Source organism: Gobius niger (assembly GCF_951799975.1).
Source record: "Gobius niger genome assembly, chromosome: 16".
Lineage (NCBI taxonomy): Eukaryota > Metazoa > Chordata > Actinopteri > Gobiiformes > Gobiidae > Gobius > Gobius niger.
This window is the reverse complement of record NC_136867.1, coordinates 12996740-13139194: the sequence shown is the minus strand read 5'-3', so window position 1 is coordinate 13139194 and position 142455 is coordinate 12996740. Positions and strand designations below refer to the sequence as shown.

The window sequence follows — 142455 nt, the reverse complement described above, 5'->3', positions numbered from 1 at the left end:
TTGCCAGTAAGGATTAGGATTATCCCCGGATCATAAATGTCTTGTTCACTGTGATGTCTTACACAAACAGCTCTCTGACTCTCAAACTTGTACACTTGCACACACTTGCACTACTTTTGGAGTCTTCAAGTGATGAGCGCTAGAGACTGTGGCGTGTTAAGTCCCTTCACAAAAGATAAACCAAAGTGAGACACATAAGTATGCAAAGATAGGAGCAATACTATCAATGTAATGCCCTGATCACAAAGCAACATCCCGTCAAGAAAAATACACAGAAAAGGGTCAAAGTGAGACCATCATGTGAACTACAGACCAATATTAATGTAATGAATTTTCATCAATTCATTTCATCCATAAATAAAGAAATGAAAGGAGTAAATTAACCAGTGTGAAACAAGCCAATATAATCACTTTTTCAATGTACTATTGTCAGTAAATTATTAGCATTATGTAATAACTATTCATAATGTAATGAAACTGCATCATCATTGTGTAATAATTAGTCACATTTTGTAGTAAAGTCTAATTTTGTGAATTTTGTAAAATCGGTCACTACACAGGATCAAGTGGTAATGCATTGTTAAATACGTCATCAGTTAAGACATTTACACACAGCTTGCTTACCATTGTTAAGGAAACATGCTAGCATTTTTACATACAGAGATATGTTCTTACCTGAACTTAGACGAGTTGATGCGTACCTGTCTGGTCTTTGTGTGTGCCCTCAGTCACGCAAAACAACCAAAGACGTTGTTAGCATTTGGCCTCTCCCAATGTATTCCTATAGCTCCAAACGGGGTGAAGTTAGAAGCGACCAAGCTCTTCCACGGGCACACACAAAGACCAGACAGGTACGCATCAACTCGTCTAAGCTCAGGTAAGAACATATCTCAGTATGGAAAAACGGTGGCCTGTTCCTTTAACATTAATAAGTATCTAAACAGATAGTACAGTAGTGACAATGTGCACCATCCATCTGGTTACAAGCCAGAAATGGTAAAGTTTAGGAAAATGGTTAGCACATAGAGTATAATAGAGTCTAAAGTTATTCATTGACTGCACAAAAATGTCATCACTATTTTCCAATAGTTTAATAGTGTGCCGTCATCATAAAGTGCTACCACACATTTTATCGCATTACATAAGTTATTGCTGTGAAGCACGAGCGCTAACCGCTGCGCCACCGTGCCACCCTACAGTGGCATCACAATTCTGTAGCTCTGGAAACTTGTATTCACATTAAACAAAACTATATTATTTGTAATAAACTTCTCCCAAAAAGCCACAGATCTACGACTCAATGACTACAGGCCAAAGATGCTGAAGTTTGTAGTGAAGTCTTTAGACCACGTGGTCCTGTCCGACTTCAGAACATCATTGCCCCCTTCCTGGACACACTGCATCTTCATGGAGAAACGGCACCATCCAGACTTCTCATGAACCTTTGCTAGGAACCACACCTTTCTCCCAGCTCTGCTCCAGAACAAGCTCACTTCCCTGATGGGGAACATCTTGGACACTTGGACCCTCACTACTCGGGACAGGCACAGACTGCAGCAGATTGTGAGCTCTGTTGAGAAGGAGATCGGCTGCAACCTCCATCATCTCACTGGGACTTGTTCATCACCAGACCTTTGGACCGTTTAGGTCGGATTGCAGCTGATCTTTCTCACCCGGACAGACTGTTTCACTCTCCTCATTTCGGTTCATTTGGACCAATACCTACTGCTTATCATCCTTTTTTTTTAATACTTGCACTGGTGTATTTGCACCACCTGGTCATATCCATGGCTTGCACCTGTTGTTTAATTGTACATTGTAAATCCACCCACTCATTTGCACTGCACTTTTTCTGCATTTTAATTATTTGTTTGCTTTTTAGCTTATATTTCATTTTCTTTATGGGTCTTTTTCAGTCATGTCATGTGACACTCGCACAGAGATTAGTGATCGATACAGCAGCACCAGCATGGCGTCACCCTGTCGGGCCCGCACATAACTAACTTTATTACTGTCAATCTATGCACCAAAAAAATCTCATTTGTGAAGCCTTTCACTGACACGACAATAAAAAAATGTTCTGCTTCCGACCATCATTTAAACAAGTTCTATTTATATCTATGCTCTATTCTTCTCAATGGGGCCTCTATCCAAATCTCAAAGGAGCATTCAGCCGAGCTTATTAGCAATCTACAAAGCGCGTTACTGTATGCAAGGCGCCGCCAGTGTCCACTTCTATCGCTACAATAATGAGGACCAGTGTGAAGTTTGGACAGTGTGATTTGAATGAACAGACAGACTCTCATCTCTCTGCTCCAACACCAGCTACATCACCTACAGTTACCAGACCATAGATGAGACCAGGAAGTGTTTAGCCCTCTGAGAGAAAACGGAGCCATGAATAGGTCCCGGGGCGGCGCAGGCAGAAGACACAGAAGAAATGAGTGAATGGATGAATGGACGGGACAGCATTGAATAGGAGGGGAGGAGGGTGGGGCAGAAGAGAACGGGACATTCAGAAGAGGCAAATAAATGAATTGGAAAAGCAGCAAAAAGTGGACACAGCTGAAAGTTGGAGGCTGAATATTCAATTGTGCTGAGGTTCATTTGGGGGCGTAAACACACAACTAGAACAATTTCTTTTCATCTATGAGTTTGAACATAAATAACATTTAGTTGTTTACTATGAATCGCCATTTTGATGCATCTGCACCATTTATCATGGCATGGGACTGAACTTTTTTGCCTGTTTTTTTGCTTCTGCTGTTGGGACATTTAAGCAACAGTCCCATCCCCCCCACTCGCTGGTCTCACCTTGTCTTGTGCCAACTTTGAATAAAAATAACCAGTGTCCCAAAAATAATGATGAAATAGCCAAGTCTTCCTCTTTTTGTCAACTCTATCCACACTTGTATCCTTGATATGTCATGAGACAGAATATAAGATAACAAACAACAAATAAATATTTGAGATAAAAACTTCAACACCAGGACATGTCAACTTTAATGCACCCCAAGATTGTGTAAATATTACAGTGAGGTAGTGCATAGTGCAAAGTATAGTTATTTCAAAGCACTACACAGAACTTTTATGTAAGAAAGTGCTGTTAGATCTGCTTAGTGTGCACCATATTCACACCACAATTTATTTGTTTATTTGCCGTTCCAGTTTATTGTCTTTTGGTTTGCGAGGAATGTCTTCAGCTCGACAAATCACATCCATATGACTCCCTTTCCCTCTTTCTGTTACCACTTGTGGTAACATGAATGATCAAGAGACTTTTATCTGAAATAATGATGGTTCAAGTTAAAAGCTACTCCGTCTTTCGCTTCAGAAGTAGCAGAAGAGCGATGCCATGAACGTGTAAACCAGCTACCCCAACCGAGTTCCCTAGCCTCAGCAAATTGCTTTAAAGCCCAGTACTTTGTTGTATAATGTAGCACATAAAACACACAGATCTGAACGCTCTTGCTCTAATGGCAGTGCTCCCATATGATGCACACAAAGGAGCGAGGAGACAGAGAGGGATGTGGAGTAAAGCTGGGGTCTGTTCTTCTAAACATTTGCTTTGGCAGGCTCTGGACGGGCTGGGCGGTGCTTACACTGGTCCCCTGACATGCATAGAGCGGAGCCCCTGTGTCTTGACCATAAATTTGAATGGAGAGGGAGTTATCATACCCCCCGCCCCCCTCCAAACACACACACATACACACACACTCCTCCGTGTCCCCTCCCTGACTGAAACCCTGCATTCCTCCAGACACGGCCTCGTACAAACAAAGTGGCCCGTTCCCACCGCTCCACATTGGGAAAGACGATGGATTGTCATGGAAAAATCCAGAGGCATCTCAAGAGTCCTATTTGAGTTGTTTTTTTTCTTCCATTAGCAGGAGAAATGACGGAGGAAAACAAAGTAGTAAAAGTACACAGATTTAATTCGATTCATGTTGAAGTACATGATTTGACAGAAAATGTATGCTTGTGTGAATGTAAATGTCCTTTCCATAGCATCGACTGGACTTGACTTCATTGATGGAGCTGAAGACGTTTCTCTTCTATCTACAGGTCTTCTTTTTTCGCCCCCTTTGTAGAGTGATGTCCTCAACTCAATCAACCCAGCCCGGTCGATGATTTAAGCTTCACTTTGTGGTAGCCTCAATACTCCAAAGAGAGAAATCTGTGGTTGCATCAAGTTGTCAAGGTAATAGTGGAAGCTGCAGTACCATCTGTCATGGCAGTAGTAGCAGCTTCAGTAGTAACAGTAGTAGCAGCGCAAGTATTAGGTGTGACTACAGAACAAGTAGTAATAGCGTGAAATAGCTCTATTCAGGTGGTTATAATATTACCTGCAGCAGTAAGGGTACCACTAGCATACTATTATTAGGCATCTTAAGTGGTGTTATAGTATGAGTCGACATACAAGAAGAAAAATGTACTCATACAAACTCATCTCATTGATACGCTTGTTACCCTTGAGTGATGATTTTCAGTGTTTGCTCACCACTGGGGGATATCAATCATTTCCCAGCACACGTCTTATATGAAATATTTTTGCTCAAAAACCCAAATACATACCATACATAAAAATGAGCCCTGGGTGAGAACTGGAAGCGCGGTCATTATAGAAAGGCCTGGCAACACATTCCATAGGAGTCCGCCTCCACCCTCAGAAGAGGATCTTTTGTGCTTATTGAATGCGGTGGGGTTACCGGGTTTCTCCCTTTAGGGTGCACTGAATAATACCCCCGCCTGGAGACGAATGACCTCATCGTGACACCCTCGGCTTGCTCTGTACAATGCTCATACGTGATTACACTAACCTGTTTTTGACTAGGTTTGTGCGGCAGAGTGAGAAGCAGGAAGTAACTGGTCAAGGATGGATTACAGGAAGGGGGGGGCTGCTGGAAGGAATCCTCAGGAGGGACGGATTTCTCTCCACTGTCCACATCATCTGCACATAGCATTGGCATTGACAGATTAAAGAGGAGAACACGTTGCACGCGCACACACGTTGCCAGAAGCCTAAGAAGAAGTGGGCTTTCAACAGGAAATTCCTTCACAGTCTTTCTGCTGACTAAGGAATCTAAGTGGGAACAGTGTTGAGGAAGAATGTAATGTATACAGCGTGTGTTATTTGGGGTCTGGTTAGGGCAGCATATGCGCAACCCATTAACGCACAGGTAAAAAAAAAAAAAAGAAAGAAAAAAAGTTGTTTGACAGAGAACTGTTTCAAAAGTCTACAACTCAAATTTCCTCTTTGATTCAAACAGTAAAAATAGCCTTTCTAGCTGTCTAATTGCTACATAATAACACTGGAAAATACAGCAAATGGACGTGTATGGGATTCATTTGTCTGAAGATCGATGAGTTCGCCATAATGGGTATTTTTAATGTGAGTCAGTGATTTAATAATGAAAGACCTTCCACAAATAACCATGAAATATTACCTAAAAAGCGTCCCGTGTTGCAGAGTGTGTGTCCCTACACCGTGACCTACATTATCAAGTAGGAATACATTTCTGTCCTCCCCCTCAGTCGAGATCTCACCTCACGAAAATGCAACACTGGGCATTAACGAGAGCAAATGTCATATTTGGTGACAGAAATGTGGTAATTTCTTTGGGAAATGATGGGGAACAAAGGACTGGCTGAACATGTGGCCAGTGTCAGTCGGATGCTGCGGCGCGGAGAAAAGGAGTGGCATTTTCACTCAAATTGGCCTAAATAAAGCAACACTGCCTCCTGGTGGTCGTGGCTTCCCTAAATGTTTGTAATCTGAGGCTGTACCGCCTTGTCCGACGCACATAAAAACTATGAATTAATGCAGCATATATCAAAATATATGATTCAATTCAATTCAATTAAGTTAAACTTGTCTGGGAGAACCAAATGATAAAAAACTGTGATCAGATCATTTAAATAAAATATTGGAAATTAGTTTAATTAATTAGTCATATTCCCTTTAGTGTCAAAAACGGATTTCATCACATTTTCCCTTAAATTGCTTCACATACTGGATCTGCAACCCCTGGGGGTTCCTGGACCAATGGGAACTGAATTAGAATGTATGATCATCATCTACTTTATATCGAGCATTTCTATACCCACTGCTGAAGCATTTGTCTAAGATAACAGAGATTAATTTGCCATGGGTCCTTTAATGACAATGATCATTTTAAAAAATATAGTTATACATACATTAGAATTGAGAAGCCTAGAAAATGTTCATGTCAAGTGTGAATCTGAAGCTACACAAATGAGAATCATAAACATGCAAAAACATTGCAACAAGTTGAAACGGCCAAAGAATGGCAACGTATAGATTTGCATACTGTATTGCAAAGAAATGCAATTCAAAGCACTTAACACATTTGTATAAATATTACATCTCTATTGTGTTTTATTAGGCTACATTACACATGGTGAAAAAGAAAAAAGCTCGAAGCACTGCTTCTTGGTCTGCTTGGCACACTGCCCGCTGAACTATTGTGGGCTAAATTCTCCAAAACTTTACAAGAAAGTAATTTTATCATTTTGACAGATTTTATAATGAGCATATTCCTGTGTCATATACAGTACCAACATTTGCTTTAAACCTAACCCAACATTTTGTCTTTAAAAATTATTCCCTCTACCCACACAGAACATAGCACAATTTCATTCAAGTTAAGTAGAATAAAGTTGTTTTGCTTGTGAAACTTGACTTAGAATTGGATGTGAGGAAAAAACCTTTACTGCGTGTCCACATTTTATCTCTTAAAATTTCATTTGCAAACACAACAAAGAATTACCGGTAGTTTGTTTTCACTATCAATCAAAAATCAGTTGTAATTATATTTTGTCTTTGAATGACTAGCAGCATCACACTTTATGGCTATTGATAGCCTACCGTTAAGTTGTAACTGAAAATACATTAAACTCTGCTCTTAAATTTAAAGCCAAAAATAAAGAAAAAACACTTCTTTTCTGTTGCAGGGGACCTTCTGGCACCGTCTCTATCTGCTCTGATGGATAGAAGTCATAATGACGATAAGCACTGCCTAGATACAGTCATACGATCTTAAATTGACATGTAGTCAAGAATACGAATTAACTTCAGCCGTTAAATTCTCTGTGCCCTGGTCCTTGTTTTCAGTTGGAAACCAGACAGTACTAGCTTTCCAAAAGATGCCAACAGCCATGACGTTAAGAGACAAGGAACACATTAAGCATGGATCGCCTCTCGAGAACAAGCTCCAATGGTGAGTTGCAAAGCTCAGTCCCAGTTTTCCCAGTCTTCATCCAGTTGCTAAGAAAAAGAATATTATTTATTTTCAATACATTTCACCCATGATTAAACGATGATGGCAAACATACATCTCCGGATGCCTCAATTTTAGAAAGAGCCATCTGGACCTCCTCCTCTGTCATGTCCAGGTCAAAATCTTTTTCCCAATCTTCACTCACGTCTGTGCTTGATCCTGGACAAATAACAAACAAATGTACAAATACATTTGAATGTTTCCGGATGGACCCTGCAATACTGCATTTATAGAAGAATTTACCTTTTTTGCCATTATTAGATGGTGTGGACTTTCCACTGTCAGAATTCAGCTCAAACACTCTTAGATCTTGGGGTCCGTCTTCTTTTGTAGCTTCTGGTTTCACAGAGGGTGCCGCCGTCACTGTTTCAGTATTAGCTTCTGGTACAGTTACGGCTTTCTCTGGACTTGGCTTTTCAAGTGTATCTGTAATATCTTCCAAAGAAACCTCTGTCATTTTCTTATCCAGCTCCGTGACACCTCGCTCTGGCAGTACATCTATTTGTGTTGGTAAACTGACACTATCGCTGCTTAGGGAGAGGAGTTCTTCACTGGGAGACTGAACTGGATGTAACACAGTCGTTTCTGTGGGTGAGCTCAGGCCCAGTGTTGGTGTAGAGGCAGGATGAGATGAAGATGGCGTGGCACAGAGGAAGTCATCTGGACAAAGATAAAACAAAGATAATTCTAGGGTTACATTATTAGATTTAGGCAAATATAGAGACATGTCACAGAGTTTTACCCTCTTCCTCTTCTTCCCAGCCCAGGGTCTCTGTATGCGTGCTTTGTTCTGCTCTTTGTTTCAAAGCCACTCTCCGTGCCTCTTCCTACAAGACATCAATATATGACTCTATAATTATTTCAGTACTAATCATGTGTAGAACGAGGTCTGCAGTTCCATCTGTTGGCACTACCAATGTTGAGAATGAACACAGCCAGCAGATGGCGGTCATGCTCTGTGTACACTGAGAATCCCTCTTGAAATTTACCTGGTCCAACTGGAAGACTTTGTAGAAATATCTCTGCCAAAACTCTGAATGCGATACAGCTGCAGGGACCTGTACAAGAAAACAATTTTGCAATATTATGGAATCTACCTTGCATAAAAGAAGAATGTAGTAGAGTGTAGTACCATTTTAGTGTATAGAGCTCGTATAGATGGACTGTTGACCAAAAGTTCAGAAATTTCTCCTTTCTTCTCCTCCAAATTAAAAGTACACAACCAATTGTCAAACTGCTCCGGGGGGCCTGAAAAAAAAAACATTTGTAAATTGCATATGTCATAGTAAAAAGAGTGTAGAAGATTAGAAAGTCTAAGATGATTTATCACTCAAAGTACTGTAGACACCATGAAGGTACATTACTGAGTACATCGAACATCAGAACTGAGTTTATCAAATACTAGTCACTGTCGGTTCACATACTGCCGGGTATGCAAGTCAGGTCAGAAATTGATGTTGGGTAAAAAATAGTCATAAGTTTAAAGAAAAGGTGTTTAAGGCAAACGTAACCGTTTCTCTATCCCAGCCAGTTTGAAGACCCACAGAGGCCCACCAATGAAATAAAATCATGTTTTAGTTCAAAATTGCATATACAATAACAAATATCAATGACTGTATGCTATAAAGTCATTTAAAGCAGTGACTTTAAAGAAATACTAGTACATTTCCTTTCAAAGCAAAAAAAATGGTGTGTACTTGTTTTGTAGACAAACTTTGGGGGAATCAAATATACACACTGTGCTGGAATGTAGGCAAAAATAACTGAATTACCATCAGGTTCATTGCAGTATGTAGCAGGGTCAGCCTGCAGACTGTAGAGACGAGCCTATGGGAAAAAATTAATAAAAAAGGAAATACAAGATTTTGTTAGTAAGCAATAAAAATATATGGTTAAAATGCATCTTTATCCTCAGATTAAAGCACCATATAAAACTATATCCCATGCAAATAAATGGCTAGTGCCTACCTTTGAACTGTCATACACCTCTGTAGTTCCTGCTGGTGTAGCGACTAAAGTGATTACATCACAATCAATGGTTTTATCAGGGGGTGGTGCAAGTGTATCAGTTATTACACCAAGAAAACTCGAAAGGCTTTTCTTCACTTTTTCTGTGGTGTCAGAGGAACCTTCCACCTAGAAAAGAAACAGATATTGGCTTTATTTCCACCCCTGACTGTTATACTTGTGCAGTTGTGTAAGTTATTAAGAACTTACAGCAAGTTTGCTTCTGACAGCTGTGGCTGTTGCCACGATTGAACACGCCGTGTCATGCTGCACCACAGTGCTGAACTCCGTTAGGTCTCGTTTTATAAACTCTAAGGCTTCAGACGACTGCAAAAGACATGTATATTAAGTGTAAGCAGTATTCAACGTGTTAATATCAATAAGTATTGACATTCCATATTACCTTATCTTTGACAGCCTGGTAGCTCTGCTGAAACCACCCTCCCCACCAGCTTTCTCTGTTGACAAACAAACATGAGCAGTCTGCTTCATCACTGACAGGCAAAACGAATAGATAGAATATTACTTAGATGACTTATTACTTAGCTTAAAAACAAAAATGAAAAATGGGATAGCCTATCAGTTTTATCTCGACAGGAAGAGTCTGATATAGCTGCGCTAACTGAAGTCAAAGCTAGGTAGCCAGATACACCCATTCTATCGATAAAATATGTTTTAAAACAATGACATGCGGCACAAATTACAGAGACAAATGATCCACAAAGAACACAACACTAGCGTTTCAATAATAACAGTGACGTATATGAGCAACCAAAACAAAGCTAAACACTATGCTATGCTATGCTAACGCTAGCCCTGGTGTGTTTTGGTAAACAGACGCACTTCCTGAACTGAATTCGGGAGCTAATAAAGTTAAACGTTAGACTAAATCAACTCAATCTAACCCTATATTGTCCAAACATTGAGTACTAATACATCTGATAAGCAAAATAAACATATATTGTTTTATATAGGCATAAACTAAAAGTATTGTTGCGTGTTCACGCTCACCCTTCAGCCATCTTCAGATGATGACATCATCAGTAGTACACAGGCGCTTTGCGCATGCCCAGACCAGAGCCCCGACACGCAGAAAATCTATTATTTATTTGTTTTATTTTGGATACAGAACACAGTAGCATTAATGCATTAATGATAAAGATGTTATCTTTTGGGTACTTCTGTTTACATTTAGACCAAAACAGTGACCCATCAACGCTTTTCTAAAAGGGCTCCAATTTGGTGGTAAGTTTTCAACACAAGCCTATGTGGTTGTTGTTTATACTGTATAAACAAGAACCATATCGTTGTCCGAATAAACTACAATACGTTTCTGAATGATGTCAACGTATAAAACCATATCCTGTTCCTAATTAGGTCGTTATAAGTTAACTAGTAATTTAACCCTTGTGTCATCCTTAAGTTTTCTTTGATTCGCCACAAAAATGTACACGCTTAAAAACAGCCATAAAATCACCATACATTGACTTTTTTTATCTACTTATTTTTGCATAAACCTCTTGAACAACTTGTCTTTCCAAAACTACCAAGCATTCACTTTTATGGATTTTCTTTAACCCCTTAAATGCCAGCCTTATTATGTAAACTATACAAATGTCTAACTAAAAAACATAAAAACTTGAATATTTTCTGAATAGTAAATAGTAGAGGGCTGGGGCTTTGGGGGATTTTAGAGCCTTGGATGTGTCAAAGTTGAGGACCAACATTGATTTGACTGCATTTGTAGTTTTTCGGTAGTGAGAGATATACAACTTTGCACCCTTTTGCCACCCTGGTGTACAAAAATGTACACGCCTAAAAACAGCCATAAAATCACTATTCATTGTTTTTTCTGCATCTTTTTGCACAAATCTCTTGAACTATTTGATGGGCTTCCAAAAATGCCAAACATTCAATAATTTGATGGATTTTAAGGGTTGAGTAGGGTAAAAGTAAAAATATATAGAATATTGTGTGACCTATTTCTATCTGTATGTGTGATATCAATTTATAGGCCTATACTGGCTTGATAAGATCTACTTTAGGGTATGGTTGTATTGTATATGGATCTGCAACTGATACTACTTTGAAAAAACTGGACTTGATTCGGTATTAAGCATTGAGGTTGTGCGTAGGAGCTTTTACAATTTTTAGGATTGAATCAACTTCCATTAGATCTGAGAAGGGTTCAGCTCTCCCTAAATTACTGGGTTAATCTGCAAGGTCACCATCCAACACTGAATACTTTGAAACCAAGTTAGAAACAAAACATGGGGTACACTACAGTTCAAAAGGCCAAAGAATGTAAGACAGATGCAAATTAGTCCGGCAGTGGGGTTGCCAGCATTTCCTCTATGGATTCTTCCTGAAGCTGTGGTGGATCAGTCGTTCCTGCTTAAAAAACATAAGGATAAGGATTTATGTGGGAATCTGCACACATAGGTATTAAGGGGAATGAGGAAGATGACGGGACCGCAAAAGCAGAAATGAGTAGAACAACTGTAGACATAAGAGTAAAACTTATACAGGAGCTAAAAGCATTATTAAGCAAAATTTGAAGAGAAAGTGTCAGAAAGACTGGGAGCAAGGGATAACAGGACGATGGTATTTTACAATAAAGAAAAGAATAGCAGGTACAAGTGGGAATACAAGATGTTATTATGACAAGACTAAGACTTGGACATTCAGCACACATTAATACTTTGAATAAAATAGAGAAACATGTTTCCGGAAATTGTGATTTTTGTGAGGGGAATCATAAAGACAATACAGCATGTTACTGTATGACTGTCAAGAGTTTAGATGGAAAGACTTGGAACAGGAACTGTTTTGGTCATTTTCGTACAACAGTGGTTTGTATAAACCAATTTCATTTTCATTTTTTTCATTTTTATAAACTCTTATATGTAGTATAGTGTAGCTTAGCGCTTTCCTGGTCTAATCTATCCAGTTGGTGGCGGTGGCCTTAAATGAATTTGCCAACCAAACATTATTATATTTTGTCATAGCACACACATATACGGAGGTCAATTGTGATCTGCTCTAGTGCATGTGTGGAATATATGTGTCTGGATGAGAGTGACCATGTGACCATCCAAACGTGCCTTCCCTCAGCATGCTGTTAAATGGGAGTTTAGCTCTAGTTAATTTGCATAAAAGAAAGAAAGAAGCTCTGGAAGTGCGTCCTTGTAATTGAAGATCCCTTTTATTCACATGCTGCACAGTATGCACTTGTTGTTCGATGCTTCTTTTCTCATTTTCAATCCACTCAATTGGGTCTTTCAGACACCTAATTAACTCTGTCAATGCATGTTGTGTAGAGCCAACTTGGACCAGCATCTAGCCATTGTGATCTGACGTAGTTAACTTCTCCATCTGTCCCCAGTTCAATCATTGTGTTTGTATTATATTCTAAAGTGTCACTTTGCTCTTCAGTTACTTATTGTTGTTGTAGGTGTAAATCTATGAAATCAATGTGTAGTTTAATTTAATGTGACAACTGCGAGAAAATAACTTGCTTTTTATTTTGCCATTAATCCACTATTTCCATTTACTGAATGGCTTTATCTTAAAATGGTCTCGATACTAATGGTCTAATGGTCGAGGTGAGCTCGTGCTGCTGGCAGAGCAGAGGATCTACCACCCCTATTACATGATTTAAGAAGCATATCCATAACATGCCACACACATTAGAGACTCATTCACACAACAGGCCGCTAATGCCACGTCGTGGGTTAACACCATCTGCTGCTGATCAGGAAACACCAGCTTTGCACAAGTCAATGTCTCTAATTATCTATCTGGAGCAAAGGAAGGTTTTCCCTCTCTAATCTGCACAATGTGTTCTGCTTCCCATTCCCACCTGTGCCCGCACAAAGGGGAGGAGCAGGGTCTCAGTGTCAAGGGACCAGAGACCAGGTGACGCCACAGCCGCAGTCCCACCACAGAAGGTCTGCTACTCTGTTTGGCTGGCAGCTGCCTCCCCCCGCTGGGACATCCCACAGCTGACAATCCCCACTACTGACAGGGGCTCTTTACACTGTCAATAGCCTCATATATTAGAGCTAACCGCTTTTGTGGCGAGCAAGGGTGTCAGGGCTTTTGGCCCAACAGTGCTTGTTACCATGATGAAATGTAGATTGAATGGAGGGGTCTGTGTCCCAGGCACGGTCCTTGGCTCCGTCAGCCTTTGTGTCCCACGCATGGCCATTGTTGCGTCCCATTCAAAGCTCTCAGAAGGGGCCAAGGAATAGTGAGAGAGACGTGGGTGAAAATGACTTACATCTCTTCATTTCTGCCTGCTCTGCAGCTCATCTGTCAGCTGTGGGAGGATAAGCATGTATTTTACACGCCTGATTTGTTGCTAAGTGAGGGACAGCCATTGTTCTTTTTTTTTTACTGAATTATGCTCCAGCCATTCAGTAATTTTGTATACTTTAGTATTTGGCTAAATGGGCCTCTGCTATTTTTGATGGCCTTATAAGATAGACTTAAAGTTTAAAAATGTTTTTTGTTTGTTTTTACTATAAGTTGCTGTGCCCTCAGTCATGAAAACTCTGATTAGACAGTGACAAATGGCTCGCCTGGAGCTGAGGACAGGGTTGTGTCTTTTGCCTACGTCAGACAAAAGTGACGCGCCGTCCTGGCGCCGTGTCCTCCTTTCATCTGGTGCCCCCTGTAGAGGTGAAGATGGATGGTCCCCTGGTCCCAAACAGACCTCGCTCCTGCCTGGCACATTGTCACACTTCTGGCCTACTGTTTAGCGAAAGTAAAGAAGCCAAGGCCCCTAAGAAGATACTGACAGTATGAATGTCTATTTATGTTGTCTTCTTATGTCCCCTGTGCCCTTGATCTGGCCGAAAATGTCTCATAACCATCTTATAACAATAGTTCTTTTTCAAAATAGCAGCCTAAAATGATGCCAAATGTCAAACAAAATGATTGTATGAGTCATAACTTTAATTTAAAAAAAATATACACATTCACAAATCGGCAAACCAGTTTCATTTTTGGAAGTGTCACTGATAAACTGCAGTTTTTGTAATGCACGAAATCTTAAGAGCATTAACACAATCTGTATTGGAACAATGAAACAACTTACAAAAATTATTGCAAAAGTTTTCTCCATTTAACAATGTACACTATATACAAGTTCTGGCACTAGCCAGTGTTAAGTTCATGGCAGTCCTCTGAGAAGCAGGTAAAATTCACTTGTTCAATGCCAGGCTGTGTAGCGTTGAGGTAGCGGTGGGCAGTGGCTGGCACAGTGAGCAGGGGCAGGGCATGCCTGGGAAGTGCCTGAAGGAGTGGTGGTTGACATGGAGGGGATCCTTCAGCAGTGATGGGTGGAAGCTGAGGAAACTGCTGGAGTGTGGGGGTGAGTGTGGAGCCGGGACGGCTGCTGAGGCTGGAGAGGATGAGTGGTGCTGGAGAAGCGAGGGCGAGCTGCCCACCAAGGAGTGCAGAGACTGGGCCAGAGGATGCAGCGGGAGGTGGGCTGTAGCTGTGGGGGCAATGGCTGGATGGGCTGGATGGGCTGGATGGGCAGGATGAGCTGGATGAGCTGGATGAGCTGGGGTACGAGCCTGCACCGCTGCACTGCCTCCATAAACGTCACCCACTAACTTCTTCATCTCCTCCAATGAACTGGACAGCATGAGGATGTAGTTGCGAGCTAGCAGCAACGTGGAGATCTTGGAGAGCTTCCGCACTGATGGGCCTTGGGCATAGGGCATGACCTCCCTGAGCCCATCCATGGCCTGGTTCAGATCATGCATCCTCTTCCTCTCACGACTGTTCACCTTCAGTCTCAGCTCCTGCACATCATCCTTACTGAGGTCAGCGTGTTCCTTCATCTTACCCTCAGTGCCAAGATGCTTACCGGCCTCTCTGTGCTCCTGCAGGTACGGGTGGAACATCTTGTTGGAGAAGAAACTTCCTGCAGAGTCATCAACTACAAGATCTGGGGACGAGGAGCGACTGCAACTGGAGCCAGCGTCAGAATCCATGTTGAATAAACCAGGGAAAAGTGCCGCAAAAAAGTCAAAAAGATTCTGACTTAGAGCAGAAGCAAGCAGGTCCTTCTAGAGTGAGTGAGTCTTTTCTGTCAGCCTGTGGGCCTTTGGGGTGTATATATACGGCGGGCCCAACAAAGGAACAATGCGTTGCATAATGAGACACTTAGAGTGAGAGCCAATTGCAGAAGGGACACACTTTCACCCTTCACACCCCTCCTTCCTGCAGACTTTCCCTTACCTTCCAACATTTTACACCCTCATGAAACCCCTAAACCTTAACCAAAGCACACCATGTTCACACACATTTACCACAAATTAACAAGACTGTGGTAAGTATTACAGTTGCAAATTGGTAAAAACTATATATACTATAAGCACACTGGCACATTTGGGACTCGTAGCAGCGCTCAATGTTTCTATCTTTTCCTGCACATTTTCCTGTCTATTAGCCATATATGTATTTTTTTTTTGGGGGGGGGGCATTTAAAGCTAGACCGAATATGTTTCTTTGAGTTTTCTATGACTGTCTTGACCGAAATGTATGTCTACCAAAACAAAAGTCAAAATGTGTTGATCAGAGTCCTATCCAGTTGCAGAAGAAAGCAAGAGTGACTTTTCGCCTATTTTATTGTCTCATTTCAGATCTACGATGCCTGCAAGGCCCGATTTACATGTGGAAGCACTGTATTAAACCCTCCATGAGGCAAGTGAACCAGTAAAGACTTGTGTTAATGGCAGACTAGGTCCAATTCAGTTGATAGCACCAGACAATAGTCCTGAGATCAATCTGACTGGGCCCCAAACAGTCTGCGAAATCACACTACTATCACTGCTGGGATGGGAGGAGGCATTTACACATAGGCGCTACTGCACTCTTTCACAGTTGTAACATTCTTTTGTGCTAGACTTAAATTGACTTATGTTGGCTCTCTTGATTCAGCTCAAGAATTTCCTGCATGCTGCGCCAAGCAAAGCATCCAGTAAGTTTCAGCAGTTTTCTGTAGTTTGGTAGTAGCCATTTGGAATACACAGTTCATACTCTGTGTTTGTTGTCCCATTGGAAGTGTTTCTTTGGCATGACTTGAGTGTGTGGAATGTGTTATGTTCATGAAGTGTCAGCTTGATAAGGATTGTCGTCTGTGTTCAGTGTAAGCTCTTGGCATAATGGCAGAAGCTTTCCAAACTGTGTGCCTCTTACATTATACAAATCTGTGTATTGTTATTGCAGTTTAAAGCAATACTAAGTAACTTGTTTACCTTAATAAATCCTTTCCGTAGTCCTTCTGGGGGTAATACAAGTGTTGATGGGATGATTGGACAGTCTTTCATCTCCCCCTGGTGTCTCTGGCCAGAAAACCAAGATTGCAACTTGACTGCCACTGGACCGGAGCCACCAATGCACACTAACGGAATCACAAAGAAGTAGCTAACAGGCTAACGGGCAAAGCTAACTGCGGGCTAGCGCCACTTAAACAGTATTTACAGCCAAGTCTGAGTGAAAAAATATATATTTCCATTGTGTTATTGGATGTACAATATCCCTCCCTCCCTTTGTTTGTTTGTTTGTAAGTTACTTTGTAAGTACTACAACACCTGCAATTGCGCTTATGGCCTCTAGGGGCATGAGTTACTTAGTTCTGCTTTAAGATGCCACCCCATCATCTACCTCAAAAATGAAATATTTATTTATCATTTTCCAAATTTTATTTTAAAGGGATTAGATGGAAGTTGACATTTTTATACTCATCACTGCCACCTCAGGTCTAACGCGTAATTGCAGTTTCTTTAAAGGGACTAGATTAAAGTTGGTCATTTTTGTACTCACTACTGCCACCTCAAGTCATACGTGTAACTGCAGGGTCTATATCAAGCTCGTGCATGATGGCACTTCGGACCCGAATCAACACCACTGTCACCTTTTGAGTGACAGTGCAGGATTTTAGAGGCAGTTGTGGTGAATAGGTCTGGGCTCATTCTACACATTAGGACATTGCTGGAGCATGTAGGGGGAGGAAATCATTTTAATGTTTGCATCTCAGGAGCCAGTTATCTGGAGCATATGGACATACCCGTAAGTGGGCTTGGAGCCAAGATGATGGCTGGACTGTACCTCTAATTGGGTCATTATTAACGCAATATAGGAACTGTGGTCTAGCTTTGGTTTGAATGTTGCCTAACATGTTGTATTTATTTTATTAGTAATGTGCCATTAGTTTTAATATGTTAATGTGTTTTTTCTTAAAACACAAGTTTCATCAATATTGAGCTTATATGTTTCAGTGCTGGGTCTCTATCTCAATCAAATATCTGTTATCAGTCCTCCCTTGAGTTCACTGTGTATGCATGAGCCAACAAACCCCTATTCTTCTGCCCCATCTTATTCTCATTCATGTGTTTACATAGAACGCAGGCCACACAGAGAGACACAGGGATCCTCCAAGCTTTGAATTTTTCACAAATGAAAGCATAGCCACCCTCCATGTTGCTACATAATCCTGCAATTTTCAACCCTGCCTTATCGTGTTTGACTTTCTTCTCTCTGGTCACCTCTCAGGCCCCTTCATCCCATTGAGGCAGCGGGAGTGGCAGACTTTGGGTGGATTTGGACCGGCCATACGGGGTGCACTCCAGTCAAAGCGTGCAGGTGACCAGAAAATGAGGGCTTTGACATAGGCATATGCTTGTAGAGATAGAGGATCAGCCGAGATTAGGGGCCATCATGGCTCAATAAAAAAACGGTAAGCTGAAGGACAAACCCGGGCTGTGTAGCATGTGGCTTCTTCAGAGACTCTTTGGGCCATTGTTTGGTGGGGCTGAGATCTTGTGCACACAGACAGCTTTAGCCTGAGCATCTGGATATAAGAATGGACACAATGGAGGGCCATCAATGCGCTGTTGACCACAATAGTTCAATGTATCGAGATAAAAATAGACAACAATCACTAAGAGACAGTATGAAGTGGGTTTCAAAATGGAATATTCAACATTGAAAAAGTGTGTAGTGCAAAGTGATGCTCCACCATTAGCTATAGGAATGTCCTGATATGACGCTGTTCTGAAACACAAGGATTATTGAGACTCTTCCAAATGTAAAGGCGCTTTTCTCTATTTAGGACATAAAAGAAACTGAAAAGAAAGAAACTGACTGACCTGATTTGATAGCAAAAGCACACATTTTCTTATGAAGCACATGTAACTCGCTAAAATACTTATCTTTTTTACTTTCATTTGATACTTTTATTTATGTCAATGCGTTGCTCCTATCTGTGCTTTTGCTCAATTATACAAATTGAGTATCACCTCAAAAAAAAAAAAATTGTGTGACATTCTTGACATGCTTATAGTGACTTGAGCAATGATCAACCAACATGATGAGCTTATTAGCATTATTAGCACTGAGCACAACTTGTAAACAACTGATCAGGCGTCCACAGAGCAGTGGTCCTTCTCTCTCTGCTGCATAAACTGAGACAAAGTGAGAAATGCCGTTCCTTTTCTCTTGCTATGACCATGTTTTCTCTAGTTCTTTTCGGATAGTATGTGTTGTACAGGGGCAGTATAAAAGTGTTTTGACAAAACGACAAGTGTTCCTGAGTACAAGGAGTGCTGCCCATTGTCTGCTCTCAGCACTGGGCCTAACTGCTCTGTGATTTATACATTTACACAACCCCCAAACAATCGCATTATCTCCACCGACACTAAAAGACACAAAGACGCTATGAAAATCCCCTTGGACGTTTATGAGCCACTAAAGAGTCCAATAACTTTCCCCTTCACCTTTGGGAGTCTGAGCAGAGCTGCTGATTGTGTCTTGAATAATGGAAGCCGAGGCCCAGTCCAATGGGTGTGAATGCATTTTGGTCAGCAGGCTGTCCCATACACGGGCTTGCTCCATGCTGTTAGAAGTTCATAAATTACCCCACGATTAGCCCTGGAGGTGTGGGGGTATGGGGGGACAAAGCAGGACTGGTCGCCCAGCAGCCCGTGGTCAGGAGGCGAGGGTCCAACTGCAGATGTCTGCCTGAAGGTGATAGCTCTGTGGTTATGGCCGCAGAGAGAATACTGTCAACAGGAACAGAACTGTGACCCTTAAACAGATGATGCTCGTTATAGCCTGATGTCAGAGTGTTATGTCAATAACTCAACGCAAAAGCTTTACCAGAGCTTCTTTTTGCAAATCTTAGTACTGTAGGCCCTATGCAACCACATCAACATGTGTGCTTTTCCAGAAAATAAAAATAATCATAAAGGGTTAGCTTTATAAAGCCCTCAAAGTTGCTTTACAGTTTCATACATTAGTCATTCACTCAACATAATCAGGTTGATCAGTGATATACAGTTGTGCTCAAAGGTTTACATATGCTGGCAGACTTTTGACTATTTTTAAGAATTTAAGAATATGAAAGTTAACACAAAAGGTAGTTAGTGGTTGTGTGAAGCCATTTATGGTGAAACAACTGGTTGCAACTTGCTATTTTCAATCATAATGAAAAAAGAAATTACCAAAATGACCCTGATCAAAAGTTTACACTTTCATCATAGGCCTTGTTGACAATAAAAAAGTGCATCAGTCTCTTTTTTCATTAGTTAAAAACAATCTAAAATTCTGCCAGGGTATGTAAACCTTTGAGCACAACGGTATGTAGCCAAATCTGCCCTGGGGCAGACTGACACAAGCAAGGGTGTCAATCTGTGCCGTTGACCCCTCTGACTACCAACAATCACTCACACACAGCAAACCCAACCTACCTGGCATTACCAGACCCAGGTCCGCTTAGCTTTTTCATGTATGATTGATTTGCTATTGCATAAGTCAAATGGAATACAGTTTTTGTTAATGATAAAATATACTTTAAACAGCTGTCACAGTTATAATATTTCTTTTAAGTAAATGTATTTTTGTCACTACATGGCTTTGTTCAACCATAATTTAAGGCTGAATGTATATTTACAAAATACAAAGGCTCTATTCATTATGTTGTTTTACTCTGACATCACATAATGATCAAAATCATGATGTTTTTCTCATTCACCTATTAGCCGATAACAGCTTTCAAACTGCCTAATACATTCTCACCACTCTCTCACTGCACTGATTGAAATATTTAAAACAATCATCTAAAATCTAATTATGAGCGCCTTTAGCCCTTAAATGCTGTTAAATGTGTTAAGTGAGATGCCTGCAGCCCTGTACAGATGCTTAACACTCCACACCCCACTCACAGAGGCATGCGTGTCAGCCCATTGTGCCGGTCACACTTTTAAACAGTTGGCTCCTCTGGTGCGTGGAGGTGTCTTTGTGTCCAATCTGGAGACTTCTGCCGTCCGTCCCGAGCCCCCCTCCTCCTCCACCTCGCTGTCCCCCCCTGTGTCCTCTTGGTTTTGGTCGAACAGGACCTGCGCGCCTAATAATCTGCCTCCCCAAAGCTTAAGCACGACTCCGGCCCTTTTCATCAGTGGCCATTGTTTCAGTCTGTTACCTCCGCTTGTGCTCCTTCACCACGGCAACACAGAGCACCCCCCCCCCTTCCTCAACTGTCCCATCTGTGGATAGGCCTGCCATGTGTCTCACTGGAAGGGGGCAGCACTGTATGGAGAAAGTACATGATTCTGTTCTTTGAGTCCACACATACTTACCTCCGACCTCTGGGTCATAGGGCACAATAGCCCAAGTGTTGGTGGCCACAGGCGATCCTCATTGGCCTTTGATTGACGACGTGATCAATAGCCACTCCTGATTGGCTTGTATAGGCCGCAGCAGACCCATTGAATCATGGCATGTCCGTTTTTTCAGTGGGGCTCTTTAACGGTGGCAGACCTTGTTAGTGACACGCAATTGCCCTCTTGGCTTTTCGGTTTGGTGTAGCAGAAGGAATAAGTGCAATTTAGCTCAATGGGCACATGCCGTCTGCGAATTACAATAGTGTTTATGAGGATGTTCTTCCTTTAAAACCCATACTAATCATTCAAGGATTTATTTGACTTTTTTTCCTACATTATAAAGGAACACGTTGGACTGTATAATATAACGCTTGCCGTGTGACCATACGTTTTACATAGCGGTACACATTATTTGATCATAGAATAGAATAAGAATATTTTAACAATTATACATGACTTCTTATATGAGGATCTGACTGGTTGCACCGGTGCAACTAAGTAAAATAAATAGTGGCACCCGATACATTCTTTAGGTGCACATGAATCCTATCTACTTTTGGAATGGATCCCCTCACCTCCAGGAAGCAATGAGCAACAAAAAAAAATGAACAGGTTTCAAGTAATTGCAATGTATTGTTTTTAATAGAATCCACTAGTAGTGTCACGTTGAGGGACTGCATCAGGGGCATAAGCAGCAGCTCAAACTAACCTCGTATTGACTTTGTGGGAAAATGCAACCTTTAAAATGCCCCTTACACTGTTTTCCAAAATGAAATATATTTCTTCCCTCTTGTTTACACTGGCCTCTGTCTCTTGCCAAGCCCCAAAGGCTCAGCTGGTGATTAGGGCCCACATTAAACTTTAATTCGCCATAAGTGGATGTGAATACTGATTAGGAGATCTGCCCTCCAACACATTATGGCCACAGCACGTTACGAATACAAGTGCGAGCTGTTACTGTGTCCCATAGAGTTGACCCACAACCTTCGACCCCTGGGCTTTATTGGAGGCATTTCACAGATAAAGTGGAAAGTGGGCATTCAGCAGCTTTGATTTGTGTTGATGGGACTTGTCATCTGGGTGTTAGCCAGTGTTAATTTTGACAACATATTTTAATTTAGTTTTAGTCTTAGTCTTTTGATTAAAATGTAAGTTAATTTTAGTCGAGATTTAGTCAAAAAAATCGTTTCAATTTTAGTTTAGTTTTAGTCGACTAAAATTGCAAGTAAATTTAGTCGACTACATTTAACACTAATTTAGTCGACTTTGCATTTATAATATTCATTATTATCATATTTAATCTTGTTCCTCTGCTTCATGGAGCTGCTCCTCATGAACAAAGCTCAGAGCTGATCCTTTGGCAGTGAATTTAAATGATATGAGGCTCTTTCAGACGGTCAATAGAAGTTTGGATGATTTTAGTCTCTCCTTTTCATTTTTATTTAGTCTTATTTTAGTCGACTAAAATATCTGGACATTTTAGTCATAGTTTTAGTCTCATGAAAAACTTTTAATTTAGTTTTAGTCCAATTGTAGTCGTCAAAAATAACACTTTGACTAAAATTTAGACGAAATATTTTAGTCGACAAAATTAACACTGGTGTTTGGAAGAAAAAGTGTGGAGTTACTTCTATTTGTGACTCATTTTGTTTTTTAAAAGTGGTAGATTATTTTTTTTATTTTTTTTTATTTTTTACATTTAACCTGACTGCAGTGCCCATTTAAAAGCTAACAATAGTTCCTTATTTTCAAGTGCTGCCATTGCATTTATCATGGCGACTCATGTTTTGAATTCACAGCGTGCGTTAGTATTTCAGAGAAGACTAAAATGTGCTAAACAAGAACCCCATGCACTTCAGCGCATATTTGTAGGGGTCTTAACTACAGGGTTAAGCGGTTCTTTATATATAATTGAATCCCATTGGAGACAGGATGTTTTGTTGTTTGCAGGGAACATTTTACTTTACAGTTTGATTAATTCTACACTAGTTTTACATAATTGAAGAAAATGCACACAATTCAGACATTTATTACTATGCGCTGATTCCGTTGTCACTCTGAATAAAGCGCCACTGCATTACAGGAAGTAAAAGTAAAGTCAGCATGTGTGGAAGTGTGAAAGCGTACTTACCTCCATCCGGATTTAGAACAACATGTGTGTTTGACATATGCCTGTGCCCCCTCACTGGCATCGCTGCAGCGGCTGCTTTATGGCACCTTTGTTATTGATATGATCATTCTTTGTCCCACTTTTCCTGTCTCCCGGAGGACCAGGGCCTCTAAGTTTTAGCCCAACTGTTCCTGCCCTGCTGAGGCCTGCATTAAATATCAATACATTTTTACGAGGGCCCATAAATGCTGATGGGGAGATGCGGTGGTCAAAGGGACAGGGCAGTGGCGCACTTCTCTCGGCTGTGTGTGGAGCTGTGAGGGGAGGAAATGAAGGTTTAGTGTGTTTAAAAGAATAGACCACTGCAGGGAATAGTATGCACCTGTTGCAGCCTCTGATCTTTAAGCTCTGTCAAAAAGAAACTCAATAGCAGAGAAAATGTGTCTTTCGAGGTGGAAACAATGTAAAGTTTGTTTTTAGGTGCATTCGATCGATCCTTCAATGCCACTGGGGCAACATGTCAGGAGACGTTGGCGACTGCAGTGCAAGATCTTACCTTTGGTTTGGTGATGAGAACCGAGCTGGAGCATTACCCTGCTGTGCTTGATTACGCTGAGGGAAGACAGTAATGAGGAAACCCATCCAAACATGAGGGACACCCTGCATTTTTGTTGCTGTTGGTCATTCATAACATTTCTTTAAACTGATTTTTATTTTCTACTTTGAGTACTTAACCTCTTACTACTGAGCGCATTTTCTCCAATTCGACTTTACCCAAATCTAAAAGCTTCTCGACTGGAGAGCCTTATTTGAAAGTTAAGACTTGCAAAAGTGATCATAACTTTTTTTTAATGTTGTTGCCGTGCTTTTGTCACAGTTGAGAAGCGTTTTCGTCGGGTTTTCTTCTCTAAATTGTCTCTAATTTGTCTCTTCTTTGTCAATTTTTCTTTTCATTGTATTTTTTTGTTGCTTTTTTGTTGTGTTTTCGCCATGTTTTGTCACTTTTTTGTTGCTTTTCCAGCACGTTTTTTTTTGACGCCCTTTTGTCGCTTTTTGCCACGACTTCGTCACATTTTTGTCACTTTTTTGTTGTTTTTTTGTCACTTTTATGTAACATTTTTGTCATGTTTTTATCGTTTTTTGCCACTTTTTGTTGAATTTTTTATTGCTTTTTCATTGCTTTTTTTTTTTCATTACTTTTGTCACATTTTCGTAACTTTTTGGTCACTTTTTGTTGCGTTTTCATCCTCATTTTTACCGCTATTTTGAGGCTTTTTTTCCCCCCCCGAAGCTTTTAGATTTGGATAAAGCCAAACTGGAGAAAACGTGCTCGGTTCAGACGGGGGGGGGGAAGAGTATTGTCTACACTAAATACCTGAGTAATACCATGGCAACAACTTTAACTTTTATTGCTGTGATATTTGACCTGTAGTAACTGTACTGTTTAGTAAAACCACAAGTACCGGCAGCAATACCTTTACCAGAGTGTGGGGAACTACTTGACTTCATAGAGAGTAGGCATTACACAGTGGTCAGTATCAATACCATGTAAGTTTGTTATCTAAATGTCCGTTCAGCATCTATTTTGGCCGTGTGGGTGCGCTGCGTGGGTTTTAAATGGCGTTAAAGACAAAAGATCCTGTAAAAGCATCACTCGAGTGACTCCGGTGGGGCAGTACATTTGGGGGGACAGTGGGCAGGGGAAGGGAGAAGTGTGGGGGGGGGGTTTGTGCGTCCGGACCCCCACTTTGAAAGATTAACACTGCGCCCCACAATAGCACATACAGGGGAGCGTGTGGGCCGTTGTCTGGTTAACCATTGGTCCACTCCTCATTGTCTAGTTAGGAGCGCGAGTTAACCCCGCGGACGCAGATCTTGGCGGTTGGAGTGAGCCCGGATACAATTATAGCCGTCGGCGGGACAGGGGCAGAGATGGAGACGTATGGGCCCAGGGAGAGATGATGGGGGGTAGGTGGGGTATAGCGGGACAGATTGGACACCACACCACACCACACACACCCTCCCCTTCCTTTTTTTTGGATAAAGCGCCTTGTGTGTGATTTGACAGTGATAAACGGTAGTTGCAGGCGCCCAGATCAACAAACAGACACGGCCTCGTTTCCCCAATGCGGCTATGGGCAGGCGTAAAGGAGGTGCCATCCCATTAGAGCCTGGATTCAATGCTGCTCCATAAAGGGGAGAGGGAGGGCAATGTTCTGGGAGGCGACTCATCTCGGGGACCCCCAACCAAGAGGCTACAGCCCCTGTTTTGTTTTCTTAAAAAAGTGTCATAAAACTACTCTCTTCCATAAAATTAGCATCTCCAAGCTGATTAGATTTCCTGACCCCATCGCGGCCATTCGCTTTCAGCCCTTTCACAGCTTTATTGGGCTTTTTAGAATGAGGAAACCCATGTAGGACTGCACCCTTTTGGCCTCGCCGTCTCCTCCTCCATTCGACTCGACCAGGCCCCGAACCTTTTCGAGAACAATCGCCTTCTGTTACCGCCGCAAAAGCCATGAGAATACCGTGCATGTTGTTATGTTAAAGTCTATGGAGGAGTTTGGTTTGGTTGTGTCTTAGTTTATTTATGGCGCGTAGTGTGGCACATGCCTTTTATGGCCCGAGGCTAATCTCAGTTTCTATTCTTGCTTTTTTTTTTTCTTTTTTTTTTTCAACTTTAAATCATGTAGGAGAACAAATGAGTGTCATCCAGCCTTCATTTCTGTGCTCACAAAATTCATGAAGTTGTTTAAGATCCTAGCAAGACATGATTAGTTGTGGAGGCAATTTGAGCGTTGAAATGATTCAAATGAGTCAAGCAGCCTGGACTTTGTGATATCAGCAGGTGCAGGGCAAGTGTTTAGAGACAAACTTAAAGTGAATATGACAGATTTTAATGCTTTTGAAAATATGAAGAAGAAGAAGAAGGATAACAGCAGGAAAAGTTTGGGCAGAAAAGCTATTTTTATGTTTAAGCTGCTGACAGGAAGTGACATAGATAAAGGTAAAGTTCCAGAGCAGTTTGACTCATTTCCCATTGACTTAACATGGTTGGCACGGCAACAGTTTAAACATTTTTGCCTCTGTCTATGTCACTTCCTGTCGGTGTCCAATAAGGAAGTGAAGCTATAAAAATCACAAAAATGGTCAAACTGAAGAAAGCTGGGTACAATCTTTAGCAAAATCTTAAATGCTAAAATTGTGTCTAATGTGTCATATGCAACGTGTGAACTCGTATGTTCATAATAACATGGTTAAAGGGATATTTCAAGATTTTTGACATAGGGCCTCATTTCCTAATTATCCAGAGTGTTGTTGATTCCTGGGGGGGAAAAAAAATCTTTTTAATTCATGCAGTCCTTATATTTGAAGAGTTTAGTGGTGCTAGGCTAGTGCTAGGCTAGCACATGTCTATGGTAACTAGTAGCCTGCATTAAAAAACGATTCAAAATCATCGGGTAGTCCTCCATAAGTTGCCATATCAGATTTGTAGAAAGCTCCTTTGTGAATTCCACGTGTAGCAATGCCGGCCGCAGGTAAACACGCTAAGTAGCTCCGGTACCTTAGCAGATCACTCCGCCGCTGCGTAGCTTACAACCAGGAAGCTGATGCTGCTCAAATATAAGTTATTTTAAATGCAAAATGGTTATATTTGAACAATTATTCAGTCAACACAGACATTTACATCGGTGGTCTGGTGTTATGAGTGATTTGCCTCAGGTGCACTGTGCTTGGATCAGACTGTTTTTAAAGGAATAGGCCACCGTTTTTACATACTAAGATATGTTCTTACCTCACTTTAGTCGTGTTAATATATCCCTGTCTGGTCTTTGTCCGTGCGCTCTGTCACGCAAACGGAGCACATACGCAGCCTCTCCCACATGTCACATAGCTCCGAAAAAGCTCACGATAGAAGCTACCAAGCTCTTCCACGTGTTCCCTATTTAAATAAAGTTACGTGAAGTGTTTTCATGCGAAGTATATTTACACAGAAATGTAACATGTCGATTTTTATAAGCAAATAAAAAGGGGTACTATATTGTGAGGCGTAATGATACGAGGAGCAAAACGTCCGCGCAGTAACTCCTAAAGGTTATTGACGGAAGTGAGCGGGGGAAGTCTTTAGGAGTTACAGCGCGGACGCTGTGCTCCTCGTATCATTACGCCTCACAATATAGTCCCCCTTTTTATTTGCTTATAAAATCGACATGCTACATTTCTGTGTAAATGTACTTCGCATGAAAACCGTTCACGTAACTTTATTTAAATAGGGAACACGTGGAAGAGCTTGGTAGCTTCTATCGTGAGCTTTTTCGGAGCTATGTGACATGTGGGAGAGGCTGCGTATGTGCTCCGTTTGCCTGACAGAGCGCACGGACAAAGACCAGACGGGGATATATTAACACGTCTAAAGTGAGGTAAGAACATATCTTAGTATGTAAAAACGGTGGCCTATTCCTTTAATGCAGGCTACTAGTTACCATAGACATGCACTAGCCTAGCACTAGCCTAGCAGCACTAAGCTCTTCAAATTTAAGGACTGCATGATTTTTTTTTTTGTATGGGCCCCCCTAAAGAGTAACTCTGGGGCCAAAAGTAACAAAATCACAAAAAGTGCGGGCGCGAACTTCCATATTTCTCCAGCCGAATCCTGTTTATGGATGTCACAGCGGCAGACTGAGAAATAATCCCATTAACTTTGAATGGCAAGTCTATTACAGTGTTGCATAATGTGGCGCCCCGCTCAGATAATCACCCCTGCGCTGAGATAAGGGGATTTGTGATGCTCCAAATCTCTATGAGACAGTAATGTGCGTAAGCTGCTGGGAAAAAGTTGGGACCATAAGTTTTTTTGCACTAATCCAAAATAGCATCTTGAGTGAATGCATTGGGGAAAGTGTGTCATTGTGATGGTGGATTAATGCATTTGGACATATTGCTTACTTTGATAGAAACATTTTGTGCAACAGTCAATTTGCCAAGTAAGATAAGTAATTGGTGTACTCAGTGCTTGTTCATTTGATCAAAATTGTACAACTTTCGGGACCAATTAATACTTTCTTATTATTTTTACTTGAGTCATCCCCCTTAGGGCCCTTTCTCTTTATTAAGCAACCACTGCATTAGTTTATTCCTGACCCGGAGTCATAGTCATAATACTAGTTCACTTTGTTTAATAGTTTGGGCTGACGTGGTCTTAAAAGGAACTGAATCTTAAAAAAAAAAAACAGACAAAAGCTTCTCTTTAATAATCTTTAACTCCTAACAGCCTGAGTGCGCCCTAAATGTCACTTTCCCGTGCGCTCCGTCAGCCGAGCGCTGGGAGGGACACAGGAGGTTGTTAGGGAGGAGAGATCATTCATATTCGCATATCATGGGGAAAGTCAGGGTTAAGGAGTGGGAACGTCGGCTGGTATTGTGATGCTAAGAGCGGCGGAAGGGTGAACCAGGGTTCCCTCAGACCCCCCGACCTGGGACCTGGCCTTTGATGAGACGGCTTGCGGGACATGGCGCTCCGAGGGGGACCTACTGCTCTGGCACACTGTCAGCGGGAGCAACGGGACATCAGGGGACATCACAGGAGAGCAGGGGGACAGGGCCTTTGTGACTAAAGAAAATGTACGTGTCTCTGGGAGGGACCACTCAGAGGTCACATACAGGGAGCACGGGGAGAGCAGCAAAACAAACAGGCAGGAAGTGCAGACTGGGGATTTCTGAGGCTGGAAACAGACCGCTTTTTGAATATTGGATTTATGATGGCCATATGTATATGTATGTATATACTGGAAAAAGATACATTCAAAAAAAAAAAATGACAGGTCATTATTTTACTGTTTTTTACTCCTTTAACGAATGTATTTTTTAAGGAATTAGCATTTAAAGAGAGGTTTATCTTACCTTTATGCCGAAAAACAGATTATTTATTTCCTCACGTCGAGGTGGCACGGGGGCCGCCCTGAGCTCCTGGGTTTGATTCCCGGTCCGAACAGTTTGCATGTTCTCCTCGCGTAGGGTTTCCTCAGGAGCTCCGGTTTTCCCACCACTAATGTTGGCTGCAATAGTATCTTAATCTCAGTGAGACTTCCCAGGTTAAATAAAGGTCACATAAATAAATTAAAATAATAATGTCCCCACCAGTTCACTACATTTACTGCTTCCTCCCTTTTATAAGTTGGAATTTATTGTAAAATGCATAATTGATGAGTTATTAAAATGATCTTAAATGCTGGTTTAAGGACTCCAGCCTGTTTAGAATTAGATATACTGTGATCATTTAAAGACTCTACTAAATCAGAGATTTTTACAAGGCGTTTTCCCTCAGGACTTAAAAAGCCTTGTTTTTTCTCTGAATCTTGTAAAATATCCTGTCCAAATAAGAAGCATGCGTTAGCCTTTGCAAATTTACAGCTACTGTATGGAAGATTGCTTGTAGCTGTACGTCGCCCTCTAGCGGTGACTTTTGAGAGCACTCACTGTGCTGTAGGTCCATAAAAACTACAAGCATTTCCTTTGTGTATGTTTTAAGCTAAGAACTTCTCATCTGTAACAATACACATTCTCGAAAAACAGACACACAAATGGTTTCATCGCCCAAAGGACTAATCCTTAACTAAGCCTTCCTGTATTCCACCATCTCATTTCCACTCTTCTTATGAATTATGCAGAGCAGCAGCTGATGTGGCACATTTGGTTGTCAAGTTGAGAAGGAGGAAGGCTGTTACATAAGAGCGCTGTGACTGAAGCTGTCTGACAGTTTTGTCTTTGAAGAAAAAGCATCTCCTAATCTTCTGCGATCCAACATAAGAGCTAAGTCTGCAAAACTATGGTTGTAGTAAGAATTATGTAAACAATGACTGTTTGAGTGCAATAGGGTGAGGATCGACCTGGTAATATGGTTAATATGTCTGTTGTTACCATTTGAAAGGACTATAAGCCACAATATTAGAAGGGCAAATCTGTGGACTCTATTCTCTCGATTATTCATTTGCAATGTTAACACTAGTGGAAAGGATTCATCTTTAAAGGTTGAAGGAGAGAGTGGTCCACACGTGAGTCCTACATCATTCATATGAATTAATGCAGCAGGCGAGATAGAGGCCAACCCAGCAACAGTGGAGGCACCCGAGGCAACTGGGAATTACAAATCAGCAAAGAATATAAAACAAGAAGCCGCGGGGAAGAGAGGAGAAGTATCGCTTATAATGTACAGTAGGTAAAGGTTTTCTTGATGGCCGGCTTAGTGGTTATAAATTCTGCTTTTACTCCTTCACACGGCAAACGTTCACTCATTTTTATACCAGAGCCCATTTCAGGACTAAAACTTCCACGAGGTCACTCCAAGGGGACCTCAGTTAAATCCTGCACTTTTAATTCTCCCCCCCAAAAATCATTCAGTCCCAAAAAAAACACACAAAAAAAACAATCACTGCCTTATTATGAGCACCGTCTATTGCACATCATAAAGAGGGATGATCCCATTCTTCAAGGTGCGGGCTGCAGATTATTATGGAGGCCCTCTCATTCTGGCAGATGAATTGCGATGTTATTACCTCTCATTTCTCTGTAAATCCAGCACTATAAAACTGCTCACTGTTGGATAAGGAGATGGCAGAGATGTCCCGGGGCGCAGGAAGACACTGACACCTCCCCTGTCCCCAAACCCCCCGTCCCAAAGCAGGATGAGGAGTAATTGAATTTTGTAGGCAGTTTATCCTGTGCATAAAAAGATGAGAAGGGAGGAAGGAAGTGCTGGAGGGCTTTGGGCCACCTTCCTTTGGAATGATTTTGCGTCAAGTGTAAGAGTTCACAAAAGATCAGAGGATATTATATTGAAGACAAGTCCACACATCTCTGGCACTTACGATCAAATTAAAGCCTTTGCTCCTGCCTCACAAACCTTCTCACTATTATGTTTTATGAAAGGGGCTCTTTTTTATGGACGACATATCTTTGGTGTTTCACATTTCATAACTCATGCTATGAAAGGCAGTTAAAGGAGAGCCCTTTGTGTCCTTTAGCAATACACTTCACACACAGTAGTGAGTGAGTGAGTGAGTGAGTGAGTCAAAACAAAACACGAATGGGGGAAAGCCAAGGAAAAGGAAATCTTTGCACTTTTGCTCAGCATCATTATTACTATTTTCAGTTTATATTTTGCCAAAAGTAACTCAAAGTGGTTTAACTCATTTTTTTATTTATTTTTTAAAGCTGTAACTACTAATATAGAATATATTATGATTTTGAAGTAACTTGCCCAACACTGGCCATTTGTAGCTTACCTTGACTGAGTGTGCAGAGTGAGTAACACTTAGCAAAAATATGAATCAACTGAATGTCTGGAAAAGCTCTGGAAAAGAACAATGACATATTATTATTTAGTTCAAATGAGACAAGAGTTTGCCAGCTGACACGGGTGAAGTAGTTCAAATAGGGCTAACAAAGTTTACTGAAAGCAAGAGATGTTTTGTAATGAAGGCAGTTTGAGAGCTGAAATAATCAGGTGACATAGAGTAAACGATGGATGAGCTCCATTTTCATGACATCAGCTGGTTGAACAGAGAGTTTTGAGGCCGTCAAAGAGAGATGAACTGAATAATGTAAAGTTTATGGACTACACTAATGTTGTCCATAAACTTTGTCGGCAGACAAAATGCTCTCTGCGTTTATAGTAATGCATTTGCAGTTACCTTGAACTTGCATTCTCCCAAATCTGAAACTTCCATTAAATCGTGAAACTTAAACTTGTCAATATATTCAGAGAACTATTTCCCCTTTAATATCAGACATCAGTGTGACCTCACTCCAGCGCCTGATCTTTTTCATCGCTGACAGTGAAGGTCCACTTCTGATTAATGTAATATTCATCTGTACAGAGCTATCTCCTGCCTCTATGTCTGCCCTGGTCCACACTACTGCACCAATGTCACTGTGACTTTGACCAAGCACATTCCTACATTAGCATCATTCATTTCACTGCCCCTGTATATGCTCCAGCTATTATTATGTGCTGTTTGAGCCACCTCAGAGAGAGGCTGACCTTTATACAGCAAGATGCCAGCCTCTGCTCACTTGTGCAAAGTCACTGAATGCAACTTGTTTTTGAATATGTCTGTGTACAACTCTGACAGAACTATTTAATGATTGGCTTGTAAATGTGTTTGTATTTTTGTTAGGGGCCAACAGGGGGAGCTGTGGATCTCCAATCAACATGACGTTGCCATGGCTGAAAATCATCTGACAGTAAGCCATCTATGATAAACGTGCGAGTTTCACAAATAAGTTGGGGCAAAAAAAGGAAGTTCAATTGAAGATTCATGTTTTAGTCCCGCATTTATTGAAACATTAACAGATTTATCAGAGAGGGATTCTGAATGTGATGTATTTCGCATGTGGACGGCTGCAGTTGAACAAAATGTCACCCATTTAGCTCTAAATGAGTTAAATGTGTTAAATAGGTCAGATCAATTAAAAACAAGTATCTTTAGACCACAGCAGTCATTAAATTAATGCTGTGTGTGCGCACATAAAACAACAACGACAGTGTCTCTGCAGCCTTTAAAGATCCAGCTGACTCTGCCTAAAGTGCTTTAAGTTAATAGACAATATAACACAACAGAGACAGTACCAACTAGTCAGAAAGGATCTGACCCAGTTTTGGAGAGAAGCACTCATAATGGCAACTAACATTGTAATTTTTTATGCTGTCGGTCAGTAAAGTGGATGCAAATGTCCATCCATGTGATCTAAAGTGTGACCATCTACCTCTACTTGCCTACTCCTTGTTACTACAGAACTCCTATTTCCATCTATTTTTAACTCATGCCAATCCTGAACATTTTCGGCTTGAGGCGGCGTCCAGGCTTAAATCGTAAATGGGCTATTCTAAGCAGCAAGATTGATATGATTAAACTTTCACCTCAACAGTAAATCCCCTCCGCACATTAGTTGCATTGTGAATACAATGGCCAAGAGCTGAATAATAAATCATCACCCAAACAATCGTCACAAACAATATGTAAAATGCTTTTGTTGCATTTCTCTTTGAACGCGTTGGCACTGTCGAAAGTAATAAACCTGAGTACATTGTATAAACAGTGTGGCCAAAGGTTTCCAGCCAAGTCTGAACCTTTCTGAGATAGAATTATTGCATTAAGAGTGAGGTCCAGCATTGTGTGCTCATGAATGCTCATTTATGACCCTGTACCTATGGTTATTCTTACCTCACGCGCTTGCACTGTTGTGGTGTTCATTCTCACTTTTAGAACAATAGTGATTATACCAGAGCCAAAATAGCCCTGTGCCGTTCCAGCAGAGTAGCTCTTAGGTGAGCGGGAGCAGCTGTAATGCTTTGTGTCAGCTTTAGTTTGGCCGACCATGTGGAGAAGGCAGTGAATCTATGCTGAACGGGGGGGAGAGAAACGCGCTTGCTCTGCTTCCATTTGCCTGTGTGTCATCTTGGTAATTCTCTGTCATTCGCCCGTGCGCGCACATAGACACGCTAACCCTAAATCACTGAGATGGACCATACCATAATACAGGCCTGCCGTCTTTTCAATGACTTTCAGGCCAATAACCAGGCTGATGTAATGCTTTTAGTCCAGCACCCCCGCTGTCAAAGCCTCTGCCGGGCCCCTGGGTGCTCACCACTGTGGGACCTGAGCACACTGGCATCACATAGCTCTAAGGATTGTGGGTGATTGTATCAAAGTGCTCATGAAACACATTTTGATGGAGTCAGATGGAGGGCAGAACACATTGGCGCAGACATGAGGTGCATGTAAATGACTAAAGCCTCGGGGAGCAGGTGGCACGGCGGTTCAGAGAGAGAGCGACAAAGTGAGCTGTTGTGTAATGTACTGCCTGATTTGATGTTCAGAGTTCAACTTGTGAGGAAAACAAAGGATTATGTTAAAAGAATAGCACTATCTAATGATGGAGAGATTATATTGCCCCATTGTATTTATGTTTTACTCCAAAGCACTGTCTTGGGAGGATATAGGGTATTTGTGCTGGGAAATTCACCAAAACTCAAATCGTGATCAAAAACTGCAGATATGGAGAGATTTTATGTGTTAATGCAGCTCATGTGCTCAAACTCGCACGCTTTTCCCAAATCTCCTCCTATAGGGCCGTTTTCCTATGCTCCGAGTGAGGGACAATGAGACTTAGCTACCTCTTAACGGAAAAATAGAAACTCTGAACAAACATATGGGAATCATTTGAGGAACAGGCCACGGTTTTTCCATACTGAGATGTTTTTAACTGAGCTTAGATGAGTTGATACGTACCTGTCTGGTCATTGTGCGTGCCCCTGGAAGAGTGTGGCAGCTTCCAACTTCACCCCCGTTTGGAGCTATAGGAATATACTGTACAAGGAGAGGCCCAATGCTTACAACATCTTTGGTCTTTTTGCGTGACTGAGGGCACGCACAAAGACCAGACAGATGCGCATCGACTCGTCTAAGCTCAGGTTAGAACATATTTCAGTATGGAAAAACGGTGGCCTGTTCCTTTAAGAAAAAACATTACTTTAAATATAATATAAAATAAACAAAAACATTTTGCAGTTTGATCTTTTCATGCTATATTTAAATACATTCTTTGCATAGTTCTGTTGTTTTTTGGACTGGCTCATGACTCGCTGAAAATTATCTTGTGACCCACTTTTAAAGTCCACCTGTTGGGAACCACCCACTTGGCGATTAATGTAACACAGGCACCGGAAAAAGTATTGGTCATTTACATAGTATTGATATTGTAAAAAAAAGTTGCGGGTCTAGCTCTGATAACAATCAACATTTATACTGTACTAGTAGTGTGATACAAAACAGGTGTACCTCAGAAAGTACGCATTATCAATGGTGGAATAGCAGAGGCGACCTGCAGTCCTCAGATATGAAAGTCCCTCTTCATTAATGGCCTCTCACTCGTACCAAAGGTTAGGTTAAACAGGTTAATAGAGCTCCAAGGATGGGCTCTTAAGCTCACAGGTAATGTGTCCCTGGAGGGGGCAGTTTGTTGGGATGTGCACAGCATATAAAACATTATGACTACCGGCATGTTCTCACTGAAGGTCAAGTGTGAGCTAAGATTAGAGATGGGATTAAAGGGAATATAAGGAAGGAACTGGCTTTAGCAGCAGGAATGTGTGCACAATCCTGAGAAATAGAAAAGATGAGTGCTGTTGTTTGTGCATTCAAGATCAAAAAGGATCTATACACAGTACACTGTTTTACCATAGTTTTGAATGCTTCTCTGTACAATAAAAGAAAATAATTGGATGCACTACTGTTGCGACACATTGTAGGACATTTGTGCAGGCAATTATTTAAATTACACTCAGAACAAATGAAGCGTGGGCGTAGGTGAGGAGCAAATGGAGAAAGCACACATGATGAATAACAAAGACAACACGGCTCTAATTGAAAGCTCAAAAGTTGTTTTTCAATCAAGCTCTAGAAAACATTTTTTTGCGCCATTCCACCGGCAAACAGCATAAGAACTCATGAGTCACCCGGGGAATGTGAACGCACTAAATGAATCTATTAGCGCCAATGATAACAGCACTCGATGCTGCACTGTTACGGACTGGTGCCTGCTGGGAGCTCAGTGCTTGTTGGGTCTCCACGGTGATGAGAGGAGAGTGGAGGTATCCATGGGAGACGGTGGGCGTGATGGAGTCCCGGGGGAGTTGTGAGGAGGTGGTGGAGAGAGTGTCAGTCCATACAGCCAACCGCAGAGAAAACTCCACGCAAGAAGACATGTTAAAACTAAGCATCATGGGGCAGGGGGATCGGAAAGGGTGTTTTAAAAAGTTATTCACAGGAGCATGAAGCAATGTAATATGTTTTTGCTGTATTGCTGGATAGGGGTAGTTTTACATATGTACAGTAGCTTAGTAGTGCTATTTTTATACAGTTGACCATAATTTCAAGGCGCAAGAGAGAAAATACTAATCTTTTTCCCAGCAATCATCCACCCAAATTGAGTAACAACAAAAAGTTTCGATGATGACTTTGATGAAACCTTTTGTTGTTGTTTACATTTGTGTGGAAAGATGCTCCTATAGAGGTCACATACCTTCCATCAAACCCATCTGTACGGAGCAGCTCGCCGTCTGCGCTGTGTTCCTCTATCTCTCAGTTCTGTCTTTAATTGGCTCTGGTGGTACGCTGCCGCACTCCAGAGAGGTCATAGGTAGGGTTCATTAGTGCAGCCCGCTCCAGCGATCCACAGTACCTCTATCCGAGTCTGCCTTCCCCTCTTATTGGTATCTCGTCTTTGGTGTCTGTAAGCGCTGCAACTTTTCCGTACCAGACATTATGCATGCAACTTACATTTGCAAACAATAATCACGATTCAGGTGCATGGAATAAAAGCAATGAGCACATACTGTGATTATTCAGTATGGATCACTGACGCAAATAGCACTCCGTTATGGCAACTGTGAGGATTTGAGTAAGTTTGTCCTTGTGGGGAAATTTGTCTTTTACATTTGCTCCCATCCCTCAGTACCGAAGGGGTATGGCGACGCATAAGCAAGCAGCAACTTCCCTCTCTTTTGGAACAGCAGCATTTTTGCCTTTATCTGCGAACTGCATTTGTAGTCTCTGTGTTCCACGTTGTTTTACTGGATACTCTTGTACATCTTTGCTGTGTTTTTGCAAGGTTCAGCAGATTTTCTTACTGCAGGGAGTCCGTACTAGCCATGAAGACCCTGATTTTTTAAAGTCGACAAACAGCTAGCTTATGAGCTAAAGACATTTGGGACCAACACATTTCTTCTTCTGAAACAGTGAAGAGGCACCAAGAGCCCCACACACCTGCAGCACAGTGGAGGCAGCACAGTGGAGGCATCACAAGAGGCGCTACAGGAAACAAAAGAGGGATGAACAAGGAGGTATCCAGAAGATGGTGAAAGACAGTTGTGGAGCGGAGGGAGCTGCACAGGAGGAAGAGGAAGTAGAAGAGGTTGTGGAGCTGACCAAACAGGAACAAAATCTGGCGGTGGTTTTCGAAGAGCCAGCCAGGTGTCCTTCTGGTGTTACGGTTTCCCCAAAAACCTGCTGGTCAGGTTGGCAAATGATGGAGGCACATTCAGTCGCAGCAGCTCAAGACTAACACAGAACCTGAATGACAAATAAAGCACTTACTTACATACTAAGTTACTAGATGTTGCTAGGTGTCAGCAGCCAGGAAGCATCTTTAAATTAAAAGGCCCAAAATCTGTGGTTGGAATTTCCAATGCATACTTGTTTTCCTCCAATCATGCATATCTGCTTTCTCCCTGTCTCACTGAGAAAGCAGCTCGGATTGCCTTGGATTTGTGTTGTCATTCCAAATAGGGATTTTTATACATGGAAAGCAACACAGCCGCGACAACAGGACACCTGGGATTACTGCAGACCTAACAATCCTGGGGTAACCTTTTAGGGGCAATGGGCAGCCAGAGTTCATCATGTCTCCACATTTTGACTAAGGTCCTAGCATTTAGCCAATTGTCCCTGTTTATGGCTGATCAGTATCTCTTTAGAGGGTTCCAATGCTGGGACAGTTGTAAAGTTATTACTGGTGATGCTTGTGCGAGGTGTGAAATCCAAAAGAAACATCTGTTATTTGCCAGGTGTTGTTCACTGGATTGTACATAGCATTACACCGAAAAGCTGAGCATATTTCTTTCTTTTCATCCATGATGCCCGCTATATTGATGCTTTCTTTTCCCCCACCTGTCTCTCACTGATGTCCCCTCCAGTGATGGATGAGGCCAGTGCCATCCGAAAGCTCAGAGCACACAGCTTTCATTACGTTACTCAGCAGCCCCGGGGCCACCTCTGGAGCTCTTGTCTGCCTGTGCACTCCGACACATTACCAACAACTAAACAACAGCCTCCTCTTGGCCCGAATCGATGCATGGCTCTCTCCACGCCACCTCTGGACTCCAAGTCAATTTCCCCCAGTCTTTGAGGTTAGAGGAAAGAGGCAGGATAAGCACTTGTTCTGCTGCTGAGCGGAGGGCGAAATCCTCTTTGCGGCTATTTCAGTTCGCTTTCATGTTGGAGAATGCAGGGATTGACCCGGGGAAGGCAAATGCCATTGGACGCGCAGATATTGATTGAAAAGTGTAAAACAGTGCGTGTATACCAGAGTGAGTTTGACTTTTGTCTTCCTTTTTGGCAGTAATGGTCTAGAGGTTCCAAGTTCGGAGAAGAAAGACGCTTCAATTTGTTTTGTTTTTTTGTTTTTTTGTTTTTGTTAAAATGATGTAACATAACCCACTTCCCCCACCCCCCCACATTAGGGGATCATACTATAAAAGCATTAAAAATTAAAATAACAAAAAAAAAAGAAAGACGCTTCAGTGGTGTTTATTATGCAATATGTTTCCTACTGTTTGTAATGCGATTGGACGAATTACCTGCAGTTGAAGACACTGATTTACAAAGATTAGCATTTACACTGTATATGCAAGAAGCTCATAGTACATGCATTGGCATTTGCATCACCCCGACAGCATAATCCAGACTAAATAAATAATCTTATTTTGGCTGCGCCTTGCTCCTCTGAGCTGTTTTGTGCTGTTCCTCCTTCCATCTGTTCACTGTTTGGGGTCATGCCACTTCTTGAATACAACTTTTGTTTTTTCCTTGACAGTTAATTGGCAAAGAGTGTTTGGTGGGATCCCAATGTGAGCTCGAAAATCTGTTGGATTTTAAAAAGACAAAATGCTGCTTGACTATAGATGTTTTTGGCCAAGCCTTATCTATCTGTTATGCAGATAAAAAGAAATAAGACAACAATGTTCACTTATCTAATTTACCATACCTTGTTCCGTTGTGCGTTGTCGCTGCTATCTGTTAACTTTTTGCCTCTACTCTTTATTTTCCGAGATTTTGATCAAGAGCAGCACTTTGAGAGCCGTTTGCATATGACCTGAACTTGAGTGGCTTTTGTAGGTCAAACTGACTTTTACAACAGGGTGCCTATATTGTCCATAATATAAAGCACCTGCTTGTGTACGGGCCGGTTGGAGATTACATTGCTTGTTGCTGGAGCGGTGATGCAGCTCGACCCTAACCGTCACCGTTAAGGCAGGGGACACTTGTCAATCCCCGCCATTTAATCAAGTGCACATCGACATCCAAGGACTTTATCTTGTTAACACAGCGCTTCCTGATCATGGACTGAACGCCCGCAAGCGCACGACACATCAATAATACTAACATGTGCAGTATGTGTAGAACAACCAATAAAGTTGTGGAGGGAAAAGCTCATGCAATTGGCCTCAATACGGAGCTTTGTTGATTTAACGCGTCGCCCTGCATCCTGGCATGTGGGATAAATCTTTGCAATAAACAGGAAACCACTTGGTCACATAAAAAAACTATATTTAGTGGAGTTTTTGTGTTGCAGAATAAGTCACCCCACAGCAGAAATACTGTGTGATGTGTGAGGAAAGAGAGGTGTGTCTCAACTGTGAGACAGATCAATAAAGGCCAATAAATCAAATTAACTGAGCAGCTTTTTGTGCATGTTCCACACCACTTAGAAATAGGGCAATAATAAGTGTTTTTTCCCCCCTCAACATCCCCAGCAACAGTAATGTATACACACAGCACCCAATATGTTACTGGAAAAGATGTTTTACTTATTTTATATGGCTGTGTTCACTGTTTTCAGATGACAAACCGATGCAAAACTATGGTTGATAATGAATTCAGAATGCAAAAAGGTCTGATCTTTGAAGGCATGTACAGTATTTTGTTGAAATGAACAGAAAAAAGGGCAGACAGCAGTAGTTTTTACTGTGGCCAACTATGCATAAATTTGGTGGTTGGATCTCCACTGGATACCCTGTATTGTTCTGTGTACTACTACTGTGTATGATGCAAAGCATGTAAATGGATTAGATTCTCTTGTACTGCCTAAACCAGACAAGACGTGATTCACAGCCCAAAATTGAGAAAGTGTTATTTCTTAACTTTTTGAAAACACTTAATATTACATTGGATGTTATTTTTGGCATTTTAAAACTGCTCATAAAAAGTCATCTGCTCATAAAAGCATAGGCTGATTCGTAAACTATGGCGTAATGATTGTGCTACCACTTTGCTCAGTCTATGAGCACCAGTGTCCAAGGTCCAAGGTGACCGATCCTTCCAGGCTGTTGCTCCCAGGCTCTGGAATGATCTTCCGCCCTCTTTGCGCTGTATTGACTCTGTTGTTTCTTTCAAATGCGAACTTAAGACACATTTATTTGTTCAAGCTTTTAATTAGCTACTTTTGGGCTGCTGTGATTTCTGTGTTGTTTTGACCCCTTTTTATATTGTATGTAACTTCTGTTTTTAACTGTGTTGTGAAGCACTTTGTGGCCTTTGCCTGTGAAACGTGCTATATAAATAAAGATTACTTACTTACTTACCTACTTACTTACTTACTTACTTACTTACTTACTTACTTACTTACTTACTTACTTACTTACTTACTTACTAGGTACTTTTTTGTATTGTATTCTATATATTGTAATATGTTTGTATTACATATTCCTGATTCAAAAATGTAGCTGAGTTACACTACTTTGAGTTAAGTAATTGCTGGGTTGCAGGTTCTAGAAAATGATGATGTCACTGGACCCAGCGGGGGGGCAGGAGCCAGTTTTTCCTATTAACAGCATTACACTTTCACACGTCGTAGCTAAAAAGAAAATATATTAATTAAAAAATGATCATTAATATCAGTCACTGGGTCCATGATCTCTCTGTATAAGACCAAACATTCAAAAACAAAATAATTTTATATATATGTATAGGCCTTTAGAATGCTGTGATATCACCTGCAACCCAGCAATTAAAACAAATTAAAAATTAAAATTTAAACAAAATATAGTAATAAGTGTAGTGCAGTCAGAGATTTCCTTGTCCTTCACTTTCCCCCATTCTCTTGTGTTTTGTGTGAGGATATTAGCTGCAGATCTTATACACCAGTATTCAACTTGATCTGGCATGCTGCATTTTAATTGGCATTTCGTTCAGACATTTAAATGCTGTTGTAACTCGAGTAACTTCAGATGTAATGACTAATGTGCAGGTGTTTGTATAATAATATATAATCTAATTATAATATAATTAGAGTATCGTGAAAAAGTGCATTCACTTCTTTCATTCAACTTAAACTGTGAAACTAATATATGATGACTCGTTAGATGCAAAGTGAGATATGTATAGCCTTTATTTGTTGTTTTGATTATTATGGCTCAGCTTGTAAAAACCCCACATTAAAAATTGAAAATGGACTGTAAGCCATAAAAATTATAACATTGAATGAGTCTATCATATATTACTTTCACATTTTAAGTTGAATAACAGTAAGTAAATGCACTTTTTCATGATATTCTAATTGCCGGTATATGACAAGCACCTGTATTCCCATATTTTGTCTAAGTAATATGTTATATTCCTTAGTTAAAAAGTAATATATTTGTGTAACTCGTTTCTTTTGTAATACATTACTGATGAGCACTGATGTTGCCATAACGCGTTTTCAACAAGTGATACAGGATTTGGTCCTTTTTTCTGTTACTAATACACAATTATACATCTGTACATATTGATTTTTCGGGCTTTGTTTTAAACAGAATCATTCAGAATCAACAGCTCTTGGACTTTTCCTTGTGCAGTGCATGGTCAGAAACGCGAGAGAGTGGAGACAGTGGGATGGAGCTGGAGAGAAGCACTGGTCTAATGAGCCTTCTGTAGTGACACCGCACAGGGGCCCTGACCTGCTCCCTGTTGGGACGCCGGCTCATAATGCTCTGAGGCTGATATGAGGCTGTACTATAGACTGTGCCAGGGAGAACAATGGAAATTAATTGGAAATCAGACAAAGACCGAAATAGCTCACAGGCAGCTCGATTATTTCCTAGATATTACATTTTAACATTTATATATTAAACATTTGCAAGATACAATAAACCACACTGACCACCTGGGGCGAAATCATAATAGCCTGGGCATGCCGTACACACACTAACAACATGGAGTAACGTATAAAATCAGGTTTGTGCCTATTTAAATAAGCTTGACTGTCCGGATCAGAATGCAGATTGCTTAAGCAGGTAGAACCAATGTCAGCTAATGAAAAATGAATGTACATCATGATTGAGAATATCAGCATACATGCAGTGCACTGGCCTTCAGGCAGAGGAAAGATAATATTCTTGCACATCAGCAATCACAAGCAGTAAACAACAATAGTCCACGGTGGATACAGGTACAATCCTTCCTCCTCACTCGTATGCAAATATGCTTCCACTCGCCATGTGCGCACAAAGACGGGGGTGAAATGTGCATTCTCACACTCCCTCTCTCGTGATAAATAGGAGCTGAGGGGGCACACTGTGGCCCCTGCGTCAATGAACGGTTAATGGAATTGTGTGCTTGACGGCCTCCAGAGCAGCCACATAATCAGTGCTTAAGTCCGGGGCTATTTTTAACACCGTTTTTGAATGCACCCCACTGTATTCGAAAGAGGGCACTGGGGGGGATTTTACACCATGAAGGGATCAAAAAATATCCCCTTTGAAGGCGAAATGAAAAGAACCTCGATTGGTCAATTGCTTGAAGAATTGCCGAGTCGGTTTGCCGAGTTCTCCCGCAATGGGCTGAAGCTGTCGAGTAACGCCAGATGATTTAGCCCCCGCCCAGCTAATGACTGTCATCCATCCTGAGCGAGTGGCAAACATGGCTCTGTCACACATGAACAAATAGGACACAGGAGGAGGCGAAGGCGATGTGCAGAGTGCTGACAGCGCTAGCTCGTGTGAAGGGAACGAAACATAAATGAGAGCCGATCGGGATGACAAGCATTAGGGAGATGACTGTAGGTGAAGGGTTTAAGTGGGCAACGTATGGCCCGTGTCAGAAGTAGTTAAGAGTCAGTGCTTTCGGGTTCAACAGGCAACAATTACAGGCACAGAAATGATGAGTTTTTCTTACACAGGAATATATTTTATTCGCCAAATGTAATAGGTAAAGCGGCAGCAGTGGCAGAGTGTTTTTTTTTATTATTATAGGTTTATCTCAACGAGAAAGTTGTTTACCTTCGGCTCAGACGTTTTCAGATTGTACCCACTTGCACTTTCTCTTTTCACAAGGACTTCCACATGTCTAAACTAGCTGATCATGTTCATTTACCTGTTGCAAACCAATGAAAGGTTTTTGCATCAATCAGATATGATAGATTTACATTAAAATAATGTTTGAGTAGCTTTATTCATGTCTCGACTCATTCTGTGTGAGCAGTGGCCTTTCCTGGTGGCCCAAAAGTGTCACGGCCCACCGGGAAATGCTATGACTCTCCCAGTTACTCAGCAGGACACCATCGGCGCTCAACCACCAATCCTAAGGTCGATGGCATAAGCCAAGTTCTGGCCAATGCATTTTCGTTGTGTGAGATCGCAATCTGCGCCGATAATGCAAATATCTTTTTGCCGTTATACATTTCCTGCTATCAGTTATTTGGAAACAAAGCAAATGAAAGACGAGGATTTTCCTGCTGTGTCCTACATGTGCTTTGGGAGTGCAGAGTTTGGAGAGAGCAGACTAAGAGAGAGAGAAACGAGTGGAACAAAAGTAGCACAAAGTGATTAAGACTTACAAATGACTAAGTCTATCCACAGCGGGAAATTAAAGAAACAGTCAAGATTTATTTTTGTAATTATAACTTATCCTCTCAACTCAATCTTGTTTGAGGCTTTTCACGCTCGTGTATATTATAAAACGTTGTCTACACTCCTTCCCATCCAAGTTCTTCATGTCCCAAACTTGCAGTCAATAACCCACCAGTGCGTCCGATTAATAATGTATTTGTAATGCACTTCAGTTCATTTACGCAGATCAATGTTGTTTTGTTTCAGCGAGGCATGTTCTCGAGTCCGGGAATGCAATTGATATTTATTTTGCCACAGTATAAAGAACAGGCAATTAGTTAAGCAAACATATAATCAATGCTGCATCAGAGCCCCGAACACACAACTGTAGCACCTGCTCCCATGTCTGGAGGAAATGGAAATCTACACATTTCATTATCTCAGAAGCTTTAAAGTTGATCTTGTATTGCGCTGTGGTCCAAAACAAATGAATGGAGATTTGTCTGAGCAGAAGTTTAAAATGCCATCCATCTTGATCATGTACTTAAATATGAGATCTAACGTCTCCTGTACTCATGCATTTTTGTTTTTTTCAGGCATGACTTTTACATCGACAGAAACCATTGACTGTGTCCTTGGCTAATTGCTAATGTGCCATTCATCTCTGCCAGTTAGAAGCTGCTGGGACGTTGCATTCAGCCACAGTTGAGCACAGGGTTAAGGCAATGAGCCCGCGAGCTGAATTATAATTGTACATGATTACTTTTGTCACTCAGAGCATTAGGCCAGTCAAAATTTATTCACCAAACGTCCTAACCCCGCAATAGGAAGAGGCCACCCCCTCTCCACAGGTGAGGCCATTTCTCCTCTGCATTGATCGGTTCCAGGGAGGTGTGCAGGACATCAATAAGAAGCCCCCATCAGGAGCCCATCTGGGCCCTGGCCCTGGCCCATCATGCACATCACTCAGAGGGGCACTTCACTGGCACCTGACACTCTCACAAGGTTAAAAGCATGTGCGGTCCCGGTGGGGCTTCAAAGTAAAACTCCATGTATTTCTAATGCCAGGTGCAGGTCGGGCAATCTTATGGTAAATTCTGAAGCTCAATTTTAGACAGACCAAGTTCTTTGCCTCTCCTAAAAAGCACCCAGTGTGCTTTTTTTAGCTTCAACCATACATTTCCCCAAAGTTTTTTTTACATAAATCTAGCAGAAAAGACGTCCATTTTTCTTCTGTGAAATGACCCCGCCATAATCATTTGCAATTTAAATCCTCACAGTCCAAGAAGCACATTCAGCCATTTTGCACTTTCGGGACCTCATTTTTAAAAATCATTGTTCTATCGCCTCATTCCACCTTTGTCGATCGCCAACCCGACCCCCCCATCCCCCCCCCCCTCCCAAGACACTTCCCAAGTACTGCTCCTCTCTGACTCTCACTGTAGCCTGTCATCTTTTATCACAGCAATCATTTTGAGTGTGTAAAGTCTCTACGCATGCCTCTTCCGTGTAATCCCTTCAGTGAATAGAACGCTCCTAATCCCACATTGGATTCATTTCCTATGGGGAGTATAATCACGTGTTCAGCCCCGCGTGCCTTTGTGGAGTTTAAGGATATTCGTAGGGTGGAACAGTGTCAAGAGAGAATGTTTCAGAATTATTTTTAGCCTTTTATCCAATTTTAAATCCGTTAGCGTAACATATTAGGTGGGAGATCGAAATGAACTGAACATACTATACACCTAATCGACTGGAAAAAAGTGTTATTCCAATGAGCGCGAGTTCTGCGGAGAATTAATTAACATGATGGATGAGTAGAGCATGTGAAGTGGGCAAGCCTTAAATTAGAAGCACTCCTGATACGTTAAACAGACCTGGGTTTCAAGATCAGGCTCCCATTATTGGACTTTCCAAAAACTAGATCAACATTGGCGTGGATAATTTGTAAAATATTCTGTCTTTCATACCCAAATCAAGTCACAGCACCATGACTGCACTGTCAGGACTTTTCTTTGTCTTTGATTAACTTATGTTCTGCCAGAAGATCAAGACATTTTTGGCAATACATGCATAAAAATCGTATTAATCCTTCTTTCAACAACTCAATTTTGCCCATTTGTCAAAGCCACAGCCTCCCTTAAGATCCTTGTGTCCTTTTATGCACTGTAAGTTTTCTGTCTCAACAGCAAACATTCGGAATTGAGTTTGAGGAGGACGCGATAAATTGCCTGGATGTTTGATTCATTGTGGTTGTTTTCCATTAACAACATTGTCCTGCCTCCTCATTCCATTTCACACTCGCGACAGTCGCTTGTGATTTGCTAAACGCCGTTTCTGTTGCGCTGATGCATCGCTTCGCCGGTTATATATAATTCAGATGAGGTACTTTTTCAGCCTACTGTCATACAAACAGCTTGTGGAGCTAAAATGAGAGGCCTCTCTGGAGAGATGTTTAAAGAGTACAAGGAAACTGTGGTTAGTTTCTTTGCTAATGATGCTGACAATGGTGTTTTGTTTGTATAGCACCAGCAGAATATGCATGTTCACCAGGCGGTCTAATTAACTTTCAAAACAAATGTACAATACCCTGGGCTTTTGTGAGATGTACCGATAAACATGTTTGTAATTCATTAGGGGAGACTAGTATTGACCACATTTCAGTTGCTCAATGTTTGCCAAAACCACAACTGAGGAATCAAGCCAAACTAATGGTACGGATGAGACCACTGACTATGTTGAAATTCTTAGCCACAGTATTTGACATAAAAGTAACAACAGAGCCTTGTATGGATTGTAGCTCCCCCCCAATTTTTCTTTTTGTGTTGTATTATTTCTTGGGGTGTCAATTAACAATGGGTGTCCAAACTTTTCTTCTTTTAGGCTTGGAACCATAATGCCAGCTCTGTCTCACAATAAATGCTACTTTTTGAGGTTTTGAAGCAGTACTAAGTAACTTGTTTACCTTAGTAAATCCTTTCCGTTGTCCCTCTGGGGGTAATAATGGGATGATTGGGGGGGGGGGGGGGGGGGGGGGGTCTCTTGCCAGAAAACCACACTAGCAGCTTTCCTGCACTGGGTCCGAGTCACCAATGCACACTAATGAAATCACGAAGCTAACAGGCTAACTGCTAAAGCTAACTGTGGGCTAGCGCTACTTAAACAGTATTTGCAGCCAAGTTTGAGTGAAAAAAATGATCTCCATTGTGTAATTGGATATACAATATCTCTTGCTCCCTTTGTCTTTTCTGTCAGCGTAGTATTTACTCTCACGGACAATTAATGCGAACAAAACCATACATGCTACGACACCTGCAGTGGCACTTATGACTTTAGGGGCATGAGTTACTTAAGATCAAGATTGCAGTAAAAGGTACCATCTCTGGTGATGTGTGCCAATAAAACAAGAAGCCTGAGGGCCGCATTTGGCCCTGAGCCGCACTTTGGACATGCCTGCTATAAACCCTCTGCTACACATCCTATTGCCTTTTATATTGACTTTTTGCCCCTTTCACAATATATCATCATTATTGTTAACAAAAGATTGCTCTGTGCTTGCTGAAAAAAGATTTTCAATAATGTTTATCTAACGGTCCAGACCGCTACATAAAACATTTTCTCTTTGTGAGCAATATTGATGGTCGGGGTTTTCTTCTTTGTTGTAAATGTATCAGAAACATAAAACCAGCTGCGTTGGACATGAGGTCTAAGCTGAAACAGTGGCAGGCGCGAGGAGATTTAAATTCATTCATTACTTGAGAGTCTAAAATAAGTTAAAAAGTACTACAGTACTTGCTTATACTACAAAAGTCAGTATTCAAATAAAACACTTTTCTATTTACCGATCTCCGATCTGGTGGCCTTCAATGTACCCCCCCACACAAAACAATTGGAGGAGCTTGTACTGAGGCCATGTACAGTAAATGTAGCCCAGCATAACAATAGGGCCATACATGTTCCCTCTAATCTCCCGCTGTCATGTGGCTGATTCCAGGAGCCACACAGGTCTTTAGTATGAGGAGAAGGTAGTGCTGAGAGAACAGTGTGCTGCTGGGGCTAAGCAGATGGAGCAGCCCTGCCCTGGTCTGCCTGATAATGAGCCCACAGTGCAGCCACGGGACATGGGCAGATGCTGAGAGAGAAGAGGGGGAAGTTTGGACCATTTCGACCTGTTTCTATGGACACACAGAGTATTGTGGGTAATGATTTTTGTTTTTACTGTTATGAATAGGAAAGACTGGTTTTAACAAATTCAGACTTAACTTGCCTCTGTCACAGAAAACGCAAACAATTAGTTTCAGAAGTAGAACACTCTGAGTACTACGCATAACACTCATACTCATACACTTAGGCCTAGTACATTTTACTTTACCGTTGTTTCATCTTATGAAGTTGCTTATTGTACCACACTGATTTAAAAATGCCGATCAACAATTTCCTGCATGATTCCCGTGACAGCAAATATCTTTTTTTCCCCCTCTCACATTGACCACACTTCCCATGGGAAAGGTTGTATAGGATTAACATAATATTCTCGTCTCCCGGTTGCCTCTTATGCCGTTCCATTTCATTCAGGAAATAGGACCAGTGCTTTCTCCTTGTTTCTCTCTCCATGAGTGTAGCTCTCATAAATCACACACTTTATCATCTGCCTCAATAAAACTCCTCTAAATGGAAATGCACCTCCATTGTCGCGAGGCTTAGTTTACTAGAATACCCATATAAATCAAGTTTTTTACAAAAGCACAGTTCATAGCCTTGGAAGAGCTCCAAGATGGAAGATATGTGCAGCCAGTGTAATGTCAAAAGTATTGCTTCGGGCAAAGAAACTAATTTGACCCATCATTTGAAAATGCTCCTGCCACTCACTCTTGGGTTATGGCTCACAGTTGAGAAACAATGAATGAGACTTCCTGAGCAGAAATGTACTTTGTCAATTATAGACAATTCATAAGTGAGTCATCAACTTATTCAGTGTTTGTAGGATTTTGGATCAAGCCACTATATCCATGTGGAGCATTGTCATCCATCTTGGCTGTTGATGCTGCATCACATCGTGACGATTGTGTTTTACATTGAGCACTCAGATGTATTGTACTTGTGTGTAGGGTGCGCAGGAGGCGGCGAGAACAGAGTGGACCACTATATTTAGCCACAATCTGGAGTAGCTGGGAACTGGGGGCTATATAAATGATGAATATGTACAATTATAACATTCAAAGTGTGCTGTAAGTAGCATTTCTCAAGGCCACTTTTCTGTGACTTGCCTCGCTTTGAGTGGACATACATCTCTGTTACAGCAAAGAGCGCTCACAAGTATGCAAGCCATACCGCATCTGTTCTTATAATGCTTTTCTATGGACACTCGAACACAGAATCTCAATCAAACCTCATCAACATAACTCTTTTGTAATAAGAGTTTAGACTTTCTCCATCCGACAGTGAAATAATGACTTTTCCGTTTCCAAAGTGCTGCCTCGGCAAAGAGTTGCAAATTCTGTATTGAATCAGTATGGCACACGGGCATCGAAGCACAAAGAAAGCAATCAATTTAAATGAGGGCTTAATACAGCAGTGGCGTGGGAGAAAAAGAGCTCCCAAATGGGGAATATAACTCACTTCTGACTGTTTATCACTGAGTCGGGTGTAGGAGTGGTCAGAACGGGTCGTCCTGAGCGCAGGGCACCTTCCTTTGATAAAGTGTCTGTTTTATTATTACAAAGAGGACACTGGGGACTTTCCTAAGTCTTTGCCCTCCACTATTTTAGATAAAGGGAGCTCATGAAATGGCGATTTTGGCCCAACGCGTTCCGAGAAGGGGCAAAAGATCTTGGATGGTTGAACAATGGACAAGGTGCCCCTCAGTGGCGTTTAGAAGAATGAAGGTGGATGAGATAGAAGCCGGGGCATATAAGGTGGTACTTTTTTGTCAGCACAATTTTGGTCCATGAACAGTGATATAATTCTCCTAAATTACAGCTACTTTGTGCATTGTTTTATATTACACTATATATTTTTTACCATGTCAAAAAGCTACAGGTTACCCCCGTCCTGTTGTATTTCATTCTCGCAGAAAGTCTAGTGGAAAAACTGTATAAAGTTGAAGGTTCATAATTGGGTTTGGCTGTCACATAGACTTTTCCTGGTGTAGTCATGTTGTCAGAAGTGCCATGGTAAAACACAGACAGCAGTTCTCTTTGTTGAGCGTGCCAAAATCTACCGGACCAAATCCTTTTTGTGTACTTATTTTGATTAGTGTTTTCATGTTTTGTCACAGGCTTTGGAACAACTAATAAACAGTTCTACATTAAAGTGATGGTCTGGAAGTGTAAATGTATTACAAATTTTATGAAATGTGATAAATAGACTACCTGGTCTTGCATTCTTGGATCTCAGACACTAATCAGAGTCTAGTATCCTCCCGCATTGACCAATGAGACAAGCTTTTCTTGTGAACCAGCCTGTCAGGTCCAATCAGGAGGGAGTTTGAGCGTTTCTTTTTTTTATTCTGTTCCTGCTCTTGTCATTTTGCAAACTAACATGAGCTTTCGGGTTAAAGAGGGGAGAAATTGGATTGTTTGCTTTCAAATTTCACTTGATCTCTCCTCACTTTGCAAACTTACAGACCATCACTTTAATATATCTCTTTCAAGTGAATCTCTAAAGCTAGAATAGTTACAGGAAGTGAACTGATGGTACATTGATGGTAAAAAAGATTTTTGTGTCTAGATGATTTCAACCTGGATAGAGAGAAAAAAAACATAAGCAACGATTAGGAAAGTTTATTGACATGTATATCTTCAATCAGACTCCAACAAGAGACATCAGATATATGAATTTAGTGTGGATGGGCAGGTTAGAGCTGGAGATGTCTTCCCCGGAGCCTGGACACTGGTGGTGGCGTGGGAGGCTTGAGAAGGGAGCAGCAGGGTGAGCCGTGGATTGAGGAGGCGGAGACGGGGTGGAGGTGGGTCACAGCACAGCTGGGAAGCAGACGAACCATGAATGTAGAGGCTTAATAGCAGAACCAAGGGTGATGATTGTCTGCAACAAAGGTTTGGCTCTGAAATAAGGCTAGGCTTCATTTCTTAAAGTGACCAAGAAAGAACACACTTGTTTACAATTTTATACGATTATTGTGAGATTTTGTAAAAAAAAAAAAAAAAAAAATCTTTATTTTACCCACAAGATGACAGAAAACAAATAACCAAATGTATGTAGGTAAGATCATTTGTTCAATATTGTTCAGAGCATTTACCTCGGGACAAGGGGCTTAAGGGCAGTCTTCACCAGTGGCAAAAGATCCAGTGCAAAATGACAAACAACAAACTGGATGTGGATGAAGAAAACCTTGTCATATGTTGATAGGCCACATGATATATTGGCCATTGAATATTTAATTTTCATGCAAGTAAATCCTTGATGACGTTGCAGGATTGTAAAACTTTGTCGAATGTGCCACGCGGGACTATATCAGAACCCCTCGAACAGAGAAGGCGCTTTTGTTTTGACAGACGGCTCATTAAATACAGTGAGTCACCACCGCTCCACACGACGCGTCTGACTGAAGTTTCACTCCCCTGGTGCGCACAAACAAATCTAACACACATCTGTACTGAAATATCCCATGATGCATTTGACTATTTGTTTTCCCGCTCGTCCACTTTGGGACTATTACGCCGCCTGCTATCCGAGGTCGCGCCGGGTGCTTGCAAACTGCTGCCAATTTCCCCCCCGTGCGATTGTGTTCCTCATTCACTCAATCAGAGGGCGACGATATATCTACAGTGCACCAGCCTGGCAGGGGAGCTCGATTTCCGCACTTTTAGTCCTGCTCCTCTTGGGACCAGCGGGGAGAGATGAGGTCATAACAGGAACCTTGTTTCAGGGGGTTTGATGTTTGGAATAAATACCTTTTTGTTATTTTAGCTGTGTTTAAATAAGTCCAACTGCCCCAAAGTATTGAAGAGAAAAGACAGTTTCTTACTCCTCAACACGGAAAGACAAAATTAGGTCTTATTTTTGATGCACAAATATAATCTACCGTTTGTACTTTAGAGAGGGGGTGTATTTGGTCATATTCTCAGACAGATCTTTATCATTATCTTATACTTTGATGGCAAGAAAATGATCTAAAACAGCTGAAACAAAATACCCAGTCGTATCACTTCCTGCTCTTCTTCATGCGCAGCCGTTTAAATAAAGAGAGGAAAAGGTGTGGCTGATGTGAACCTATGGCAAGTGTTTTAGCTCGCGATGATATGTTGGACCTCAGGAGAAGCTTTTAGGGAACTGTCGCCGAAAAGATTCAGTGATTATTCAAAGATGCGCAAGCGGGTCCAAACACAGCTCCATTTGTTAAAAAGTTGTTCAAAGTCAATTTTGAGATACTCCCGACCTGCCTGCCCTTTTTAAAATAGATGACATCTTGATGACCTTTTTTTTTTTCCAGCACTGATCACATAACCTGGACCTTTTTTTGTTGTTACTCATAACTATGACGATAAATAAATATAAATCACGTGTTCATTTACTGCCTACAACTTCCCGATTGTATTCACATTCACTATCTCCACACTTATCTGAACAGAGGTTGCGGATTGTTTCATTTGTCTGTGTAATTCTTCCGAGATCTCCATGCAAACACTGACAATGAGGTTATTTCAGCTCTAGGTCATGCAGGCCGTGTCTTTATTTGGAGCAGAGGACGCCAAAACAGCTGCTGCTCTGGACCCACCTCCTCTGTCCTGTCACGCTGCCCCACTGGTTCGCTGAACAATCACTCTTCTGCAGGTGGGGGAGCTGCTAAATTTGGAAACGGCACCGATGTCCCATTTTTACACATTGTCCTGAGTATTTTTAGGTGAACGTATTTTGGAAAGTGTCGAGTAAGCGTCATTGTTTTAAGACTTTAAAGGAGGAACGCGTGCCCTTCACCAAGGCAATCTCGAAATGCCCGTCAGCGCAAAGACTCAAAGGCTTCAAGACAGCCTTGTATTTTGAGAAAAGCTCTAAAGGAATTGGCTGCACCTGGATTATTCAACACTTTCTTTGTCCGCATTTGTCTGACTAACTCAAAACCAAACTTGGACAACCCTTTAAGCCTCTTTAGACAGCGTGGATTGAGTCAAAAGCCGCTCATTGCTTTGTAATTACTCAAATTGTCTTCCGACCAAGAACACCTCCCTTTATCAGATATTCATGAGCTTAATTCTTGCTTTTAACTTTTGTTTTGTTCGATTGTTTTATTATGTTCTGGAACCTCTGTGGCCAATTAATTCCCAAAGAAAGTGACTTTGGAGTTCACTTTCTCTGACCCCGTCTCCACAGGTTAATGCCTCACACCTGCGCGTGTCCATCCATTTTGCTCATCTGTGTCCGACATCATCCATACACATCACCTCTGCAGAAATTTTTTATCCGAACATTTTTCACTGTCGCTGACCGCCTGTGTGCATTCATCACGGTACGGCACCTGCCTAACATGACATCTCACCAATCACCAACGTCATTTTTCAAGCTATACATGCATCAAGGGGATTTTTCTCGCAAACCCTTTCTCCAAATAGTGTGAACGAGAATTTACATTAGAGTATGAGACACTCAAAGCATGCAGCAAACTTGCCTCGACCCCGTAGTGGTACGGGGTAGGTCAAACTTGGAATTTACAACAGGAGGAGAAGGTTTCACACAACCAGAAAACCTCCATCTTTAATGTCCTTCTGCAAATATTGAAGCGAGATTGGGGGCTATTAAAAGAGGCTCGCACACCTTTCCATACCATAAACTTTGCTTTTCCTATTAGTGTGCATTGGCCCACAAAGACTCTCTCTTGCATTTTTACTTTCTTTTAAACTACAGTATGCAGACACTGCCATGTTTTGCCTTGTGTTGTGAGCTGGTAAGTGCTTGCTCTGATGCTCTAGGTCAACATGATAAGCCTGTAGGGCACCCCATGTAAACACTAACCCATGTCTGGCTGTTTGCAATGGATTTAGACCCTTATACACGAAACCTCTCCAGAGACACGAGTGTTTAGCCGGTCATTTAATTGAGAGGCGATGAGTGGCAGGTGAAGAGTGTGGTGGGAAAGAGTAAAAGAGCACAAGGAAATGCTCGAGTTGTTGAATAGTAAGTTTAGCATACATAAAGTCGGACTATGGTTACTAAAAAATATTTTCAGCAGATGGAACTCACTACTGGGGAAAATTGTCAATATACACAACAGAAAATCCCATCTTAAATTTTAGATATCGCAATTCCATACATGGATACAGTATCCATCAGCAGTGATTGGTCATAAGGACACTTTACTTCACTACGGAACATTCCAGTTTATACGTGACAAGAACCACTAACCCACAGGAGACCTCAGGCTGTACGTGTCGGCGGCAAGTCCTCCATCACATCACACTGAACACGGGGGCTCCCCAAGGCTGTGCGCTGAGCCCCCTCCTGTTCACTCAGCGGACCCATGACTGCACTCCAAAGTACGACTCAAACCTCTTCAACAAGTTTGCAGACGACACAACTGTGGTGGGTCTCATCAGCAACAGAGACGAGTCAAACTACAGGAGCGTGGCGAGCAGTCTGACCATGTGGTGCACACGGAACAATCTCTCTCTAAATTTTGAGAAGAGAAAGCGGTGGACTTTCGAAGAGCGCGGGTCCATTATGCTCCTCTAACAATCAACGGTGCTGCAGTGGAGAGGGTGACCAGCACTAAGTTCCTGGGTGTGCACATCACAGAGAAGCTCTCCTGGACCATGCACACTACATCACTGGTCAAGAAAAGTAATCTACTGCCTCCGTTATGTGCAACTTCTACAGAGGGACCATAGAGAGCATCCTGATCAGCTCCATCACTGTGTGGCACGGCGCCAGCCACGGCCTCCTGCTGAAGGTGCCTCCAGCGCATCGTGAGAGCAGCGGAGAAGATCTGCAGAGCCCCTCTCCCCTCTATTAAGGACATGTACTCCACCTGTCTCACCCACAAAGCCCTCAGAATCACCAGGGACCCTACGCACCAATCACACAATCTTTTCAAGGTAATGCCTTCGGGGAAGAGCCTGCGGAATCCATGGGCCAGTTCCAGTCGACTGAAGAACAGTTTGATACAGCAGCCTATCAAGAAGCTGAACTCCCTCCCTCCCCTGCCCTCCCCTGCTTCTCTGCTCGGCCTTATCTGTGTAGTAACTGATTTTCTGTTGACATCTGTAGTATCTTTACTATCTTCCTGTGAGCGTAGACTGTTGTAGTCAAGTGGTAAGTAGGGTAGTAATTACATTGGCCATGCTTTTCCTTTCAAATGGATTGGTCACTTTTTAACACTGAAAATAAGAACTGTTCGCAAGAAAGTGTGATTTTTGCAAGGACTTAAGCTTGGAAGCATCTCGAAAAGAGCTGTGAGCAGAGACAGCGAGAGGGAGCGCAGGTCCAAATGTAAGAATGCATCAGAACAAAGCCATTGCCCGGAGCGTCTGCAGCTCACTTACACAGACAGAGAGAGCAGAGGCGCACAGGTCCACTCTGCAGAGAGTTTAGGATGTTCTGTTGCACATAGTGAATTGGGGATGTTGTGTTTTTGTGAATACGCCCACAAACAAACCACGGATTCTTTCCACGGAGGACTCCTTTGTTTGGCTCCCATTGTCCTGGCTACTGTTTATGTTTGGACTCTTGGTTGGTTTTTAGAAAATAAAATTTGCAGAATTTTGCTTCCACTAACAATATATCATGCAAAATCAACCTTTTTTGCAAATTTATCTTTTCTCTACTTAATAACGTGGCTTGATTGTTTCCTTGTGCCAGTTCTATGGTAACATTAAATTAATTGTATTTTAAAAGTAGTGATGACCCTCTTCTGCAGAGATATTTCATTGCACTTTTATAGCCCTGTCCGGCCCAGGCCCACTCCCATCACTTCCCTCTCTCCTCATGAATATTTATCAGTCCAGTAGTTGATGATGTCACCCTTTTGGAGCATTGGGGCTAGTTTGGCTGAGTGCTTTGTTGGAGCGCTGGAGCTTCTCTGCCACTGTAGATCAAGGGTGAGGAGTTTCTCCCAATCAATGTGTTTCATCTCACACAACAGGCGATGCAGAGGCAGCAGGTCTCAGGGCGCCTCGGATAAACACTTCGGAGTATTTGCAAATGTGATTTCAGTGGGAGAAGTAGCTCAGGTCATCAGCACACTATGTCGTGGGCGTTAGATTGTAAGAGATAGAAGAAGCGACGCCAGATTGTGATGCCAGCTCTCTTGCTGTTGAAATCATTCAATTCTCTAATTCTCACTTGTATCATAATATAAAACAGAGTTGTGCAGCTAACCCATGGCATAACCAAGCCCAAAACAACTTGTATTGACTTGTTGTTGCAGGTCGATATGTTTTCCCATCACCTGGAAGTTAGTATTAGCTTCTTTTAACTGATGGGCTTTGTTGACAGGGCAGTGTAGTGTGAAATGGGACGAGGAGCTGTGAAGAACATTCAGTAAGGGGTCTGCCACAACCCGAACTCCCCCTGACCTAACCCCTGGGTCAGTGTTTATGCGCTAACGGATATATCGTTGACACCGTCATCCTTGACAACTGGACAAACTGCTATTCAGAAGCTCTGGGGACTCATGAAGTTTTACCTCAGGTGGGAAATCATTAAACTGTGGCACACTGTTTGGACTTCACCAGGCGACGCTCAGGATCATCTGTTTCTTTAAACATTATACCTTTTAATTAGAGATAATTCCATGTTGTGCGTTAGTGATGCATTTTCTGATTCAGACTTGGTTTACATTTACATTTACATTTATTTTGGACAATTTTTGAACCTGGCTTAGTCCTGATTTGACATTGACCTTGGCCTGGTGGTACTTGGAAGGTCAAATATTGATTTTATGAGGTGGTACTTGGTGTGAAAGAGATGATCACCCCCTTGAATAAGACACAAATTCAAGTTCAATGTAACACTACTCATCTGCATTTAAAAGCAGACTTACAGTAACACCATCATGCTAGCGACGTGTGCAGAGACTTGTTTAATTTAATTTAATTTAATTTTAATTTAACTAAGCCACTCATTAACGGAGCAAATATTAGCTTTAATATCAATAGTAAACATTGCACTGGTGATTAATAGATGCGAGCTGGTCGTCAACAATCTCTGCTCCACTCACCAGCGGAAAACTGCCTATTAAACTGCCCACTGAGGAGTCTATCCACTTAATACATTCAAACAGAAGAGAGTGCTAAGTCTATATTAGTTGTCTGTGGCGGTCAGCTAGACAGTGTGTGGTGGTTAGTTGGAGGAAGAGCTGACTTTGCTCCTCGGCGCCACTCTTCGCTCTGATACACGGCCATCATTATCTGAGCAGACATGGCTGATTGGCTAAAACTTCTCTGACCAGCGGGAGTAAAATGTTTGCAAGCCTTCTAAGAACCATCTGAAGAGAGGGGTGCCGGAAGTTGAAGTTAATAAATGCGAATGGACGGATGTGGTGGCTGCACACAGTGAATCCCATTTGTGCAATTTGAGAGGAGGATTGGGAGCGAGGTTTCGGAGAGGACGATGGGAGCAAGCAGGAAGTGATATAGGGATGGTCATTAGGGCTGCGCGACTAATTGCAATTAGATTAGACTCATGAACAAATATGAAGAAGAATGCGTAAAGGTCTGAACTACGGGGGTTAACATGTTTTATACATTTTAGTAGATCCCATGGAAACAGGACGCTTTGTTTTTGCGTATTGTACATCTTCAAAAAAAAAAATGCAGTCCTCATGATTTGCAAATTTTGTGCAGTCCTAGTGCTTATGGTGGTGGTGCGGGGGTGGGTTTAATTGTGTCCATGACCCGGTGCCTTTATCTGTCCAGGAGAGAGGGATTTGGCCTGAGAGCTCGATGGTCTGGAGCCGCTGATTAACTGTGGTCTAGGATGTGAGGGGAATCGTAAGGACGTACAGTGCGGTTACTGTTAGTCTGAGCAAATCCCATTGTGTTCCTGCCTCAGCCCTGTACAGCACGATTGTGTACAAGTCTATTTGCGTGTGGATTTCTTATCCACTGTTACTCAGTCTCAAGCTGCGTTCCTTGTTTTTGGCTGCACTTTACTTCACAGCAGCAAGTAATAGCCTGATAGGATGGAAAGGACCGTGGAAAGTGCACATGATTACAATGTAAAGTCCACACAAAGAACGGAAATTCCGAAAAAACAACGATGACAAACGACTATATATATAGAGCAACATCTTAAAAATGTCTTATACTATGTCTTTCGTCTGGAGTCAAAGTCGTCTGAGAAAAAAGTGCCGTCACATAAGACAGTGTAAACATCTCCGAGCTAAACAAAGCCACACTGACGGACAAAGTGACTCATCGCAGAGTAGTCGAAAGTACTTAACGGCCACTAGCCATAATCTGCGGAAGGGGACACCACGTCGACAGAAAGAAGAAAAAACATTTTCTCCCATAAAAAGTGTCAGCTCATAATGACTGTAAGCTTTCTGCAGTCATTTGAATTCACTTTTGGCCCGTCAAAAGCATCATAAAAGCATAATCCGCCATAGGAGGCTTTGAGTCAGTTCCGGGAAGCTCCCGTTTTTCTTTGCCTTGAGCTAAATGGACTCAAAATGGAAGTGCTGTTTTGGGGTTATTAAACAATATGTTTCGCAATGTGAAAGGTAGGGGGCGATCCCACAGGTGTGCTGGAAGAAAGTTGTTTAAGCTTAATGGTATAATATCCTTCCCATTTTGTAGTTTTCCAATTTGGATTAAACAGTGCGTATAATCACTTAGTAATATCAGAGGCAGAAAAACTTACTCAGTGGGTAGCGTGCGCTATAACACGGCACATCATCAAAATAAGCTTTTTTTTACATAACAAAGTTGAATTTTGTAGCACTAAAACACAGTAATAGTGTGGTACTAGGATGAAAATATAAAGTGCAATGACGTGGTAATTGTAGACCTAATGTATTTATGTAATGTATTTTATAATGTAACTTATAGCCCTTAGCCAGTATGATAAATAGTCATTCCATGGTAATAATGTGAAATGGTAGCAATATGCCCAATTACCCCAAGTTAGGCAATGCTAGTTTATTTGTAGAGCACAATTCAAACACAAGGCAATTCAAAGTGCTTCACAGTTGCATAAAATTTAAAGAAAGCAAATCAAATCAATCCTTAAAACACCAACATAACAATTAATTAATTACAGTAACAAAATAAAATACTTTCAGTTGTCATATGCATGGGTAAAATGAACTGCTTTCAGCCTGGATTTGAACATGGTCAGAGTTGAGGCCTGTCTCACATCCTCATGAAGACTGTTCCAGATTTTAGCTGCATGAAACTGAAACGCAGCCTCATCGCGTTTAGTCCTGTTACGACCCGGCTCTGCTAGTATAGGACGCAACAAAAACCAAGATGTCAAATGGTAAAATAAAGTTGTAATTTAATAAAAGGAGTGTAAAAGGTAAACGAAGGAGTGACAAAAATAACCATCAGAACAAAGGCTATTTACAAAAGGTTAACCAAAACAAAGTTACTAAAACAAGTGCACAAAACCAACTAGACAAAACTTACGAGTGTCTCCCACAACTTGTCACAAAAGGCCTAAATAACAAAACGAGTGACAAACAAAATGAGACACAAACTAAAACGAGTGTTCCTGGAAAACACAAAGTCATGACAGACACGAAGGAACACAGACACAGACACAAATACAAAAGCAATTGCAAAGGCGTACTAGTCACAAGGACCAGCAGCCTACCTAAACACAAGTACACTTGGCATACTGGTCACACAGAGACCAGCAGCCCCGAATGAGACATGGTGGAGTCCTTTTATAGTGGCTGGCACAGGTGGCTTCAACGAGCTCTCCAGGTGTTGAGCTGCTCCCCCAATCAGCAGCCAGGGCCCCAATGCGCTCCACCAATCGCAGTTCAGGACCACAGCAGCAATATGTACATGGAGACAACAGGTTTAGGCCACACTGACAAAAATATACCACAAGGAGGGAACCAGGAGGCCTGGGGCCGTAACACCCTCCCCCTTAAGTTACAAAATATGTTTTTGTTAAACAATATGATTTCGGACTTACCTAAATGTAAAGGAAATTGAGGTGGAAGGCTGGTCAGGACCTAAACAAAGCCAGGGCTGGCCACAAAGTGGGCATTAGACTGAACGTCCCCTTAACAGCCTCCATTGGGACGGGCTAGGCCCACTCCGGACCGAGCTCCATCCACGGAGCTGAAAACCTGGGCGAGACGAGGGCATGTGACAGGGAAGAGGGGACGGATGATCAGGCCGGCCACCTCCCCCCCAATCTGTAGCAACCTCAAATACAATTTCTAGTCACGAGCCTCACTGTTAGCACCCTCTTTACAGAGGCACCAAGATGCCAGCCACAAGCAAAACCAAAGCCAGTCCTCCATCACAAAATCACAATACACCAATGTAGAAAAATAGCCAATTAGAAAACTTACCTAATACAAACCAATTACTAGTACAACTATGGGATGGGTGTTATTATCCCGGACGAGCCCCCAAACTAAAACGAGTGTTCCTGGAAAACACAAAGTCATGACAGACACGAAGGAACACAGACACAGACACAAATACAAAAGCAATTGCAAAGGCGTACTAGTCACAAGGACCAGCAGCCTACCTAAACACAAGTACACTTGGCATACTGGTCACACAGAGACCAGCAGCCCCGAATGAGACATGGTGGGACAAGGAGGGAACCAGGAGGCCTGGGGCCGTAACAAGTCCCGACTCTGGGAACCACCAGGAGACCCCTCCCTGAAGTTCTATGGGCCCGAGATGCTTCATACGGCTCTAGCATGTCAGAGATGTACTTTGGTGCTAAACCATGAAAAGACTTCCACACAAGCAGAGCAGTTTTAAAGTCCATTCTCTAAGCGACAGGAAGCCAGTGCAGAGACCGGAGCACTGGACTAATATGGTCGTACTTCCTGGTTCTTGTCAGGACTCGAGCAGCGACGTTCTGGATGTACTGCAGCTGTCTGACAGTGAGCAGGCTGTTACAGTAGTCTAACCTGCTGGAGACAAACGCATGGATAAGTCTCTCTAAGTCTGGTTTTTGACACTATTCCTCTGATCTTGGCAATGTGTTCAGATGGTGAAGAGCTGCTGATGTTTCTGCTTTGATGTGAGTTCATGATTACTCCTACTGTAGATTTCTAACCTGATTTCTTTGGTTTTAGAGAGAGAGACTCGAGGTGACTGATACTACTTTCTCTTTTTGTCTGTGGGCCAAAGGAGAGAGTGGTTTTGCATCCACAAACTGATCTGATGGATGCAGAAGTCATCCATCAATTTCCATCCTATTACCACGTTGTTACTGTGCAACATAAAGTAAAGCACAACCCTGCATCTCCTAGACATTGTAGTAGGCCTAATTGCTCTTGTGTGTTCTTGTGCCAATAAAATGTTGATTTAGGAGGTTCGCAAGTCATTCTGTCCTTATTTCATTCACATTTCCAGCAGCATCCCAACCACAGTACAGCTGAGGTTGTAAACAGTGACAGCGGCGACAGGAAGAGTGCTGATACAGGTCCTCTTTATACAGCGATGGATAAACCAAGTGTAACCTCTATAACTTTACTGTAATGTTCCACTCGGTGACCCTTGAGAAATGATTACAGTGAACCTACCAATCCGTTTCTACGACCAAACACGCTCTTGCAGATAAACAATGTCTCCCTCCACTGGGCTGCAACTCAAAGGGGGGAGAGCCGAGACGGAGCGACTGTCCACAAAGACGTCAGATTTATGGCCGCTTTTCCGCTTCATCTGTGGCTAATGTCGGAAAGTGTGCGGGAGATAGCGCCGGGCCAATTCTCCACTGCTAAATTACCCGCATGGGCCGCTGTGTGTTTGCTGAGTGCTGACTTTAAAGATCATTAACGCGGCAATGGTCCAGGGCAACGGGGACGGCTCTCAAGTCCCCTGCGACGATAACTGTTGTGTTGACGGGTGTCTGTGGCGTCGGTGTTGATGTGACGGGAATATGTGTGTATAATGAAAAATATCTGTTTACACTGCAGCTAGGAGCAGAAGCGAGGTATAGGGCCCCTGTAATTCTCAGGGCAATGCCGTGTTTGTGAAAGAGAACAAAAAGTCGAGATATGTGTACATAAGACATTTGAGATCAGTCCAGTATCCATGATTGAAAAACGCCGCCTCTGTTTCATGCTGTAATATATCACCTTCATTCATGAATGCTGACAGGAAACAGACACTTATATGGCCAGTTTTTGTGCAGTAGTGGTGCAGTAATTACAGAGATATTAGTCATAAACCAAGTCAGAAACCTCTGCAATCTTTTGACTATTTGACCATCTTATTCTTGCCTGTCCCCCACCTCAGTAAGTTTGTTCTTTCAATGTGGTCATTAATTGGTATGGCAAATATATATACAACAATAAAACATGAGAGAGAAACGACTTGTAGAAAGTGCCATGCAGAATACAAAAGAAGACTTCATTTATGGTCATTAAGCCCAGAGTATGACAGTTTGCACATGAGCAAATCATCTTGACCTCTTACCCCCCTCTTAAACCCAGCGCATTTTCTCTAGTTCAGCTTTACCTAAATCTAAAAGCTTCTCAACTGGAGAGAAACAGTGTAATGTCTCATTTCAAAGCTAAGACTTACAAAAGTGATAGTGCCACATATTTGCCACATTTTTGACATGTCTTTGTTGCTTTTTTTAAATTGCTTTTTGTCATGTTTTCGGCAGTTTCTTGAACTTTATGATAGCTTTTTCCCCCGCTTTTCTGTCACATTTTTGTCGCTTTTTTTTAAGCTTTCAGATTTGGGTAAAGCCAAACTGGAGAAAATGTGCTCGGTTCAGGTGGGGGTTAAGAGGTTAAACCTGTTGGATGATAAAATCCAAATGTGAATTAGAAGTGTTACAAATTAGTATATCTTATTAGAAAGATAGCGGTGCTGCTACATAAAGTGTATTTAGGTATGTCATGTACAAAGTAAATTCAAACTACACCAGATGTCAGATCCGGTTTCCCCACCATTAAAAACATGTACAATTGGCCAAAATGAATGAGAATGTGTTTGAGAGTGTGCGCATGGGGGACGACGGTTGGAAATTCGCCCATGGCTACAATTCGGTGTGGCGTGGTATAATAATAATAACAATGCATTGGTTTTATATAGAGCTTTTCTGGACACTCAAAGACGCTTTACATTGCACTGTTCGTTCACTCCATACTTGGTGGTAGTAAGCTACTATTGTAGCCACAGCTGCCCTGGGGTAGACTGACGGAAGCGAGGCAACCAGTCTGCGCCATCGGCCCCTCCGACCACCACCAACCACTCACTCGCTACATTCACCAGGCTTCCTGGTGTTCCCAAACAGTCTCCCATCCAAGTACCGACCAGGCCCTTCCCTGCTTAGCTTGTGTGGCCACAAGTTTACATGCATGAGACCCATGTATGTTCATTAAAGGGGCTAGATGCAAGTTGGCCATTTTATACTCACTACTGCCACCTCAGGACATATGTGTAACTGCACCATCTATATTAAGCTTGTGCATGATGGCAATTTGGACAACTTTTTGAGTGACAGTGCAGGATTTTAGAGGCAGTTGCGGTGAACACGTCTGAGCTCATTCTAGGACATGGCTGGAACATGTAGGGGGAGGAAAATACATAATTTGAACATTTTTAAACTCTATATAGTCCCTCTGCATGCACTGTCAAAATAAACAAAACCAGATGTGCAGGCTCACAATGATTCCACAATGTGATTTACAGGTACTTGACTTTGTACTCATGTATTTGGTTTACAATTTTGCTAGTGTTTTCTTCTGGTATGGATTGTCCCACTACATCAGGCCCTGCTATACTGTATGTTATTACGTATGATAGTTGACTTTTCCTTTCTTTTTTTCCTCCACAAAATGTTCCAATAACATAAAACAGATACACAGACCTTGCGTGAATGTCTTGGCAATCTCCTACGGCAGACTTTCACAAGGACAGCCACATGCAGAAATGTACTTTGTCAACCGTGCAGATAATAAATGCATTGGTTTCGGGCTGCTCTGGTGTGTTTGAGTGTGCATCACCTGCAGCACCTGCCACACTTCATTCTGCGCATATTGACTCTGGACGGCACATTTTCGAGTCCCACTGACGTGACAAATGTGGTGATTGTCCTGCTCCTGACGCTGTATTCACGTGCCACCTGCAGCCATTCTTCACTGTTCTATATGTGTACTGCCTGTGCACGAGACTGTAGCGGAATATTCATCCATAACAGTAAACTTCACCCATTATGATAGGACTCTGCAGTGTACTATTACAGCATGCATCAAATACTTCTCCCCAAAACCATTTACATTTACAATCCGTATCCTTGGCCTTTACAAATCTCAGCACCCCAAGAGCACAGGCTATGACATCTGGGAAAAAATGTGGCAATTCCCATTTTTTGAGTGGGCCTATTCATTCTCCTCTCAATAAATCGTCTTCCCTTGATGATTACCCGATTTACCATTAGTCTCTCGTGCACACACTCCTCACCACTTGTGATAGCCCTCGCTTGTGCAGCCTCTTCATCACGCAAACAGTCCCAAACACGCGCAGGGGGGCAGCAGCAGCAGCAGCAGCAGCAGCAGCAGTTTGCACAGTGCCTACTCTCGTGTGGGCGCGTCAGAGGCGGCATGCTATGAATCGAGGTGCACTGTAGACTCTGTACAACACTTCTTCCTCTTTCTGGGGACACCGGCCAGAGGGGGGACAGTACACGCGCACTATCCAGACTTCTTCAACAATAGCCTAAGCTCTTTCATATCCTCTTGGAGCAACTTTACCACTCTGAAGGTACGGCTGACACTATATAAGCGTAAAACTCTATGGCTGCTGGGGGTCAAACTGTGTCCACGTGGTTTGCTGAAGTGGAATAATCGCGCGTTAAAGAGTTGCTTTTATCCGGACTGTGTGGGCTAGTCACTGCATGCATATTTAATAGTAGGCAGCGATCGTTTTTACCAGATCGGCCTGTTTTCTTGCGCCACTCGAGCTCTGATTTAACGGCGGTGTTGTGTCTTCGGGGCTCATCCGTAAACTTGACTTTTAGGGGGAAGAAAAGAGCGTGGCAGTCCCGCGCGCTCATAAAGCAAAAAGGCTTGCGCACGTGCCGCTCCGCACTCTCAGCGCTGCAACAAGACAGGGAGCGGAGAAGAAGAAAAAGGCAGTGTGTTTTTTTTTTTTTTAAGAGGCGGCTCGCGCTCGTGCGTCCTACAATAATAACAACAACTACAGTAATGATGTCGACTGTGCCCGGAGCTGCCTTTTTTTTCCCCCTTTTTTTTTTTTTTTTTTGCTTGAATGAGTAAAAACGCTGGTCCGTGCGTGGCGCTGACAGAAAACCGCCCCCCCTCCTCCAGACACCGCTCCGTAGGCTGGAGAGGAGGAGAAGAGGGGCAGACGACGCGGAACGTGAACGGCGCGGCGTCTTCCCTTCACACACAGCGGCATCTGGAGCGCTGTCGGGCGGGCAGGAGGAGCACCCACAAACCCCCCCAACGGAGAGAGTGATAAATGGGACCTCACGTAGCGCCGACATGGACAGAATTTTCCGACTGCTCGTCCTCAGCTGTCTCGGCGTCTCCCCTGTCACAGCGGGTGAGTTCAAAGCCGTACAGTGGTGCGCAATTTTTTTTTTTAGGAGGATCCGTGCTGGCATTTCTGTGGACTCACTGGCACAGCTACATGTGGGGGACGCGCCGCTGGATGAATAGTCACGGTGGTGCGATGTGTAGGAAAGGTGTTGTTGTGGAGATGTTCGCGTTGCCATATTTTGGAACGATTGGGAGAACATGGGCATGGATTTGAACGAGCTTTGAGAGAGCTGTCTTGTTATGTGGCAGGTTGTTAAAGAGTATGCTTAAAAGCCTGACACCCATGAGTGGTCTACATGGGGGGAAACATTCGGCTTCACGTAAACAGCGCTGGAGCGTGTTACATGGCTGTGCGTGAATAAAACATCCCATCTGACATGTGCAGGATAGATACAGAGGCACTGGGATGTGTGCGCACCCTTTCCACCCAAGCCACGGAGACTCCTGTCTGCTTCTCCCCCGGCATCCTCCCCACTCCTCCAGCTCTCACTGGGGATGGATCACTGCACACAGCACACACCAAAAGATCCCAAAGCCCCACTTGACTTCACAAGGCACTGAGGTTGGTCATTGTGGACTTTAAGCACAGTTGTGGCATTGATTTGGGTGATGCTCAGTTTGAAATGAAGGTCTGGGATTGGAAGATGCATGTGGCCTTTTTTTGGGTCCTGTTCACCCCTATACATGTATGGCTTTTTGGAGCGTGTGCAGTGGTTACCCCGGTATAGCTGATGCTACAGTTTAAGGGGGGGGGGGCTGGAATATTTGATAATTGTTTTAAATGTTCCATGTGATATAAATTCAGTCACATTTTAGTATTTTTTTCCCATCAAATAGTGTCAAAAGAAGACTAAAAATACTAAATTGGGCTGAAGCAAAGTTACAACTCGCATAAAATTATGCAAAACAGGGCTAAAATCGACTAATATTACTATTCTTTTCTACAATCTCCTCAGAGCATGTCACATGATTGCAGAAAGTCCAGACTGTCACATTGGTCCGAGTTATAAGAAAACGTTTCTTTGGCCCAAACTCGTTTCTAGCTCTCACAGTCCCTCCTGCATGTCCGAATTGTTCAAATGATCTGCACGTTTCAAGCCTGTGTACGTCTTTGAGATTCTAACTTCGATCTTCTAATACCTTATTAAAAAAAACAGGTGAAGACCATGCAGCAAGGTCTGTTTTTTGCTGTGTTTGCTACAAACTCTGTGGTGGTTGAACACACATTTACTTTGCAACAACAAAAAGTCAGGTACCTCAGCTTTAGCTAAAGAAATAAACGTTATGTTTTGATTCAGTCAGCTGGAAAACCAACTCATTCTTCAGCATATTAAGGCTTTTCGTTGGCTAATGATGCGATAACATTCATTTGGTAATTCATTGTGCAACAACAACAGCACTAATTGCCTTAAATGATTAAATCACTGTGGAAAAGCTCTATTAGTCTATATTCTTGTGGCTCAGTTGTTATATCTGTAGCACATGTGCAGAGAACTTGCACTGCTTTGCATTGGGATTCTGGTTTCCATTCAGTTTGACAAATGTCTCTCCTCCGTTCCCTCTCCCCCCCTTCTCGTTGCGCTGTTCTGTCCTGTCAGGGCCAAAAATAGGCTCAAGTGTTGTCGTTTTTTTTGCGTGTTCTCCATAATCTACAACTTTTATTGTGTTAGTTTGTTCCAGTATGTGTGGGTGCTGCTTGTAGTCCGGCTTGTTTCAGGTTTGTCTGCGTTTATTTAAAGATTCGCCCAGACACCTGCACCAGGAAAACAAATCGATTTTCCCGAAACAAGGCAAGAGGAGAAGCGCGGGGTGGAGGCGGCTGTGGGCGCAGCCATAAAACGCACACTCCGCTGACATCTTTACTGTGTGTGTGTGTCCTCACGGCGACTCATAAACAGGCAGAGAAAGCAAAGTAATGTTTCTGTTTAAAATGTAAATTGGCTTACACACGTGTTTATCTCAATGAGTCCATAAATCCTGTCGGGATGGCGCGTGTCTAACTGCTGCTGCGACCGTGGACGGGCAGCTAATCGATGAATCAATCAACAAATCGTGTATTGAATGGTGCACGTAGTGGGCGGGAGGGAGGTGTGCTTTGTTTGGGGGGGGGGGGGGGGGGGATGCTCACAATAATGAAATCAGGCAGTTATTTTCCGTCAGACACACTCAAAACCTCGGATGTTGGCAACCTCTGTCAGGTCATAAATTCTCCGAGTGCAGTACAGTATATTTTGTGAGGAGTGCCAAGCCACTGAGCGTCTATAGGAAGGAGTTATAGACCCGGGAGAAGGGGTTCGCCTCTTAGAGAAATTGCCAAAAGAATCACATAACTGCAGAGCAATATAAGTTGGAACATTGTACAAAATGTCTGTGAAAACGTTATACCAGTGGTTCCCAAAGTGAGGACCCGTCATTCACATAAGTTGAGTAAGTCTGGGATGAACACAATGAGGATTTGTTTGATTATGATCAGTATTTGGCCCTTTATCACTATTATTTGTAAATGTTGGAGGAAGATCTGTGGAAAAGAGTGGATTCCTTTTGTTTGGGAGCCCCATGGGATCACCTTTGAGGGAGGGCTTTGGGAATGGCCGCAGTAGACCATTACCAATCAATAACAGGCAACATGTCTATGTGATGTTGAAATTTGAGACATTTCGTCCACATCAATAGCTTGACCAGTCTTATTTTAAATGGACTCGGGGGAAATGAAAACCTTTTATGGTGATAATAATTGTCTTCATTCCTGTGGGCTTTTCCCGTCGAAGGCTCCAGAGCAATTACTCTTTGTGTGCAGTGATATTGATCCAACATAGGTTAAAGCCAGATTCTCTGTTTCTTACATTAGAGAGTTAACTGTCACCGTATAGGTCGTGTCTCAGCTTTTTTGCCATCAAATTATACTTAATATGTTCAACAGGTAATTTATAAAATAAATTAAATTGAGAAAAAATACGTAGACAAGGATGAAAGGACTTGTTTTGGACAAAGTCTGTTACAAATCCAAGGCATGAACACTTAATTTGACTTTAAAATAAAATTACTTTTTTAGGCAGTTTTTCTACAAAGTACAGAAGGTTTCAGACACAGTATGTGCTACTTTTTCATGGTCTCAACTTATAAAGCGCTTTTCTACCAACATTAGGCACAGCGCTTTACAACAAGGAACCACTCACCCATTCACACTCTCATTCATACACCAATGTACGCAAGGTGGGTCAAGTGTCTTGCCCACGGACACAACAACAGTGGGAACCTACAGGAGGCAACCACCAACCTCCGGATCACAAGACGACCTGCTCTACCATCTGCGCAACTGTCGCCCCCTAATCACAGTTAGCTACTTATTCAGTTGGATTTTAGGAAAATACTGTAATAAAGCTATTTTCATGGTTGTAGTCAACCTCTTTGCTCCATGTGATACGTGAGAAAGTTAGTTTGGATAGTTGAGCAGTTATTATCCTTCTCCTTTAAAGTATGACATTTGTAGTTCGATATTTGTTTACATTAGCCATCAATGTCAATTAGCATTATGATAGAAGTTTACAAAAAGATGGTGAAGTGACAAACATCTGACCGACCTGCTCTGATGCAGCTGAAATCTGTTTGTTTATTAATCCATTATCTACAGGAGCTGTCAAGTCTTTGAAGTCATGTTTACTTTGCTACATATTTTATTTATGCTGATAAATGTGTGTTTCACACAAGATTAATGAGATTTCCGTATCTCATTGAATGCAATCAGAGCAGCTTGTAAAGTGTGGAGGGGAGTGAGGGGCGTGGGTGACGGGGGGAATGCCAGGTAAGGAGGAGGAGGAGGAGGAGGAGGAGGAGGGGGGAGCAGAGCACTACTTCACCTGCTGATGAAATAAAATCGAAAAGACATCACTTAAGGCAGCTTTAAATTACAACATTAAACGCAATAGGCACACAAAATACGACTCCATATTACTCCGAAAGCATTACAGTCAACCATTACCTGCACAGGTGTATTCTGGGTAATCGTCTCATCTAAATGCTGTTCTTTAGCCCAGATGCTTCTGCTGCTGGTGATCTGGGGCCAGCCTCTTATTGAAATCTGATTCATCCAGTTTCAGTGAACCACAGTGTCATTATCTGCTCATTCGTTCGATTCTGGTCAATTATTCAAACGCAATTGGCTGGTTGTTATTAGAGAAACATCTACTTGCAATTGTGATTCAATTGGCGATTTTTATGTTTTGAAACATAAATATCAAATTCTACACAAAGTAAAACCCCAAGAAGGCAGTATATTTTGTTATTACTGCCCACTCAGTTACAGATATGGTGACAATTTAACAAAGACAGCTAATATTTAGATCATATGCAAACAACGAATGTCCTGTTCCCTGGGGTCTGATATAAAACCTGGTAACTTTGTACTTTAGAGTTCAACAAACAACACAATCAAAAAGCTGGGGATTCTTGCATTGCTGTACATTTGCAGTTCACATTTCAGTCTTCTCTCATGTGTCGTTGCCTCTGGACTTATCTAAAATGTGCAGTGTGAGCCATATCTTTATTTCAAAACCCAAATCTTCTGCAATCACGATGAGGTTTTCGACGCAGAACGCCAAAGCCGGTGCCACGCTGCTGTGACGATCCCCCGCCCAGTCACCTCTGGTCGCCTGACTGAAAATCTTCCAGTCTCTTGAAATCTTTGTGTGGACCTTAACCCTTCTCAAGTGTTTGCGCTCATGGCACACTTCTGCTGCTCTTTCCTGCCTGTGCCTCTCTACCTCCCCTTCAGAAGCCACTCAGAGTTCTTATTGAAAGCAACAGATCAGAGATGAATGAAGCGATGGCCTTTTGCTCTTCACCGAGAGCTGATATGCATGAACTGATGTGATTTCAGACATGACGGTAAAGAGACTGCATCCATATTTCTCAAGCGTCATCGTCGTAGCTCTTTTCTTAACTTCTTGCCAAAACCACAGCATTTTCCAGACATGATGGTGTTAGCGAAGGAAGAGGCACCACATCAACCAAACCATACCTGTGTGTGCTTTATTGACGTCTACACTTTTTTCACCAAGTCCCCTTCACCCTTCTTCTCTGCTCCAGCTGTAGCACACACTTCTATTTTTACGTTGTGCTGCGAGGGGCGGAGGTCCCAGATGGTGCGCTTCTACATCTGAGCAGTTGGCAGCAGCGCCCCCCAGCCCCCCCACCTCATCCCCCCCCCCCCAGGAGTGGACCTCAGCACCGCCGTTCCCCCCATGGAAGGCAATCCTCTTAAGAGCTCAGTTTTTACCTGTAGGAGCGAGTGATGAGAGTCGTGATCTGCGTGTCCGAGAAATGTCATGAAGCACTGGTAAGAGGTACTTAGTCTTGCTGTTGCCAATATTATCACACCGTAAATAGTTTGTGGGTGTTGCATCGTGACATTTTAATAGGTCAGATGATGACGTTCAGTTTTTATTGGTGTTTTTTTTTTTTAGATGTGCAATCTGGTGTACGACTACTGTATAAATGCCGGAGGTGTGATTGTAAAGAGGCTGCATAGACAACTCACTCCTGCTTTATGAGGCAAGCTGTCCCAGTGTAAAAGCGTGTTTACAATTCTGCCGATCATTACGGAAAGGAATATCAAGTCTCAAGTTGCCTTTAATTTGAATTGTTCAAAAAAAACCACAGGCTTTGGTCGCAAAATCAGTCAGGAAAAAAGCCTACCATATAATATTGACTTTTACACTGAAGTTCTGCTTACGGCTCAGCGCAGCCCCTCGTTGCAAATCGTATCTATACAATCAGGATGGTTTCTCCTTTGAATGTGCCAGGTATTTCTTTGACGTCGCTCTTTTTTGCTCTGATAATATATCGCATTGTTAGCCAAGAGGGGTTTTACATCCCTGGACTTGTCTCCCTCCCTGTGTGCATGTGTGGCTTTCCTCTGTGGCAGATCCAGAGGTGTTATTCCAGCACAGCGTCCTCAGAGCCGCTCCACGCTGTGATCTGAAAGAGTGAGGGAGAACTGTCATTGCGGCTGTGTAAATAAATACAACCAATCCTGGCAAGAAAAGTGATTCAACATTTTTTTCTCATTGATCGATTTAGATTTTTTATTCGTTTTTATTTTTTCATAATAAAATACTTGAATACAAATACCTGAAGCTTGTTACTGAACTTAGACACACCTATGATACAAACATTAGCTCAAACAAATGCTTTCCTCCAGTATCATTTAACGCATAAAAATCTTCCATTGTCTCATCCAAACTCCAAAACGAGGTGGCTGTAAACCTGACCATTATGAAGTCCCAAAATCTCTGAAGTAGAGATTGTGATTTTGATTAAATTTCGATAATGGCCCAGCCCTATTTTTAAGGAGAGCTTTGAAACATCTTTTTGTGAACCTTATGTAAAACTCATGTTGTTATGGAAATAATGAAATGAAAGTGACGCTCACTCGACATTAAACAACAACATGTTTTTTATTTGCCATAACGTACAGGCCTGACTCTCAGTTCTGGAGCTCATGCCTCCAGCTGAGAGGTCCTCTCATAATCAGCCTCTTGCTCTCTCTCCGTTGTGCTGCCGGGGGGAGGCCCGCGCCTGATTTCAGAGCAGATTTTATTAGCATTGGTTTTGTCAAATAATCAACCACACAGAGCTGCTCTTCAGCGTTCTGAATGATCTGCTACCTCCTTCTTCCATTCTTTCTCATTGATTTTCATACTCTGCCTTCTGACATTTAATTAGTCAGTAGTGTGTGTGCAGAGGTGCGTGTCCAGCTGATTGAATTTGCGGGAAAGTTGTTGCAGTTGTTTTGCGACTCTCCGCCCGCCCCAGTGGAGCCCAGTGTGATTCATGTCCTTTGAGCAAATAACTAATTTCTCTTCAAAGCCCGCTGGTGTTATTGTGATTGTGGCGAGCAGTGCTGGACTCCATAATGGACTGCAGTGGCTGCATGCAAATTTGGAGGTCACTGTGCAAGAAGAGATAATAATTCTATGTACTAAATGTAACAGTAATGGCGTCTTTATGGGCTTGCCTTGTTCACTCTATAACAATAATGAATCATCTCATGGTACTGAGTGAGTGTTTTTGCTCAAAGATGCATCAGAACAGCTTTGGACAGGCTTAATGTGAATCCTAAAGTGCTGTTGTTTTGTCCACTTGCATTGAACACTCATTTAAAACAAGCACGGTCAGCTCATCCACAACTCATCACCAATTACCCCTCTTTCACCTCTAATCTGTAGATCAAACTGCTCATTAAAATTGCAAACTACATTTACCGTGCTGCCCCCGCGGTATGAGATGATAATTGAAAAAGATGCCTCAGAGAACTAACAACATTGGCTTAATCCATGTTTATTTCAGTAAATATGGATTTTTCATAATATTCACTGTTTGCATCTGTTTTATGCATTATGTAGTTCTTTCATGTTTGTGTTTTTGGAAGGCATAAATGAAATGCTTTCTGTGGACGCCTCATGTGGGTCATATCCGGATATATCCGACATGACTGAACCCTCTCTCCCCAGTACTCCTCTCTGTACTTTTAGTTCTTTGACGTGTCAGCTATGGGGCAGGCCTTATGCTCCATCACCATCAAGGAATTCCCAGATAGGAACTTTTCAGGAAATGTCAGACTTGAAAAGGAAGATGATGGAGAGACGGCACACGGGGAATTTTACTGTACATCCAGCAGTCTATTATTCTCACAGAATTGAACTGGAAAAAGAAAGCAAAAAGGAGAAATAGTGAAAGAGAAAGAGGTCTCACAAAACTGACAAGAGAGTTTAAGGTAGTGTAGTAAGAGGACAATGCCAGGATTCATCAGGCTTTTTTCAGGCAGCATGTATGTCGTATTACACATGGATTGGCCAGATCTTAACTCCATTGAGAATCTTTGGGATGTGCTGGAGTAGCTTTTGCGCAGTGGTCACACTCTCCCATCATCAATTCATAATCTTGATGAAAAATGGAACGTTTGACTTTGCAGACGCTTATTGAAACAATGCCACAGTGACAGCGTGATGTAATCAAAGTTAAAGGCGCTCCAACAAAATATTAGAGCGTGACGTGTGACCTGTGTATGTGGCAACTTTTTCTACAGTGTATTGGTTTAGCAGTATTGCCAATAAGATACGAATCGGTTTGTTAATTCTGGATCAGATCAGAGTCTACACTAGATATGCACCGAGCCGGCCTTTTTGATACCAATACTGGGTTTTGAGTATCTGCCGATATCCGATATTTACCGATACCAAGAGACTTTCTTAAAAGTGGCTTTCGCTGAGTGAAAAATTTAGTTGACTCTTTTCTCCATTTCAAGACCAATAAAGTCATATTTTGTTGTCATGATATTACAGATCAATTATCAATGATATCTTTTTGTAAACTCTTGGATAAAATTTAGCAAGGATCACTGGACTTTTCTACACTAAATAGTCTTGGGTAGATATGACAGGCTTTAGGTTACATCAATATAAACAACTCACATAAAGTGATCTGATCATTACAACTGTTCGATCAGTTATTTCTTAAACTAAAATGCAAACACTTGGCTTCAGCAGAGGCCAATTTTATTTTATTAGGCTACTTTAGGTATTTGTTCCATAGTTTCTGTCCCAGCCTTTATTAGTTTTTTGTTAGCATTAGCATGTGATTGAACATGACATACAGCATGCCCATATTTGCTTAGAGTTAGTTGGTAGAAGTTGTGTTTTTAAGGCGTTGAGAGCCAAAACTGGATATTTGTAACCAATACCCGATCATATTTTTTTCAGTATTGGCTCCGACATCCGATACCAGTATCTTGACATTCAAGACTTCAGTTTAGAATTCAAGCATAAGTGCAAACCCTCTCTACTAAATGAGTGGTGTGTGCTAAAACCAGTTAACCTGTTGCATTCCTATTATTGTTCTTTTAGTAAGACAGAAGGTTTAGTTTACCTGCTTTACTAGTTTCGATCACTTCCTGCGTCACCTGGTGGTAGAGGTGATCCACCACCGATGGTGCAGCTCATCGCCAAAAATGTGGTCCAGGTCACCAATGGGAAGACAAAGTTCACAGTGGTGAAGACCAAATACTCGATCAGCAAGCTGATGAAGATCGCCCTGAGCCCTCTGCTCAGCTCTCCTGTCATCCAGAGTCTGGTGGCTGCAGCAGAAGACTCCCACTGACAAACGGACTCAGAGCCTGGACACAGATAAACTTCATTTTTGACATTTCGTCCCGTGGAGATTTTTAAATAAACTTTTACCCACGTCACCTCCAGCACCAGGTGACGCTTCTGAGAAAGATTACAGGAAGTGAAAGAAACTAGTAAAGCAGGTAAACTAAACCTTCTGTCTTACTAAAAGAACAAAACAATAATATGCTTAACCTAAGAAGACAGTATGAACCTTTTACAAGGGCTGTTGCATTCCTCTTGATTTAATCAAATATCATAAGATTTGTCCTGTCTGCATACATAAAAAATGCCTGTGTTACTCTGGGTTTTGAGCAAGCCATATTGTAAGTGTGACTCTAATGCCAGTCACCAGATGCGCCCGCTCCTAAATGAGACACATTAGCGCCTCGTGTGCATTTCACTGCCAGATCTGTCACACCGTGTCATCATCTTCTGTGGTACTTTTGCACATTACAGTATCATCTACAAAAAAGAGGACATTAGTACTTCGACATGAAAGGACAAAATCAAGATGGCTCTATCATGGCACATTAAGTCTGAAGGAGGACCCATGGGTGCTATAGTGTGCAGCTCGAAAGAGGGAGGTCGCCCATCTCAACACCCAAAATTAATTCTCACAGCGCCGTCGTTAGCTTTAGCACGCTCATAATCAAGTGCTAATTTATTGCTGCTAATTCCCCTTTGCGGCCTCACTCTTCCACGCCATAATGACAGTGGCAACTTTGATTTCTCTGACTCATCCGAAGCCTTTGATGCGGAGCCACCTGCTGCTGCTGTGCCTTCTACACAGCGGCCGTGTGTTTGTCATCATCTGAAATGAGCTGAAGAGGGCCTCAATAGGAATTCTGCAAAAATGATTGTAATACACATAAGGATGTTGGTCAGATGTGTGAATGAATTCAGTCACTGAGCTTTAACTACTGGAGGCTGCACTAGCGCTCATTGGGGCTTTATTGGAGTCTGAGGTGCTGGGATTGTGGAAGTAGGAGAGAGTCCCTTTATGTTCATTTCCAAACTGTTTTCTAGCCATAACTGTTTTTGGCTGATTCCACTTTCAAACCCCAAAGACACTCTCACGAGCATAAAAAGTGCGTCTTGTTCATCTCTTGACCCCTCGTAATTGGAGGTTGTATCATCGTTTAGTGTCATTCGGATCATCATTCGGTCACATATTCAGCCAACACTAATTCATCATGGCTCAAAGTCACCCCTGTCCCTCACGGAGCAGCTGGCTGTGAGCTGCACTGTACGAAGACATCAGCCCGGTGTTTCATTTGAGCTCACACTGTCACTGTCCTGCCACACTCCACTCCGGAGGACGCTCAAGTCATGCTAACTTTTTTGTCAACCTTGGCATCGGCAGTTCATGTTGCACTTTTTTTGGTAATGATTCAGTTCAATTCCATGGATGCAATTGTATTTGTCATATTGTTTGGTCTTGGATTTGAACAAAATCCAAGATTTTGATGTGAGGAAAGAGCACTAACCAGGCACCACTGCCTGGTTGCATGGTGGTAATGTATTTAGTATTTATCAAGTCTTGTGGATTTCATTGTGTGCAAATGCTTCAGTAATATTGTATAAGCTGCATACTTGATTGTGTTTCTCCTGTGTAGCCCAAGTGACTGTTAACCTTTTCAATCACTCACTGACTGTGCATGCGCTTGTCTCAATTAGATGTAGAAGATTCCATAATAGAGAAGTGAGCAACATCTGTGATATGGGCTGCACATCATCATTGTTCATCGGCCTGTTTTGAGCACAGCATTAAAGATTCTTTATGTTTGGAGTGAGGAGTGATCTGCCAATAATATGAGTGACCTTGTAATTTGTTTCTAAACAACACAGAGCACAGTTTAATTATTCTGATGTTGAATTCTGATAGTCTAAGTTTTCTGCTACTGAGCATTTTTCCTTGTCCGGACTATGTCTGTGTTTGTGGCTAAAAGCAGTACATCCATTTTTTTCTGGCCACCCTGCGAAGGAAGCTCATTACCGCCGCTTATAGCCATGATCTTGGCCTTTAGGCCATTACCCAGATTTCATGACCAAAGGTGAGGGTAGTAACGTAGATTGCTTTACGGTACTCTCCGACTCAGCTCCCTCTTCACCACAACAGTCCGATACAGCAACATTATCACTGCCAACACTGCTCCATCCGTCCCTCACTCATGAACAAGACCCCGGGGTATTTTAACTCCTCCACTCGAGGCAAGGACTCTCCACCGACCTGGAGAGGTCAAAACACCTTTTTCCGGTGGAGAACCATGGCCTCTGATTTGGAGGTGCTGATCCTCATTCTGGCCACTTCACACTCAGCTGCAAACCGCCCAGTGCAGCTGAAGGTCCTGATTGGATGAAGCCAACAGAACATCATCTGCAAACAGCAGAGATGAGGTTCCCAAACCAGACACCCTCCGGCCCCTGGCTGCGCCTAGAAATTCTGTCCATAAAGGGGCAGCCAGACCAACATGCACTGGTAACAGGTCTGACTGTAGGAACTGCTGGCAATGCAAACCAAGCTCCTGCTGCGGTCAAACAGGGACCCCGGACCCCATACTCCCGCCACACACCCCACAGGACACAGGACAGATCCACAAAGCACATGTGGACTGGTTGTCAGTGCAAAAATACATTTCCTTGACTTTAGCAATCCAATCCAAGAACAAGACTGACGTATACTGTGTGTCAAAACATGTCAACATGCATGAAATGATCTCTTTCGCTAAGTTTCCTTGTCGTCCCCACACTTGTCATGCATCATGCTGCATACTGAACGAATCACTTTCACCTTTCTACCCACAGTATCTCTGCAGTGGGCGCTTTGATCGCACTCACTCAGACATATAGAGATTAAAGCGCGCTGTTGTGTTAATGTATTCCCCTGATACAATACACGGGCGGTAATTAAGTCTGCGGCCGCTCAGACGCTCTCATTCACAGTCACGCTACTAATTATATATGGAAAATGCATCAGTATTCTCCTGTATCCCATAACCTCTGGCCCCCATTAAAGTGTAGGTGTGTTAGAAGATGAAGCGCGTTTTATCTAGTGAGGGTCAAGTCTGTCTTATTTTGCGCATGAATCCAGTTGATTAGTGATATTCTTCCAAAATCAGAGCTCAAAGGGGCTTAATAAAATAATAATTACAGTTAATGAGGGTGCCAGTAACGAAGCTGCTTTGGCACTTTCAATTAAATGGCAAAGGGCGCCTGTGCAGAGAGACAGAGAGGCTGTCTGAGTCACTGCCGAAGTGACCGGTAATTAAAAGTAAAACACTAATCACGATAGTGACTTTAAACTAAATTGTTAATTTTATGCATGCTGCTAGGAGTGAGTTTGAATGTGTTAAGCCATGTGTTACTTTCCAGTAGTAACCCAAAACACACACAGTAGACTAAGTTCTTGGACTTTGAATTTGCGCTTTGGTTACAATATTGCACTGATAAAACAAACATTGCTGCCGACAAATCTAACCCTCCTGGTCCTGTTCTTGTCCTGTTTGCAGATAGCCTGTCGCCTCCTGTCAATGTGACCATCAGAGAGGTGCGAGCCAGGTTTGCCGTGGTGACATGGGACATCCCGGAAGGAGACAATGTGATCGGGTTTGCCATCACTCAGCAGGTAAACACACTCAAGGCCTCGTCAAACAGGGCTAATTGAATCGGGTCACTCGCCACTCAGAGCTGGTTGTTGGGCCGTCATGTTGGATTTTCTTTACTACGCCGCTCGCATAAATTACCGTTAAGTAGATCATCGTGAGACGTTGAACCTTGTCGTTCTGCTTTTAAGATTTAAAAACACCCACACACTCATCGACAGCCATGTAATGGTGAGAGATTATAAACAAGAAAGAGAATGAACTTCCAGCAGGTGCGCTTGTTAAACGACTCCGAGCATTCCAGAAAGGTATCTAAGCTATAAGCATAATTCCTCATTGATTTTAGTCAAACTCATCCTTCAATCCATACTATCTGGCTTTCCAAACACAACCAGGTCTGAAGCAAATCTAAAGCAGGACAATACTAGGTCCAAACTGGGGCTGAATTAGGTCTAAGACCAAGTTCTAAATGAGGACCAACCCAAAGAAGACTTGACTACTAGATAAAGTTTGGGTGGCTTTTAAAGATTTCCATGTGTGAAAATAAACAGTCAACAAATGAAATTTTGCCTTGCTATTCCATATGTAAAGTTGCTTATTGTGTAATAAAAAAAAATACAGATTCTAATGGCAAAACCTCAGATCCAAGGCAATCAGAACTGAGAGAGAGAGAATGGGGTGTTTCCACATCAGAGGATCACAGTGGCTCTGAAAACGTGTTAAATACATTGAAAAGTCCCACCGCCGGTTGTTTTCAGGGGTTTTGGCTGGTTTTCCAGACACTTTTGGGGAGATTTGGCAGCTGATACCTGACAACCCTGCTGCTGTAGATGACCATGAGCACAACAGTACCTCAGTTTGACATAATTGACAGTTTGAGAAGCATTGATTTAAAGAATGTCGCATTTCTCCATTCAGAGTTGAACTTGTGTAACTTGTGTTGTCAGCATTTTAATCTGCCGTTCTGTCAAATAGAAGCTATGGAATAGAATTTTAATAAAGCTTTGGGTGACGCACTACCGCCTCGTATTGTTGTGCCGCAGAAAAAAGACGTGCGCATGCTCCGGTTCATCCAGGAAGTCAACACAACCACTCGCTCCTGTGCATTATGGGACTTGGAGGAGGAGACCGACTACATAGTGCATGTCCAGTCCATCAGCATGTCTGGCATGAGCCCTCACAGCGAACCCCTGCGCTTCAGGACGCCCAAGGAGACGGACTCTCAGGCCTCTAAGAACAAAGGTAACATGACAGACACAGGATCAGGAAGTATTCACACCTGTTGTTATTCTTACTCTGAAAACCAGGAGGTGGGGTATGCAAAATTGACTTTTTAGAGTCTTTTTCCCACATTACAATGTGGTTCCTTCATCCAAGACATACCTTTGTGTTTGATTCGTCTTCGACTCTTCTGCAGAAACTACACAAAGTGCGATACTTTGCTCCTCCAATTTCCCCTGAATTTCTCCCGCTGCCTTGAAGTATCCAGGAAGCTCTCTGCCTTATAATTAAGAACAGTCTGAAAATGTACTGCACCCTATTGCCTACTTGTGGGTTAAAATAGTATCATTCTGTGACGGAGTTTAACAGGGGGTTTGGCTTTTTGACAATCTCCGCTGATTCTAGCCAAAGACCTATAAAAATCAATAGTGGCAGTAAGCGTGAAATGAAATCTTGCAGCGGAGCACTCCTAAAGCTCGCCCTCTCTGACCACAACTCAGGAATAAAACAGCTGAGGTGGGTGTATACTTGACTGTATTGATGTGCCACTGCGGGCCTCGCCCTGCATGTAGCCAGTCCACAGTGAAGCGGAATGAGGAGCGCATTCATCAGACAGCGGCGGTTCCGAGCTGCGGGGGGACAAGCGATCAATAGGCCCCGGCCCAAGCCTTCCTCCATCTATTTCGGCTCACATTTACGCCCGTCTTTTATCTAAGCTACTGCCTCGGCCACAACCTGAACCGTGTACGGCTGCAGTGTCTGCTAATGGACAGGGATGATCAACACAGAAGACAAATCTTTTACCTAAACCCATGTAGGATTCTATTCAATATTTGTTCCTCCATATGTCCCTGTAATACTAAGCCAGAAGATAGTGCTATGTGGGTTTTTTTATTTCTTATTCTCAATTGCTGTAATCAATTAAACATAAGGGTTAGTCTGCCAACACATGGAAAGTGTAAATATGCCAGAGTGATGTGAAGCTCTTTGTGATTTGGCTGGTTGTATTCTGTTGTTTCAGACGAAGTGACCATGGAGGAAGTGGGTCAGGCCTCGCAGCTGCGAGCGGGAGAGCTCATTATCATAGTAGTGGTTCTGATTATGTGGGCAGGTGAGGATTCACACGCTGGGCTGAATATGTTACTATGAATGGTACTTACAGTGATGGGTAGTAACTGAATACTTTTGAGTAACTGTATTCCGGTGCAGTTACAGGGTGTTTTGAATACAATTACTAAAATCAAAGGAATGCATGGCAGTACTCATGACATTTCAGGTTCATATTGCATAAATAACCAAGAAAAGATCAACACGATCAGGGGTTAAGCCCTGTAATGCCCCATTTTTAATAATCAATGATCTGTCTCTTCTCCAAGACATAAATAAAGATATAAATTTCATAAGTTATGGTTCATGCAAACACATGCGCACCGTGCGTCATGGGATCTGCTGCTCCTGGTGCACTAGAACATTTCAGGCCACGACCCCCAAAATCACTCAAACAACTCGGGACCCCCTTCTGTAAAATGTAATTAGCATTTATAATAATTTAAGGTGCAAAGCATTTACGGTAAAATCTGGTTTAATTATATTAGTCTGGATACTGTATTTTGATAAAAGTCAGAGTCGTGGGAAGATTGTTTTTGTTAGGGGTTGCTGAGGGACAAAATTTACCCCAAAAGCGCTTTTTTTTTCTGTGCATATATCCTATTTATTCATATTGCCTGCAATTCGCAAACTATCCACCAGGGGTGCTGCAGCACCCTCAGCACCCTGGGTTCCCACAGCCTTGATCAAAGTATTCAGAATACAGTACTCTGACTGGACAAAGTAACGGAATATGTTATAAAATAAATTTCAAGTCAAGTATTGAGTATTCTGTAACTAAATACAATTCCGAAGTATTATCCCCAACACGGTGTACAGAGCAGTCATGTGGTGTAATCTTCAGTAGTTAACACAGTCTCTGCTTGTGGCAGGTGTGATCGCTCTATTTTGCCGGCAGTATGATATCATCAAAGACAACGAGCCCAACAACAACAAGGACAAAGCCAAAAACTCCTCAGAGTGCAGTACTCCTGAACATCCAACAGGGGGGCTGCTGCGCAGTAAGGTATAACCCACCCCCCTTTCCCTGGATGCTCCCTCCGCGGCGCCGGGCAGGTGAATCGTCAGGGCCACTTTTATCCAGATTATTCCACTCCATGCACAGCCATAGTCATCTCAGCCTATGCTGCAGAACTATATTATTTTCAAGTGCCCTCAGGATCAAGTCACAGCTTCTTTTGAGCAAGCCCAGAGTCTCATTTCATTTCTCTACGTTCAGATCAGCCCCAAACAACCTTCTGCTCTCTGCTTCCAAAAACATCCAGGCGCTGAAGCATCCTCTTGCTCATTGCATGATTGTAGCCGTTCCCTGTGATTCTGCCTCTCCTCTGACCTGCTCTTCTGTTTGTTTCCAACAGTTTGCCAAGAACAACAACAGGATGCCATCTGTCAACATCATCGAGGTGTGACTGCCACAAAGACTGGAGCCGTCTGCTGTTATGATGAGGCGTGTGTCCTCCCTCTCCTCGGGCGCGGGGCATGACTGTGCTCCTGGACCAGGCACACTGCTGTCTGCAGGTCTGGGGCTCTGCACAGCTGCAGCACAGGCAGCAGAGACGAGCTGCTGGGACCCCATGGACCAGAGCTGATACACAGAGGGCCTCCTATTCCCACTGTACGTTAGATCAGTGTTCTCTACACTGCACTTGTTTGTTCAACGTCAGAACTGATCATCTGAGTGTTAATCTGTAGTTATTAAAAGGTGCCACCAGAACCAGTGTTCTGGTTTTTGTTTTTAGACATTCTATTGGTTAAACGTCGTTCAGTGGGACATGGTAAACTCAAGGATTCTACAGTTATTGTGAGAGATGCTGGTGGCTGTGAACATTTTAGAATGATCCTCTCTTGATGTGACATAAACACATCCTGCTGTTGAACTTTGATGAACAACTAATGTTACATTCCACATCCTGGACGTGCCCTTTATTACTGTGTTTGATTTTACTGTGTCCAATCAACACTCCGGAGTGCAGTTATGTAGTGCTGAAGTTCAAAGGGGCAGATCCCTCACATCAGCAATAACAGCCTTAGATGGAGCTTGGTTCCTCAGTCGTACGCTCACAGCATGCACTGTTCAGTTGTGGCCTGTGTGAGGACCATGCCTCCCCAGCGCTGTTTCCACTTCCTGGTCAAGAACATGGACATACGTGCGGCCTTTGAGCCTGAACACAACGTCTTGAACAGATGAACGAAGGGCTTCTACTTTTCTCAGAACTACCATTTGTGTAGCAACTGTACCACCATTACTGTCCTAGGGATCAACTTCTGCCATACGGTACTGTACACTGCAACATGTGTATAATACTGATTTCTGACTTGGCTGGATCAGTTATCGGGCTGTTTGGGAATCATATGTACATGTTTAGGGCTTATTTTATTTCAGTTGTAATTGCCTTAATGTCTTCTGTTAATTTGGTAGGTTTAACTCCATTTTCTTGTGCTTAAAAGATGCGAAATGCATTGTGTAAATACTCTTTTAATTGTCTCTTTTTTTGTGTGTAAATGGATGGAACTGATTGTGATCTGAATAGAGTTTGGGATTTAATGTTATAAATTGAAAGTAAACATATACATTAAAGTCATATTAGGGGGTATCTAACAGACATTGTCCATAGACTAACTTTGGCTACAAACTATAAAAGAAAAAATGCTGCAGAACATGTCTATTAGCTGCCGCGTCTCTACAGCTAAACACATCTAACACACTGTATTGTTCAAATGCTTCTACGCGAACAATAACTCCATTATTTTACATTTTAAAATTTCTGTTGGTTTATGATCATAGAATGTACCCCTATTCCCAGAATACTTTGCAGTTTTGAGTTTACAATCCCGAGGTCTAGTGCTTAACGTTTTAAGATAAGTATCATGCCAATGTAGGCCTATATACAAACATCTAAATTTTACCCAAAGTCCACATGTTCCTGTAACTGTAAAGTACTAATACTGAACGACCGTTGAAAGAAAAGGGTTTATTGTTTCAACACCAACTCCTCTACTTTGAGCAGAAATGTCCAAGTTCAGAGAAACACACTAAATGTTACGCCTGAGTGGTTTGTGAATGACTAAAGCAATTGCAGCCTTTTATCGCTCTGCCTGGACTTCGCTCTTCTTTAAAGTGGAAAGGCTTTCTCCACTAAACCCTCATTCACATTCAAGGCTCTGAAGACTAAAACTGAAGGCTAAAAGTGTGATTTCGCCTTTCCTCAAACCTGATTCTTGACTTTAGAGATGTCACTGTTTTGCTTTGACAAGTAGCTGCAAACATAACGTTCCACAGTGTGTCTTTAAAAGAGTGAAGTGGTTCATACTGTGGGTCACTGCGATGTTAGCCCTGATTGGTGTGGACCAGTGTGGTCATGCTCATTTTGCAATTGACTAACACATTTCTTTATTTGCTACGCCGAACAACTTAGCTATATTCTTTACTTGATCGTTTATGTAAAAATGTGTAATCGATACGAGTTGTCTATCTTTTTACATTGAGAAAAGGATGGGAAAGGTGCCAGTTGATTTAAAAATTTGAATTATTTAAAGTAGAAGCAAAATATGACTCATTTTAACCACTGCCGGTAGCCTTGTGTTTAGATTATGTTTCGTACTGTAGACCTATGTTTTTCTGAAAAACAAGAAACTTAGGAGTTATTTGTTCACAAAGCAGCATGGAGTGGAAAGTCAATAGTGAAAATGTGTAGTATTTATATAGTGTGTACAGCGGTCACTGACTAATGAGGGCTAGCATGGTTTTCCTATTATGCACAAGATTACACAGCTTCAGTTCTGAAGAATACCGTGTATGCTTCTACTTGTGTATGCTTCAATAAAATGATTTTACACAGTAACCTCTTTGTTTCTTTACCTGCCTTTAATCCAGGTAGGTAATCCAGGATTTGTACAATTGTATAAACACACAAAGAGATAAAGGATAGTGCTTCAAACAACAATGATAAAACATCAATACAAACATGGTGGAAAGTTGCATCAGTACAAAATAATTTCTATATACATGCATGCATTTATTTGCTCCTTCTGAACACCTTAGGCACAGAAGCAAATCTTTTATAGGTGAAGTCCAGTTTGTCTTCATACTCCTGGAGTGTTACTGGAGTGGGTTTAAACCGTTTCTCATAATTTCTGTGAAAACAAACAGTTTCTCTACATCTATGCTTAAGAAAGAAGCTCATATTATCATATCGTACCGTCTGGTTAGGTCTGAAGGATGTTGCCAATGTGGATCCCGAGAGTCTTGGGCTACCTCAGACATGAGAGACAGGAGCTCCCCCATCACATCTGTGAGACGAGAAGGCCATTTATTGCAGGTTTTGCACAATGTTATTAATTAGTAAAGCTACAAAGTCAATCAATTTAGATGGTTATACTTAGCAGATCCCAATGGCTGGCTATGTTTTTTAGGTGATATAAACTAAACCATATCCATTTGGGATTCATTATATACAATACCATTATTTCTTTTAACCTCTTAAACCCCACCTGAACCGAGCACATTTTCTTCACTTTAGCATTACACAAAATCTAAAAGCTTCTTTAAAAACAAGTGTCAAAACTGCAACAAAAATGAGACCAAAACAAGGATGAAAATGTGATGAAAAAGTCAAAAAGGTGACGACAACGCTAGGAAAAAGATCCATTTAGATCAGTTTTGTAGGCCTAAAGTTCCCTTGTGGATTTGGGCAAAGCTGAATTGGAGAAAATGTGTTAAGGCGGTGGTTAAGAGGTGCAATAAAAGTACCTTGAGTGGAGGGCCGCTCATTGATGTGTCTTGTCACAGCATTGATATATTTTCTCTTTTCCTCTTCTTCACTGTTAAAAGTTAGCAAAGTCCAAAAACACACAAGTGGGTAGTCACAGAAATGCTTTGTTTCAAACTATTGTTAGGCCTTACAGCTTTAAACGTGGTCTACTGTCTCCCTCTGCTGGAGGCACGGGGGCCACTGGAACAACCACTGATTTGACCTGAAGACAGGAAATACACCACTGACACATATTATCACATAAAACTAAAGTGGCACCGCTTAAGGACGTGTTGATGGAGTAAACTTAAAGTAAATGTAAAGTAATGGCTCTTGGCACTAATTCTGATTTCTAATTGGAATTGTGAAAAAATTGTGAAAAACCCCCATGTCCGCAGTGCATCTAATTAAGTAACTAAATAAGCTCAAGTACAACATATCAGTGGAAAAGAATTTCAGGAACCCTGGTTGCCTATAATCCTACCTGCACTTGTAGAGGGAGAGTGGACTCCCAAGCGCTGCTGCTGTCGTTGACAGATTCTTCCTCTCCACAAACAGAGGACTCAAACAGAGGAGGACCAAGTTTGAGCTCCTCAGGACCTTGCCGGGCAGTGTCTTGTGCCTCAAAGGACAGGGAGAAGTATCCATCGTCTCCTCGGTCCTGGAGGCACAAGAGACTGTCCACATCTTTATCGAATGGCACGGATGTCTTCCTCTGGCCCTCCTCTAGAGAGGCGGAGAAGCAGCCCTCATCTGGGGATGTGCACTTGGGCCTCTTGGAGGGCGGCTCAGGAGTGCAGTCATTGTTGATCTGTATCCTCAAATTAACATAGCTTCTTTTCGACATTGCTTCCTCTAGACAAGAAAAAAATTGTCAACAGCAAAGTTTAGTAAGTACGCATGGCAGAGTTTTTGTACTACTACTATGACCCATCTGTGTCCCAAGATACAGTATAAAGTAAACTGGTTCAGCCATGCACATAGTGAAACTTGAGTGCTCTTATGAAGTTTATGTTTAATTGTAATGTATTTTTAAATCACAAAGAGCACATCCTACACCCATAACCCTAACAAAAATCCATGACTGAGACATTTAATGTGTAGCACCTTTAAATCAATTTGCAAGTGTTAACGAGTTTGAAATAATTGTCGTTTCCAAAAAAAGATAAGTGCATTTTAAACAAATGTTCATGCTAACATTAGCCACAATAAAATGTTTCAGATTAGCTTCCTCAGTCTTTGGCCTTGGGCGAAAGTTGGCTAGCTTAGCAGTAATTTCATGCCAAAAAAAAGGTGAGGCAGTCATATTTTTAAACTTTGCAAATTACACGATTTAACACAACATTTTTTGCCATCGAGCAGCAGGTCCTCCATTTTCACAGGCTGATGTTTTTATTCAAACGTGTAACAAGTGTTGGCGGCATTGCTCCAGTAAACAACCTCCATTTCACTACATCTACTAAGTTTATGTGTATTGCTTTGGATTCATCGATAAAATCATACAGATATTTTCAAAAGTACAAATCTCCTGCATATTATTCTTACCTTTTAGTCACCTTTGACAGAAGATGGAGTGTCTGGCGCCTATAGCCCATTAATACATCCACGCCAAGCTTTTAACTTGTACCATCATGACCTTTGCCTTGGCGGGGTCAATTCAAATCACGGAGGATTCAAAGACATTGTAAAAATACAAAGAGGTGTATTTTAATTATTATTTACGCTTTGTGTACAGGAATGCAATCAGAAATTTAGCATTAAAATATAAATGATCTGCCAAATAAAAAAAATAAAAGTTTTTCGACCTCTCTTGACTTGTTGATGCAGCTGCCAGTAGAGGGCAGTGTAGAGCCAGATTATTAATTTAGTCTTTTTCATTATGCCTGATTCATTTCTTTTGGTGCTTTCAAGTAAAAAAAAGACACAACTCAAACGCGTTTTCTACGTTTATGCAAATTAGATTTAAATTATTTCGTACACAACCACATGTTAAAATATCACACTGTCAACGCATGATCTGGTCTTGAAAAAACAGTAAATTAGTTTGATCCATAATACCGTGGCACAGTGTTCAAACGTAAACCACATTCTGTCCATTTGGCTTGTAAGCATTTGATAAAACCAGAAACCCATCTTTTGCTTTGTAAAATGTAACGTTCAGTGACACGGTGGACAGGGGTCCAGGCCGGTCCAGGCACACTGAAACAGTGCAGAGAGTTCAGAGTTTGCAAGTAAATAAATACATTTGAAGTGACATCAATGCTTGTTGACATTAGTCTTTACATAAAACATGTGCTTTACAAACCAATGGATGTAGAGTGCAGACATATTATTTGCATTAGAAAAAATAGGATTGTCATTTTGTTGTCATTCACTCATGTCCCACAGTCTTTGATCAAAACACTCAGTTTTAAAGCTTTCCATCCTCAACAGGCTGCAGCGTTGAATGGGGAACATAGGTAGTAACTTTGTTCTTATTACAATGGTTGTGAATGTGACTACGGTCTCTTTTAACCAGTCACTTTTGATATTTGCATCTAAATGAAGCTGCAGCTGCTATTTGACCCTTTAGTTCCTATATGCATGTTATAGTCCCTGTAACAATGTGCACATTTATAATCTCAATGAAACGCACAAGACAAACACAGTTAACATATTACATACATGAACATGAAGCACAATAAGGAAGGGATACACTGACTGTAACAAACATTAAACAACTGCATGGATTTGGTACAAAAGGGATAATGAGGTTGTATTGCTTTGGCGAATTTTGTGAGCAGCCTCTTCACGTTTCCCTCACTGGTTGTGTAACAGCAGAGCGCCGTCAAGAGGTGATTTGGCAGTAAGGCAAGGTGGAGAACCTTAATCCAGATCACAAGAGTCCTGTCTCTTTCCCCCATAATCCAGTTGATTCCCAGTCCAGTCCTGTCCTCCTTTGAACTTCACTGTAAAAGACCAAAGTCTTGATGTGCACTGAAGTCTGGGTCGTCCTGCTCCCATTTGCCCGGGGACAGGCACTCCTCTGTGTTCAAGTCCTGAGGGCTCACCCCAATGTCCAGGACCTGGGGGTTAGTGCGAGACTCAGCGAGTCTGTGGGCACAAGACAAACCTTTGGTTAGAATCTGTTTTCTTTTCAACAATAGAAAGTATCTCTTTATATGAATGTCACATGGGCTGGATTTTTTGGTTCATGACTTCAACCACACAACACTATGCCATGAGATGCCAAAAGTGTACGAGCTGATGAAAGTTGCACGCAAACACTTATTAAAACATAGAGAGTGGAAAACTGTGCAGTCCTCTCAGACAGATGAGCGGTGGTGAAGTCTAGAATATAAGGTGGGTTCACTACACTCAGATGATGTTACCTGAGTAGGATTCAAAGCTATCCAGACTTCGGCTGGGGGCGCAAAGGAAATACAACAGGTCAGCGTATATTCAGGACTTGCTCATCATTTCACATTACTCCCGTGCAATGCAAACAAACAATATAATCTACACATTACAATAATACAGCTCAGCCAGCAGAGGGCAGCGCATCCACATAAGCCACAAGTGGTGTCGCCTGACAGGGGGGTTTGTAGTCACTGCTGTAAACATGTAGGAATGTTTTTTAATGATTTTTTCTTTCTACAGTGACAATTTGATTACAGAGTTACTTCTTAGCCTCTTAAACATTTGCATTGCAACTCTGAGTTCAAGTTAATAAGGCACACACAGTGCTTTAGATTTAAACCGTCAATCATTTAGGATCAGTTTTCAAAATGTCAAAGTGCAGTGCAATCTGATACAGTAAACGCAACCATTTTAATTTTTTCATCCAAGGTTTAATGACAAACTAAAGACCCAACAGCTGCCATGCTCTGATCAACAACAGGCACCTTAGTCATAATGTGTCTGCTGTTGATCAAGAAATCATCTGCGTGTTTGGAAGAGGATTGCCAAACACACAGATGAATGCAGAGATGCAGAGACCAGAACAATCTGTGGTTGTGTCCAGTGCCTTTTTTTTTTTTTTTTTTACAGTTAATGGCAGCAGTCTATATCACAGCAGCGTCCTTGACCACAGGGGTGAGAGCTCATATTGAATCGCCGTGCTTGTAAAGTGAGCCTGGTAAAGCAGCATGACTCAGCCTGGGTGTCACCCGCCAGGCCCTGGAAACGAAGCCGGTCTGCTGACCATGGGACAGCACTGAGCAGAGCCTGTGTTTAGTACAACAGCACCCAAACCACAGCTGGCTATTTCAGCAAAACGCCCTGCACAGTCCTGTTTCAGGGAACGCAAGCCAACAATTATTCTCACCTGGAGAAAGCTTCGTCCAGCCCATCCTCCAGCTCCTGTCCAACAACAAAAAAAGTGTTTGGTGAGTTTTACAGAAGCTATGAAAGACTATGAAAGATATACAAAGTCTGACAATATTCTTTTATTCATTCTTCTCAACACACCTTAGCTATTGTATTTTTTGTTGTACAATTTGAAATAATAAAACTATGCAAATTCTCAGTCATTTGAAACAGTTCGTAAAACAACCAGAAAATCAACACAAAAAAAACAATAGGCAGACATCAGAAAACAAAGCACTTCGAATAAAGCCTTCGACCAAAAAAATCCTTTCAGTTCTTAATTATACATTCATAATTAAAAGGATAATATTTGCAGTGGGTATTGGTCCACACCTTCTGTTGCCATGGACCCGTTCAATAAGGCCGCTGTTCAATAGGCCATTGTGCAGCTCCAGTTCCTCTATAGAACCCACTGCCTTGATACAACGGTGCCTTACATCACTTTGGTCAATTATTCACAGCTTTCCCTTTTTACAACAGCCCATCATTTGTCTTCCTGTTTTATCAAGCCTCTGCAGCTGAAAGTTTGCGACCGGCCAGGCAGTGTGTCCTTACCCATACAGTGTTGTTGTTCTCCGCGGCGTGGTTATGCTCCATAAAGGGATCGGAGTCCGTGCGTTTTGTTCCTGAGTGGGCCAGTGCCGCGTTGGCTCCCTCTGCCAAATCCAGGAGTTTTCCGGTGGCTACTTCTGTAAAGCAAAATACACAAAGTCAGTATGGAGTGGACTTCCTGCACCTGCCATTAGACTACACTGGCGTCTAATTGTGGGACAACATCAGCAGCAAGTGTCTCGGGACAGTGTTATTATCACGATAAACCCTTCATGCCCCGGTTCTGATCACACAGATGGGACAATAGCTGCAGGGGGAGAACTGAGGGAACCTTCTGACACCACTGTACTCTGATATGATTGGTTTATAATGGCCTCCGCTCATCATTGCTAGATGCAATTAGTCAACAGTCGTATTGTCAAGGGGCACTCATTAAGAAACATTTTTACAGAGTGAAACCAAATCCAGCACCATTTTGAATGCGTGTGCCATCAGAACACCTCCGCTTCACGAACAGTGTCAAAGTACTCAAAGTATCCACATGTTGTGGCTGGGGCATATGAAATATCAAAATATCAGTATTTCGATATTTCATATACCAGTGTTCCGATGTTTGATGTCATTTGCTTTGTAAAACTCATGAGAGGTCATAGGTGCTTAGTATAAGGTTTATTGATTTTCTTTATACTGATCTATAACCTGTTTTTATTTGATATTTGTTTTGATTCTGCTTTTGATAGATTAGAATAGATAGACATGATGATTTTTGACATTAAGTACATTTGATGAGAAAGAGCTAATAAAATGCTAGATGAGAATGATATAACATATAGGTTATAGATCTTGTGATGAGAGGAGTTTAATAACCTTTAGACGAACCTCTGTCTAGTCTGTGGTTAACCACACGCTCTCTCTGTTTCGGAGTAACTCAGCTAACATTTCAAACATTTCTGAGAATTTAAGCAAGCCTCCTGAAACTTCCCCTCTGAAGAGTATAAAGTGTTGAATCTTTAGTCGCTCGTGGGTAGACTTTCTAAGAGCGGCATTTAAGCACATAGAAAGCTACCCCTTGCCTTGTAACGTCATGTCTTTGGGGAAATGTTTGTTTTCATTGTATCATGTTTTGCTGTAATATCTTTTGTTGGTTAGTTATTGGGTGTACAATAGGCATTAATCAGTGTACAAAAGAGCACAGGTAAGTGTTTGCTGAACTGATTTTGGTACTTGCATTTGTGCCTTGACGCCTTGGGCCACAGTCCAGATCAGCCCTAAAAAATGATTTTGTAGCCAGTAAGGTCGATTGCATACTTCCCAGTGCAAACAGCCAAACAAATAAATTCCCCCAAAATGGTAATTACTGTATCATGTAGGTCTTTTCAAATTCAGTACAATGCAAGGTCCTCCTTGCAGACCTTCGATTTTGGTAAGTGTCCTCTTTATTGCACTTTTCTAAGGCGTAGATCATCCAGTCTTGTCAGGAAAATGGGGTATGAGGGCTTAACTTCGTCCATGGGGTTCTATTCAGTCAGTTTTAAAAAGTCTGTTAAACATATCCAAATAACTTCAACAGGTAGTGACTTGTCCAAAAGCAACAAATGTTGTAAAATAAGTAAATGAAATGTGAGGGTGCAATAACAAAATGCAGGATAATCTTGGAACATTAGTTTTGTTTTTTTGTTCTGTTGCAGCAAGAGGACCAGAGAAAACAAGCAGGTGTACCAAACAACAGCAGAGGGGAAGTATGCTGTTTCTACACGTGGACACTCCCAGGTGAGTAACCTCACCCTCATGTAACAACAGCTTCGAGAGGAGCGTCTATGTGCCGCCACAGCAGAGTCTGGTGCCAGGAGAGAGCTGAAAATACCAGGTCTCATGGACATGGCTGACTCACCTCCGAGGATACCACTGATCCCCAGACACTGCCATGCAATCCGAGCCTTCAAAGGGATCCTTCTTAGTCATCAGGAAGTATCGAGTCCCTGGCACTGATTTATAATGATGGCACTGGCTGAACCCCAACTTAAAAGCTAATATTTTAATCACTGGGATAACACTGAAATGCTTATTCTTGTCTGTAGGGATCATCCTTAAAATCACATCGTCATGAAATCCAACACAAAAAGGTCTTGGGTCAATGGCTTAAACGCAGCATCAGATCAGATTTAGGGAGTGCTGTGTCTAAAGATGCCAGAGTTTTATTCCAAAGCGCTCATTTCTGTGAGGTTTTGGATCTGGCCGACGGCGTTAGTTTATTCCAAATTCCGGTATTGGCTGCTGCTTTTCAAAAGGCACACACAGGCTTTTACAAACAGCACAATGCAACAATGAACAGCTTTATAGAGAATTATTGCTGTTCTGAATAAGAAGCTTATACTGTATCACTCCATGCCTCTGAGGCGACAGTAAACACAGCCTTAAGGTTTTCCACATCAGTAAACAACGACATGACTTGCATCTTAGCTCCTGTAACTAGAGTCCAATACAATGAGCAATGAGGTCATGCAACATACTGAACAGACCGCAAAGTGTATACCATTATGAGCTCAGAAATTACCAAATTGCTGTATAAAAAGAGTGGCTCATAATGACCACTCATTATGATCATTACTATAACGCTAACCTAAAACTGTCAGTGCATTTGTGTTTTGTCCACACCTCGGCCTATATTCATTTGCAGATGACGATGAACTGCAGCTTATTCCACTGATTTTGTCAAAGTATTGAGCAGTGACCGGACACTCCCTCGGGGACAGAAGAGACTCACCTCCTCCCTTCAGGCTGGACAGACTGGCCGAGCTCTCAGACTGTGAGGTACTGACTCCTTCTCCATCCGAACCAGACTTCACCCGCTTTTCTTTCTCTGTAACAAACACACACGACATCCAAGTTACAGAAACCAAAGCAGAAAAGCTTTGGATTCTTTTTCAAGTTGCTGTCATACATGTGTTTTACTAACCTAGCCTTCCTGATGTGTAAACAAATTAGAAACACCAAACTGGAGGATTAAAGTTTGGGCTATTACTCAAGCCATCTGTCAGATACAACCCACAGAGCAACGGAGCAACACATTTCAACACCAGAAAAGTAAAGACTCAGAGCGCACAGCTTTGACAGGAAGCGCAGACATGCCAAAGCTGTGAATAAATTATGAGTGTCTGTTGAAACTGTACAGAACATACTTGTCCAAAATACATAGTTTCAAGCACCATTTGCTCTTGGGCATACAAGTAAAATGCTACCTTGTTTTAGTTCTCAAGCTGATGATCCGATCAGAAAGCAGAATGTAATCTACACTTTGCTAAAACCAGTAGCAGTAAAAAGTCCTGTCTCTGCTCTAAATACTTCACCTGCACCTTCCAGCAATCAATCAGGCTCCTGAACAAACCAGTACAGGAGCCTTTTGCATCACCTACCGCTGTGTGGGTTATGCAATTACTTTTATCTGTAACTAAAACATTTATTTTCTCTGTAAACAGCTTAAGTGCTGTGGGGCACATGGAAGAAAAAAAGTTTCAATTCCAAAAATGCAAAACTGAAAGCAGAGATAAGGAGTTAATCTTAGACTGCCACAGAACAAGAGTCCAAGCTGGGAACAACACCCCATTCCTGTGAGCCTCTGTGCCAGTGTGTTGACAGTGTTACACACATTTCCCCAGGTGCCGGTTCCTCCCCGCGGCCTTCCCTCTTTGCTGCCTGCCGCGCTGCCAAACTCCTGCTTAACTTAAAGATACAGCAGTTCAAAGCTGCCAGTGCTGTTTACAGAGAATAATTTGTGGCCTTCTTATGAATAGCAATGAAAGCCGAATCTTGCTCAAGAATGTGGGTCAGGAATGTGTGGTGGGCTGTGGAGATCCACTGTGGGAGGTGGAAATGAACTTGTAAGATGCAGCGAGAAAAAAGACTTAAAGCAGCAGAGCGACTGCAGCCGTCTCTCCCTCTGAGGTCCGGCAAAGACTCTATCCCCTCCTGCTTTCAACACAAGGCCATGTTTCTGTCATTATCTGCCTAAACCACAGTGGGAACAACACAAGGGGGTTGTCAAATAACATCAACGTCCTGATACCAAAACAAGTATTTACACTTAAATATTCATTGCAGAGGGAGCGATACTTTGTAGAGTTTTCTACATTACTCCCTCCCTAAGTAGTTAAAAATCATCTTCGTCTTACGCAGAGGCACAACTAAACATTGCATTGTATACACTAATCTAATATTGATGCTTATACAGTGGCGAAAACTAAGTGTGCTCACAACGATCAGGATGAATCTTGAAACTGTTGCAGTTCAGTGAGAATCAGGCGGTGTACTTACTTATTCCTCCCTGTTCTGTTTTTATGGCCAATACAAAATATGATAAAATGTAAATGTTTGGGTGGTATTAGTTCAAGCAGACACTGTTTAATCATTCCTGTGATTTTGATGAAGATCAGACCCCATTTAGTGACCAATTTAGGCAGAAATGTGAGAAATTCCAAACGGTGTACTTGCCTTTTCTCGCCACTGTAATGATAAGACAAGGCGAGAAGAGATCACAATAGGACTACTGTGTCAATGTATTTTAATCATATATTTCTGCGCTCATATAGAATTCCATATCAGGTATTGAGATTTTTCATAAGTCATGTATTAATGTATGATTATCATGACAAGCTGCCTCCATAATCCACACTGCCTCCATATCGGCCTTATTAAATATCTCACGCTCAAAAGAAAAGATTTAAAGTAGAAACTCACTCATAACATCATCGTTGCCGAAATAACTGGGGAAGAAAAATCTTGAAGGAATGTTTGTGCTGTGACCAAATGAATGAGGATTTCATGAGACAAAATCAATGGCACTGACGGAGGCTCAATCTCACAGTGACACGCGCATTTCATATTCTCCATCTCCGGCTTCTCATTATGCACCGCCTTCAGTCTGCGCTGCCCTCCCGCAGAAACCACCATCCCTCCCCCCAAAGCACATCTCATCCTCTCCACCTTCGATAAAACTAACCAGGGTTTGGGAAGGGGGGGGTTAGGCATCGGAGCGGCAGGAGGAAAAAAGGTGCCAGGTGCAAAACAAACCATAACCAAACAAAGAATGATTGTTTAATCCATAGAGCGCCAATGATGCAGATGAGGCTGGGGGCGCCAATGTGATGGAATCCCCCCCCCCCACCCCCCTTGGCTTTCATGCACCAATCATACATGCATTAAATTACAGGCATGTTCTGCGACCGACGCTTTACCAAAACGAGGCGACGCCGTTCACAAAAGCCTAACAGCAGGTTATTAACGGCTTGTGTGTTCAAAGAGCTGTGAGGGACCTTGACATGAAAGAAAAAGAAAAATCACAAGAAGCCGAGAAGAGTGCAGTCGAGATGAGACAACACCAGGGGAAATCCTAGCACCCACGCATCCCGAGCACACTCTCAACAATGTGCAGCCACTGTAAAAAGGTTTAGATTTTCTGTGAGGAGGCCACCCCTGCCCCCGGGCCAAACTCTGATCTTTCCCCAACATCTCCCCTGTCGATACCTACAGCAGTCTCTGACCATGACGGAGTCGCCTGTAATCACGGGGCGCCGCTAAGCTCAAAGAGGCCGCGCTCTTTGGACGCTGATTTATGCGGCACATGGGAATAGGGTCAGTTCAATGGGGGGAGATTCTTTGTAGAGATGGAAAGGACAATGTTGACTTGAAAAATAAAAAAGGGCTTTCCCTTTCTTGGATTTCACATGACCCTTCTCATGAGAGTCAAGGCCAAGGTGGAGGGAAAAAGGAGAGACATGACCTGGATAAGGTGTAAAGAATATTTCAGAGTCCATTTTGGAAAATATCTAATTGCGAGTGTTATTGCAATGTTACCTTAAACAGTGCAGATTTTTCTGATTTGACAATTTCGACTTTACTTTTAATTGTGATTAATTTCGTCGCCCAAACACAGAGTCTGGCAAAGGGACTGTACAGTAGGTGTGGGGGATACAGTGGGGGAGCGTCTCCACTCATCCGAAACACTGCCTGTGTTGGTAGGGGGCGATCATGCGTACCTTCTCTGGCAGCCTGCCAGAATTCAAATGCCACTCGGAAAGCCTGAGCCACAGTGAGGGTCACCGCCTGGGCCTGTGGGAGCAGAAAGACGAGAGAGAGTCAAGAAAGGGCTGAACTGGGAACAAAGAAAATACTTAAATGCCTGTATTGTTAAGGCTATACGTGATTTTGTTAAAATATAAACTTGTTTCACAGTGTATGTTTTATTAAAGGATATCAATTATATGAATAGCTAACAGAATCACAGTATTTTTGTTCGTAGATGTCTAAACTATGAGGATTACATCTTTTATACATAACAAGATCCCACAGAGACAAGATATTTTGCTGGCTACTGATTATAGTGCTAGTGATTTCCTGACTGCAAACTGTCAACTGTAATTTCTTGCTTTGCTTGAGATTAATCTTGAGTCCTTTGGGTAATCTGGCAACATCCAAAGGAATAGTACAGTATCTGCCAAAAGGAAATCCTCAACAGCGCAGAGATAAAACACAGGAAATGGCCACCAAACAGGACAAGATGCTTGAGCGATGTTTGGAGATGGGGAAGACAAACCCGCAGGCTGCCGGACAAGTTATTTACATGATGTGGAGGTTACATGGGCTGTGGGTCAGAGCTAAATTGGTGAGGGGAAGGAAGTGAAGGGAGTGCCCGCCTTAGTCAGCAAACCTCCAGGGACGAGGGAATGCCACAGAGGAATGACAACCACCACGCCCTCTTCGCTCTTACATACTTCACTCCGTGTCTAATCCCGAAACTACACCTGGTGGTTGTTTCATGACTTATTTAGTGCCTCGGACATGTCATCCATTTATCTAGTATCCCCAATCGACACCGCCAGGCCCCCAAAAGAGTACACGACTTACCATTTTTTTCTTGGTGCATAGGAAAGCATGGCACTCCAGCGTCTCATTGTGTTGGCTCTGGACGATGTATGCAAACACTTTGTCATGCATCTTGTCTGCTGTGCAATAGGATATTCTGTGGAGAGTATAGATAAATGCATTTTGAAGACAGATATTCATGAAGTCTGCTCTCATCAACCAACGCCATTGTGCAGCCGCCATAAGCCCTTAAGAAAGCTACACAATCTGATTTTAACCGGCAAATCCTGTGTTTTCTCTTCACGGTTAGATTTGGGGAAATAAAAAAAAATAATCCTGGGCCCTCCTTGCCAGCTGGCTGTTCAGGTATCGAGTGTGACAATATTGTGAGCCTGGGCTGAACACGTGTACTCGACATCTGTGCCGTTTGCAAAGGCTGATACCATTCCTTCAGATAAGTGACTGCCTCTCGCTCCCACTGTGCCCGCTCTTCAACAGTCCCCCCCACACACACACACAAACAGCTCTAAATTACAGCTGTTCGACTGGGCCGCCTCCTGAGCACCTGAAAGGACCCACAAGGCTATAGTGAGCGCTGATGCTTTGTTGTGGCGCAGGCTCCAGACAGACCAGACCTGTTGTGACCGCTACATGTGTGTGAGCCATCGCTCTTGATAGTTATAGTCTCAGGTGCAGGCGGAGACTTTCAATTAAGCCTTTGCGCTCCACCGATACCCTCTTCTCCACATCCTAAATCAGAGCCGTTAACCCGGACCAAAGCGAAGGCGATGCATTGCACCGTTGGGAAGGGAGAGCGTAGCGATGGAGGAGGTCCTAATGAGTGTCTGCCATCTGTCCTCGTTTCCCCTTCAAGCTTCAGCGCTAAACACAACATTGCTCTGGACTCACCCCTACAGTGAACTGCTAGAAAAGGATACAAAAATCCAACTGATCCAACAGAGACGTAAAAATAGCTGCGAGTAATTATAAGGAACTCATTAAAAGGGAAAATCAAACGAAGAGCACCCATGTGACACAGCAAGCTGTTTTATTTCAAATATAAGGACCTCAACAGATGCTGGCATCAAACAGCCTCTGCACGCCCAGAAATCAGTTTTATCAACCAAATAAAAACCCTAGCTGTAACTTTTCCAGTTTTGATCATTTAAAACTTCTCCAATCTCATGCTCATTGGCTTAAATATGAAAAACCCATCAGTAGCGTGCAATATTTTTCATACTCCTTTACCTGCCTCGTTAATGTGAATATGAACTTATTCTTGCTTAGCTAATGGCAAAGTCCCACCTTCCCTTGATAGTGAATGACAAAATTTAGAGAAAATGAGTTGTGTAGCTCTGCTGATGGTCCAACTCTGTCGCACACTGTGGCCTTGTTTTTATAAGTGGTAAAAACATAATGAAAATTGGAACCTGTATATTGAGATGTTTTCAATGAGCTGGTTGGAGGCGTCGTAAAGGATGATTCCACGTGGTGAGACAGTCATCGTCACCTTCTGGAGTTTCTTCCCACTGGCTTTGGCCTAGAGCAAAGAGCAGCAAACCACAGAGGAATAAACCATTGGTCAAATGAAGTGCTGCAGTTGTTTTAACCGGGGCTTGAGCTTAAATGCAAGATGCAGAAGGGAATGAATTAGCTGTAGGTCGTCAACTTTCTATTATTATCCAGTAAAACTTAATATATATAGCCATTCAGGTCTCAGATTCTACTCGAGAGGGCTTAGGCTTAGAAAAACTTTACTGATCCGCGAGGGAAATGACTTTGCAAACAACAGATTATGCCCAATCAGTGTCCCTGTCTGTTAGAAACATATCCACACTGTCCTCTAGACTCCAGAGTCTGACTTCCTTATGCTCCAACTTGCCAAGTCCTATTATTTTCCTACTTATTATCATAGCTGCAAAAGCCATACGTCGAATCTAGAGAGGCAAGTTCTGGTGCCATCTCACCGTGGCCACTATCCTCTTGACGGCGGCGGCAGACAGCTCCTCTCCTTTGGGCTGCTCCACCATGGTGACCCCCAGGTATTTGAGCTGGAACACCATGCCCTCCAGCAGAGTCTCCCTGGTGTCTGTCCAGTTCTCGGGCAGCTCTGCGGAAGACAAACACACAGCAGTCAGATGGATGGAGCCCCGGTGCCTGTTAGCAAGTGTCCCGTCAGCCCCGTGTCACGGAGATCTGCTTTCACCAAGCACCACTCTGCTGCATACGGTATGACAGCACCCACACTGGGGTTACAGCGGCCGCTATAATGAGCTAACCCCACAGGACGGGGGAAAAACAGGAAACAACTGGGAATCTATAATGGGAAGTATACATTTTCTTCATCAAATTCAAAAATATATATTAATAATGCAGCAGAAAGTTTAAGATAAAGGCGGACAATGAAAAAAATGGCATTAGTCTTGTAGAGCGCGTCTCGAGTGACTCAAAGTTGATTTATAATTTCCTTCAGTATGCTTTTACACCCCGTGTTTGCCTAAATTTTCTCCAGGTGCTCCACAAAGCATGTCACTCAAATCCCAAAGCCAAAACTTAAAAAATCCATAGAGCAAAAACTAGTGTGGTTAAAAATACGATACTCCCTTCAGTGGTGTCACAGGAGGAAACTTCATTTTTAGAAACAAAAAAAAGTCTTCGGAGCCAGGCTTTGAAGTTGTTTTGAACACGTGTAAAGTCTCCATAGGATTCAATATTACAGCGAGCCTTCTGGAGTCGTTCCTTGCCACTAGGGTCGGGTGTGGTATCGCAGCGATGTCAGCACCCCGACATGAGGACCAAAAAGAAAAACATTTGGAGCTGGGATTCAGATCGCTGACCTTTGGATCCATGGACGAATGCACTTGAATGACTGAGCGACTGTGGCACAATTGCATTCCCACACAAATTAGACACAGTCATTTCGCCTGGCTATAAACACACAAACTCAATTATGAAATGCCACTGAGATAACTAATCGACGCACAAAAGACAACCTGTAGTCTCTAACAGCCGTAATTGATTTACAATGGGGGCTGTAACGTTGTCCATAAAAATAATAGCCTAATTAAGAGTAAAAGAGTTAGTCGTTTATCACCGTGAATCGTTTTGTCAATCAGTTTAGAGCCCCCCTCACTACCATAAATTACACAAATGTTTGTTTCCACAACTATTCATATAAAACAAACACAAACAAGCTCAACTGGCATCATTTTACATATAGTACAAACTTCTTGGTGGAAGTTGGAGCCGTTTTATCCCGCAATAAAAGCTCAGGTTGTTTTCAAAGCTCATAAAAGGTTTATGGTGTGGCCAGTGTGCGGTGTGATAATGAGATGCGGTGCTGCCGTACATTCGTCTTCTTTAGAGGCCCATCAGAAAACCCTGTCCTCCCCGTCCCCCTATCCGTGCGCTCTTCACAGCACACCACTTCTTAGCTCACAACAAAACGTTTATTTCTATGGCCCTTATGAGCTTAAATCAAAGGGGAGCACTAAATGCGTTCTTTTCTTCGAGGGGAAACTCAAACTACTTTTTTCGAAAGGTCATGAAAAGGTAGATGAAAAGAAACAAAAAACAAACAAAAATCATTGTCCCAAATTCATTTCATGACTTGCAATCCACACATATGGAACCCATTGGACACCAAAGGCTTACCACTAGCATTGGTTTCTCTCCACCAAGCACAGCCCTGTGGTTTTTAATGCACTAAATATAGCTCTAACCAACCAGCACTTAGTAAAAGGGCGAGTCCAACAGTGACGCCCATGTAGAGGGTCAAGGTCTGTGAGCTCCTAAATGCAGGGGACACTCACCCACCCCTCGGTTACAGAAGTGCCTGGTAAGTAGTGGCCTCGCTGTAATATGATCTCGAGGGAGGGATCACTAAACGCTCGTCATGACCTTAATGGAGTTCCCGATTGATCCCAGCGCTCAGTGAAAGTCCATAATGAGGTACAGCCACTTAAGACAAACATGATGAGGACAGTGCAGCCGTGACCTTTCCACCTCCCCGTTAGTGTGGGCCAGGAAATTTAATAAATGAGCGCAGTAGAAACAAAAGAAATGCAATATCTGTATCTACTCCACATGTGGTTGAATTGACAATATCATTCATCCCTGTCCTGTTGGCTTTTATACGAGTGCTGTTTACGGCCAGATCAGGCTGGTCCAAACGCGGTACAGTGAAATCTAGTAGAGAAGATGCCAGATGAATTATTTATGCTGCTGCACTGTAGTTCAACTTGAAATCCTTACTCTATAGTCACCCACATCTGCAGAGCTCGATCCCCTTAAGCCCCGAGACACTGGAAGAAAGCGCAAAAAGTTTAAGAGAACACAAATGAGGGGGGTTCTTCTGGAGAAAACGGTAGCACCACAAGCCCCGTATTAGGACCTACCTGTCAATCTAACAGTAGCAGTGGTTCTCAAACTTTTTTATTCCAAGAGCCATGTAATTAGTAGTAGCACCAACAGCTCTGGAAAGTCGGGAAAGAGTCACATGTACCAAGTGTGGTCCGGTCGTGTTTCCTCCAGATTTCTGATGTAATTTGCTGCTGGGTGATAACCGTAACACAGTAAAAGATAGCAGTAGCCACGCATACTAAGCCAGTGGTGGTGCTTTGTGAGTGAAATAATCCATGTGTTTATATTGGTCACATTTGCATTCACACAACCAACCCCCATCCACAGGCGGGAGCCAGCAGCTCGGTGCTGATCAGAGGGACTTCAAAGGCTCCGCTCTGGACACTGAGATACAAGCAGCTGAGGGACACTGACAGTAAATATTATGCAGGCCTGAAGACTGCACCTGAGCACGGTCGCCTGAGCAGAGGCAATCAGTGGTTCTCAAACTGTGGTGCTTGGGCTTCTTCAGGTGGTACTCAGGGGCATCATTTTAGATGGCATTCTTGTGGTTTGGACCCTTTTTAGTTTCGATTTGATTGTGACATAGGCCAGTGGGTAGTTGGAAGGTCAATTGTTTTAGGAGGTGGTGTAAGAAGTTCTAGAAGCACTAGTGTAAGGTGTATGAGGGGTTCTTTCATCCCCATCTTTTATCATTTCTCAGCTGCTGTTATACTGCAGAGAGTCCATAATGGTCCTGAAGAAAGCGGCTTAATAAAAGTTAAAAAATAACAGCTAGCTTATGAGCTAAAGACGTTTGAGACCTACACATTTCTTCTTCTGAAACACTGAAAAGGCACCAAGACCCACCTCCACACCTGCAGCACAGTCGAGACGTCACAAGAGGCGCAACAGGAAACAAAAGAGGGACAAACAGGAGGCATCCGGGCAAGACTCACAGCTAAGCCATGCCTTCTACTGTTCTGGCTAATGGACGTTCACCGGAGAATAAAACCAGATTAACTGCTCTTCCAAGAAAATGATGAAAGGAGGAGGCGGAGCTGACCAGTGCAGGACACCACGCTTAGAAACAGGGACAAACCCAGGAGGCACTGCACCGTTTCAGAGGATCAGAGGCGCACTGAAGGCAGCTAGCCAGGTACGTTCGGGTGCTACAGTTTCCCCTAGCTCCATAAACATGCTGGTCAGGTTGGCCCACAGTGGTGACGCGATCAGTCACAGTGGCTCAGGACTAACACCTGAACACAATTTCGTTGTGCGGTTGTACAATGACAAATAAAGCACTTTACTTACTTGAGAGGTGTTCATAATTAACTGGTTAAGCAATCAATTGCCTTTGTCAATTAATGTTATGTTGTAAGCAAAAATACCCTAGAACTACACGATTTAGGAAAAATGTAAAGAAAAATAAACAAAAAACAAAAGCTACTGTGTTCTATATATTGTCTTCTGTTGTTACATTTATGTAAGCTTGTAATTACTACAGAAAGAAGAATAAACGTTTATACATATAATATGCTTTGTACAATGATACATCTCTAATGATTACTGTTACTGTTGTCGCCTGATGCCAACCATACGACTTAAAACATCCACGTCATGCTAAAGTAGAAAATTAAACAAGCTCCAAAAAGATTGAAGGGTTTAAAAATAAGACCTCGTCGTCACACCCAACATCTGCTCACTCAGACGTGGATTCACTTTAAAACAGACATGCAGCCGCACGTCCTCTTCTAAATTTATCCATTTTTACCCACAAGGGAAGACTAAAAAGACTCAGAGAAAGACGTGGGATCTTCTGTAGTTCGAGGGTAAATGCTCAGTAATATTGTAAGACTTATAGAACAAGTATTTGTGTAGCTGATCCCCCCCCCTGCTGCAGACATGTTTCAACAGCTCGCCGAAAAAAAAAAAAAAAGGATTGGCAGAAAGAGCGAGCAGAGAGAAAAGGCACTGCCAGTTCCTCTCACCTGAAATGGAGAGGCAGAATAAGATGCCGGTTTAATAAGCTGGGGACATCAAAGTCTGTGCTCTTGTGTTTGACAGCAGCGGTAAGCCATGTGAAGACTTTTCTGCGTGAAAAATGGCCACTTTCTAAACAAGCACGATTTAATATGTTTCACAAAATGTACAAAGATGAAAATCTGCTCCAAAACTTGGTCGTCACTCCCATTTAGGGAACGTACTGAGCGTAATGCTGATGTCGAGCCAAACTTGAGCTGAAGGGAATTCACTGAAAAAAAACAAAAAAACAGTCTTTCTTTCCCCGCTAGTTATTTGAGTCGGTAGGATCTGCGACTATACAATTTTAATGAAGCTAAAGCAACAGATACCCGGACCCTATTGATGGAACAAGAATAGTAGAGAGAGCAGGCAGTAGCATGGTCTGAGAATGTTTAATGAAAGAGATTTTTGGAGGCTCTACCAGCGCAACATTACATTGAAAGGAGAGGAGACGGAACTGCAGGCATTTTTGGCAACACGCCGGACAAAAAGAATGCAATTTTAACATGAGAAGGTCAAGCAGGTCTACAGTCTTTCCAGCAGCAATGGAAGAGATAAACAAATTGTGTGCACTTCTACATGAAACGAGAAGTGGGCGTCAGCAGGGTGAAAAATACCACGAAAAACAATGTAAATGTAAACAAATAGTCGACATTGGAGTGTCGAGACAAATAGGACTCGATGCGGACACTCATTTGGCTGCTGGAAAATAAACATTAGTGCTATATCAGGTCTACAAAGAGGGTTTAAGGTCAACAGGAGCCCCCCACTGCACTGTCAGTCACACATGCCGCGTCAACACTTTCCCTCATTGTGCACATATGAACAGAGCTTTGAGAACTCTATGTGGCCTTGAGCCGGCTCCAGCGCACAAGAATCCAGTTGTCACGTGAAACCAGGCTTACCTGCAAACAGACCAGAGATGAGTGGGTCTTATGGGTTACATGTTTGGTTTGGAGTAACATGTGATTCTGGGATGTAGTGTCTGCTCCAGAGAAAGAATTAAAGAAAACAAGACTGTTGATGGGAACAGAAAACAGCAGCGCACAAGCTTTAGGGATGGTTCGGTGCAAAAGTAGTGGAGAACATGAGTCATACAATCTTCTCATTTGAAGTCATGAAACAAGGCTTAGTTCAACATTATTAAATTACAAAGGACTTCAAACTTCACTAAAAATGCACATTTAGATGAAGACATTGCCTAAAGGAGAAAACAGGATGAGGCAAAAAAAGGACCCTCCACCAAGTTGAGCCTCAGAGCCTGAATAATGAGAAGTGTTAAAACATTCCTCTGAATCCCAACATGATGTGGAGAGGATTTGTCCCACAGACAAAGAGTCTAATCAAAGAGAAAGTGTGTTACTACACAAGGGGACGTCGCTGGCCCTCACGGCCTCGTACTGAGACTGACCCAGCCAGCGCTATTGTTCCCAACATCAGTGCAGCAGCAGGAGGAGATCTTTTACTCATGAAAACCAAGGTGACTTTATAGACCATCATTTGACAATAAGCTTCTGCTGGTTTAATTAAAGGTCATTTACAATAAAACAATGCTGTTTAAATATATCCTTCGCTTAGAGACATGTGCCGAATAGTATCGGGTAAATTCTATCATAGAAGAATGACAGTTTTTGTCAAATAAATCAAAACAGAACCAGGATGATGACCTGGCCACAATGTCCTGGAAACACATTCAGCTGAAACTGATCCCAGAGCTGCCACAGGAAGGCCCATTGTGGATCAAGTGACTGGCTTCATATTTGCCCAGAACACTCAGGGCTCTTAGGAGGGTCTCAGCCTGACACTTGAAACAAGCAGCCGTAAACATGAAGATTTGAACATTTACTGTGATTTTTGCCCAGGGGCTTGAAAGTTCTCCGGAAAAACTGGTTTGTCAATGGTGCCTATAGAACCGGATGAGACCAGAAAAAAAAACCAGCTTTATCCTGTTCAGCAGTGGCTCCCAACCTTACTTGTTTACTACCCCTTGAATCTTTCATTTTTACTCAAAGTAAGACTTACATAGAGGATGCAGCCAAATATTGTAGAGAATGATCAACAAAACTCAAATCAATCACACTTTACTGTAAGTAAAGGGTAAGGTGTAAGGACTAAGGGTGTTTTGCAGCAAAGCATAATTAAATCAAACATTTCTTTTAAAGTCATATTGAAATAATATGTTTGGTTGTTGTTCTATATGATCCAAAATATTTCCAAAGACCCCCTCTGCTAATCGCTCATATACCCCCAGGGTCCCCGTACCCCTGGTTGGGAAACACTGCTGTACAGTATAATGTGGGGTGAATGAATGGAATTTATAATACTTTTGTTGCACCGACCCTTTCATAGGCAGATAGTTTGTCATTATAAAGGCCATGAATCTCACTGTATTCACCAGACAGTTTTTCAATTATTGCCTGAAATTTAATCATGTTTCGATTAACATTTGTACAGTAGAAGAATCGTCCTGGCAGAACATAAACTGTATGAAATATTCTGAGCAGCATATGTCTAGACAGAAGGCTTAAGAAGATTATATCAATTACTTCTCGGAGGGTGAACAAACTTCAACATATACAGTACCACACTTCCGAGCCATATTTCCCTAAAGGCTTCGAACTGGCAAAATGTTTCAACGAGGAAACTAAAGATGTTCCGAGAAGATGGAGCAGTAAACGTGATAGTCTCTCGGGTACAGCAAGCGACACAGAGACAGGGCATGTGTAAACGCAGCATCAGGATGCGCTGTGTCAGCTGTGCAGTCACATAAACTGCTCTGCTGGATTAAAGAAACTCTTAAGAGAAACAATGACATGGCATGAGAGTGCAGCCCCATGTGCACGTGACACAAGCAGATTACAGATACACGGCTTAAGCTGGCCTGGCAATAAATCAGAAGGGGCTTTACAACTCTGTAAAAGTCCTACAGGACCCAATCTCCATTACAGCTGCGGGGCTGCCTTGACTTTGTGCTGAGGACACACAGCGCTGGACACTGGACTCCTCATGGGCACAGAATTCTATTTCTTCCAATATAAAAGTGAGATGAATTATCCGGGATGTTATAATTTAAAGTGAGAGAAGGGATGTGGTTGTGCATTGCATCACATCATCTCAAACCGTTTGAGCTGAACAGGAAGCGACACGGTTGAGACATTCTTGGCTGTTCAGGGGGGAAAGGTGAGGAATAGCAACACTTGTGTAGGTCTCACACCAAGACAATGAGGCGTAGTATCAGTGTAGGTGACATTTTTCAAGCTTGTGTTCACGGGGAGAGGAATGCGGTTACACAAACACAGCAACAAGGTGTGTGGGCCTCTATGACAATCCTACAGAGACAAAACGTTCAAGATCCATGTTGTTCTTCGTGTTGTTCCAAATGTTAAAATGTGGCAGGGCCTAATTATAAAAGTCACAGTCAGTCCAGGGTATCTAATAATATCTATTGATTTGAAGGGTAGCACTTGTGTGAGTACTGCCAAGTCAGTAGTGGAAAGCGTCGATGCACCATCACAGCTCTACTGTATCCATCCCCCAGAGACACAACAAAGCATTGACCCCCGTGCAATCTGACACGTGTGACATCTCTCTCTGCTCCCTGCCACATGCACTGACAATCCGAGGGAGGCAGCACGAGCACAAGGCGTTCCTCGTTATAGAAGCAAATCACCCTTTATGTGCAAAAACAAAAAAGACAGATCACGTGGCACCAAGATGCAAAACTAAACAAAATATCTCAAAAAAAAGGAGCAAAACCTGAGAGGAAATCCTTCGGTCGAGTCGAAAACACACTCGTTCTTTACTACAATGAGTATCGCCTAGCAACAGTGCGTTGCTAGGGCTGCCAACCTGCAGGACCGAGAGGCTCCTCGCGTTTCGATGCTTTTTCACCCCGTGCCTTTCCTTTCTCTGGCTGCTCCTCCAGCGGCTGACTGCCCAAGAGAAGAAGCGACATGGATCACTAGTGTTTGTTACAGCTGTCACCTGTCCGCGAGGAGTGACGTGGCCGAACAAAACACAAGCGTGCTAAAAGTTTCTTCGTGTTTTTTTTTTTTTTGTCTCGTGCCCGAGAAGGAGGAAATTGTGTAAAAGCGTAAGCACTTGCGACTCAACAGGAGTTCGTTTAGATTGAGAGGTTCTCCATAGTTTCAGGTCCAAGCTCCGAACAAGTTTGACATAAAAAAGAATAATTATAGTTCCGAAATAATACGCTATACACACAGACGCCCGAAGTGAGCTAATAACTCCGTCTTAGCTGCTTGACATCGGCTTGACATGGCTAGGCGTGTTTAGCAGAATTAGCATCCGTCTTTAAGCTAATTTAGCGAGTGCTCCCATGTCTAGGGCAAGTGCAAGAATAAACAAATACTTACTTTTATGTCTCCCCGCATTCCATGACTGTTTGGCGATGCTAGGACTTCGTATGATCGCCCTCCCGGCAGACTTCAGAGCGTCCATATCCAGAAAGTGGGACGAAAAGCCCGAGAGATGCGCATATGAAGACTATCGAAAGACGTATCCGTGCGTAAAACAATCCGCTCTACACTGAAACTTTACTCAGCGTCCTCTCCCGCACACGGTTAGGTTAGTTTTCAATCGAGAGCAGATTAACATGTTCGTCCCTCTGGGCGGTGTTATGTATGTAAATGAGCCGGATAATGTGCGTGACTCCAGCGAGAGAATCACGCTCCTGCTGCTGCTGCTGCTGCTGCTGCTGCTACGATCCTCCAGCCAGCGCGATGCAGGAAATACTGCTCTGCCTTCAAACTGAATACAATATAACATACTACACCCATGTGTCTAACACAGACCCGATCTACTCACAGCCACAACCTTTTGTCTCCAGTGTTTTTGCAGCCATGCCACATTTGCCTAAATCTTTCCATTTTAACCTGCCTACCTTCCACGTTAGATCTGATTCATGTCAGATTGGTTGGTTGTGTGTGACACAGAAGTTGTCCATTTAAATGCAAGTTTTAGGCAGCTCAACAAATACTGATCCTATAGATTAAAAGTAACTAACTGTAGCTGTTATTGGCATGTTGACATGAGGCTGATAGGTCCGTTGTTTTGCACTTGTTCAGGCTGAAGCCGATAATGAAATAGCAGGTATAGGTTTCACATAGACTTCCATGTACATACGGTAATCACCAAATTACTGTTCATGAATGTTGACTGTAAACCCTTGAACAACAGCATTAGTTAAACTGAAGAACGCATGTTATATTTACAAACTCTCAGAGCACACCATCCAGCAAATGTCAGTGACCAGTGACCTATTCAATTTAATAGGGTGTTGAACACTGCCTCCTAGCGGCCAAGTTAAATACTCACACCATAGCTGTAAAAGATTCACACCCACTAATCCTGAAAGTGAGACAGGTGCGTTTTTAAGTTTTAATATCCTCACTGAAGCGTTTTAAATTAGCATACTGACAAAATCACTTGCGAGAAAAAAAAAAGTTTATTCTTTGTAAACCTCACAGAGCGAGAGCGCAGCCAAGGTCAAACCTGGGGAGAAACAGAGCAGTGACTGAGGCATAGAAACAAAATAAAACGTATCCAGTTGACGAAACAACTGACTAAACTGCACTTTCATTACGGTTTTAGAAGAGCCGATGACAGCGGTCGGAGCAATAAAGCCTCTCAATATACAGAATGTGAAAATCACACACAATATCCATTTTAGATGATGGCAAAACCACATCAGACTCAAGGGATTTCTGCCCACAGGAATTAACTATAATAATACCAGGCATACGGAAAACTGCCCAACAGTTGCAAATACTGTAACATTCACAAAAATAAATTTGATTTTCTAATCCCTTACTTTCAGCTAGACTCTACTACAAACAGGCGACCATTTTATCTACCTGCTTAACACAAACTTCTATTAAGTGATATCGAGAGGATATTATGTTGGTCAATGTATCTGCAGTACATTCTTGAACACATGACTAACACAAGTAATCCTTGGCACACAAACTGAGGTGGAATATTAAATATAAATAAATTTAAACTTAATATATTGGCATTGGATTGATTTGATGGATTTACCTTGCACAGCCCATACAGTTTCCCTTTGCTTGTGTTGACAGTGCATTCAAAGAAAATTACAGAAGAGGCAGCAGCCAAAATGTGGTTTTCTCAGTAATAAGGTTGAGACAGGGCATCTGTAACTGTTGTATAATTGGGACGGTGTAAAGAAAATGTGTAAAAGGGCATTGGGGCTTCTTGATTGTTTGAAATGGTGACTACTGGAAATGAGTGCACCAAAGAGGGGAAATTATAAAAAGAAAACTAAAGGCAACGGGGTCAAAAATCCAAACCATTCCAGTTCAACCAGATGTTTTACAACTAAGGGTTGTTTTATCTCAAACTCACATTATATCTTAAATAAAGGCACTGTGATCTGGAAAACTGATAAAATGTGTTTGTGAAATAGTACTGCTGTTATTTAAGATGCCTGAAGTAATGGAACCTTACACTTCCCAATCACCGGTTTTGTATAAAATAGATTAATCAGTTTAAATTTTCGAGAATCACTTACTGACAAAGGTTGTGCCAACTTCGCACTACATTCCCAAATTTGCTCAAAAGTTTGGACATTAAGGTTTAATGTATGGGGGAGAAATAATAATAAAGCAGCTTTTCCCCAGGACCAAAGCAGGTAACTGGTAGCAGGTGGTTGCACTGACAGTGGAAAATGCAGAGCAACGCCTTTGTAATGGAGTTACAAACCCGATTCTGTGAGGTTTCACTAGACATTTAAGAGAAAAAAAAAAGAAACCTGGGGCATCCTAGTTGAGAACTGATGTCCATTTTAGTTTTTTTGTCTTTTGTTTTAACTACAACAAATACAGTCACACAATACAACATCCTTCTGACCTGGCATGGGAAAAACAAAAACCCAAGAGAAACATTCTCAGCAGCAGACATGCCGAGCAGATTCAAAGTGGTGGGTCTGCTTGAAAATAAAAAGATATGAGAATGGATGTAAGAGGACAAAGTTGGGGCAAAGCGTTCACTTCTTCAGTGGCTGGTAAACAGAGGCGTTGGGGTCTAGACCGGAGGAATTGGTGTCCATGAACTTGGAGGAGTAGTGAGGAGCAACAGGAGTCATGCTGCTGGTGTCGGCTGCGTAGGAGATGCTCGGCATTACAGCCATGACTTCGGCGATCTTCTGCTTTAGATCTTTTATCTCCTGGTCTTTCTGTAGAATTTGGCCTAAAACACAAGATGGCTTTTAGTTAATCACATGCAACAAATGAAGACTACTAAAGGCTACTAAATTGATCTGTGTGCTGACCTTGTGCAATCTCCAGCTGTCTCTTGGCATCCCCGAGTGCAGAGAAGAGGTCCAGTTTGATCCTGGTCTCTGCGCTAAGGCTGTTTTCTAGGTGCTGTGTTTTGTCCTGCATGGCTGAAAGCGCCGACATCAGCACCTCTGTGTCCTTTTCATTTTCTTTGTATTTATGAAGTTCCTGCAAGATGAAGTGAACAGCTTTACAACTTGACACAATCATTATGACGCTAAATTAAGAATCATGACTTTAAGATAGTAATTTTATCGGTTTCGATCCATTACTTTGCCAAAACAGAGGATTGTACATTTATAAAAGTTTCTCAGTAGCAAGTATATTTAAAGAAACTATCCAGACTGACAAAATGCAAACTTACCTGGACTTTTAACTCTAGATCTCGAATCTGGTCTTCTTTAACCTTTATATCCATAGTGAGTTTCTTACAATCTGTTTCTAATTCAGTGACTCGCCTTCGCAGTGTGTCTGTACACTCGCCTCTAAAAACAAAATGAGGGGTGATTAAAACAATGCAAAGCAGTGTCATAATAAAATAATAAAACACAGGACAAAGCAGATACCTGGATGCAGCAGCTAATGCCACTGCTCTTGCTGCTGTAGCCTCTTCGAGTTTTTTGCGCTTCTTTTCTTCTGCAAGCTGCTTCTCAGCAGTGGCACGCGCCTCTTGTTCAGTTTTGAGCCTCTTCTCTAGTTGGCCCACAGCCTGTTTGTCTTTTTGCTTTGCCTGCACAGCATTATGAAGCCTGAAAGCACAAATAAACACCCCTGTGAGAATAAGGAGCTTTACCCAATTATATAAAACTTTTTAAAGGAATAGGCCACCGTTTTTAAATACTGAGATATGCTCTTACCTCACTTTAGCCAAGTTAATATATCCCCGTCTGGTCTTTGTCCGTGCGCTCTGCCAGGCACACGGAGCACATACGCAGCCTCTCCCACATGTCACATAGCTCCGAAAAAGCTCACGATAGAAGCTACCAAGCTCTTCCACGTGTTCCCTATTTAAATAAAGTTACGTGAAGTGTTTTCATGCGAAGTATATTTACACAGAAATGTAGCACGTCGATTTTATAAGCAAATAAAAAGGGGGACTATATTGTGAGGCGTAATGATACGAGGAGTAAAACGTCCGCGCAGTAACTCCTAAAGGTTATTGACGGAAGTGAGCGGGGGAAGTCTTTAGGAGTTACTGCGCGGACGTTTTGCTCCTCGTATCATTACGCCTCACAATATAGTCCCCCTTTTTATTTGCTTATAAAATCGACACGTTACATTTCTGTGTAAATATACTTCGCATGAAAACACTTCACGTAACTTTATTTAAATAGGGAACACGTGGAAGAGCTTGGTAGCTTCTATCGTGAGCTTTTTTGGAGCTATGTGACATGTGGGAGAGGCTGCGTATGTGCTCCGTTTGCGTGACAGAGCGCACGGACAAAGACCAGACGGGGATATATTAACTTGGCTAAAGTGAGGTAAGAGCATATCTCAGTATTTAAAAACGGTGGCCTATTCCTTTAAGTCAGAGAATAGGGCAGTAATAGTTAAAGACAGGTTTTGCCCAGGTACTTCCACAGAGCAGGAACCTTTTGCCATTCTTGTAAAGGTGACTCACATATTCACTTTGTGTGCTGGGCTACTGTAGGAGGGCCCATTTTAGCGCCTACTCTGGAGCAAGTTCTTTCCAGTTTAACCAGAAACACTTTGGTGATGTGGTTATGGAGTACGACATGAAAAGCAAGTGCATAAGGCTTTTAATATCCAGTCACACATTTAAAGCCAGTTGGACTCACTCTCCACCATCTCTGAAAACAAGATACTGCATCTCAATGGGTTTTCCATTCATACATTTTAAATTTGTGTTTGCTGTGTTACAAAACTCTGAATCCTTCATCTTTCTGAAAATCATTTCTTATTACAGTTCTACATTTTCTGCAGGGAAAAGTGTGATTTAGAATCATGCTAAAAGTTTTTTTCTTTTTGAAAGGCAGAACAGTATGTTGTGCACTGGGAGGCAATGAGATGGCAATGATCTGGCTCCTGTCGGTCTTCCTGCACCTAGTTATTCTTTATTATCAGCATTTGACCCATCCTCAATGCCACTGGGGCGACCTGCAGGAGCAGTGGGCCTATACAGGTAATATAAATGCAAATTTTGTGTTTTAATGCCCAAATAAAATATTTTCAATGCCACAAACAAATCAAAATTGTTACTTCTAAGCATTTAACAGAGGACCAATGGGAAAATAGGATATCTAAAACAATGGGCAACTTACGAGTGAAACATTTGTGTAAATCTGACTGAAAATTTCAACAATGAAATGTGTTTTGAAACATAATTTTACCAATATGTTGTAAAAAAGTACAGTCGTTATTTTCAAAATATTTAGATGCAATGCTTGTTAGAATGAAATTGACCGCTTTTGGCAAAATGTATTTAATATCTCTTAATGCTTTTGAATGCCCCGCGGAAACCCAGGAATTACACAGGACTTTATTCAATGGCTTCTCAAAACATGTCAGACAGGATGCTTGAGGAGCTCCTTACTGGAAGAGACCTGTTATATCTAGGAAACCTCAGAAGTGGGACGAATTCACACACAGAAAAGCCAAACACATGTTGAAAAGTGTTGGCTTGTTTTGGTGTCACTATTCTCACTCACTTGTTTTGAAGCAGCTCATTCTCTTGACGCAGTTGGCTCAGCTCGGTGCGCACAGAGCGCTCTGCACTGCCCAGCGAGCCAATCTGGCAACGGAGGTCCTGCTCCACTTGACGGCTAGCTTGCAAGTCTGCCTTTAACTTCTTGACATCCTGCTCCAATCTATAAAAACAAAACAGAATCAAATACAAAAAGCGAGGACAAATTTTTTATAAGGATTAAAAATGCTTTCATTACAGTATTTGGAAAATTAAATGTCCTTGATACAAGTGAACAATAGCAGAAGCAGCAAGTAAAAAAAAAAAAAGAAAAGTAAAGATTCCTTTGTTGTTTTTAATCATGACAAAAAGCAACAAGTCTAAACTAAGTCAAACATGAATTACAAATAAAAAAAATATGGCTTATTTGCTTTACAAGGACTGTCATTTAACTAAAACAATGAGCAACAGACATCCAACGTTGAGACAATAATATTCTATGGGTCCTAAGTACATTACTTACCTAACAAGTGCTTCTGGTTTGCTCAGCTGGTTGTTGGGGATACAGTTATCTGTGGGATCCCTATGGGAGCCACCAGCAGCAGCCTTTCCCACTGCCAGCTTGTGCTTCTTCTCATTCTTCCCTGTGGTTGATGAGGATGATGGCGTGCAGGAAGGTACACTGCCATTGGTGGCACTATGACCACGGGGTGAGGAGTTTGCAGCATTGCTGCTGGCATTTTTTAAGTTTTTAGAAGAGGAGGAAGAGGAGGAAGAGCACGAGGAATTATTGTCCTCTTTTAGCAGCAGGTTTTCAGTGCTGCCCAGGTCTGTGGTCAGTCTCTTGTTGTTCATATGGTTCTCCATGTACTCCATTTCTTGGAGTTTAGAGTCCACAGATGATGGGAGGATGCTGTTGTGCTGCTTTTTAGTGTCCCCTGCACCCTTTCCTTCTTTCCCTTTTTCTCTATATTCCAGCTCTGGCAGTGAAGCCGCTGTTTTTTTATTGGCAGGGGTGCCATTCTGTGACACTGGTGTTGTATCCACCTCAGATATTCCTTTAACAGATACTGTGAAACAGAAAAGATGAAACCGCAATCAATTCAAACGGTACAATGAAAATAGGTGACATAAATGACAAACAAGGATGAAGCAGCGTAAAGCTTACCTTCCTCAGCTTCTCGCTCTTGTCTCTGATGCATTTGTTGCTCTGGAGGTAGAGCTTGTTGTAAAAGCTGCATGTAAAATTCATTCTCCTTTTGAACCTCCTTTTGCTTCCGGAGGCGCATCTTATAACTTACGTAGCTCTTGAAGCCAAATCCTAGTGTCACAACAGGATAGCCAATGCTATAGAAAAAGAGACAATAAATTCACTCAATGAATTCTCTTTCATTATGTCAATCTTTCAGACAAACAACAATACATGCAAATAAACCAAATGCAAATGGTCTAATACCTCTAAGAATTTCCATTGTTTTACATTACCCATGATGCAGTTTTTTTTTTTTTAACAGGATTTTAAGATATAAGAATTTCTGTCAATACCACAAACATTTGGCTCACCAGTGTGCAGCAAAGGGACGACACAAGTCCACATGGAAGTTTTTCAAGTCTTTGAATCTTATGGCTGCCTCTATGTACACAAATAGTATCCATAGAGACACTGTTGGTAGACAGACTCCTCTTTCTATAAAAAAAAAACAGAGGGAAAAATGTGTTAAACAGATACATTTCTCCTATTTGTGGGCATGTTCATGTGTTACTTTGTTGAAGTTTAGCTACATAATAAAAAAGATCAAAAGCACTTCATAGACTTCCTTGTTTTGGTGCCTGCTTTCGGAGCTGTCAAGTGCCACATATCATCATTTTACCCAACACATCATTGTAGCCAATAACAGCACTGTGGAGTGGGCAATGGAAAGTGTATTTGGATTCTGTCTCTAATTTTTAGAGATTCTGTGCAGCCTCGACAAGAGCATATTCAACAGTGCGACTATTCTTCTTTAGAAATGATGCAAATTTGAGATCCGACAACAGGCACTAGGGTTGTAATCTGCCACCTGGCTTTCTGTCAACACAGGAGACTAGTCACTAAATCAGAGAACCAATGCTCACTGCAGCCAGAACGTACACGAGTAATTTCAAAACAACAAGATGCGCAACTGCTGCTAACCATTTTAAAATAAAAAACAGTGGAATATTTGTTCTCTTTTTTTTAAGTAAGTATACTGTAGTTCCATTATGATTTTGCAACATAAAAAAAAACACACACACACATACACACATTACTTACACATAGATGAATGAAATAACATGCAACTAAAGGCCAGAGCACACGAGACGCTTTGACACGCAACAAAAATCTATTATTGTCTGAGAGAACGCCGACAGATTGTGGTGGCACGAGCTGATGCTCAACCCTACGCCACAATTTAGAACTGCTAAGAAAAACACATGTTTTTTGCCCGTCTGCAGTGGCAAAGACAGGTCTCTGGCCTGTGACAGACAGGGAGACTGATGCAAACTTTGTTTGGAGGGAAGAAGCAGCGGAAAAAGAAACTATTGTCAGGACTCATGCAACAGTCTGAGCAGGGAAACTACTATCCGTGACCAACTTGTTTTTAACCTGTACAAAAGAGCCACATTTGCTCTCTCTCTTGCAACAGTGCAACAGAGCGGCGTACTTCTGTGTGTGTTGACACGGCGCACGGTGTGCGCTAGCCTTAAAGGTACTTTTATTATAAACAACTTCACAATTTAGTAAAAATCTTTCTGGGGGAAAAAGTCACTTAAGTTCCATTAAGCATTACACAAAGTCAAAAACACCGGGACGCTCCTCACCTGTATGCCATACATACTGGACCCAAACGTAAGTACTGGCAGCAAAGAACAGCCATTGCACCGGGATAAAGAGGAGGCAAATGATGTCCGAAGTAAATGCCACACAAACAAAGAATACTGAAAATGCCTGTTGAAAGAAAGAGGAAATGTGAGCATATTAGGCCATATTATAAAATGAATTAAAGATAGACAATAAGAAAAACAATGTGTATGAAGTGTAAATTATACATGTCAAAAGGGGTCTTCTTCCTCTGTCAGGTAAAGTCTTTTTCTTTTGGTTTGTATTGTTAGATTTGTTTTTGTTTATAGTGTACTTCATTTTTTATAGCTTTGTTGAAATGTTTGAAACTACTCACCAGGCCCTGGTATCTGAAGGAGTCATACACACTCCGGATGAAGAGCCAGAAAGGCCAGAGGTACTCAAATCTGAACTCCAATACAAAATCTGCCAGCAGCACGAGCGCCCACACCAACAGAAACTTCAAATACAGGAAGGTACTAAAAAGACAGAAAGTATTCAAAGTACATTTTAATGTTCCTCCAATTTAGATTAAAAAAAACTTTCAACAGTGTCATTTGTGCCACAAAGCTTGCAGAACACAGATATAGCATACATTTAAATTCAGGCAATGTTTGAAATGCTGCCTACATAGGGACAGAGCAGAGGGGCAATCATACACTCACACTGCCCTCTGTGGCAGCTGACATTTTTCCCGTCAGGACACTGACAAGAAGAACTGCAAGGGGTGTTTCTGATCTCAGGTATCCAAAGCAATACGTTTAGTGATGAAGGCAAAATGCTCAATAATTTAAAGGCCCATTCACATCTCAATGCCACGCGTGTAAAGTCCTCTTTCACATTTAAGGTGTCAGATAAGTGGAGTCAGGCCTTTACAGGTACGAGTATATAGAATAACAATATACTTTTTAATTGGATTATTACAGACAAATAAACGATCATAATATGCAGTCTTAACAACTCTTGGATGATTACTAAACCAAGTTAAATTAACCAAAAATGGATCTGTAAAGAGGGGAAGGCAACAGGGCTAGCTACCGTTAAGTTACCTGATGCTAGTCTTGACGGTGCTAAAGCTAGCTCATGACATTTGACATGACTCCGCGAAAACTATGCGACTTGATTGATACGCCTATATATAGAAAAATATGGTCTGTGTATTGTATTTACTATGCAAAGTGAAATTTCACTTAGTGTATTTTTGGGTACCAAACGGTTAGCCTTGAGGCTAGCGACACCTTATAATGCTAACAAAACATACTGTTAGCATACACAGCTGTGAACCTAGCAGCTAACATAGCTGTATTCACAAGCTAGATGGCGGCCGCTGTTCATTGACACTTTTACTTTGCATGAGATGTGATGGTACACTTGTATCATGTCGATGGCACATTTGTGTGAGTCTCTATGGTGATGTCCTAGCTAGAAGCCATTGTTCGCTTTATGCAATCCCTAAATATGCGCGCTACCTGCCGTAGATGCCCTCGGTGATTCGGTTCCGTTTTATCGGCCGCCGGAGTTTGCTGCAGTCCGCATTGCGCCGCTTCATCCTCCTCCTCTTGGCTTTGGCCTTCGAGCACCCACTGTAATCTTATCCAGTTTTCTTGTGAGTAGGGGCAAATATTATAAATGAAGTTCAGTTGTATACCGTTGTTATTATTTCCCCAGTGAACACAAAGAAATAAATAAAGGAGTCTATTCGGGAACCTCCTCTTTTACTGTTAGCGCAGGCTCAATACGCTCCTACCGCTCCGTGTTTCGCGTACGTTCGGTTGTCAGACGGTTGGTATATCCAATCAATCTGTCCGCCGAGACCTTTTCTGTTGACTGATTCCCTAACGAGCCATTTACATCGCGCTGTGGTCGGTCGTTCAGCCCTCTCTACCCAAAACAACACGAGAGAAAGCAGTGGAGGACCGCCCCGAGCACAGTGTTTCTCGGCTAAGCCAATCAGATTGTTTGTGGACAAATCGGGCACCGCCGAGGCGCCTATCCAATAAAAACAGGGGCGGGACAGGCGCCCTGCATTTCTGTTTTTTGTGTGAAGAAAGTGTCCATTCTGTTCACAAAATTCCTTTAGTTTCGCACAAAACAAAGACTCCGACATGTAGCTTGCATGTTTTATTAATTTGTTTTAGTATGATAACCTAATTATTAGGCTATAGTATGGTAGCCTAATTATTATTATTATTATTATTATTATTATTATTATTATTATTATTATTATTATTATTATTATTATTATTATTATTATTATTGGCTATGTTAAAACCAGACCATACTCCACATCTTTGCAGTTAAGCTATTGCCTATTGGTCTATAATCAAGACGTCGTTCGCATGCATCGTGTACAGAAGATATTGATCTCAGCGGTCTTGAGTTTAGCGACATGGCTCCACAATACGCGCCAAGTTTGCGCTCCCGTTTGGGGGCCCTATTACTTTTAATTCAAATCGTGTTCATCGTCATATTTGCATTTTACTTTGAGGTCGACGGGCCATTAACAGAACAGGACGGAACTTTGTTTAAAAACATTTATTCTGGTAAGTGGATTAATTTGTCACTAAGCGGAAAATATTGAAACCCTATTTGTGCTCATTTTTTGTAAGTAAGGGGCTATTCCGTTTTCTTAGCCTTTAATATAAGCCAGACCTATAAAGTTAAGCAAAAAGAGGCATTTTGGTTAAGCGTAATAAAGTCAAAGTTTGGGAGGGGTTAAGTTACTGTTGGGTAAAGATAACGACACTTTGACCTGGTTCAAGGAAATAGTCTTGCACTTTCTAATGTAATTGTTAAACTGTTCTGAATGATTCCAATATTTTCTTCTTAGACTTCCAGGATGTGAACGTGATGGTGTTTCTGGGATTCGGATTCTTGTGCACATTTCTTGTCAGATATGCTTTTAGCACTGTTGGATTCAACCTCCTCGTTGCAGCTATGGCTACCCAATGGGCTCTTATACTCAATGGCCTTGAGTCCTGGTATTACAGAGGGAAGATCAGGATTAATTTAAGAAGGTATCAGCCCCAGAAAAAGATTGACTAATAAGTTAGTCAGTGGTCACACAAATCCCAAATGATAAATCACTGAAAGTTACACACAATAAACTGTAGTTTCTGGTGTTTCAGCTTGGTAATTGCAGAGATGTGTACAGTGTCAGTTCTTATTTCGACTGGGACAGTCCTCGGAAAAACAAACCCTGTCCATCTCATCCTAATTGCCCTTATTGAAGTGTCAGGATTTGTTCTGAATGAGTGGCTGCTCAATGTAATTCTGAAGGTAGGATGTATGTTTATTATTGATTCACTGTATTCATGTTTGTATACATCAATTTAAATAGGCTATATATTTTTAAAGGTTCGACCCGTGAACAGCATCATGATGCTGCACATTTATGGAGCCGTTTTTGGACTCGTGCTGACATGGATTCTATATTGCAAAGGATCAGAACAGCCATTTGAGAAAGAAAGATACTCTTGTAAATCAGGACTGTTCTCCATGTTGGGTTTGTACACAATTCAGTTTTTAGTCTAAGTATTCCGTGCTCTAGTCAAGCTGTTGACGCTCTGTTCAACGCCATTTTATCAGAAGGTGAGGGGTGAGACAGAATGAAAATAATCCTGTATTTCCATTCTGAAAAGACAGAATGTAAATACATGATTACTCAAACATGAATTAACAAAACACAGACACATTTGCTTTGTTTTCCAGGAGCACTGTTTCTCTGGATGTTCTTTCCCAGTTTTAATTCAGTACTAGTCAACGATTATCCACGCGGAAGGAAAATTGGAGCAGTGTGCAGCACCTACCTGTCTTTGGCTGTCAGCGCTGCAACAGCTGTTTCTGTGACTGTGGTGACAAGCCCTCAAGGAAAACTCAATCTTGTATGACCCGAAAAATCGGCAAACATTTTGTCTTTTTTGATGAGTAATGCACATAAGCAACACTGTACCCTTTAAGGTTCAAATCCGGTCAAGTATACTTGCTGGTGGCGTTGCAGTTGGAGTGGCAATGTCTGCTGTGCACCAACCGTGGGAAGCCATGACTTTGGGATTTGTTGCTGCTGTTATATCAACCCTTGGGTACAAGTACCTGAAGGTAGTGAAAATACACTTTGCACTTGAATTGATCTTATACTCACATCTGACTGTCTTCCCTTCTCCAGACCCACATGGCTCATGTATTTCAGTGCCATGACACCTGCTCCGTTCTGAGTACACATGGTCTTCCTGGTCTCCTGGGTTGGCTGACACAGTTCTTGCTGGTAAAGGACCTCGATGATCATACAACGTAAATATGTTCTGACATGTCTTACTCAATAACAATAACAAAAGTGCTCAGCTTACCTTTTTTGTGTCTAGGGCAATACGTTTTGCAGTTTTCCACATAACCAGTCTCTTCATCACCTTGAGTCTGAGTCTCTCAGCAGGAATAATAACAGGTAATTTTGCAATGTTTTCGTTCATCTTCCACCTGAATCAAACTATTTGACTACATTTTAACATTATATGGTAATAAGTTTTTCTTTTACTTGCCAGACCTAATATTTTGTATATTTCTTTGTTGCAATGTGATTTCTTTGAAGGGATTCTACTGAAATGGAAGTTCTGGAGACCACCACAGGACAGAAAATGTTTTGACGACCAAGCATTCTGGGAGGCAAGTAATTAGTAATGTTTTTGATTTAAACACAATATAGTGCCCTAACAAAAAATATCGGCACCAATGGTAAATAATGAGGCAGGGTGAAAACTTTACTTGTTTTCTCCTTCTCCTGTAAGGAGGATGGTTCTGAGTCCTGAGATGTCCAAGAGTCACTGCTCAAGAATTGCAAGTTATCTTGGGGTCAAAAAGTCTTCATAAGTACAGTTACAAGTCACCTTCATCATAGTCACCATAGGAAATCCCCTGCTCTCTCCCAAACACATGGCCTGTCTTGGCCTGTCTATCTCTGTCTCCTAACATGAATCCTATTGAAAGTGTGGGGTTACCGATCTCAATCTGCAAACATTTTGGCAAATATAGTGAAGTAAGGACACAACCCTAGTCATTTTCTTTGAAATACTGTATTATCGACCTCTCCTGGGTGGATTCCCCTTAGTCACATAGTTACACAAGTGTCTTTTAAGTATTTGGTTTGGACAAAATTAGCTCACCAGGTAAAAATGGTTGGAGACCCCTGATCTTGAGAGATTTTGTGCGGTCTAAAGTTTTTTGCTCGTTTTCTCTATGCCATCAGCATTTACTTGAGTACACTTGACTCAAGGCAACTCAAAGGGGTGTTAAGAATTGTGACAGTAAAATGTTTTTTCTTTGCTTTTGATTTTTCTCTATTTTTTGTTGTATGCAATGTTGTTCATTGTTTTCAATTTATAAGTATTGTATCGACAGTAAAGGAAGTTTCTTTACTGTATTTCTCCTCTTATTTAACAGAGGTGCCAACATTTCTTAAGGGCACAGTGAGTTGTGGTGAATTACATTTGTCTCTTTCTTTACAGTTTCCTCATCTTGCAGTGCGAAAATAAAAATGGACATTTGCAGTGATGTCTTCTGATCCAGGTGACATTGGCGCTGATTTAATTTGAATGTCTTTATGCATTTTCTTTCTCAATAAAAAAAAAATGAAATAAACATCACCTTTTTGCATACTTTAATGTTATGAATCATTGTATAAAACCAAGCCCAACACATTCATTTAGCAAAAGGAAAAGTATGCATATTGCAGTCAAACAAAAAATACAGTAGACAAACAACTCATTAGAAGATTTTTTACAATGTCATAACTTTGCATTGTCCTTGATAAACTGCTAAAATGTTTGTTACTTTAGGATAGATACAGTATATTCATTGCTTTTGCATATTAGAAAAAGATACTTTAATTAATTACACTTTGTAGCCTACCCCAAAAACAGATGCAAATATATCAAAGCTTCATAATGTTATGTATCAACTGTTAATGTGGGACATTATTACAGTTTGAATACAAACAGCTACATCTCAATACATGAAATATATACTGAAAATATAAATATACAGTGATATTTAAAGAATGTGGAATTAGGTAAATAAAGTCAAAAGCATTTTTTTTTCTCACATCTCCGCAAAGGGGGAGGTAAACTCTTACTGCCACAAGTCTTCTGTGCGTCCAAATTTGAAGACCAAACCCCTACAAAATAATTCAACAATAAAGCCTCAGATATTATATATAGACTATATTTCAGTTTAAGGTACAGGGCAAATATTTACTTACCCAAAGAAAATGAAAGCGTTTTGGAAGAAAATGGCAATACCAGGGTATACGACGGGCTTTTCTGCATGAGAGGAAACACAACACCATATTAAACACTGTACAAAATCAGCATTTGTTTTTTCCAAGGAAACCGAATAAACTATGTTCAAAATTCATCTGAAACATTGGCAACGTTAAGGGGACTTACGAGGCACTACAAATCCTCCAAACAGGATCCACATAGAGGCAATGAGTGAACCAAAAGCCAACATAAAGCCGATGAAGAGCCACACACGAGCGCCTGTGGACCAAAACAGAGGTTAGGTTAGGGAACACACACAGTACATACAGTACATGCACATATATGAAACGGATACCTGTCTGTCCAATGCACCCATCACTGTAGCTGTCACCCCTCACTTGACCATTTGAAACAGCATTGATCCTACAAAATATATGCAAAAAATAATATCCCGTATAACAATACATTTATTACATAGAGCCAAATTCAAGACGTGACTATAGCTCATATAACTGTCAATGTCATGGACTCACATGAGAAAGGCCACAGTAGCTATTACTCCACAGGTGTGATAGGCATGGTGAAACTCTCCTTCATCTGGATACTTCACTGCTGCATCAATAATAATCCACCACCCAGTGAAAAACTGCAAATCAGAGGAATCCGTCTTTGAATATTCACACTCATACAATTCAATACCCAAATGAAAAGGCAGGAGCAATGTAAATTCACATATTACCAGAACTCCAGCAGCTACTGATGCGATGGCGTTCCGTCTTTCTCCCCAGTCCACATTGCATTCACAGTCCCCACAGCGGATCCCATCCAAGAATCCCGACATTATTCTGTGGGAAACAAAATAGCATACAGTGTGTGAGGATGAATATCTTTTGCAAATCCTGTGATTCATGGCAGCTTTCAAGGCGTACTGAGGTGGTTACGCTCGAAAGTGAACCAGAGGTGTAAAAGCCATCGCCTGTAAGTGTAAAACAATGACACAAGATTTAACCTAACATAACAAGCCGTTTTGCCGTGTTTCTATCCAGGAACTAAGACAAAACACTGTCTCTGTCATCCCTTTGTTCATTTGCTTGCACTAGCAGACATTTCCTTGAAGCTTCCTACAAGGTGTGACGCAAATATCCGTAACTTTAATAAAAGACAGTCAACCAAACGAAGAGACGAGCTGTTAACCATACACACTACTTTGATTCTTTAAGTTAAGAAACAGATACTTACATTTCACGTCTATGTTTATCTGGGGCGCTGGTAAACAGAGTTTTCCTTCCGAAAAGAGCTCAGTCACGGACATGCGCAGTGCACTCACTCAGACCCGTCCCACTGATGCCTTCAGGAGCTGCTGCAAACACCGGACAAAAGACTGCGCAATACCAGCCCACCATCCACATGGCCATATCGCTTATTTGTTCGAACTGCTGTACGCAAATTAGTCTTGTACAATGAGTTGAAGCCACATCAGCAACATTTCTTCAAACAGAAAAGTGAATTCCTGAAGATGTAGCTATTCACATCGTTTTATTTTCTTTAACTTTTTAATCATGTCAAAGAGCGGCTAAATTAGGTTTTCTACTAAAATCCTTTCTACTAAAAAAAAAAATACATTGAAGAGAAGAAAAAAAATACAAATTGAAACAAAATGCAAATATATTTGATAAAATGTACCCACAGTCATTGCTATTTGTTATTGTAAAGTGAAAGAATAGTAATATAGAAGAAGCTTTGGAGAAAAGATGTCCACAGCTCTCGACCAGTGAGCTGGATAAAGAAAATTAAAAAAAAAAAATACAGTCGGTAAGCGAGATCCGCACAACTGGGTGCTATGTCTTCGCATTTATCCTGTAGCTAAGGGGGCTGTAATGCTCCAGACTTTGGGAATGGCTGTATTAATATTCAGTTCGCAAGCAGTGTATTTCAGATGTAAGGCACATGATGACACCACGTGGCTGCTGTTGAGCCTTTTGTTTTCCATAAGCTCAATTTTCACTGTGTATGTGGCAAAGAACCTATAAATCAAACTCAAAGGATCAGGATAGCCAGTCAGTGTTGGTCACTTTTATTATGCTTATACCGATTTCAATTTGTTTTGCTGTTCCTTCTCAACAAAAGCCAACATATAATAGAAAGTCATGTTTGCAAATAATACAGTTTGCACAAATGTAATTCAACCTGAAAAGACTCACAGAAACAGAGTGGCGTTTTGTGGAGTTTTAGACATGAATCATGATTGGGGCTCAGATCCCAGCAGAAGATTGAATTAACAATGAAATACACACGATGATGAATGATTGACAGAGTTTGATGAGACCTGGGGCAGCCAGTTGACAACAAGCAGAGCCGGGAAGATGCCAAGTGGAGGAGGGGCGGAGGAGGGTCACAGTACAGCTGGGATACGGCCAAGCGATGGATGGGGACGCTTAAAGGCCCTTTTATATTTCAGCAACAACTCCTTGACTCAGTGACTTCGCGCCGTATATTGTTCCTATGATTTAGTGCTTTTGTGGTTTCACTTTTTGTTCCATTAAAAAAAAAAAAAAAAAAAACACATCACAACTTGAATGCAGAAGAGCAATGGAGAATTTCGAACGACTTGCGTCAAGTGGACGGGTTCCGTGTAAAATGGCTGAAGCAGGAATGAGCAGCTGAGGTGATTGGCTGTCGCGAAGATGCGGCTTGAGATGGGACTGTGATTGGATGATTGGTGAAGAGCTGCAGGTTATGTGGCTACTCTCCGGTCACCAGGCAGCATAGGGAATGAATGGAAGCTTGCCACTTTATTCGCTTCCGCCGCTATTGGTGTGAATCCGGTGTCAGAGCTGCAGGTAGGTCTTCCTGGTTGAATTTGCGCAGAAGCTTCATTACATAAATAATTTTACAATTTAGTAATCATACTTCATAAATGAGTAAACCTTCAACTATACACTAACCTAGAAAACTCCAAGCAACTGCAAAGCAATATATATTGAAAGAATGATGACTCCAAGGTATCCAATATATCCATAGGCTCCATTCATTCTCTTTGCTGGATCTGGAATTTCAAAGGGATATTATACACAATTACAAATAATAGGAAAACATATTTTTGACAAACTTGCTTCAGCAAAGGTTTAAACATTAAATATCTGATTACAATCAGTGAATATAGGAATGGAAGGCCAGTATATATAGGCCTATTTAAAAACTTAATATGGTAGCCATCATACCTCCAGTGTAGTAGCCCCAGGCATAAGAAAATCTACTGGTCACCCAAATGGCTCCAAGAATTGATGCAGTTGACTGAAAAATATACAAAGGTTGGGATAATGAAATACACAGATATCACAATGACTAAGCACTTTGTTCAGCTTTGAAACTGAGGCCCTCCCACTTTATGATGCACAAAGGTCATTTTAGGCTGTAGTACTTGTGAAGTTGCATTTTAATACTACCGTACGCCAAACATTCATAGTGCAATACATATGGTGAACATTGAGTAAATAGGTATATAGATACATACAGGGTACACAAGCGCTGCAATTGTTTGGAAGACCAGCCACTGGGGATACACCTCTAGTGTGTTCTGATGTGCCCTTTGAATACAGTTGAACACCTTCTCTTTGTCACTGTACATGGTGGGATACTGCAAGGAAAACAAAGAATGATGAATTGCATGTGCTACTAGCGCTGGTATAGCAGGGTAGTTATATGATATACGGTCGTGTGACGTACCTGGACATCGTACTTCTTCCGAGCAGAACCAACCTGCACTGCTAAATAAGCCAGCATTACCCAGCTGTAAAGGTAAGTCAAAATTACATATCCAAAACTGGATGGCAAAACAGACAGTGCGTCCATCTCTGCCTAAGTCAATCAGTTCGAGACAAGTTTAACGTGCAGTCTGCAAACTTAGTTGATCGATAACAGAATGTGACAAGGGAAGTATCGGGGAGGGAAATACTTCGCAACGACTCCAACAACTCGCGAGATCCATGACGAGATCTCACATTTTGCGCGGATAAGGATTTTCTAAAATATAAATTACATGAACTCTGTGATTAGGAGGCTTGTGCTTGGCTGGATGCATCTTATTTGTCAACAGTTTTATTTTATTCACATTTAATCGACCAAACTTAACGCTTGATTTTTGAGCGTTATGTAAATCACGTGACTCAGTGGAATATTCCAGGTCACGCGCTAAGCCCCTCCACATGCAGTTAGCTCATTTCAGTTGTGTAAGACGTCCGCTGAAGAACATTTAGACTCTTGTCGGGGTACGTAATCAAAATTAAATTTAAAAAAACTTGTCTTATACCAACATCGTTTTTATAAAAGGCTCTTCAACGAACATAGTGTTTCCTATCTTCTAAATATCGACAAAAAGGACCTCATTTGCCAAGGTAAGAATTTGAAACGGACGCTAGCTAACATTTAGCCAAAAGCAAAACCATGATACTTTACACCAATATACTTGCTTGGTTTGATTTGGTATACACTGTGACAGTAGTGTTTTATTGAGTACTTAAACTATCGAGCATTTTTGACATCAAAGTATATCTTGGAGCCAACCAAGCAGTGTTACGTGACGCTGAGGTCTGGAAATTTCCAGTAACAGCTGGTCAGTCGTTGTGTTTACGCAAAAGCGTTGCTGTCGCTAGAGGCTGCCCTGAGCTTTGTGCAACCAGTCTGCTAACGAATAGCAAAGGATCAGGGAAGCATAATGACTTCAAGCTACAGCAATGTAAAATTTACTCTGATTTAGTTACATTTCTGTTTTTGTAATCATCTTTTCTTTGTTTGTTTTTTAGGGAACAAAGCCATGGCTCAGACAGTCAGTCCCCACGTTGACATGGCCCATGCTCGTCAGAGTGACGGCCTCAATGTGATTTTTGATGAGCGAAGTCCTGCTGTATCTAGATCTCGATCCAGCTCCAGGAGCAGCATCAACAGCAGTCGCCATTCCTCTCGACGATCTAGAGGACGTGGTGCCCACAAAGGCCGCTACAGGTCTTCATCGTCCTCTTCCTCCTCCTCCACCAGCAGGTCCACTTCTCGCAGCAGCCGGTCCCGCTCACATCCTCGCTGCCACAGACACACTTCCTGTTGCCGCTGCAGCAACCACCGTAGGTACCAAAGGGGGCACTCTCGACACTCTCCTCATCTACGCTACAGGGCACACTCTCGCTCCCACAGCCGCTCGCCCTCTGTGGACCGCTACTATCAAAGAAGACGCTACCGATCACGATCTTCAAGCTACCGGGTCAGACACAGTAGAGTCGACAGGTATAGATGCCAGTTTTCCAGATCCCCTCCCAGATCCTTCAGAGGCAAGCCAAAATCCAGGTCTTCGGAGCGCTCCATTGCCCTGAGTGTGGAAGGTATGCTTCACTATGTGGCATTATAACTGTTCTAACTACATACAGAGTGTAATGCAGTGTGTGTTGTTCAACAGAAAAGAGGCAACTTCTGGAAGCTGCGAGACAAAATGCCATGAAGAATCTTGGCGTGCAGAAACTGGAACTTCCTGAAAGTGTCAAACCAATCCTGATGCTGCCGTCAGCTGTGTCGGAACGTGGCTTCGCAGGACCAGAAACAAGGGTTAGGCGAGATTCAGAAAATGCATCACAGGTGGGTTTCAAAAAGAGGTTCTTTGAGCACAGTCAAAGGCGTAGTGTTAGAAGTGCTAACCTTGTTTAAGCAGTAATGTTTGATAGGTCATACGTTTTTTTTTTCCTGAATTAAAGGAGTTTGAAACTGAATCTCTTTACAAAAACCTAGGTAGATTTAGGACTACGCTTTTGTTGTATGTGTCTTGTTTTAACATTGGGGGAACGCACATATTCTGTATTTATTCCTGTCTTCATAGATGACATGAAAGTGGTCTCCACTCTTCGGCACCTGGGATTAAAGGGCTGTCATTGGCTTGGGTGACGACATTGATATTTGCATATAAGGTTGAATATTAATCTTCATTGTGTAGTTTCCACTGATTGATCTATTTGTTGAAGAACATACATACTCAAAATTGCACAAATAATTATCCATCTTAAAGCAGTATTTAATACACATGCATTCATCTACATCTACTCATTTATGTTTGTAAGTTAGTACTGCACACTAGTGTTAAACACTTAGGATCAAGTGTTTTTGACAAATGTGTTTGCTTGCTGTTTAAATGGATGACTGTTATTAGCAGAATCCTCCACTCACTGAAGGAGCAAAGGGGCGTGGACTACATTGTAGTGACTATTCCATCAAGAGTCCTTAAAAGACATGAGGATCTCCTGTCTGTTTGCCAAAGATAAGTTTGTTCTAAGTGTGCTGAAGGTTGGGACTAACCTCTCCATCTTTCTACCTCGGAACGGAGACGGAACAAAAAAAAAATTTTTATTAAGTATTTCGTCTGTCATGTAGTGACATGGCATGATATGTTCGGGGGGAATACAAATCCAACATCTTGCTTTAATGTTGCAAAGTTGACACTTTTCATTTCTTTCTTTCTAAAGCGGAGTACTGAAGTGGAAAATGATGGTCAAAGTCCAAGGTTGTCTCCAAAAAGAGGAATTTCATTCAGTTCCAATGTAGGTATTATCTTTTTAAATTGAAAGTGTTAATTTAATCTTGTATTCTAAAAAAAACACATTTGTTTCAACAGAATTCAGTGGCAAAACCTACAGTGTCTACGCAGTCCTGTGTGAGGGTAACGTCTCTTGTGGATAGTGTGGAAAGCAAGAAACCCTATGGTCACTGGATTCCGGTGAAATCTGCTCGTCATTGATTTCCTAATGCGTCCTGTAGCTTTGTACATGGACATTGTTAATAGTGTTGTAAATAATACTTTTCATGGATACTTTCTTTCAGATGTGAATAGTTTTGTACATAATGCATTCATTTCATGGATATATTTTCTTTCAGATATAAAAATAAGTAATTCTGATCTGAAGTGGATAGAAGTGAAGAATCCATTCAGGTGGGGGTATTTTTCCCTATTGTGTATTTATAAAGTTTGTTTTCCCCCATTTGTGTTCATGTGAAATAAATATTTTTACAAAATGACTTGACTCAAGATTCTAAACAACTTTTCTATTGAAGTGGACATTAATTTAAAATTAAGGCCATGTGAGAGTAGATTCTGTGTGGCAGTGCTGGAGTATTTATAGAAGGGGGGGGGGGGGGGGGGGGGGTTCACCGTTGAAGTAAAGGTGAATGGAAGAAAACCGTGGACTCCAATTAGTTATGAGCTACGGGGGCCTTTTCTACGCTAATCTCTCTATACATTTGTCATTTGAATAGCATTTTCTTTTTGTCCTGAAATTAGTTTGACCCTTCAGTATATTGTAAACTCAGATGAAAAACGGCTCAGATTATAAAGCATTTTAATTTCATGACGTTTCTAGCGAATTTTACAGCGAGCTATGAAATATACCTATAAACTTGTCCCTATGAAGAAATGGGTTGTTACAGATATGTTCGGAAAATCAGGTATAGGGCCATTAAAACTTAATGTTTGGAAATAAGTGGTGTTAGTCATTAGCCCAGCAGATGGCACTCTTGTGCCAAATACAAATTTCAGTTTATTTGAAGAGCTTTTCCACTATCAGCTTTGAGATATTTGGTAATGCAGTGATTTAAATAGCGCCTCAGAAATCACTGCATGCCTTCACCATATTAGAGGGTTGTCATGTACTGTGAAACATGCTCCAGGTCTTAGTATAAGTGTGACTGGGTGGTCAGCATGGCGCCTTTACTTTCGATCAGTGGCTTCTACAACATATCAGAATCACTGGAACGTATGTGTAACCATGAAGTCAGTCTGTCAGCACTGAAGGCTGGCCATAAACTCTGAAAACAAATCATAGATCATCATGGGGCAGGCCTGTGATAGAAAGTAAAGGCGCCATAGTCACCACTCACAGCCGCTGGGTCACTAATCAAATTTTTAAAATCCATTCATTCAATAAACGGTTTAATTACACATTAACGTGATTTTTAAACGTTTTCCTGGCCGAACATAAGAGGCAATAACAAATACAATGGGGGTCACGAGATGTTTATGTGTCAATTTTTGGGGTCCCAGCCAAAAAATCTTGGAAACCCCTGGTATAGTATAGTAAACCTTTAATGTCAGGTCCATTTTCAAGCTTAAAATGACAATGGACCTGTTAAACGGGTACACAAAGTCATTTATTTAAGAATACCACAGGCATAAAAATGTAACACATACCTTTTCATGCAAAAACAAAACTAATCTATACAATGCACATGTCTAAAATGGCACTAAACAGCTGTGCCTCTCTCCAGGTTCTGTTTGATTTCGGCTGTGTATTTGCCATAGAAACGCTCAGCCTTCTGGTTGAACTTGGCATTCCTCTCATTAATGTAGTCGATGTCAGCATCATCATTGTGGGCCCTGCGTCGACTGTACTTGGATCTTTTCTCAATTCTGTAACAAATATGAGGACTTTATTATTATTTTTGATGTGTTATAGAGACGTATTAGAGCAGCACTGTGAAAACAAGTGTCCTGGACACACTACATTTGAGAAGAAAAAAGTAGGCTAAGAGGGCTAGATAATTTTCACTTTTACTTACTGTTTTTCAACATCCTCCACCATGCGGTCAATCCCTTCTTTTGTGGGAACATGTGTGCCAAGGATCAAACTGTTGGATGTGGGGTGGAAGTCTTCACCGCTGCAGATTACAAATAAAGAAATTAGAAATACAGAACCATGACAAATTAGCATTTTAACAGACTCATATTTGTTCTTCAATCCCATCATTATGATTGTGGGAACTCTAATAAGGATGACATAGCCCTGAGGCGAAATGTGTCGGTACATCCTTCACGGTATCGCATGTGGCTGAAATAGGTTGAAACAAACTTTTCTTTGACCTTAAAAGTACTTGCATCTATACATTAAAATCTGTAAGTCTGGGAGGCGCATCTGTGTCGACATCAGCCCCAAGGCCAAACAAAGCGCATACTGGTTAACAAATAGAATTTCTTTATCACATGAGCACAAAAAAAACCTAAGATAATTTGGCCATTAATAGATTTCACAGCTACAACAGCACCCTCACGTATCATTCATGAGCTTCTTCATATATATATTTTTAATATCAAATTATAAACAGTACAATAAAACTATAAAATGTTTCGAAATCCATCATGACAAAAGTATTCTTGTTAATACAGTAATTTCCTCTTAAACTTACCATTCCTCCCTTTGTCTCTCATAGTTGTCCATGTCTGGCCTCATTTGTCTTGTAAGCCTCTGATACTGTCGAAACTGTGCCTCTGCGTAGCCTGCATACATCAAAGCAAAGAACATACTGTTTAGGTACGGCACAACACAAAACATGTATCCACTAATGATAGTTATGCATGACATACAAATTACACAATTTACTGTAACCAAAACTTGAACCAAATGTCCACTGAAAGCTTTAGTCTAGGTAGACGAGAATGTATAACAAGGGTATATCTTCAGCCTCAGTACCTGCGAAACCTGTGTCTGGATTTTTCTTCTTCTTCTTCCTCTCCCAGCGCTCTGCGTCAGTAGCTGTGACCTCAAGGAGTTTGACTCTGTCATAATCTTCTCCTTTGGCGGCACATTCCTGTAAAATACTGTATGTGAACTATACTGTCATCTATGTAAAACAGCTTTCTAGACATAAAGATTAAAGACACAGTAACATCCGTATCTGATCTGGAATAAATAAGGCAGTGAATGTTTAGCTGAGACCGCCTTTATGTGCCAATTAAGAAAGTATCTATCAATATTGTGCAGTAACTTACTCCTAATTCGTATATTTGTATCACATGATTACAGCTTTCCCTTTTCGACATGACTAGTGCTAGATACGAAGCCTGCTCAGGAGGTACAGTCAGCTGTGAATACTTGAGATTTCATGACACAAACCTTAGTGTTCAGACAAACCATTACGTAAGCTTTCAAGTCACAGTAATAATATGCAGTAGTGTGAAGGTTACCACGTGATATGAATTAGGAGTAAGTTACGGCACAACAGCACAATCAAAAAGCGGGTACGGGGTAAATATCCACTGCCAATAATTTATAGTGGACACTCGAAAGAGAATATGTAAATAACAGCGGTGTTAAAGTGATAGTCTGTAAGTTTGCAAAGTGGGGCAGATGAAAGTAAACAAGTAAAATTCCTTAACTATTCTTTAACTAAAAAAGACCTTCCTAGTTTGCAAAATGAGGAGCGCAGGAACAGAATTTTCAAAAGTAAACAGTCAAGCTCCTCCCCCCTCTCTCCTGATTGGACCTGACAGGCCGGTCCACAGGAAAAGCCCGTCTCATTGGTCAAAGTGGTGTCCCACGGATTCTGATTAGTTGTTGAAATCAGCAAAGCGAGGACTTTAGAAAAAATATTGTTAATGTAACTTACGTTACCTCAAATTTCAGACCCAGGCGGTCAATTATACACAATCTATTACATTTGTGAAATAGTTAATCTTACAGACTATCACTTTAAAGTAACCAAGTCAAATTTTAGGTACTTTCAAGTACATTTTATGATGAATACTTTGTACTATACTGCCTTTTAGAGCCAGTCTCTGTACTTTCTACTACACAGCATTTTTGAACTGGATAAAAAGTAAAAGCAGTTTCAGTAGTGCTTTGAATGCATTCATTTTCAGGGGCTCGGAGTCTGCAGATTATTTTGAGACCGGATTGAAAGCCCAACTCTTCAGGAAAAAAAAAATCCTAGAAAGTAATAATACTGCACAGTTAACTCATAGGTGGTATACTTTTAACCCATCTCAAAGTAGTGGATACTTTAGCTTAAGAATTTGAATCCAATACTTTTCCTTGAGCAAAATAGTTGCTTCCTGAATCAGTTATTTCACTTATTTTAAGAAAGTAGCAACATTCAGTACTTATTCCAGCACTGAACGAAACAAAACAAAACCGACCACTGTGTAAATCACCTTTTTCTTATGGCCTTCAGTAAGCTCCCATTCCAGTCTGGCTTTTTTTGCCTCCCAGTTGGAAGGCAGCTTGAGTCTCTTGTCTTCTTCGACAACTTCTTGATGATTTAATTTACGCGCTTCGTTCTACAAAAGGAAATAAGCTTAAATCATATTTCGAAGCCACACTCCTTAGGATGAAGCAGCTGACGATAACTTACTCGTTTGAAATGCAACTCCCGAAACTTTCGTAACCTTTCTTCTCTTTTCAGGGATACAGGAACTTCGGTGGATCTCCCCTCCGAAACTGGATCAGCAGTCTGCGAGACGAGACAATGCGCATTTCAACAGGAATACGATTAAATACTGTAAAAGTAAGGGCCGATTTAACACAGTAGTGATGGTGAGCATTTGCTAACACACATTAGCTTAGCACACTCGTTCAATCTCACAAACGGTGTATCGATGACAGCCTTTTTCAACAGCTGGCCTATAAACAGTGAAAGAGACAATCCATTCGCTTGAAGAAAACAATAACTGTGGGAACGTGAGGAATAAATATGATAAAAAAGTCTACCGACCTCACTACTGGACGCCATTGTTTTCCTTTTTCTACGGAAGCGTAAACCGGATGTGACGAAGGAAAACGATTTTCTCCCCCTCATATACAAAAATAAGGCGCCTGTAGTTACAAATCAATTATATATTGATGGGGTCGACATAAAGAGCCACAAATGCTCAAACAAGCATATTCGGAAATGCTTACAATCACTAAACAAAACGACACCAACCTGCAAAGCCAAGTGGATTGCTCAGTGTCCAGACATAAACTGGAGGATAACTTGGTTAAATACGTTCAGATATTGCATAAACAACAAAGTTCGAGAGTTACATTGGAAAATACTGCACAGAATCTATCCAACTAACTTGTATATGTCCAAATTTAAAGATGTGGACAAGAATTGTTCTTTCTGCAATAAGGACGAGGAAACTTTGACTCACTTGTTTTTTGAATGTGCGCTTTCTAGAGATATGTGGACCAGATTGGAGACTCTAGTGCTGCAGAAAACATCCTTTAAAATTCACTTCAGTTGTGGTGACATAATAACTCACTTCAAACATCGGAACGGGAATTTAGAATACATCGTAAACCTGTTTATATTGATAGGAAAAAGCCATATTCATAAAGCAAAGTTTGGAAATGGGAAGCCTCGTTTTAATTCTTTGTTCATGGAAATTAAAAGTTACTTAACTTGTTTACAAAATGTCTCAAATAAGAAATCTGCCAAGACGCTTGATTCACTACAATCACTAAACCTGTCTATGTAATTATAAATCTTGTAGACACCTTTATTTGCACCCGTATGTGATTATGTGTTATGTTTCTGTAATTGAACCTCTGTAAATGAATTATTGTTTTGCCTCGGAAGGAAAAAAAAAAAAAAAAAAAAAAAAAAAAACTGTTTAGGTGGCGTTCACAATGTAGAATGTGATGATTTCACAATGCGGCCGTTGCTGCTCCAGAGAAATGCCATTTTTGTAAGAAATCGCAAAAGTCAAATGACAAATGTTTTTTTGTTGAACTCTGTGGAATGCTATTATGGCATGTAAACGCAACCTATGGGAACGGTTATGTTAACCAACCTTTATGTATGCCAGGTGTGCCGCACGGCCTGGCTGTCCTTTTCTTTAAGTTGGAGAAGGCTCTCCATCAGTATTTCTGTTGTAAACATGAATGAATGAACAATAAAAAAAAAAAAAAAAAAAAAAAAAAAAAAAAAAAATATACAAAAATAAGACCTTTACCATAGAGATGTTCTACTTATGTGGCTTGATATGAATTTTTGCATTTATAAAGCTACATATAACACAATACAGAGGATGTTGGTCAACTTGGCAATTTAAGACAATAAGTATGCTATAACAAGTTCATAACTACATGATTATTCATACGAATGGGATTATTATAATGTCCATACTATTTTTTTCAATAATTAAAAAAATCCAGCAGAAAAAAGGTCAGGAGCCAGACATCCAACAATTATGAATATAACTGGAGGTTATATAATGAGAGGCATGACATTTTAAGCATAAAGACCTCTGTGTACCACACAAGGCTCTGTTCAAATCCTCTTTAAGTCAATTGTAATGGTGGTGGTTGTTGAAGAGAAATCATAAATGTATCCACACTTCATGTTATTTTCATTCGTGTCATCAAACTTGTGTTTGAATTATAGTCTCGTTCTATGATGTGATCACACGATGTAAACACTTCAAGAAGTCATGTCAACATGCTGGATTTGCCAAAATAGATTTCCCTCTGATTGCATTAAACTAATTGGGCTTTTGGAGGATGTAATTAAGACGAGTTTATAGTCTTAGATTAAAGCATCGTCTTGATCACAGGCAATGTTAATTGAGTGATGCATTTTCACTTGAAACCAGATGTGAAGACATGACAACAGAACGATACATCAACACCACTTACTAAGTGGTATGGGAGCCTACTATGATTAGCATGCAAAACTCAAAACAGCGACTTAAGGTTTGAAACAACTTTTGAAACAACTATTACATACTGGAACTTTGCTAAAAGGGCAACATGCAATTATCCTGGCCAGAGATTGATATTACAGTGCCAATAATAGCAGCACTGATATATTAGCTCTGGGATTGCTCCAGCTTGAATTGTTCGGGGAGAGGACGCACTTATGAGCACTATTTGCTGCTGATTGGATCGAACACACCACAAATCCATAATATTTTTAGTTTTTAAAAAGGTTACGTGTTTGTGTTATGTGTAGGAGCACCTCGTGTTTTTTCATTGTCATGGTAATTCTTTTTATATTTGGCCCAAACCACTTTTGGTTCGTTTTCAAATGGTGAAGGCAGGAGTGTTTTTGAATGAGTCTGTGAACTCACTTGCGTGCAAGGTAAACATGCAACAGGAAAATGGACAAAGACATATTTATGTATTTGTCTCCACACCACATGCAGCAATCAAGATATACTGTAGACATATTTCATTGTATTTCACCTTTTTCCCCTCAACAGCAGAAAATCCAGAACTCTAGCCATAAGCCTACTACACACTTTCAATAAGAGTTTTGCTGCTTTTGTATTTGCCAGGAATCTAATATATAAGGTATTTTCCTCAAATACCAGCTGCTTGATTTTTGGGTACATTTTGTAACAGAACACTGTTTGGATTAGGCAGAATGAAAATCTTTGCCAGAGCTTGTCAGGGACTGAGAGCAACTTCATATGATATTGTAAAGATTTGTTATGTACATTGAAAGCCAACTGGCTCTCAGGCCCTCACTGTCAGGATGCTGTCTGCTGTTAAGAGACAGCAAAACTTTGGTCTAGTACAAATTAGATTTCACATACTAAGGCCACCCAAGAATGCCCATTCAATATTAACTTTTCCATTCAGGCACATTGGCCTGAAACTTTATATCTACAAATAAATTGCACTTAAGCGGCATATTCATAGATGCAGTGGAGCCAACCCAGTTTTCTTACTTAAGTAAAAGTACAGATACAGGAGCAGCACATTTAGTTAGTAAAAGTAACAAAAAACTGTACTTAACTATAACCACCTGTACACACACTATTGAAAAAGACTAAACCAGGTCTAAACCGGGTCTGAACCAGGACTAAAGCGGCTCAAATTTTGGTACTTAGACTTTGATTTTTGTGATGTTTCTGATTAGAACGACTTTACTGCAGACAGATTCGCTGACTGTTTGTCAGAAAGAAAATAAATGCATTTAAACCACTATCAAAAATACTTCTGGTTTTAATCTTGTACAGAAATTTAGAGGAAAACAAAGTAGAGATGCCTAAAATATAATGAAGTTAAAGTAAATAGTATTTATTATAACATTTGTAAGCAAAGTAAAAGTACCTAAAAGTTTTACTCGTACTTTTACTTTTTACAATGTTACTTTGAACCACTGCATAAATGCAGAGAAAAGCTATTTGAGTAGCATAACCATATCTTCAGAATCAAAGTGGATATAATAATTGTTAATTAATGCATTATTTCCACAGATGCGCTGACTTATCTTCATCTTAACAAGGGGTCTATTAAAAAGCACATGGGGGGTTGGAACTTGTACAGCGCTAGCAGCTGTTTCACATCTGGATATTCATATAAACACCATGGCCAATAATATCATTCCATTTCCTTAATTACTATTCCTGTCATTTCCGCACTAAATGAAAAGTTCTTAATACAACGCCAACACAAACAGGACTGTCCAATCCTAGGAGCTGGTGCTGAAGCGTCGCCACTCTGACTAGAGGCTGCTGTCACTCGACTGGAACCACAGCTCCTGCCTGTGCTTACTGTGTGCATGTAGTGAACAGGAGCCAAAACCTGCACACATTCAAGTAATGTGGCATCTTGTTTCCATCTCCTTCAGATGGTACCACTGCATGGACAGACAGGCAGGAGCCATCTTGTTTCATCTCTAAACGTCCCGTTTCCTCTCTCCCCCCTCTTCTCCTCAGGTCCCTCCATGTGTTGTTTTACCATTTTCCAATGCACCCAGTTAGGACACACATTCACTCTTCTCCCTGTCATCTCATTTGGGTTTGCATGAGGTGACTTGCCATATAGTGTTGATAAGATATAGTGGTTTACTGTGCAAAACAAAAGAGGAATACATACTGTCTAAATGCTTTAGGCAGGAATTGCACATTTCTTCCAGGGTCATATGTCATCAAGCTCATTAAGCTACAAGTACTCACATTGATGTAAGGAGTCACAGATGACTGCAGTGAACACAGAGCTAGAATAAGGATAGAGGTCTGTGTGTCTGATTGCCATTTAATATGTGCCCTCATTGAGACTGATTTACCAATTTTGATCTTCCTGGAGGCTAAAGATGTTTGAGTGGAGCATTAGATAAGGTTACAGCAACTTTAGTTTGCACTGGGAAACATTATACCATGGGCCACAGGAGGAAGAGGATTTTTGAGAGACATATACTTACACAAAAGATGCATGTTTGCACTCCAATACCACCGGTATTGTAGTCAATGCTTTTCCTCCACCACACACAATTAAAGTCCCAATTAAAGTCCATTATGGCTTTCCCACTAGCAGCAACCACTGAGAGACTGTACATTGTGGGCACACAAATGTCTCTAGTGTTGTCATCCAAAAGAACTTAGTCTGATCTTGCAACTTTATGATCATAATTACTGATATAAAAATTAAAGTTTAGCAACATAATAAAGAGCAATAAAAAGTTGAATCTCATCCGGTAAGGAGGATCAAAGTGTTGAGAAGTGACACGCAGAGGTGGTCAGTAACAGTCAGTAAGTACTCTAAATACCTTCTTGAGTACACGTGCTGTACTCAAGAAGGTATTTAGAGGATCTGTATTTTATTTTAGTAACGTTAACTAAATTGAATACATTTTATTCCTTTGACATTTCTATTAATGTACCATGTAAAACGGCAACCTGTTTCATTTATTTTATGTGGGTGGTGAATTTGGGAGCAATTTTGGTGTTTCTGCTACATTATCATTCATACCACTCATTTTAAGTGATTTGAACATTCTTCTTTGACTACTTAAGTATTTTATTTAACCAATACTTTAGTACTTTAGCTTCAGTAAAAGTTTGACAGAGAAACGTTTACTTTTATACGGGAAACATTTGACCAGTAGCATCTGCACTTTTACTCAAGTAATGAAATGAAGCGCTTTGACCACCACTGGTGACAAGCAGATGGCAGAGATGGCCACAAGATGGAGACATTTCCCATAGTGTCTACCTGATGTGACACAGCTATTTAATCTTATAAAATAATATTTCAAAAACACATCTCATGCTTGTTCTATTTGTGCAATTGTTTCCCACAGCCACAAACACCAATGGATTTGAGTTCTCACCACAGATTAAAGAACTGGCTTCTATATCAAGTGTGAAGCATCAGTTCACCACCATACCCACAGATAAGTTCAACCCCAGTGTGTTCCCTAGAGCCAGGCCCAGAAATGTCACGGGTTTGTGCTCCCCTTTCCCATCCTTACCCACTGACCTTAATGAGATACTCAAATTCTCACTTGGCCAAACAATACTCTGCACTGTATGGAGTTGCGATAAGAGGTGGCCAGTCTGCTGCCTCTGGACATGCAGCTGTGTAGCCCAACAGTTTACCCTATCTCTCCTGAGCCAGGTACGCGAAAATGTGCAGCCAGATCAAATCACTTCGCACAGACACACATATCAAAACCCATGCAAACGTCAAAAAGTTAATCCATTCTCACCCAATGTTTGGACACTGAGAACCACCAATCTGTTTAGTGCTAAGCAGCAGTGGGCGCTTTCATCTCGGGTTCAAGGCGCCAATGATCTAATTCCCAATCTGAATCTGATGATGATCAAACCAGTGCCAAATCTCTGCCGTCAACAACAACACCACCACTGTTAAGGCCAACGTGATAAACGGGCCCTTTCTGTGGTCAATATGGGGTATGCTCAGAACTATTTAAGACTTTAAAGGCCCTTTTATATTCAAGAACAAACTTATTTTGAGGCGGAAAATTTCCAATTACTTATTTTCAAGGTGAAGCGCCGTTTCCCCTGGGAACAGTGTCAGAGGGAAAATTTGTGATGTGGGAAATTCATGAGGTTACCACAGAAGAAACAGTCTATAATTTCATTCAATTGATTTTGTGTGCTAATAAATCTTTTTTTTTTTAACTTTACTGAATAGGGACTGTTTATATATTAAAAAAGGGAGCTGTGCAAAATGTACAAGTATTCTATAGAAATAAAGTATGATTTTTTAAAGTTGGCAATGTTCTTTTTAGGTTGTTTGTGGGGGGAAAAATAAAGTGAAAGTAGATGAAAGTAAGTGATTCAGATCATCCAAAGTCTAACCATAAGAGTACAATTTAGACATCCAAAACATGAGTATCCAAGGAAAATATGGTGAATCAGAAAAACTGCAACTAAAGCTGCTAAAAATACCAACTGTTTAATGCTAAAATTACAGTGACAGTTCCACTAAGGTGAGCTGTCCCATTATCATCCACAACTGGATTTTTGTCTGAAAGAAAGAGGTGTTTCCGTCCAGAGACGAGTCATGTGGAAACTCCTCTCATTTAGATAAAGATATATGTTTAAATATGTAGTATATATATATATATACTACATGCAAAGACAATAATAATTGTAACACAGACATAGAACACAGAAACATAGAAATGCAGGGAAAGGGCAGATGACGTTTTGAGAAAAGCAGAAAAGCACAGACGCCAGTGAACAAGCGGGAAGTACGTGTAAACAGCCTATGTCGAAACCAGATATGGGCCAATCCTAAAGGTAATATAGAGAGAAAATGTGTTTAGCAGAGTCCATTAAAAGCAAAAGCCTCAGAGGGAATGCTGTGAGCCAGACGCAGCGCTCTGATGGAGGCAGGGCAGACGGTGTGAGCCCAAGTTTGCCTTGTGAGTGATGGAGTGGACTGGCCTGAATCTCCCATGGCCCCACACAAGTCTCTCCGTGATGAAGTTAGAGCGGCAGCGCTAAGGCATAGACACAGCAGAGAGGAGCTGCGCCCATCTCCTGTTGCTGTTCAATGTAATTTGGGATCGTGTTGCAGCGGAAGCAAAACTGACAGAGGAGGGATCTATTGGATTCAGCTCAGACATCACAATAATATTGAGTCTTGTTTAAAAACACACACTCAGGATGCTACGGAAGTATCATTGCTTTAATAACTCCAGAGCTCGAGGAGCGGGGAAACTCATTGTTCAATGTGAAGCGATTTGAAGAATTAATTTTTTTTGTTTTTTTTTTGCCGAGACATGAGACGAGTAGGGTTCACCTGACAAAAAAGACAAATCCCTACTTTCCTTTTTGGTCCTTCCCAGCGCCCCTATGACTTTTCCTTTGTGGTTAACCGACTCTTGGCTTGTTCCACTGGTGCGACGCCATCTCTATTATAATGCCATCATTGCTGCCTGCCAAGCCAGAGCGCATGATGTCACTTCCACCCATGGTCATGGTGGTTTGGGTCTAGCCACCGGTGCATGTGACAATGTGTGCCCTACTAGTGAGCCCCGAGGCTTCCAGTTAGGCGTACCGACATGAGATCCACGCCCTTACAGAGTTTCCACGCAGGTCACCCACTAATGCATTTGGGTTTTTTATTTTCTCTTTTTTTTACTGCCCCTATTTTTACTTATTTTGAATCTGCCCCTTCTCCCTGCAGTCACGCTGTACATGCAATCCAAGCAATCCTCCGCCGTCATTTTGTTGATGGCTATGTAGTCATGTTGTGAGGCGGAAAGTAGCGAGAAGGGGAGCCTGTAGTGGCAGATGTATAGCTTCTGGAGAGGAAACAGAGGAGCACGGGCGCTGAGAGAAAGTGGAAATGTTCGTATGGCACGGTGCCCGCTGCGCATGGCCCACTCTCTACTGTATTTAGAGACAGCTTTCTTCTGCTGCCAGGTGGGTGGGGGATGAAAAGAGAGCCATGGGGGCGCCTGGGCAGACACACTACTCAGATCAAACAAAGTCAAGGCAAGGGATTAAAGACGGGCCGAGTGAGTGCAGCAGTTGTTAAATAACTAGGCAGATTTAATTAATCGCTATTATTCATTGAACAAATTGTTCTCTTTGTCTTTTGCTTTGTACCACACACGGCAGTCATTTTCGGAGAATGGCAACAATGTCTTACAGCTGTTTCCCTACGGCTTTGCTGCCATGAATCATTTTCATTTATCCAGGCTTGGGATTGATAACTTTTTGTAGGAAGTTTTGGCCCTTGGGGAAATCAAACCTTTCTTTCTTCGCTGTGGGTGATACTATTTACAGGTTGTCAGTCGTTGAGCTACTGTTTCAATCGTAGTAAAGATGTTTAAATATTGCAGATTCCTCTTGTAGTCAGATAAAAGACTGGTGGTACGAAACGAAATAGGCCTCTAGCTTGTTACCAGCTTGACTACAAGAGCAAGAACATGCCTATACAAACCTACCGTGTTGTAGGTTCTTGCACGTCTTTGTACATACCTGTCATATCTCATTGTGCAACACCGAC

The 142455-nt window shown here is 41.7% G+C and overlaps 10 protein-coding genes across 16 annotated transcripts; 3 read left to right on the top strand and 7 right to left on the bottom strand.

The window, feature by feature from the left end:
- Window positions 1-6532: 6532 nt before the first annotated feature.
- On the bottom strand, window positions 6533-10355 carry bsdc1 (BSD domain containing 1). Its single transcript, XM_079573805.1, has 11 exons — window positions 10320-10355; window positions 9712-9766; window positions 9519-9635; window positions 9270-9437; window positions 9074-9128; window positions 8434-8549; window positions 8291-8359; window positions 8044-8128; window positions 7545-7961; window positions 7357-7460; window positions 6533-7288 (listed from the first exon to the last, which is right to left on the bottom strand). Exons 1-11 carry the CDS (start codon window positions 10328-10330, stop codon window positions 7256-7258), a joined length of 1230 nt encoding a protein of 409 aa, XP_079429931.1. The 5' UTR covers window positions 10331-10355; the 3' UTR covers window positions 6533-7255.
- A 4160-nt stretch (window positions 10356-14515) lies between these two features.
- Window positions 14516-15316, bottom strand: olig4 (oligodendrocyte transcription factor 4; the record flags this gene model as incomplete). Its single annotated transcript, XM_079573714.1, has 2 exons — window positions 14516-14844; window positions 14908-15316. The coding sequence occupies 2 exons, from the start codon at window positions 15314-15316 to the stop codon at window positions 14516-14518; spliced, it is 738 nt and encodes a 245-aa protein (XP_079429840.1).
- A 49896-nt stretch (window positions 15317-65212) lies between these two features.
- fndc5a (fibronectin type III domain containing 5a) lies at window positions 65213-83394 on the top strand. Of its 2 annotated transcripts, none has more exons than XM_079573259.1 (6): window positions 65213-65414; window positions 78087-78202; window positions 79223-79421; window positions 80422-80511; window positions 81380-81513; window positions 81866-83394. In XM_079573259.1, exons 1-6 carry the CDS (start codon window positions 65354-65356, stop codon window positions 81914-81916), a joined length of 651 nt encoding a protein of 216 aa, XP_079429385.1. In that variant the 5' UTR covers window positions 65213-65353; the 3' UTR covers window positions 81917-83394. The 2 variants fall into 2 exon arrangements, with proteins under 2 accessions (XP_079429385.1, XP_079429386.1); XM_079573260.1 differs by having other exon boundaries at window positions 81380-81563.
- Window positions 83395-87043: 3649 nt separating this feature from the next.
- Window positions 87044-108064, bottom strand: ldlrap1b (low density lipoprotein receptor adaptor protein 1b). 2 transcript variants are annotated; one of them, XM_079573782.1, is made up of 10 exons: window positions 107755-108064; window positions 98983-99125; window positions 98446-98555; window positions 97058-97172; window positions 96190-96262; window positions 92922-93017; window positions 90161-90294; window positions 89565-89599; window positions 88630-88661; window positions 87044-88351 (listed from the first exon to the last, which is right to left on the bottom strand). In XM_079573782.1, exons 1-10 carry the CDS (start codon window positions 107837-107839, stop codon window positions 88305-88307), a joined length of 870 nt encoding a protein of 289 aa, XP_079429908.1. In that variant the 5' UTR covers window positions 107840-108064; the 3' UTR covers window positions 87044-88304. The 2 variants fall into 2 exon arrangements, with proteins under 2 accessions (XP_079429908.1, XP_079429907.1); XM_079573781.1 differs by lacking the exon at window positions 88630-88661 and having other exon boundaries at window positions 107755-108062.
- Window positions 108065-109678: 1614 nt separating this feature from the next.
- Window positions 109679-117961, bottom strand: maco1b (macoilin 1b). The gene is made up of 11 exons (XM_079573138.1): window positions 117671-117961; window positions 116539-116680; window positions 116183-116309; window positions 114905-115028; window positions 114510-114688; window positions 113865-114411; window positions 113367-113525; window positions 111264-111446; window positions 111062-111182; window positions 110691-110865; window positions 109679-110608 (listed from the first exon to the last, which is right to left on the bottom strand). The coding sequence occupies exons 1-11, from the start codon at window positions 117748-117750 to the stop codon at window positions 110406-110408; spliced, it is 2040 nt and encodes a 679-aa protein (XP_079429264.1). The 5' UTR covers window positions 117751-117961; the 3' UTR covers window positions 109679-110405.
- A 583-nt stretch (window positions 117962-118544) lies between these two features.
- Window positions 118545-121783, top strand: rhd (Rh blood group, D antigen). Its single transcript, XM_079572951.1, has 10 exons — window positions 118545-118744; window positions 119032-119218; window positions 119330-119480; window positions 119559-119706; window positions 119913-120085; window positions 120162-120299; window positions 120367-120491; window positions 120563-120642; window positions 120787-120860; window positions 121700-121783. Exons 1-10 carry the CDS (start codon window positions 118591-118593, stop codon window positions 121724-121726), a joined length of 1257 nt encoding a protein of 418 aa, XP_079429077.1. The 5' UTR covers window positions 118545-118590; the 3' UTR covers window positions 121727-121783.
- Window positions 121784-121896: 113 nt separating this feature from the next.
- On the bottom strand, window positions 121897-123814 carry tmem50a (transmembrane protein 50A). Its single transcript, XM_079574161.1, has 7 exons — window positions 123692-123814; window positions 123192-123297; window positions 122986-123098; window positions 122808-122875; window positions 122639-122731; window positions 122452-122512; window positions 121897-122367 (listed from the first exon to the last, which is right to left on the bottom strand). The coding sequence occupies exons 2-7, from the start codon at window positions 123291-123293 to the stop codon at window positions 122322-122324; spliced, it is 483 nt and encodes a 160-aa protein (XP_079430287.1). The 5' UTR covers window positions 123294-123297; window positions 123692-123814; the 3' UTR covers window positions 121897-122321.
- A 1349-nt stretch (window positions 123815-125163) lies between these two features.
- Window positions 125164-126409, bottom strand: mgst3b (microsomal glutathione S-transferase 3b). The gene is made up of 5 exons (XM_079573258.1): window positions 126179-126409; window positions 125967-126089; window positions 125674-125746; window positions 125398-125498; window positions 125164-125323 (listed from the first exon to the last, which is right to left on the bottom strand). The coding sequence occupies exons 1-4, from the start codon at window positions 126302-126304 to the stop codon at window positions 125398-125400; spliced, it is 423 nt and encodes a 140-aa protein (XP_079429384.1). The 5' UTR covers window positions 126305-126409; the 3' UTR covers window positions 125164-125323.
- Window positions 126410-126662: 253 nt separating this feature from the next.
- rsrp1 (arginine/serine-rich protein 1) lies at window positions 126663-129502 on the top strand. 5 transcript variants are annotated; one of them, XR_013793719.1, is made up of 5 exons: window positions 126663-126846; window positions 127255-127824; window positions 127899-128074; window positions 128313-128373; window positions 128643-128880. XR_013793719.1 is itself a non-coding variant. In XM_079573256.1 (5 exons), exons 2-5 carry the CDS (start codon window positions 127266-127268, stop codon window positions 129222-129224), a joined length of 930 nt encoding a protein of 309 aa, XP_079429382.1. In that variant the 5' UTR covers window positions 126663-126846; window positions 127255-127265; the 3' UTR covers window positions 129225-129502. The 5 variants fall into 5 exon arrangements, 3 of the variants coding, with proteins under 3 accessions (XP_079429382.1, XP_079429381.1, XP_079429383.1); XR_013793720.1 differs by having other exon boundaries at window positions 128640-128880; XM_079573256.1 differs by lacking the exons at window positions 128313-128373; window positions 128643-128880 and adding exons at window positions 128956-129027; window positions 129102-129502.
- A 1108-nt stretch (window positions 129503-130610) lies between these two features.
- Window positions 130611-134027, bottom strand: syf2 (SYF2 pre-mRNA-splicing factor). The gene is made up of 7 exons (XM_079573784.1): window positions 133967-134027; window positions 133607-133705; window positions 133407-133532; window positions 131947-132064; window positions 131663-131753; window positions 131039-131137; window positions 130611-130889 (listed from the first exon to the last, which is right to left on the bottom strand). Exons 1-7 carry the CDS (start codon window positions 133982-133984, stop codon window positions 130724-130726), a joined length of 717 nt encoding a protein of 238 aa, XP_079429910.1. The 5' UTR covers window positions 133985-134027; the 3' UTR covers window positions 130611-130723.
- Between the last annotated feature and the right edge of the window lie 8428 nt (window positions 134028-142455).

Bases quoted from the DNA above. Each gene is read 5' to 3' on its own strand.
- rsrp1 (XM_079573255.1), top strand. From the start codon at position 127,266: ATGGCTCAGACAGTCAGTCCCCACGTTGACATGGCCCATGCTCGTCAG. The intron at 128,075-128,952 runs GTGGGTTTCAAA...TTCTTTCTAAAG, and splicing joins ATTCAGAAAATGCATCACAG to CGGAGTACTGAAGTGGAAAA. The intron at 129,028-129,101 runs GTAGGTATTATC...TTGTTTCAACAG, and splicing joins GAATTTCATTCAGTTCCAAT to AATTCAGTGGCAAAACCTAC.
- ldlrap1b (XM_079573781.1), bottom strand. From the start codon at position 107,839: ATGGACGCTCTGAAGTCTGCCGGGAGGGCGATCATACGAAGTCCTAGC. The intron at 96,263-97,057 runs GTAAGTCGTGTA...CTGCTCCCACAG, and splicing joins TATGCACCAAGAAAAAAATG to GCCCAGGCGGTGACCCTCAC. The intron at 90,295-92,921 runs GTGAGTCTCTTC...TTTGCTTTACAG, and splicing joins GTCCAGCCTGAAGGGAGGAG to AAGTAGCCACCGGAAAACTC.
- mgst3b (XM_079573258.1), bottom strand. From the start codon at position 126,304: ATGGACGCACTGTCTGTTTTGCCATCCAGTTTTGGATATGTAATTTTG. The intron at 126,090-126,178 runs GTACGTCACACG...TTTTCCTTGCAG, and splicing joins GGAAGAAGTACGATGTCCAG to TATCCCACCATGTACAGTGA. The intron at 125,499-125,673 runs GTATGATGGCTA...TTGAAATTCCAG, and splicing joins CTGGGGCTACTACACTGGAG to ATCCAGCAAAGAGAATGAAT.
- tmem50a (XM_079574161.1), bottom strand. From the start codon at position 123,293: ATGTCGGGATTCTTGGATGGGATCCGCTGTGGGGACTGTGAATGCAAT. The intron at 123,099-123,191 runs GTAATATGTGAA...TCTGATTTGCAG, and splicing joins CAGTAGCTGCTGGAGTTCTG to TTTTTCACTGGGTGGTGGAT. The intron at 122,876-122,985 runs GTGAGTCCATGA...TATATTTTGTAG, and splicing joins GCTACTGTGGCCTTTCTCAT to GATCAATGCTGTTTCAAATG.
- rhd (XM_079572951.1), top strand. From the start codon at position 118,591: ATGGCTCCACAATACGCGCCAAGTTTGCGCTCCCGTTTGGGGGCCCTA. The intron at 119,707-119,912 runs GTTTGTACACAA...TTTGTTTTCCAG, and splicing joins AGGACTGTTCTCCATGTTGG to GAGCACTGTTTCTCTGGATG. The intron at 120,300-120,366 runs GTAGTGAAAATA...TCCCTTCTCCAG, and splicing joins TTGGGTACAAGTACCTGAAG to ACCCACATGGCTCATGTATT.
- bsdc1 (XM_079573805.1), bottom strand. The intron at 9,438-9,518 runs GTAAGTTCTTAA...TTTCTTTTCTAG, and splicing joins CTGTCAGAAGCAAACTTGCT to GTGGAAGGTTCCTCTGACAC. The intron at 7,962-8,043 runs GTAAAACTCTGT...ATCTTTGTCCAG, and splicing joins CTGGGAAGAAGAGGAAGAGG to ATGACTTCCTCTGTGCCACG.
- fndc5a (XM_079573259.1), top strand. From the start codon at position 65,354: ATGGACAGAATTTTCCGACTGCTCGTCCTCAGCTGTCTCGGCGTCTCC. The intron at 65,415-78,086 runs GTGAGTTCAAAG...TCCTGTTTGCAG, and splicing joins CGTCTCCCCTGTCACAGCGG to ATAGCCTGTCGCCTCCTGTC. The intron at 78,203-79,222 runs GTAAACACACTC...GTTGTGCCGCAG, and splicing joins GGTTTGCCATCACTCAGCAG to AAAAAAGACGTGCGCATGCT.
- syf2 (XM_079573784.1), bottom strand. The intron at 131,754-131,946 runs GTACTGAGGCTG...TGATGTATGCAG, and splicing joins TCCAGACACAGGTTTCGCAG to GCTACGCAGAGGCACAGTTT. The intron at 131,138-131,662 runs GTAAGTTTAAGA...TGTAATCTGCAG, and splicing joins GAGAGACAAAGGGAGGAATG to CGGTGAAGACTTCCACCCCA.
- maco1b (XM_079573138.1), bottom strand. From the start codon at position 117,750: ATGAAGCGGCGCAATGCGGACTGCAGCAAACTCCGGCGGCCGATAAAA. The intron at 116,310-116,538 runs GTGAGTAGTTTC...TTCTTTCAACAG, and splicing joins CCTTCAGATACCAGGGCCTG to GCATTTTCAGTATTCTTTGT. The intron at 110,609-110,690 runs GTCAGCACACAG...CTTGTGTTTTAG, and splicing joins ACAGCTGGAGATTGCACAAG to GCCAAATTCTACAGAAAGAC.